Source organism: Anguilla anguilla, chromosome 18, assembly GCF_013347855.1.
Source record: "Anguilla anguilla isolate fAngAng1 chromosome 18, fAngAng1.pri, whole genome shotgun sequence".
Lineage (NCBI taxonomy): Eukaryota > Metazoa > Chordata > Actinopteri > Anguilliformes > Anguillidae > Anguilla > Anguilla anguilla.
Genome location: NC_049218.1, coordinates 30,393,901 through 30,524,813, shown reverse-complemented (window position 1 = coordinate 30,524,813; position 130,913 = coordinate 30,393,901). Strand labels below are relative to the sequence as shown.

The 130,913-nt window shown below is 45.3% G+C and overlaps 1 protein-coding gene across 10 annotated transcripts; it reads right to left on the bottom strand.

Annotated features, from left to right (window-relative positions):
* Positions 1–19,025: 19,025 nt before the first annotated feature.
* LOC118218471 (transcription factor COE3-like) lies at positions 19,026–116,800 on the bottom strand. 10 transcript variants are annotated; one of them, XM_035401139.1, is made up of 16 exons: positions 116,128–116,800; positions 115,704–115,860; positions 115,218–115,281; positions 114,719–114,774; positions 112,343–112,416; positions 110,674–110,742; positions 59,667–59,748; positions 56,344–56,488; positions 51,194–51,327; positions 50,274–50,400; positions 33,907–33,995; positions 27,324–27,389; positions 25,163–25,346; positions 22,571–22,759; positions 21,150–21,353; positions 19,026–19,427 (listed from the first exon to the last, which is right to left on the bottom strand). In XM_035401139.1, exons 1-16 carry the CDS (start codon positions 116,259–116,261, stop codon positions 19,396–19,398), a joined length of 1,806 nt encoding a protein of 601 aa, XP_035257030.1. In that variant the 5' UTR covers positions 116,262–116,800; the 3' UTR covers positions 19,026–19,395. The 10 variants fall into 10 exon arrangements, with proteins under 10 accessions (XP_035257030.1, XP_035257033.1, XP_035257035.1 ...); XM_035401142.1 differs by having other exon boundaries at positions 56,368–56,488; positions 116,128–116,799; XM_035401144.1 differs by having other exon boundaries at positions 51,194–51,324; positions 56,368–56,488; positions 116,128–116,799.
* Positions 116,801–130,913: the final 14,113 nt, after the last annotated feature.

Genomic DNA, 130,913 nt, shown 5'->3' with positions numbered 1-130,913 from the left:
GTTTCAGCATTCACCAAAACAAATTTTAAAGTATTTTCTGTTTTAAAAAATTGTGTTTGCATTTATTTCTTAAGACAAAATTTGTCTTTAACAACATTTAATGTTGATTGAATCCAAGATTACTTGCTTTTGTATCAGGAGAGGATCATACGTTTTGTAAAACTTTAGTAAACGTCTCTTCGTTGTATTTTCTACACGCTGTAAGCGGTTTGTTTTTTTGTTTTCCGTTGTTCGGCTCTAAAGCCTTTGATCTGTATGTTTATTTTCGTCGTTTGCTGAGCACCACGCCCAGGCTTTTCTTTAATTGTGTTGCGGAAGTTTTCGTTGGAACTGGTTAATTCGTCTCCTCCTCGTTCCTTCCAGATCCCAGAGGGGCATATTATCGTACCAAATCATAGCATATTACACACAACAGACAGCCTGGCTGTATGAGCTCTTAGATAGAAAGGCAAGAGCAGGAAATGACAAATGATCATTTACCGGTTTATGAAAGATGCGTGGTTACAGTTTGTAACATATGATGGCTCATATGTGATATACCTGTATGAAAAGATCGTGGCTTAGTGTGTGTGCATTATTATGGGATAGTTAACTGGTTTAATATAGAAATCCCATTGACATTTGAATGCTGGGTCCTCATGAAACATTCCTCCCATCTCTGTTATAAGGTTTATTTAACAATCTGCTATTGTTTTCCTTGTGCCCAGTAGTACTTATTTTCCTCTTAATTCATGGGCAAGCTGTTTTTGTCAGCTTATATTTAGAGAGAGAATGTGTCCTTTTCTGGCACTTGTTCCAATGTTTGTGTTCTTACATTGTTATTCGTAACCAAAAAGCACTTTTTTTTCTAGTCATTGTGAAAACTCAGACAAATCATTTGCAATAAAACAAATACATTTAAGTGGGTCTGTTCTGCTGCCTTGTCATTCATACTCATCTGAACCATTTTAAAGGAATCATGACTGAGACAGAGATGCACTTTACGTCCTGTTCCACTTTGGGTCATTGTTTTCCAACAGTGGAGAGTGCAGTTTACTGGACTCACACACACACTCACAAACAAAAACACACTTGTGCACGCACACACACACACACTCACACACATGCCCCTGTTCACACACAAACACACACACACACTTGTTGTAAATACTTAAGCAGTGACTGTGCAGCATCGTGATAACCACGTGGAATGAACCGGAAGCCCAGGACCCAGAATGCCTTGCATGTGGTTAATGCGGCCGCTCCTACCCCACCCTCGTCTTGCACACCAGCCCCTCTGCTGCAGCACCGCTGAACGCGTTTACACACACGGCGTGCTCAGCAGGTCACATGACTCAGACAGGGAGATGAGGAATGGCTCCGCACTTCAGCCCGCTAACGACGCCCGGACCGGAGGCTAGCGCCAGCGCTAACGAAGATCGCCGTGACACCGGAAACCTCGAGGGGTTCCATTTAAAAAAGGGGGACAAGTCAGAAGTGCGCTGCTAGGGCTAGCATTCTATTCCGTTTAGATGAAGGTGTATTTCTGCCTCTTGCCCAGTGCATGCTGGGATAGGCTCCAGCACCTCTTGCGATCCTAACCAGGAATAAGCGGGTATTGATAGCGGATGGATGGTTAGGCTGTTTGCCTTTTTTAACATTTCAGTTGTCTCAAGTATATAACTACTATAGTGACATTAATCCAGGGAGTTATGCAAATGATATAATGTCAGTATAGGCCATCTAAAACTGTAGAAAGCCAGAGGTGTATCAAGAATTATCACAGGTTAGAAACTGAATTAGCTATTTTGTTTGTCATCTAATGGAGTCAGAATTCCAAAAGAGTCCTTCAGAACGACCAAACAGACTTGGTGCTGTTGACAGAAGCGGTATTAGTGAAGCCGTTAAGCTCAAAGGCCAGGTGGCAGTAAGTGCGTGAGGAATTAAGAGGCTGGCCTTTGTGTTTTATTTCGGTTTGATGTTTAGAGAGCTGTGAAAAATGGGCCAGCTCTTTGCCGGAGCTGAGCAGTCTGCTTCCCTCCATTATGTGTCATTAAACTCTGCGATACGGAGACCGACTCCACAAATCTTTGGAGACGCGAAATAACCCCCTCCCTCCCCCCCCCCCCCCTTCCCCCACCGCCACCCACTTGCTCAGCGCTCGTGTCGGTTATACTGAACACGGCCCAGGGCTAAAGCGCTCAGTGCCTGTTTTCCCTCCAGTCCGTCCGTCTGTCCTCATCAGCCGCGTCTTCCGGAAACTTCCGCTATAATCCCTGTTGTTATTACGGAGCTGCGACTTCGTCTGGAGCGAACCGCCACCTGCGGCGATGCGGAGACGCCTTCGAGGAGCGTCGCTACGCCGGCCTATCCGGCTCCCGTCACCGCGGCAGCAGATACCGCCCCCGTTGCCCCAGCCCCCCCCCACCCCCCCTCCTATGGAGCGCAATTAGCGAAGATAACAGCCCCGTCCCGCGGTCTTTCCGAAAGCGGACCCCGCCGACACCTCCCCGTCCCCCCCCCCCACCTCCGGACCGCCAGCGCCGAGCAGCCGGGCAGCCAGGCGCGACACCCGCCGTCCGCTGCGTCCAATCCCGCCGCACGCTGGTTTAGCCGCCGTCCCAGAGAGAGAGGTAATGGAACTTACACACAAAAAGAGAAATATTTCCGTCTGCTGACCCGCCGGTGTAATGAAACGGACGCGCTTGACCGTGGAGAACGACCGGGATGCTCATTCGCTCGTTTATATGTTTATTTTGAAGGCGGAGGAGGGCTGGAAAGACTGAGTGTTCGTGGGGCCGTGCTTTTTGCCCCATGTAGTCTGGCCCCTCCTCCCTCTTCCGCTTCTCTGCTGAAGAAAGTATAGGCAGCCACATCCTGCAATTAGCAATTACTCTCAGATTATGGTTTAGATTTAGAGATTGCTTTATTAAATTACTGTAAAGAAAACACACCCATGAATTTTTTTTTGTACTATTTCTTAAATATACAGCTGTGTGTATTCCTTGACCTATGAACCTTTGATAGTAAGTCAAAGTGTAGTGTAGTAGTGTACATTTCATTTGGCTCTAAACATAAATTTGTGCATGTTTTTTGTACTGTTTTTGACGTGGATGATGTGTATGTGGATGTATCTCTGTGTGTGTGGTAAGGTATGTGGATGTATCTTCCAGTGTGTGTGGTAAGGTATGTGGATGTATGTTCCAGTGTGTGTGGTAAGGTATGTGGATGTAGCTCTGTGTTTGGTAAGGTATGTGGATGTGTCTTTCAGTGTGTGGTAAGGTATGTGGATGTGTCTTCCAGTGTGTGTGGTAAGGTATGTGGATGTATCTTCCAGTGTGTGTGGTAAGGTATGTGGATGTATCTTCCAGATTTGCTTCTTAGCTTTATTGCAGCATCCTTACATCGCAAAGCAGGTGTGTTGGAGTGAAGTGTTATTTTTGAATCATTAAGAAAACTTCAAAAATAAACAACTTTATTTCAGTGTGTTTCTATAAATGTTAAGGTTAAAAAATACAGGAAGTTAGCGAAGCAGCCACAGAACTGGGATGATTTGACCTCATGTTTTTGAAGTGGGGGGGGGGTGGGGGGAAGTGGGTGTACTTTACATTTGATGTGTTGATTAAGCACTTATAGGAACTGCATAATGGCATTTTTCACAAGATTAGTAAATTAGAAACGCGCGCTTTCCCTCGGGGATTGACATGTACAGAAGTGTGTTTTTATTCTTCATTTCTGTGATTATTTTTTCACAGTTGGGTTTCCTCAGGAGACAAAACATGTTGCCTTCTCAAAATCTCCAGGGCCAGCCAGCCAACAATCACTCATTAGGTATCACGAGAAAAAAAATTGCTTTTCCGTTAATAAGAGAGAAAATAATTCAACATATGTAATATACCGAAGGAGCAGAAACCACAAAGTCTTCAATTAGTCTATTGCCTGCAGATATCATTTAAATTTGAACCGTTTTATGATTTAAATTTGAACTGTTCTCGGAGTGTAATGTAGCACCAGTAACTCATGGAAAGTCAAACACCAAGCTTTTCATTATCATAATCATATCAGGCTTCTTCCTCACCCCATCTCAAAATGGGGACTACTGCTGTCTATTCAGTGGTTTTGGGTTCACCCTCTGAGAAACCCAAATACTTTAGGATATGGTTCATTCTTAAAAGTACACTGCAAGTGAGAGTTATTTTAAAAAGTGCAAAGTTTAATTGTAGGAGGTGAAAATATACTTGATTGTGTTTACTTGTAGACATTTAACAGAGGCACTTGTACTAAGGCTTTTTAACAGTGCATATATGAAGAGCAGTAATCAGAGCTGATTCCATCACTTCAGTGGCTCAACTGGTAGTAGTAGTTTGTACATAAACCCACAACACAATGCTAAGCTCCATTGTAAGTGCTAAATGGATATATAGAATGTATTGAAGTGGCATATTTGTGTCGTAGGTATAGATTAGATGTAACATGGGTATGACTGGTGAATGATTGAGTGTACCATGCATTTCCACGTCTGGATAGTAAGGCCCATTAATGAGGTTTATATTTGGCATATCCAGTGAAATGCATTCAGTCCAGTGAACTTAGGTTTTTTTTCAGAACCAGTTCTTCACAGAGGTGGTTACACTGGTGGAAATAATGTCCATGTGCGTACAATAATGTGAGCTTTAAGACAGCAGTATCCTGCTGGACATTGCAGTTCATTTATGTCCCCTCTTCAGAACTGAAAGCAATAGAGCACAGAACAGACACTGCTGCAGTAGTGCTTACAACACTTGATTCTGGTGACCTTTGACCTGCTAGCTGCCACTGGCCTATTGATTTCCTGTGCCTTAAAGCTCCCATGCCACCCAAACAGCGAAACGCAGCAGAAAGCTCTCTCGAACCCTGGAAACAATTAGAGCGTGTGAGTTATTGATATCAGTTTATTCAACATTACTGTTCATTCTTTTATCATAATATGCTCCCATCACCACAACCACCCCCCCCCACACACACACACACACTGCAAAATTTCCATTCACATTTTAATTTTGTTTGCGCGAATGTTAAGTGTGTTAATTATGTCAATAAGAAAAGCAACTGCTTAACAAAAGCAAAGCTTGTAAATAAACATTTTGGTAGCACTGTAATGAACTGGGATCATTTACTCTACAGTAGAATCAGTCTTAATGACAGCATTTATGGGACGGATGATTTATTTATTCTTAATTATTCCTTTTTCCCATTTTCAGATAAAAGCCATGTAAATGGGGTTTTAATACTGGCTGCGGGAGTTAGTGGTAACTGTGGGAGGGCGTGCACACGCACATACATACACACACACTCACGCAAACACACCCATACACAACACACGCACACACACACACTCGTTATACACACACACCCACACATACACACACACACATTCACGCACACACACACACACGCACATACATACACACATACACACACACACACATACAACACACACACACACGCATTATACACACACACCCACACATACACACACACACACACACACACGCACATACATACACACACACACACACACGCACACACACACAACACACACACACACACACACACGCATTATACACACACACCCACACATACACACACGCACAAACACACACGCTACATACACACACACACACACAAACAACGCCCACACACACAACACACACACATACACACACACACCACACACACACACTGTATTCACTAAACTCACAGGAACCTGAGAAGCGGCCACACTGATAAAGGTGCAGTGGTTTACGGGGTCATTAACCCCTCCCTTCCTCCATACCCCCTGGACGACGCCCGTCCGCTCTGGGGGTCCGCGGAGCAGATTTAGGGGGAGCGGGGGTACGCTGAGCAGCCAGCTCAGCAGCGCCGGGAGAGGAAGGGCCCCCACTTCCCGCGGATTTACAGCTGCCTCTTCTGCCGCCTCAATTAGCTCCGCGGCGCACAGATGCTGCCTACACGCGGCGGCTAATGACTCCGCGCTAAGCGCGAGATTCTCGCCATATTCCGAGGAGCGTAAATTTCTCGAGTGGCGCAATTAAAGCGGAAATATTAGGCGGGGGGATGGGGGGGGGGGGGGGGGGGATTTTTTGGCAGGCCCCGGAACTTGGAACGCTCTCCCGGCTTTTTAATAACGGGTCAGGAATCCATTCGGCTTTTTTAACTGCCGTTCTGGGGCCCCCGACGGGCCCGGCGCTGTAGGAAGCCTGTAGCAGCCAGCAGCCGCAGAGAGCACATATGGAATCAGCCAGATTGAAATGCCACAGTTCAGGAGCCCTGCGAGCGGGATGGGAGCCCCCCCCCCGACTTGGAGCTCTTCTGTTCTCGCGCGCGTCAGACGTCGGCGCGTTCTCAGAACGGCGGGAAAGCGCGCGCGCCGTCGAGCAGCGTCGTGAGAGCCGTCTTCAGCTTCGGGTGCAAGCCTGATCGGATGCGACATTTTCTTTTTTCTAATGTGGTTTTAAAAGACTGTTTTGGGAAAAAGATATTCATATTTTATACTCAGATTACGATGGAACATTAACGTATGCAACTATTAGAATAATATTTACATAAAATGCTGTGGAGAGACCGCAAGCGTTTGAACATTCACAGCCTGAGTTTGGGTTTATGTTTCGGGTTTCCAGAGGACATCGTTAATAAAGAAAGTTTAGATTAGCAGTTCGGTGTCAAAGGTCACACAGTTTGATTGATTCCATAACCTCTTTCTTATTGTATTGTATAACATAGGCACATGGGAGACAGCCAAAATGCTGGTATTAATTCAAACTGTACTCTCAGAATGTTTGGATTATTTATCGCATACAATTATGAAATTGGTAAATTATCATTACAGCTATATTATGGATTCAGTCGTTATTTTTACTGACGACAAAGGGCAGTTGCTACTGAGGTCTGAAAAAAGGGGGATCAATATCTCTATCATAATAAGGGTTTGTGAACTTTATCTGTGCATCTGTCTAGACGCTCCTCCAGATTATTAGGTATAATATGTAGTCCTGTATAAAGCGTAAATTGTTTTTTATTATTTGTCACAAAATAATTGTGTCTCATTAGCGCTTGATGTGTTACTGAAAAACAGAAGCTAACCGGGGATGTTGCTCGCTTCACCGTTAGCGCTGAAATGAGCGTACGTCCGTGCTCGTGTCGTTTTCATCAGGGCCTGCCATCCGCGTGAGAACCGAGTTTGATTTATCGCCGCGTGGTTATTGCATCTCGTCCCGCGGCGGGGCGGCGCTTCGTTTGTCTTTAATAAAGACCTCATTGATTCCGTGAAAGATAACCGTTCTGAAGGCCCTGGCCCCAAGCACCGAGAACCCTATTAGTTTAGTAATAGCTTCGGATTTAGCGAATTACCAGGCGACCCTGTTGCTGCCTCGGTAATCGTTGTGTGTTTGCGCGATCCCGGAAAACAGCTGTGTGCGTTTGCAAGTGTGTGTATGTGTGTGTGTGTGCGGGTATGTGTGCGTGTGCATGCCTGCGTGCATGCGTGTGTGTGTGTGTGCATGTGTGCATGCTTGTGCGTGTGAGATCGAGTGCAGACGGATGTGTGTTTCCTTCAGGGTGATTCACTGTGTGATTGTTCATCATCAGATTTATGGAGATGCAGACAATTACTTACAGCTGATGAGAGTACAAAGGAACTTGCCAGAGGAATATTTGTATATCCAAATGACTCAGGATCCCTATTTAATAGATGAACATAAGCATGCAGTTCGATCATGTGACGATGAACATACTACAGATAATAACACACTCCCAGTGTGCAGTGTACAGGGACGGGTGGACTAAAGCGTAATTGTGTGCATTTTCGTTTTTTAAATCTTGTGGCAACATTGAGGCCATGGAACTACTCTGCTGTCTGTTCACTTTCAGTTTGTTTACTCCAAGCACAACAGTGCAGTATTTCTCATAAAAGGAAATGCTTTTCAACGGGTGTCGGTATTTTGTTGAGAATCTTCAGTAACGTGTGCATTTTATGCACATTTTCAAATAGCGCCACCTGTCAAACACTACAAAGCTGCTCTCAGATTTCATTCCTGAGAGCATTTTCTGTGCTGAAAGTCCTGTTCTTAAACCATCACATTTGCCAAACAAGAGAATAAATTAATTGTAATGTGTAACGTTTATGTGTACCATTTCATAAGTTTCTGTTAATATTATTACTATTATTATTAGTAGTAGTAGTCGTAGCAGCAATACTAGTAGCAGTTGTAGCAGTAGGAGCAGCAGCAGTAGTAGTAGCAGCAGTAGTAGTAGCAGTAGTAGCAGTAGTAGCAGTAGTAGCAGTAGCAGTAGTAGTAGCAGCAGCAGTAGCAGTAGTAATAGTAGTAGTAGTAGTAGTAGTAGCAGCAGTAGCAGCAGTAGTAGCAGTAGCAGTAGCAGCAGCAGCAGCAGCAGCAGCAGCAGCAGCAGCAGTAGCAGTAGCATCAGTAGTAACAGTAATAGGAATATGATGATGTTTGTGTGATGTATGTGTCATAGTAAGTAACCAGCATGTTGGCCAGCAGTACAACTGGGGGTGTTGGATGTAGCAGCTTGCTAGCAGACTGTGAGCTGAGAAGCTCTCACATTAAGCCATTATTCTCCGTCTTATACGAGCCCTGAAGCTTAATCTGCGCATCATCATTCACTGCCACTTTGGCGTTTGTATCCGACTTAGCGTCTCAGGGTTTTCCTCCGGTCCTGGGGCCTCCCTGGTTATCTCCTTTATGACTGATCATCTCCCCACGAGTCACCACATCAGGTCTCTAATGCTCTCAGTAACTTTCAGTCATAATGCATCCGATACATGTTTAAGGACAAACTGCAGTTACTTAAACTGTGAGCACAAAGATAGTATTTAAGCCTGTTTTTCAGTGTTATGGAGAGCTCGGGTGAGCACATAACTCAAGCACCATGTTGAATCCAATATACGCACAGTATATTGTCTCAGAGTTTTGTTCCAGCTGGTGAAACGTGGTTCAAACTCATTATATCTCATATCTACATGCAGTACAACCTTTCAGGAATGTTCATTTCAGGAACTCTGAAATATCTGGAACTTTGAAAAGTAAGTCAAAATACACCCATTTTAATTTGAATCTTCTGAATCCATTATTCAAGCCTCAGGGTTCATCTTGCAACTATGAATAGTTTTAAAAGTTAATAACCCACAGGATAACTGATATATGACATTCTGACCACCCAGCTAAACTTAAAGTGCTGCAAGCAGTGTTATACATGAATCCATCAGTGTATTCTTGCATAATATTAAAACATAAATGTATCAAGAAGCACATTTAAAAAGGCATTTAATTGTACACAATACTGTACCATTGTTTTTGGTTTGAATTGCCTATCCCTTAGAAACTTGCTCCAAACTCTCTGAATTTGAATCCAACAGGCAGTTAGAGGGGAAGTGGTGTGCTTGAAGTGTAGTGTTTTTTATTTTTTTTTTTATTTTGTTTTTTATTTAACCAATGGAAGGTGTGAGTCCTTCATGTGCAATGTTCACTTTTTATATCTGTGATAATAACAAAGTAAATCTAAGTATTGTATTAACCTCCTGAGAGGAAAAGCGTATTCTAATATTTTTGACTTACAAGTGTCTTAAATGGCAAAAACATGTTGCAGTGAAAACATTATTTATTATTAAATTTATATATTATTCATTTCACTATTATTGAGTCCCTTTGTAGGTTTTAACATAGGCGAATACAAGTGAGTGTATTCTACTTGGGAATAAGCAGAGACCCATGTTCCCTTAGGAAGTTATGGAGGTTGAAAAGCCAACATTGCGTATGTTACATTCAGATTCAGTTTTCACATTTTGTCATTTAACTGATGGTGCACTGGCAGTTTTATCCATCAACATTTTTCATTCAAAACTCACATGCTCAAACGGAAAATAGTTTAAGGCAAATTTAGAAAAAAATAAAACCGAAATTGTTTTCTTACTTAATTATTCAGGCCCCTGTTCCCTGGCAACTCTAAATGAATGCAGGTGCAAATAATAACCTTAACAAGTCTTACAGCAAGCTGAATGACCTGTGTGTCTTTGTGCCATAAAACAGATCATGCTGGTTTCAGGATAAAAACACCTGTATTTGGGAGAGTCACTGATCAGTTATTACATTTGAAGGAAAGAGAAGATGAAGCAGGTTTCTGAGCAAGTGTGGGAAGAAGTTATCACAGATTATGAGAATTCAAGAGAATATCTAAATGTTTGAGTATCTCAGTGTGTACCTTTGGCTGCCAAATCAAGATGTTTCAGTTTTGTTTGTATGGCTTTGTCTAGAAAAGGCCTCCAAACTCAGTGGCCAAACCAGAAAGCAATGAGGGAAGTGACTGTGAAGCAAATGATCAAATTATTGGAGCTATAGTTCACTGCCTGAGAGTGTAACATCAGTCAAGAGCACTACACAACCCCGTATTATCTCAAAGCCCCCATCAACCAGTGGCCAGATTAGACTAAAATAAAGCTGTGTGGTCTGGAAGCAAGCAGTGTGTCTGGCACAATCCTCACACTGCACATGTCTCAAAAGCTATTCAAATACAACATGCAGTTAAGCTCAAGAATAAGCCAATTTTTATAAAAGATGAACGCGAACACTGATCCATTTTTTAAAACTTACACTTCTAATCTACATGGTAAATCACTTTATCATTATTTCCTTGAAACTTTGTGCTTTGGATTGAGAAAGAGAAATACAATATTAGGATAACAGGTCTGTAACTCCCTGAATGAAAGCTTTAGTTCTTCCTTCCTTTCCAAATTTCACACATTGCACTGTCATTGTGGTTTTATCAATGCAAGCTTTTTGTTGATGGTTTTGTTGTGCAAACTATCCTTTTGTGCGTGCGATCACTTTTAGACAAGCATGCATTTGAATGACACAGGCAGATCGGCGACACTGGCCTTCAGTATCGGATCTGTCTGGAAGAACTTCAGCTTCTTCCTACAATGCAGCTGTACAGTTAGTGTTGATGAAAGGCACAGAAAAATATTGAAGTATGGCTGCCGCACTCCTCCAAAATAGCACTATTTGAGCCCATGACTTGACTCATCTTTTGTGACATCAAAAGACCCCTTCCTCCAATGGGCAACCAGCCTCTATCACCCAGGAGACTGCAGAACATGGATTGGGCTATGAAGTTGAAACGGGGAGTTGGTCGATCTTGAGTTTGCCAAAATCTGTAGCGTTTTGAGCTGAGTGAGCATATTGGGGATGATCTTTGATCAATTCCCACCATAAACCTTACTACGTTACCTTTTACACAAATTACATTGACTCAAAGCTCAACAGTGTGAGTGATTGAACATTGAAACATATTTTGAAAAAAAAAAGTTTCATATGCTTGATCATGCTTATTTTTGAATACATTTCTCATGCCAAGTAACGTCTGTGCCTTTAAAGAAAGCCGTATGATCATCTTTATTCTGCAATTCCACACCAGCTGGCTCGTTTTCAGTACAGCCAATGAGCTATCGGTCTTACTAGAGAATATAAATATGGAAAAGAAAATTCCATATTTATCTGTATGTGAAAGCTGAAGAAAACATCTATATGTCCGATGTCCATTTTATAGTGCAGTTGCAGGTGGGTTATGTTTGCAAATTAAGAGTTGATTTAAAGAAATCAACTCTAATTTAATTTAGTCGTTGGTTTAATTAACTGTGTAGTTAAGACTGTTTAAAAAAAAGACTCATTCGTCTGGAATACTGTGACCTTGAAAAAGGATATCTCGTGATGGTTTTTTACAGATGTAGTGCCTACCATAATATTTGTTTACGTGAAAACTGCTGTGCGAACAGCATGGTAATTAATCCTCTTTCCTCTGGAGGAAACCGTACGTGTGTTGTCCACATCCACAGATGTGCAAAATGCACAGCTTCTCAGTGATGTTGAGAGAGCACATTTTGTAATGCATAAAAAATACACGCTTTCAAAATCTGACAGGTGGCAGACAGAACGATGGACTGGATCAAAATGTGCCCACACACTGTGTTTGCTCCCCAGTTCCCCAGATTTCCATTCATCCATTATCTAACCCACTTATCCTGGGCAGGGTCACGGGGGGTGCTGGAGCCTATCCCAGCATGCATTGGGCGAGAGGCAGGAATACATCCTTGGCAGTTTGTCAGTCCATCGCAGGGCACACACACCATTCACTCACACACTCATACCTATGGGCAATATAGGGTCTCCAGTTAACCTAACCTGCATGTGTCCTCCTGTGGGAGGAAACCGGAGTACCCGGAGGAAACCCATGCGGACACATGCTGTGAGGCAACAGTGCTACCCTCTGCACCACTGTGCCACCCAGTCCCCTGTGTACAGCCAACACAGATTGTTGAGTGGCTCCCACTCTGCAAGGATCCAGTGGATCCTCAAGATCACCTCTCTTTTTCTGTCCTGCTGGATCAAACTCTCTTCAGGGAACACCTAGATAACTCACCTACCCTCAATAAAATTAAAACTTCACTAACCCTTAAAAGAAAACCTCATGCGGTCAGTATATATTTGTACTGACTGTTTACACACCAAAGAAGCGTACATCTTGTATTGAAATTCAAATCACTTTTCAGGTTGCTCTGACTAACTGCATCTGCCAAATTATGCAAGTGCAAATCCTAAAATATCTAAAATGTATCTGCTCCTGATGAACGAACCGCATGTGGGAGCAGACACAAAATGGCGCACTCATTCTTCTCGCTCATACCGCCACCCTGGAACTCGACCTCTCCGGCTCGAGGAAAAGTTTAGGTCAATATCGCCGCTCTTTTGAGAAATGGCCGCCGCTTCAGGAGTGATTGCGCTAATAATGGCGGCAGCAGATGCGCCCGGCCCGGCACTGCTGCGCTTTGATTGCACGACTCCCTGACCTCCGGCTCTGTGCGAGAGAGCCGGCCTCGTGCGAGGGGTCTCCGGCAGCTCCCGGTTATGAGGCATTATTGACTTAGAATTTATAAATATTTAATGTTCGCATTAAAAAAAAATGGCAGAGCACAGCCATTAGGACCGGACAATAAAGAGGCCTTCCCTGTGATTGAGTGCCGAGCTCTCTGTGCCGGACAGCTTTGGAGGAGAGCCCTTTGAAATGATCTGAGCAATATGGAAGCGCATTTTTTATTTATTTATTCATTTTTCCATTTCATTGCTCACGTCCAAACAGGAGAAAACTTCTACGATGGCCCTGGAATCAAAACTGTGTTTTCTTTTTTCCAACAACAACAACAATAAGAGAAATGATAGGTAATACTTAGTAAGGTGAATTTAGCTGTGGAGATTTTTTTAGTCTGCTGAGGCTGGTCTGTTCTGTGGTCATAGCTAATGGCTTGGTTGACATGGACCGTTCAGTTGGACTTATTCACTTAATGTTTATGATGATATCACAACTGAGCCCTCTGCACAAAACATCAGCATAAGCAGCGTAATATATAGACGGACCAACACATGCTGACGGATTTTCAATATCCATCACGAGCATTAAATAAGCATGTTATGTTAAGCATAGCACTACATCCATCAGTCTACTCTACACGTCTATGACCAGTTTTCTTACCTATCAAAGTCCACTCTGACATTCATGAGTGAATATTAATTTTCAATGAATAAATAATGTTTCCTTTGTGGACTGATACAAAATAGATCTATGATGATGATGATAATGATGATGATGATGATTATTATTATTATAAGCTTGTGAATGGATTACTAAAGCTTTTTCTGGCTATCATTTATCTTTAAACTAATCAAGTTATAATAGAAATACCAAATATATTTTAATATATTTAATAAGGTCAAATTAAATTGTATTTGTACATGGTGATTTTAACATGCAACCATTCTACAACTATTAGCGACACTTGCTTGGGACATCTATCCAAGCCTTCAGTAGGCTTAATATTTCCTTCTGTGGAGTTTGGACATCTCAACAGACAGTTTTCTAATCTCACCCTTGACCTACTTTTAGCCCGGTCAGCACCAGACAGGTCCCGAAGTGAAAGTGACAAAAATGAAAGAAGGAAAAAAAAAAAAAACTACCTCGGTGGAAAAGCAGGTAGACGCAACACTGGGGACGCGGAGTCCGCTATAGCGTGCAGCACTAGTCACGTGGCCAAATGACTGCGAATCAGTTTTGTGATCTGTTTTCCGCCTTTCCTTACCTGTGACGAGAGTTTTGTTTTCCATTTAACGCAGACTCCCGACCCCTCCGGTGACAAAAGTGGGGTCGACCGATTCCCAGGGGAGGAATATAAAGACGCCTAAAATCTTTTGTGCCGGTTCATTCATTGTGCTGCCTGCAAGATAGGACGCGCCGCCTCAGAATCCAGACACGCAGTTATCTGGCTCCGCGATTGTCCGGTAAAAAAGGTAAATAAGCGCGAGGGCTTACATTCAAACGCTGTTCCTTTGGCATGTTGACAATGCGGATATCGGCTGGGCTCATTATCGGCGGACGCGCGAGACTCGAGCTCGCCGGTGACTTAACAAGCAGCAAATCACAGACGCCGCCCCTCCGCGTTCCGTTAATTGTGTGTGTCCTGTGGAAAGATGATCACACAGACCGTTGTCCTGATGAGAAATTGACATTTTCTGACCCGCTATCCACAGCCCACCCCGGAAGACAGATAAGACGTATGGTTGTTTTAGAGGACAGTAGCCTTTCTTTCAGAGGCTTTATATCGCTCCGGTTGACCCAGTTGATGAGTATGGATTTCACAAGGGCCTTTTTAGAATTTGAACCATAAAAGGCTCAAAAACGATACCACCCCTTTATAGACAAAAGATAACCTTGCCCTTTGAATATATTGATTCTTTATTAACTGGGCAGTTTAATGCAACAAAATGAGGCATTAGATTGAAGTCCATCTGAAGTGCTTGGAATAATCTTTTGAAAGCTTACAAGATTTTAAAAAAGGTTGCATTACGGTAATTGGCACGCACTTGAAAACTTGACTTTCATGGAAAAAAATACCGATCGGAATCGGTGAGATTAAATATTTTTTGAATGACAGTATGACTGTTATTATTGCTATGGAGGTATTCAGAACTGGGTGGTAGAAGTAAGGATGCTGAATATGCCTTTTTGGTTAGTGCATATTCTTAATGCTACAGTATAGGGATTTGACTATCTCAATGCTCAGAGATGACAGAAGACAGAATTGTATTGTGGTAGACAGCATTCTGGGCTCTAATTTGGATTCCTGTACATAACATACCAAAGACATTCCATTGGACTGCATTCCTGTAGTTTAGTAAGAAGACTCATGGATAGATTGTAACGTATGTTTTGAAGAGGGATATCCTCATTTATAATTTGTCAGATATTCAGCAGCAATTAGATAAATGCAAATATTCAGCTTTGAAATACTGCTGGCCATGGCCTGCCTGTGACAATTTGTTTAGAGTGTTATGATTACGGTTAAATTTCAGGAAGTTAAAGACCTATAATCCATGGGTGGTCACGGAAGTAATTTATTGTGAACTGCTCTCCTCTCGTTTAATTTTTAGAAATTTCCATGGCGTATTTTGCAGCCAGCTAATTTACGGGCCTTTCCAGTTGTTTGTGACTGAAATAAACAAAATGTAAAACTGAAAAAGGCTGCATAGCGTAGCCAATGCGAGCTAATTTAGCGTTTGAGATGCAGTTTCTGTGTTAAGGACCAGCATGAGCATAATAGGCTGTGGCAAAAACCATTGGAAATCCAAAGGGGTGAACTTACTGACTGTTGAAGCTGACTAAAATTACAGCTGGCCTCTAAACAGGAGTTTATAAATTAGGTTTAAGAACAGGGTTCAAGTTTACTGACAAGTAGTGCCGCCATGGTAGGCGAGAGACAGAAAGTGATCGTGCATGCGCAACGGCTTTACGATAAAGTGTGTCAGCTAATCAGGTGCTTACCTCTCATATTACATGAGAAGTGTCCATCAATCATGTTTCAGTGTGCACAGCTCACACCAGTTTGTGCACTATGACGTGCATTGCTAAGACCTGCTGTTTTTATTCTACACAATGCACTAAAATTGCCAAAGCTTTGCTATTTACTCGTTTTGTACTAAAAGCGTTGCTTTTCTTCCTGGTCGATACGTTCTTACTGCAGAGGTAAATAAAGGCTTTTCTACTGTTGAGTGCCATCTTGGGCTCAAACTCAGTAAGCATTAAGAAGAGTGTAGTTACACAATCCAGAATAGTCAGAGATGTGATTCGGGGTTCACTCGCTTGACAGAATGGCTGGTTCCCCACTAGATGTAAAGGGGGAGTAAAAATTGAAAAGGTGTTGTTTTTTTTTCACCCAAAAAGCATGTGGTGTCAAGGTTAATTCATGTGTTAAGTTGAAGAGGCACTTGGTTTCAGTGCTCTACTGAACGCAGTGTGGAGACACCAGTTCAAACACAAACATCCACTACAGACGGTGACATCACCCCTTGAGAAGCACTGAGAGAGTTATTAGTTCCCTTTGCGGGGGACCTTGGTCTGTAGCTGCACGGGCTGGTTAGCATCCGTCTTGGTCCATTAAATCCCTTCAGCAGTCATACCCAGCGAGAGGCTGGAATTAGTGATGGGCGAGGTTTGAGTATCACAAATTTCATATTGGTTAGAGCAACCATGACCTGTCAAACACTGATTTTTTTTTTTTACCAATCAACTGGTTTTCTCCCAAAAGCGAAACCCAGTTAGCCCAAACTGATGAGTGACCGATAGTCGTAGTCCTAAACAGTTGTGGAACCGCACTCTCCCATCACTAGCTGAAAGCATTCGGCATTTAGGTGCAGACACACCTCACTGTTTCGTGTTGAGACATAGAAGCAGTAGAGCTGATATGATGCCTTTTTCAAGGGTGTCCTGTCATGTGATGCCTCATACATGAAGCTGATTGGATGCCCTGAACCGCAGGCTTCTGTGATGTGTGCCCAAGACTTACCCACATAGGCTAGGCCACTGAAACCCCTCCACCTCAGGTAGACACTGTATAACAAGCAGAGATGCACTGAAGCCACACAATGAATGCCTTCTGGAATGGAGAGGGAGTGGACTACATTTCCCATAAGTACCATTTAGATGCGGGTCTGTCAACAGCTGCTCCTGAAGATTGGTCCATCTAATCAGATGGCTTCTGCAAGAGAACAATGAGCTCTACAGGACTGTATACTGTGTCTCTTAAATGCCAAAACTATAAAAAATGTATTGTGAAAATAATTCCATTAGGAAGTATTCTTTTAAATGGCCATGGCAAAAAAAAAAAAAACATCAATTTAAAAAGCCAGAACTTAATTAAAACTGTTTTCCGATGTATTTCAGTTATACTATAAAATATCATAAAAATGTGGTGTGCAGAATATTGCAAACAACAATTCAAATAAAACAGTGGAAGAAGGGCAGGAATCATGATGGGTTTTATTTAAAAAAAAAAAAATTGTGCTTTATACACCATAGCTCATTTTTCAGAATTAAAGGTTGGCAATTGGGGTCTACGGATCTGTTAAAACAGCAGGGGAAAAGCAAGACCAAAATGGAACGAAAAACTTAAACTAAAATAACAAAACAGAAAGTTACTCTCAAGAAGTCCACTGTTAAGGCATCGTAAAAGTTTTTTTTTCTTTCTGATAAATTAGACTACATCGTCGGTTCTTTTCGTTTACGTTCCAAATTTAGACGTCTTGATTTCTGTTCCCTGTAAACACGGTTAAGCTATGTGGCAAAGCAAAAGTGAGTTTTTACATTCTACGAAAAAATAAAATCAAAATCAAAATTAAAAAAAAATTACACCCACGAATCGAATCGTCCCTCTGGGGCATTCGAACATGCACATTTTTCTACGAGTATTATTACAGCCATGTGTCACAAACAATTTATCTGACTATACAACAAACAGTTTTTATTCAAAAAATTGTTTTCGATAACTTAAAAAGCAATATAAAAATAAACAATGAATTTGACTTTTCCTTTAAAAAAAAAAAATGGACGGAAAGTCTCGACAAAGTAACAAAATTTCTGAAATACAAATGAAACGTCCGCACATTGCATTATGTTAATACAAAACAGAGTATGAAAGCGACGACTCTTGGCTTAAATCTGCTGCATCATGATACCAGGCCATGACAAACAATACACACAAGATCAAATAAAACGATGAGAGAAATGTACAAAATTTCAAAGATAAATACAATATTTATAATTGATATGTTACAAAAATTCCCTTGGTGACTGCGTGTGTCTGAACAAAAATAATTGCAATGAGCAAGTCTTTCACTCCTTGCCGTTTTCACAAAGAATAAAAGCTCATTCTAAATATGCAAGTGGAACTGAACAAAAAAAATTCAAGACAAGTGTATAAATATTTAGCTACAACTTTGGCAAAATCACAAAAGTCTACCTTTTTTCTTTTTCTTTTTTTTTAATAACCACATACAAAACACATTTGGGGAATAAGGAGCTAGAATTAAAAGGACAACTCTCTGGTACAAGAAACAGACTTCACAGTAGCCTAAGAATGCAATAGTATACAGTGTTAGCAAAAAGCTGAAAAACGTTGCAGGTCACACTTGCTTAGACAGGAAGCTTGGACGATGGAAGGACATCTTTAAACCAACTAGCATCTGATCTCTGTGTGCTTGTCAAAGGCAAGAAGAATTTTTGCAATATCAAAGTTACAGTTTCTACCTACAATAAGTTACAAAGTTCATTTTAAAGATGACATAAGCATGATAAAATCTCCCCCCGCCCCACCCACCGTTCCCCAACCCTTAGTTATATTTGTAAATTTGTTTTTGTTACATTTTGTTTTCTAAATTATATATTCCATATTTGTTTCCAGTTCAACGGATCACACACGTCTTGCCCTCCCCCCCTTTTTTCTTCTTGCCACAAATCAAAATAGAAAGAGAAAAAAAGGAATTCACATTATAGAGACACACAAGCAGTTGTGAATCTCTTAAACTGAGAAAAGTTCTGAGGCGTTTTTCATCAGTGTTATTTTTGTCACAATCAAAAAGGTGCATCCACGGCTCCCCCCACCACCCCCCCCTCCCCCCCCCCCCCCCCAAAACGTAGTGAGAACTGTACACAGTCGAGGTGTAACCAGAAACTTTATACAAAATAGGCATTTATTCTTCTTCTTTTGTTGTCTTCCTGGCTAAGAAAATGTGAAAATATGCAGGAAAAAAACTCAGTAAAATGGAGTTCTCCATGAATTCTCTTGCATGTTGATTCATAATAATTCGAATAAAATCTTTGAAGCAAAGTCTCTTTTCTTCCTTCTGAATAACAGAATTTATTCTCGGTCTTTGTTCGCGATGACGTCGGTTCCACCGGCGTCCTCTGTTGTGGTTTTAAATGTGTCCCCTGAAGCCTGTTTTTGCGAAGAGCGACGCTGGAGAGAAGGAAAAGTGCAGATTACATGGGAGGCACCACCAGCCCGGACATCGCTGCAGAGAAGAAAAAAAACACAGAACACACAACTGGTTTCAGCTGAGGAGTCACCACAACACACACACCACAGAAACACACACAGGCTTAGGCCGACCGTCAGCTCAATCTGCCAAAAACATTGGAAAATGAACAGTAAAAATATTATGATTTAGGAGTTATAGCTAATAACAATAGTATATCTAATGGAAAATGTACTTTGTAGCCAAAGAAAAGGACAACATAGCAGCAACTTATTTTCCTTCTGTAATTCAGGTAAAGCTTGTGCCGGTTGCTGAACTAAAGTGTGCCTCCACGGTACTGAAAGAGCAAAGCCGCTTAAGAGAGGTGCTGTTTTTTTAACGTTCTGAAGAGAGCGCCTCCTGGTTTCTCTTGACGCTCCGCTAAGTTCGCGGGGGAAGCCCGCTATCCCGCCGGCCGCCGCGGAGGCTTCTTAGCGGTCGGGAACGGGACCCATTCCGCTAATTCCGTTTCGTCGCGGGACCCCGGGGCGAAACCGGAGCTCCGGGAGATCAGAGGCCGTCTCCGCGCCGTCTGCCGGGCGGTCGTTAGCGACGGCTAGGCGGTCGTTAGCGACCGAGTCGTCCGCGGTCTCCGTCCCCGTTTCGCTCATCTCGACGATTAGGCGACTAGCGAACCGCCGGACGAAAAGTGATTACTTCGCCGCTGGTTTATTTGCGCTGTCGTGCTCGGAGTGCTTTTGAGTTTGCGGGACCGCTCGACGGCGAGGCCCTCCTCGTTAATCTCTGCCCACCGCATATTAATAAGTACGCGCGTGTAGCAACACGAACTTTCATTTCCCAGTTCATTAATTCAAACGTTATTAATCTCAGATTCGCACGATGGCTAAAACTTTACATTACATTACATTACATTTACTTGGCAGACGCTTTTATCCAAAGCGACGTACAAAAAGTGCATTTCATGGTCATAGACAACTGCTAAACACAGGTTCAGTAAGGTACAATACTTAATTTGTACAATACTTAACTTGTTTTTTTTTTTTTTAAAGGAATCAAGTTGGCCTTGACATACAAAAAAGAAAGGACTGAAATTTAATCTTACATTCTCATTTTGCATCTCCAGCCAGAGGTCAGAGCCCCGTCCAGCTCAGAATTGTGTGTGCCCATGTTTAGACAAAAGTATATTTCCGGGGTGTTTAACCTGGTATCCCTTTAATGCATTATGCAGAGTTTATATGTTTCATATTATCTTAATGATGTAGGAGTCTTCAGGGTTTTAAAATGCGTTTCGTTCAGATACAATATTAATCTTAAATAATCTATTTTGTGTTTTTGGAGGGCATAAGGCACAAGCATCTTATTAAAACTCTAGGCTTAATTGACCATGCCTCACTCACTGACTGAAAGAAGCTCTCTTTGCAAATTGGGGGTTCAAAATAAAACATGTCGAAATAATTAAGGTACGAAGCCTTTCCTTTCCTCGATTTATATGCTGGCTCGAGCACCAGTTTTTCCAGCTTTGAGGAATTCTTGCAGCATTCCTGAGTGGCACACTCGGTCGCTAAACGGCCAATAGGAAATAGGAAACAAAAGCAATCAGCCAATAAGGTGACGGGCACTCACGTGCGCGCGACTACACAACGGATCAATCCACTCGTCCCCCGAGCCACCGACACACAAACCAGTCCGTGGCCCCGCCCGGCGGCGCCCGCAGCGCCCGGGGGCCCGGGCCCTCGGCCAGGGGGAGGGGCTCCTCACCTTGAAGGGCGTTGCCGTTGGCGCTGGTGCAGGAGGGGGGCGGGGAGGCCTGGGGCCTGACGACGGGGGCGAAGGCGCTCTTCTGTTTCACTGCGGAGACGACATTGGCAGGTGAGAAGGGGAACGCGCTGTGCGCACTGACACTGCTACAGTTTGGCGGGAGAGCGAGCGAGGAGGCCGCCAGAGTAGGGCTGGAGGGCACTACTGAAACAGAGCACACACAAGCGCCGCTTAGGAGGGAGGGGCTACTGAAACAGAGCACACACAACCGCTGCTTAGGAGGGAGGGGCTACAGCAGGGTACACACAACCGCCGCTTAGGAGGGAGGGGCTACAGCAGAGCACACCCAACCTGCGCTTAGGAGGGAGGGGCTACAGCAGAGCACACACAACCGCCGCTTAGGAGGGAGGAGGGCTACAGCAGGGGGGAGGGCCCACAGCAGAGCACACATAACCAGTGCTTAGGGGGAGGAGCCACAGCACACATAACCTGCGCTTAGGGGGGAGGAGCCACAGCACACATAACCAGCGCTTAGGGGCAGGGCTACAGCAGGGGGGAGGGGCCACAGCAGAGCACACATAACCAGTGCTTAGGGGGAGGAGCCACAGCACACATAACCAGCGCTTAGCAGGGAGGAGCCACAGCACACATAACCAGCGCTTAGGGGCGGGGCTACAGCAGGGTACACACAACCAGCGCTTAGGGGGAGGGGCCACAGCAGGGGGGAGAAGCCACAACAGAGCACACATAACCAGTGCTTAGGGGGGAGGGGCCACAGCAGAGCACACACAACCAGCGCTTAGGGGGAGGGGCCACAGCAGGGGGGAGGGGCCACAGCAGAGCACACATAACCAGTGCTTAGGGGGAGGGGCCATAGCAAACATAACCAGCGATTAGGGGGAGGAGCCACAGCAGAGCACACATAACCAGCGCTTAGAGGGGAGGAGCCACAGTGTTACAGCACAGTCAAACCAGATCTGCTCTCCTCTCATAATATAGAATTACCTTATAATAATAATAATAATAATAATAATAATGATTTGACATATGCAATCCACTCCTTTTGCCTCTTCCTGGACAACAGTTTTTGTGTTGGACTCAAAACTTTTCAGCCAAACTTTGTGGTGGTCTTTTGTGGTAATTTTGTATTTGCTTACTGATTAATTCTTGAAATCTACTTTTATCCCAGATTAAGCTCTTTTTTTGTTTTGGCGTGGGAGGGGGGGGGGCAGGGGGATTGTGGTGGGCCAGATTTCAGCCCCCATTTTAGTTGGCCTTCCTGTTATCCAGTAGTGCACCCTTCCAAAAAAAACCAATCAAAAGAAGCAAAGAGGAACTGCCCCACAGCAGAAAACCGAAGGGGTTTTAAGGTGGGGGGGGAGGAGGAGGGGGGAGGGGAGGGGATCCGCCCGGATACTTACTGCCGTAGGGGGAGTTGGCCGACGAGCCGTTGAGGAACCCCGGGGAGCTGGGCACGCCCAGGTTGGACATGGCGGCGTTGCCGTACCCGTTCATGCTGTTGCTCACCGTGTTGTAGTTGGACTGCTGGGGGGTGCTGCTGGGGATGTACCCCCGCGGGGACACGCTGCCTGTGTTCCGGCTGTACCCCACTGCCGGAGGGAAAGGGCGGGGCGCGTTAGGGCTAGAGCCGAGCAGGATCTCATCAGGCCTCGGGTTCAAACCCACAGACCACGGATCTGTACCTGACCTGGAACAGCTACGTGTGGTCTGTGAGGCGAGCAGCAGCTCTCCCAGTCGCGATGTACCTCTGTGGTCTAAGGGGTTAAACTTGAGGCTTAATCTACCGCTAAACTGGTTGCAGTGAAGTTTACTTCAGCATTCTCTCGAAACGGTTTATCAAAGAGATAGCAAGAGAGCAGCAATGCGTGGCATAGCTGATATAAGAACAGCAATTATACAACAATAGAAAACAACTACCAAGAGTGACTGTACTAACACCAATTGGCTATTCATGTGATTCAGGATAGTGAACAATGGGCCTGACACAGCATCTTAATGTCACAAAGTGCAGTTTCATTAGCCCACTGGAGTCCTTTAATGATTTAATTAGACACCGTGCCCTGCAGACTGATTCATTCATCTGACTACTTCCTGAAAGCATCAGCATGACACAGGGGTTTGTGAAGCTTCCTTAACACACATTAAACATTTATCATTGCAATAAAATAATTAAGATTAAGCTGGCATTTTTCCAGTGTGTGTGTGTGCGTGTTTTTTTGGTGTGTGTGTGTCTGTGTGTGTGCATGTGCGTGTGCATGTGTGTGTGCATGTGAGTGTGTGTGTGCGCATGTGCATGTGTGTGTGCATGTGAGTGTGTGTGTGTGTGCGCATGTGCATGTATAGCCGCTTTTCCACCGCATGGTACCGGCTCAACTCGACTCTACTCGCTTTTGGTACCAGGTAGGTTACTTCGTTTTCCACTGTAGATAGTATCCCCGTCAATGCAGCTGGTCGTCATTAGCGACGCCGCATGAAACGCGTTGCTCTGACCAATCAGTGGTCTGCAGTGTTTTCACGTCGCCTTTTGGTATCCCCTCAGCTCGCTTGGAACCTCGACAGAGGTGATACCAAAAAAGTACCAGGTACCAGGTACTATCCATAACTTTTGCCCGATGGAAAACCAAAAACGTTGAGTCGAGTCGAGTTGAGCCGGTACCATGCGGTGGGAAAGCAGCTTATGTGAGCGATCGAGCGTGTCGTGTGTGTGTGCAAGTGTGTGTGTGTGTGTGTGAGTGTGAAATAAGCGTGAGCGCGATGCGTTCTCGTGTGAACACGCCTGAGCTGGCTGGCGTGTGCGTGCTCCCCGGCTGTGAGGGAGGAGCATTTCCCACCCTGACCTGACATCGGCAGCAGTGACAGTGAGCAGATGTACCGCGCTTATCGGCTGCGGCGGTGAGAGATTACCAGGAGCTGCCGCTCGCAGCCGCGCAAACAGGAAACGCGACGGTGCCGGCCGTCCCCCTGGGAGATTAATAATGAGCCGGCCAGGAAGGATAGAGAAACAGGAAAGAGAGAGCAGCCAGGAAAGAGAGAGAAACAGGAAAGAGAGAGCAGACAGGAAAGACAGTGTACAGGAAAGAGAGAGCAGACAGGAAAGAGAGAGCACCCAGGAAAGAGAGAGCAGACAGGAAAGAGAGAGCACCCAGGAAAGAGAGAGCACCCAGGAAAGAGAGAGCAGACAGGAAAGAAAGAGCAGACAGGAAAGAGAGAGCACCCAGGAAAGAGAGAGCAGACAGGAAAGAAAGAGCAGACAGGAAAGAGAGAGCACCCAGGAAAGAGAGAGCAGACAGGAAAGAGAGAGCAGACAGGAAAGAGAGAGCACCCAGGAAAGAGGGAGCAGACAGGAAAGAGAGAGCACCCAGGAAAGAAAGAGCACCCAGGAAAGAGAGAGCAGACAGGAAAGAGAGAGCAGACAGGAAAGAGAGAGCACCCAGGAAAGAGAGAGCAGACAGGAAAGAGAGAGCACCCAGGAAAGAGGGAGCAGACAGGAAAGAGAGAGCACCCAGGAAAGAAAGAGCACCCAGGAAAGAGAGAGCAGACAGGAAAGAGAGAGCACCCAGGAAAGAGAGAGCAGACAGGAAAGAGAGAGCAGACAGGAAAGAAAGAGCAGACAGGAAAGAGAGAGCACCCAGGAAAGAGAGAGCACCCAGGAAAGAGAGAGCACCCAGGAAAGAGAGAGCAGACAGGAAAGAAAGAGCAGACAGGAAAGAGAGAGCAGACAGGAAAGAGAGAGCACCCGGGAAAGAGAGAGCAGACAGGAAAGAGAGAGCACCCAGGAAAGAGAGAGCAGACAGGAAAGAAAGAGCAGACAGGAAAGAGAGAGCACCCAGGAAAGATAGTGTGACGACACAGCGGACAGGGAGGTGAGTCCAGACCAGGTAACAGGAGAGTGAAGGAGTGGAGTTTGGATCTAGCGGTCTGCAGCAGAGCATATCTACACTCTCTGGTGTCGTACCCAGCAGCAGACTTATCTACACTCTATGGTGCCTTACCCTGATCGTTGCCCTGCGACGTCTCCGAGACGTTGACCGCTAGCTGGCTGCCGAAGGAATTGACTCCCACTCCCATCATGCCGCCGTGGGACGCGGTGTTGGCGAGCGACGGTATCTGGCTGTGATTGCGCGGCACGCTGTACAGGGCCTCCGCGATATCGGCCGCCCTCTTCAGGATGATCTCCTGCAGGAAGCAGAGGAGTCAGACAGCGCTATCAGCACACAGCTGCCCTGCTTCAGCTCTCAGAGAGGAGTCAGACAGCGTTATCAGCACACAGCTGCCCTGCTTCAGCTCTCAGAGAGGAGTCAGACAGCGCTATCAGCACACAGCTGCCCTGCTTCAGCTCTCAGAGAGGAGTCAGACAGCGTTATCAGCACACATCTGCCCTGCTTCAGCTCTCAGAGAGGAGTCAGACAGCGTTATCAGCACACAGCTGCCCTGCTTCAGCTCTCAGAGAGGAGTCAGACAGCGTTATCAGCACACAGCTGCCCTGCTTCAGCTCGGAGCCTGTCTCACTGCGTCTGCAGGCTGCATGTGTAAGTCCAGAAACAGAGCCACTGTCACTCAACACACACTGTCTGGTGAACACACACTGCCACTGAACACACACTCTGGTGAGCACACACTGTCACTGAACACACACTGCCACTGGACACACACTCTCTGGTGAGCACACACTGTCACTGAACACACACTGCCACTGGACACACACTCTCTGGTGAGCACACACTCACTGAACACCCACTGCCTGGTGAACACACACTGCCACTGAACAAACACTGCCACTGAACACACACTCACTGAATACACACTGCCTAATCAACACACACTCACTGAACACACACTGTCTGGTGAACACACTGACAGTTGAACAGCCACACCTTGGTGAACACATTAGCCTGGTTTCAATCAACTGTTTTTGACTTACAGCTAAAAGTGCTTTTTTTTTTTGTCCTCACAAAATCGTTTTGGTGAGTTCACTGTGATGAGGACTAAAACAGCCAAACCATGATGAGGAAGAATTTAAAAGATAATAAAACTGGGTCAAATATTGAATGAATCTAGGTCAGGGATTTATTCTAGGTATTTTCTCCATCTCCAATTCAATCTCGCACTATTTCACAACTTTAAGTATTTCCACAGGATCACATGGATACCATCGAGATCATTTTGAAAAATTACATATCTCCAGGCATTAACAAAGAACCAACTTTCATTCTGACATGCAAGCCACTGATAAATATAATTGTAATAAATGCAAATGATACACGTACGTCTACTCGAGGACAGATCAACAATACATTTTCTAACTTGGCTGTTTAAAAAGTTATTTGTGAGTCATTTGAGAAGCTACAAGATCAGTAAGTTTATTTGGGAAGTCGCATTAGTCACAGAATCGCTTGGACGCTGCTCAAGGTTGCCCTCCCGTTTGAATGGAGCCTGCGTGGGCGTTGAGAGTGATTCATTCTCAGATGTCTATAGCAGTCAGGGAGCCGGGCTTCAGAACGGCTAGTCTGCTAGAACCGTGGCGCTAGCCTGCTTCTGAAGAACCGTGGCGCTAGCCTGCTAGAACCGTGGCGCTAGTCCGCTAGAACCGTGGCGCTAGTCCGCTAGAACCGTGGCGCTAGCCTGCTTCTGAAGAACCGTGGCGCTAGCCTGCTTCTGAAGAACCGTGGCGCTAGCCTGCTAGAACCGTGGCGCTAGCCTGCTTCTGAAGAACCGTGGCGCTAGCCTGCTAGAACCGTGGCGCTAGCCTGCTAGAACCGTGGCGCTAGCCTGCTTCTGAAGAACCGTGGCGCTAGCCTGCTTCTGAAGAACCGTGGCGCTAGCCTGCTAGAACCGTGGCGCAAGTCCGCTAGAACCGTGGCGCTAGTCCGCTAGAACCGTGGCGCTAGCCTGCTTCTGAAGAACCGTGGCGCTAGCCTGCTAGAACCGTGGCGCTAGCCTGCTAGAACCGTGGCGCTAGCCTGCTTCTGAAGAACCGTGGCGCTAGCCTGCTAGAACTGTGGCGCTAGTCTGCTAGAACTGTGGCGCTAGCCTGCTTCTGAAGAACCGTGGCGCCGCGCGGTCGAACGAGAGCCGTCTGCGAAACGCGTACGATGGGACCGGAGCAGGAGCCCTGCTCCTCAACTCTGTTTTACCGCCGCGCGATGACTTTACCTGATTGTTATGGGGCATTCCGTACAGAGCTTCCACCAGGTCAGCGGCTCTCTTCAACAGCACCTCCTGCAGGCCAAAAAGAGACGAGCGCACATGGATCAGACAGCCAATCACAGATCCTTATTTTCAAGGTTTAATAAGACAATGTTCTGATACTGGCATTATAGGAGGATAATAAGACATAATAAGCATTCATAGCAGTCAGACCTGGGTCAAATACGAATTTGTTTTGGATTCAAATACTTTTCTGTGCTCTATTGATCTTGCCTGGTGTAACTGAGCCTGCCAATATGGCCAGAAGGCGGCGTTTGCGCTTTTTGAGAGTATTTAATTGGTTCCAATACACCAGACAAGACCAGTAAAGCATAGAAAAGTATTTGAATCCAAAACAAATATGTATTTCACCCAGGTCTGATAGCAGTATTACCACTATGACTGCTACTACAACAACAACAAGAACAACAACTACTACTAATAATAATAATAATAATAATAATAATAATAATAATAATGATGAAGATGATAACAAATGTCATGTAAGAGTCATTGAAGCACATATGAATTCAAGAGGTCTGATTTGAGAATAAGTCTCTTTGAGGGTATTAAACAAACAAACACACACTGGAGATGAACAGGGGCCTGACGCTGCTTTTCCCAGTTTATTCCGCGTAGCCTACTTTAGCGTGGAAACACAATGAGTCATTTTCCGTATCTTAATTAAACTGGCGGAGTGCTTACAGACAACATCTCGCCCCTAATTCACGGCCCAAATTTGCAAGCGAGCCCGGCGCTTATTCTTCTTTCTCACCAACAATAAAGCGAATTAGCTCGGGTTAATCTACTTCTTTCATAATGACATTAAGAATTTTTTCAATTAACCTCTTAGGCTGGCTGTTGTAGCGGACTTCATAAATGACTTCCCATCCAGCTCACGCTGAGTGTAGCCTGGGGACACGGATGCACTAAATTTTGTCTTATCCATGTCTGCATGCGTCCCCCCGACTACGGCGCACGGATTTAAATCAGTGCACGCGGCAGTTCTCCACAAAAAGAATTTCTGGCCCACGGCCCTACTCCTCGCTCACACGCACAGCACAGGGTGGGTTTGTGTTCGTGTGTTTGCGCGCGTATTCTCTTTAAATTAAACACGGTTCCGCCTGTTCCGGACAATTCTTCCAAGATTTATTAGGTACATACTTACACCCAAATAAGCTTAATCATTTTTTAGGAAGAACTAGAAGTGATGTGACGTCATTTTATTTATTTGTTTTGAAGTTTGTGGGACGTGTAAAAGTCTGTTTGTTTTTGCTCCTTCGGTTGGGATTTTCTGTTATGCATGCTGAGAGGCCTCAGATGTGCATCTTGTAATTCACGCAGAAAGTGCGCGCTCTCTCTCTCTCTTTCATAACAGGCGTTAATAATGTGAGCGTGCCGTCAGCTGGCAGTGCCAATCTCGAATTAAAACAGCAGCTGCTCCGAGACGACGGGTAAACCCGACACAAACGCGCCGTCACAGCCGCCGCTTCAAAGGACAGCCTCGCCGAATTTGGAGCGCGTTTCAGAGGAGGGGCAGACCGCATTACGGAGCTCCTAACAGAGGCTCAATAGGCCTTTCATCCTGAAGAGCCTTCGTTCCCCTTATCTTTTGTTTATCAAGATTAATCACTGTGGGGGCCACTTCTTGCGTGTGTCACGCGCGCAGAGAAAACACAGTTAATCCAGAAAGTTACCGGATGGGTGGCTCTTAAAACGGGCTTTTACCTCTGAAATTGGTGTTTGTGCTTGATGTTGCTTGCATCTAGTTTGCATACAAATAAAGAATTATTCTTGTCATGAAGCAGGTAGAATCAATACGAGGCACAGCTGTCTTAATCTGGAGTCCGCGAGCGAGTCGCCGCTCTCAGACAAAGATAAAGTGCTTATTTATGTATATTTTTCTTTTCGAGGTGTTAATAATTACTCATAATCTCTTCCATCAAGTCAGAAGACTTTTTACATGCCTTTCAATTTTAAGCAACAATTAAAGTAATTAAGACCGTCGCGTTTACAAGCAATTTTTCATTTCCGGAAAATACCCTCGCCCTCCTTGTCCATATGGCACTTGGCAGAGACGCCATAAGGATAGTTTAAGAAAATTACGTCGCCCCTCATCCTTAATCTATCATTTGCCGCACGGTGTCTTAACTAATGAACCCGACTCACCGGGCCGCGCTTAAGTGGCGGTCTCATCACGTCGGCAGGGCGAGAAAGTGCAACCCAATCAGTCAAGGACGCTTTGAACAAGTTTGTTTTGTTCCAACGCGCCGCCCTCGTGCACGGAGACTCGCGCTGTGAATACGATTAGCACGGGGACGTCGTCAGGGAAGCATTTCAATGTAAATTTGTAGGCTGCAGCCGTAAGTGTAATTGCCTCGCTGTTTTTTTTTCTTCGTTTTTTTTCATGGGGATATAACAGACTTCAGGTTAAATGGAAACCATTAAAGCTCAAAAACGATTTCTGCCGCTGTTACGTGACAAAGGCCCGGTTTCATTACCGTGAGTGTTCACCGTTACACCTGCGGACAACGGCAATTTAAACGCGATCCTTCACACGCTCGATCATTTAGAATGGTACATATCGCCGGAGCTGCAAAAGGTAACCAAGGTGATGTAGCTTCAGGTGCTAATGTCATTACAAAACTGTAAAGCAATTATTCTGTTAGCTCTTGCCCGAGGTTATGAATACATTCGGAGGTACAGAGCCATTAGATGTAGCTACTTCAAAAAGCAGAGAAAAGAAGATGAATTTTAATGCGTGGGTAATTGCTCGACAAGAGTGCTTTTCTGATCATTTTTCTTGTATATTAGACAAAAAAAAAAAAAAAAAAAAAAAACCAAGTGCAATAATTTGTGTTTTCTGAGTTAAGTAAAAATAAATAAATAAATAAAATAAAAAAGCAATGAATCAAATTCTGTTTGTTTCATGAGGAAATGAAATTCTGCGTTCGCAAATGTTTTGTAATGAATAACTATAATAATGTTTGGCATAATTAAAGTCTGCATTAATATGCACAGACACACAAAAATGAAATCTAATGTTAATTCTTCACATTTTCCCGTGATATTCCGTAGGGACATTATTGCCTTTCTTAAGACAAAAGCTTTAAAAAAAATGAGAACTGTGAAGTCTCTGTCCTTTTAGCCTGATCCTGCTTTCGAATCTCCTTTCTCATCACGCGAGAGCCCAGAGTTATTGCCCTTATATCCGGGCTAGATCTTTGTATTACATTTAGCCGCGTTTCCACCGCAGGAACTATACCCCGGAACTAGGAACCTTTTGAGGAACTCAGTGCGTTTCCACCGCAGGAACTAGGGTCTAAATTTAGTTCTGGGGGCTTTGTTTTACCCCCCAAAACGTTCCTGCTCGGGGGGTAGTACTTTCCGAAAGTACAGGAACCTTTTGGGTGGAGCTTGCAGCGCTGAACATTTCTGATTGGTCGAGTACTCGTAGCATTTGTGTTGTATTTATTTTCCGCCATTACCCGCCATGTTTGAAAATATGCAGCGGCAAACCAATTTATTTTCATAATAACAAATCAAACTTGTATGTTATGCGGCGCAGTAGTCTACTTTTGGTTATAGCCTGTCAACGTCTTGGAATTATAACGTGTGCTCTTCTGTTCTTTTCTTGCTTTAGTATTCGTTTTATAAAATGCTAAGCATTCGTGCTGGGACAGCATATTACGTAGGCTACCAAAACATTCAAACGGATTAATTCGGTTGCTGAATATTTTCTTCCGGATTTTCTTTGTTAGCCCGTTGTAATTGACTCAAAACGTTTGATACAGTTATGTGAGGTATGCGGTAGTTCTGCATAATTAACATTGGTGATACAGTACAAGCAAACTGGAAATCACCTTCCGCACTTTTTATCCGGGTAAAATAACAGGTTAATTCTAGTAATCTTCCCTTTAGCTTTTTCAGACTGCCGTAATTTTACTCAATTTTACTGCCATTTTTCAATTCCACGAAAAGACCAGGAAGACTATGGACTCATTTATGGTGCATGGTTCGCATCTGGAGGGCACACTTCGCTGCTCGGCTAGCAGTAACTTCGAAGGAAAGCAAACGGTGGCTGTACCACTACTAATTTACATTTTCACGCAAGTCCGAGTTTTCGTTCTATTCTTGTCATTTTGCGATTAGCCTATATGGAATTGACGACGAGAAAGTAATAAAACAGCAAATTGTTTACAACGTGTGCATGTTTTCTGCTGTTAATGAATGTGTTTGAGAGGATATATGAAAATCAATAAATACAAAAGTAACCATATATAGTCATTGTTGGTAACCCGTTGTATATAAGTGGAATAAACCCCTCCGGGCTGTCCCGGTTATTAGAAAATAATGTAGGCTACTTCGGTGGTAATATGGGGTTACAGAAGAAATCATATGACAGATGGACCGACGACAACGTCAGTGGGCTAATTTGCCTAATCTTCGCGGTACTTTAGACCCCGGTGGAAACGCAGACAACCATTGGCTGAAGGAACCTTTTAGTTCCTGGTAACGTAGTTCCTGGGACTGAAAGTTCCGGGTAATTTTGGTGGAAACGCGGCTAAAAGCCGCGTTTGTTTATCTTTGCTCCTCCCCCTGGATCCGCCTGTAAATTTTGATGTCGGAAAATTAGGAGGTAAACTTCAATTCAGGACAACTCCCTCCTCTGTGTAGCAACAATATTAGAGTGTGTCCAAGGCGATCCGCGCGCACCATATTGGCTTTCTGTCGTGCCACAATTACCCATCAAGCCACGTGCATTATGGGTCCTCAGAAAATTGCTCCAGAAATCAATATTGTGGTAATATTATCAACTGCTGGAAAAAGCCATGCAGGGGGAAACAGTCCCGCGCTCTGCCTGGATGCTAATACCCGTTTTACATTTTCCGATCCTATCCCCAGCTCTCATTACGCAGAGTTCCACCTGCAGTATAACGCTTATTTCCTTTATTCTATTTCTGCTTTCATTCTAAATATATGTAAGGACCAATCGCGTTTTCGGTTGGAAACATGCTTTGACCCCGGCGAACCGTCCTCAGACGGCTGGCTTAACAATGATGAATCGCTTGGCAGTTTCATTTACATGGCGCTGAACTCCACATTTGGGTCCATTAGAAAGCGAATCAAATATTTATGCTGTTTATTGGAAGTGCTCGGTTTCATCTCGTGCCGTGATTGTTTTGCGTGAAGGCTGAACAACGGCGGTTCACCTGAATTAAAAGAGCTAATATACACCGCCTGCCTCCCTGCGCCGCCCAGCCTTCTGAATTTGATTGTAAGTGAGGAGGGGGAGGGGGGAGGTTTGTTTTCCAAACTGTTTTGTAGCCGTGCATTTTTTTCCCCAACTGCTTACAAATAACGGCGTGCGGTTTAAGTGTTTCTTATTGCATTCAAAACCAGGAATAAACTCGAAACACACGCGGGAGAGAGCGGAAACCTCACTGGCAGGAGTTGGCGGACCTTTTTAAAGGCAGCGGAGATAGTTGAGGGCATTTATTGGAACAAGATTTCATGGCCAGATATTGCACTCCACTGAGAAAAGTGTAATTGAAACACTTCATGTACCGAGGACTGGCTGTGCTGGGGGGATGTATCCATTTTAGTTTCCCGCAATATCTGAATTCCGTAGCCTCCAATTTCATGAATTATACAACGGAAGTTAATAATATTGCTAGATTGCACGCTGGGCCTTAATAGAAAAGGTCTTAAAGGTTTCCTTGTATTATTAAAACTCAGAGGTGGTCAACGATTTCCTCACACCCAGGAGTTCTTCACAAACGAATCATTCATAATATTACGCGGCCCATCCCTGGATCTTGGTTTCAAATGGGAAATTAGCGGGTTTTCTATTAGCGTGGTGGGGTCAGACTGCATCAAAGGAAAATTAAAATACTGAATCAGAGAGTTACAAAAATACATAAGCGCGGATAATATTTTATATTGCACCTCTAACAGCAGGATTGGGATGTGTTACGGGCGTGAAAACAGGAGGGCCACTCTCCGTTTTTAAGGATTTTAAATGGAAAAAAAACCGATGATATTAATGTGTGGACTTCATGCGTTAGCCTGCTAAGACCGGGACTTGTAGCCAAAGCTCGGTAAACAAAAGATTAAACCGAGTCGAGCTTCGCAAAATGAAAGGAAAACAAGTCAAGTAATCACAGATCAGAGGGAGGCTGCTCAGATTGCCATCACTACAAACTGCTGGACTGGAAAACGTTTAATTGAACTCACTCGCCACACAGAAAGTTTACATTTGCCTCCCGGAATCCAAAAACAAAGCCGCACGTAGGACTGTGTTTGTGTGTGTGTGTGAAAGAGAGAGAGAGAGAGAGAGAGAGTGGGGAGATTGACAGAGAGAGAGAGGGGAGAGAGAATGTGTGTCTTCTCATCTGAATATTGTTTGTGTCCCATTTGGCAGAATTTCATACAATGGTATAATGACAGTGTGCCAAGGGAAATTACATGTTTTGAACTGAATTGCACGGAAATGCATTTCTCTGCATAAATCATGCTGTCCCCCCCCCCCAGCCCGCCCGAAACTGACCTTTGGTAACCTCTCCGGATCACCTGGATGCCTCGGGATGACCTTCTGTAATCTCTGGAACCCGTAGTCGATGGTCGGCTCATTCAGAGCTAAAGAGGAGAGAGAGAGGCAGTGAGGGACGCATGCTGATTGGTCAAGCGCTAACCCACTTAAGCACAGCAGAGAGGAGATGGACACGTCACCGCTGACATGCTTGATTTAGAATAAGACAGGAAGAGAAACGAAAACACATTCACAGGGGTTCAGCCAATGGGCGGCGGCGCAGTATAATGGGTAAGGAGCTGGTCTCGTAACCTACAGGTCGCAGGTTCGATTCCCAGGTAGGGCACTCCAGTTGTTCCCGTGATAAGATGAGAGCGTCTGCTAAACGCCTGTAATGTAACGTGATGCGGGTGATGAGCGAACCGGCTACGTAGCCGAGCTGTAGGCCTTCCGGTGTGCGGTAATCGCCGTGTCACAACACACCACAAACCACTTTCAGCGCCGCCGGCGGGATTTATGGGTAAACCGCCGATGATGACATTACGTCCGGCTCAGATTTATCTCCCGGACCCTGCTCCCCCTCCCCGGACCCTGCTCCCCCTCCCCGCACGCTGCTCCCCCTCCCCACACCCTGCTCCCCCTCCCCGCTCGCTGTTCCCCCTCCCCGGACCCTGCTCCCCCTCCCCGCACGCTGTTCCCCCTCCCCGCACCCTGCTCCCCCTCCCCGCACCCTGCTCCCCCTCCCCGCACGCTGCTCCCCCTCCCCGGACCCTGCTCCCCCTCCCCGCACCCTGCTCCCCCTCCCCGCACCCTGCTCCCCCTCCCCGCACGCTGTCAGGACACAAATTAGGGCGGGGGGACCCCCTTCCTCTGGCAGGGCTTTAATGGTCTGAGAACAGCTTCCCCACTGGCCGACGGGGTGTGATGTCTCTGCTGGTGCACGGCACTGGAACCCTGACATCGCACGCCACGAATGGCTATCAATCTCACCTCCCCGCTAACCGCCTCAAATTGCAGTTTTGAGTACGCGCTATAAAAGAAAATAGTACATTTTACTTTAAAATACTGGCATTGCCAGAACTCTACTGTATAAACAACGGTAACAATATGGCTTTACTTAAGCATATGGTTGCAGGCTGTATATCTAACAAATGTTAAATGCATCACGGTGTTTCACCATAAACAATACAGTTCTTTACATTTCGGCTGTTTACAGTTTCGTACCTTCGCTGTTATACAGACTTTTACCGTAAAAATTCACTGACATTTTTTACAGTGTGTACTGTGCTGGGCCATGAATCAGAATCCGCCCTGTACTGTACACAGTGAATGAATGCTAATCTAAACCTGGTTAGACTGCACATTCTGCGTTCAACACTAACAATTTATCCCTCTTCCTAATTAAAAATGACAAAAAAATAATAATCAAAACAGCAATGAAGGATGAAACTCAGCCCAGGGGTAAGAGGTCCCGTCTGGCCGAGCGTGTGTGTGAGAGCTCCTCAGTCCTCCTCGCGCGTAGGGAGGCGTACGGCGTAAATCGGCGGCTGGTTCCCAGGGCTAATACCCGCCTCGGTCTGCCAATTACTCAACCCGCAATTTAGCCCATCACTCATTACCCAGCGCGCAATTTCAGGATTAGCGCCCCGCGGCTATCCGGCTGCGCCAAACACCGCGAGCGCCGGCGACAGCGGCCGACGGCCTGGGGGAGCGGGGGGTGGTGGGCGTGTTTTGATGAGGGGGTACCCCCGCAGAGTAACAGGGCGGCTTTACGATCGAGCGGCGCGACTAGGCGCGCAAACGGGGACGACGCGCGCGGCGATCAATGCGCCACCAGGACTGTCTCACGATAGTGCGCGTCGCCACGGCGGCGGAATTTGATTTGACACCCCGTCATGCGTACCGGAGACAAAGGCTCTGGCGGGGACGGGAAGGGGAGACATCTTCTTAATAACGCATCGATTCCGCCCCCTGCCCCCCCCCCCCCACCCCCGACCCGTCACATATTGATTTTACATGACACTGCTTCTGGCACAGTTTCACCTCCTACACCCCCCTCACCCCCCCACTCCCCCCACCCCCCCCCAAATGACAAAAGCCTCCAGGACAGAGACAAGGGCCAAGTCCCACGGCCAAATTTTCTAAGTGCGTGTGATGTAAATTCCATACGCGCAAAAACCACTTCATAACCAGCCCATTAATCATCGCCCCCCCCCCCCCCCCCCCGTCACGTCCGTCGTTCGGGGCGATTTGTCACGTTGGGGCCGTGGCCCGCGGATAAAGGTGTCAGGCCTTGTCGCAGCTGTGGGTGTTGGGGTGGGGGAGGTGATGTGCAGTGTGGCCTTGCCCGGTGGACATTTGACAACGCAGTTCCATTCGCTGCAGAACACCAGAGTGCTGCCGCGAAACTCGGCTACCTGCTGGTGACCTCATATCCTCCCGAGTCCTTATATTAACCCTTTAATGACATGAGATCACAACTATGTGATTAGAATGTTCTCAGCTGAACATTCTAATGGTGATGTAACAATCATTGCTGGTAATGGAATGCAACAGAGTTCTAGAACACTGACTTAGGCATTTTTTTAAAAACCCTTCCAAAAACCTACTCTTCAAAGGGTTAAGCAGTAATACTTGTGTAAAGAGAGGGATGATGATGAGGGGAAGAGAGAACAGGAGATAAACAGAGGGATGAGGGTGAGAGGACAGGAGACAGGGAAAAGCTGATGAGAAGGGGGGAGAGTTTGGGACAATGCAACTGTACAAGCCCCGCCTACTACATAAGGCATGTGAGTAAGACATACAGACCAGCACAGGCCCAAAATACAGTACTGGAGACCCATAATCCATCTCCCACCCCTCTGAGCCCTGAGGTCTGTACACACTGGGCACCACCTGATCTCCCCCCCCCCCCCCCAAAAAAAATAAAATAAATAAGAGGTTGAGGAAGGCCTCCTCTGCTCACTGCCAGCACCCCTCCCCCCTCGCATAAATCTCCAAGCTGACGGCCCGGGCCAGGAGTCCGGCTCGGGCCGGCCGAGCCACCCAGCCCGCGGCCCAGTCATGTGGCTCCACCGACCCGGCCAATCAATAGCGCTTTCCTGTTTTTAGAAGCGGGTAATTATGAGGTGGAGAGATTGCCCGACCTCTCACCCGCGCGCCATTACTCTGCTGATATTAAGATAAATTGCCCGATTTTGGGTAAACATATGCTGCAATTCAAACTGTCAGCGCCGGTTTGCTCAGGGATAATTTGTATTGATCTCCGGGCTTCTTCCCAATTTTGCTTACTGACCCCGCGGATAATTAGAGAGGGAGCCGGGGTGGGCCAAAGTCAAGGCTACAGAGGGAGAGGGAGAGAGAGAGAGACAGAGAGAGAGAGAGGGAGGGAGGGAAAGGGATGAGAGGGCAAGAGAGAGAGAGAGAGAGAGACAGAGGGAAAGTAATGAGAGAGAGAGCACTTTGTTTTAGCATTGTCTGCTTCTAACCCACATCTGTCTGAATTCCTGCTACTCCCCATTCGTTTTTTCCGCCTCATTCTCTAAAACAAGACACTGAACACAAGGCTTTGTCTTCAAGCATGAGCTACTGTATTTAAAAAAATAATAATAACTGCAAATACCGGCTTGTGGTTGTATGCCTCCGCCAACCAGTAGCCAGTTTGGATATAAAATGTCATCACTTCATTTTATCCTATTAGACATGTGTGTGAAACTTTGTCATAATTCTTGAGTTATGGCCAAAAACATGTTTTGTGAGGTCACAGTGACCTTGACCTTTGACCACCAAAACCTAATCAGTTCATCCTTGAGTCCAAGTGGACGTTTGTGCCAAATTTGAAGAAATTCCCTCAAAGCGTTCCTGAGATATCGCGTTCACGCGAATCGGGACGGACGGACGGACGGAAGGACGGACAACCCGAAAACATAATGCCTTCGGCCACGGGTGTACAGTGGCGGAGGCATAAAAATAATAACATGACGGGAAAATGCCACTTGTCAACCTCAAACCTGTCATCAATGAATCTGCGTAATTTTCCTTCTCATCCATGTAAATCCCGAATGTTAATTTTGGGCTTTGGTGTTCATTTGGAAGAGCAGCACTGTGATTAAAGCCAAATTAAAAAGGGTGGAATGGCCACTGAGTGCACTCCCTGCCAAACCCAACAGGCGATCCGGAATCCCCGGGGAATGACTCGTACCCTGTGATCACACACCGGCCAATAGCGGCCAACGGAGCCTCTGACATCGTTTCAGAACCCAATTTAGTCAAGAAAGGCCCAGAGCTCCAACAAGGCTGCATATTTAGACGTGTTTGAGGGCACCAAGGCCCATTTACTTTACATGCGTTCAAGTGAGTTAGGGGTAGCACTAAATATTCTAGCTATTTTCGTGTACGGGGGAATTCATCTGGACGCTATTTTTTAAAAGAAAGTTTGCGGTCGGTTGTCGGTCCTCACTGGTGTCAGTAACAGAGACTAGTAACAGTAACTAGTCACAGAGTCAAGCGATGTCGTTGTCAAAACCAAAACTAGCAATGTTGGCAGGAAGGTACCACCGGGACCTTTTTAACCGAGCGTTTGCTAACGAATCCTCTAAGAGGACTGTATTAGTATTGGTCCTGAAATTAAAACTGGCCTGTAAGGCTCGCTGAAAGCCAATGTGCTGCCGGTGGAATTGTAAAAATGGTAAAAATGTAAAAACTTCAAAACTTGCATCAATCTTTTTTGGGTTCAGGTGTCATTTGGACGTATCCTTATTCGATACAAGGCCATCACATGATTGTATACTTTGGCACATTGTTTTGCGCACGGTTATGTACAAGTTACTGGTACATTCGTTAACTTAATAGCGTCGTACGTATCTTTCTTAGCCACGAAGCTAGCTAACAAGCCTGTTTAAATTTCAGGACCAATCCTAATGAAACCCACTAAGAACATTCCTTATCACCCGTTAAGTTTAAAAATATATATAGCCAGCGAACTCATGGAACCATGTACGCTAATCCCACATGGTGTACAGCAGAAGGAGACGCATCCCTAAGACCCGGCTACGTGCTGGAAGCGTCAGCGAGCCGGCACACAATCCGGCGTCTTCAGTTCGTACAGACACAGCCTCACACCGCCCGAGCTTACAAGATTAAAAAAACAACATTCAAAAGCCAAAAGCGACATCTAACGGTGAGCGTTGCGGAGAGCTCGGCCTGTTAGGGGCGAAGCAGGCCCGATTCAGACGAAGCTAGCACGCTGAGCCAGTGTTCCTGCCCCGCCATTATTGGTTATTATGATAACTTATCTTTCCCGGAGATAATAAGGAGCTTTATTGCCGCCGCTCGCTATTACTTTCTCTAATTATACTTAACTGCTCGGAGCTTATCTCTGCTCCACCTACACCATCGAGCTTCCCTCCTTTTTTTCTCCCTGCGCAAATTAAGAGTTGAAAGGGGGGGATGGGGGGACGGGGGACGGGGGGGGAGAAGGAAGGAATGGCAGTGGAGAACTCCTTAGGCCCCGTGGCAAAGCCTAATTGTAATTGAAGTTTGCTGTGATTGGTGGAGGAGAGAGACGGCTCCAGGCCAGTAGGGCCACTTAAAAAGCCAGTCAAAGAGGTACGAAGATAAATTGCACAAACTAGACGGCCCAATGTTTCTTTTCTTAAACTCCTCTTGAGTTTTCCGTAAGAGCCGTCCAAGAAACAGAACCTGTAAGAGACATGGCATGCGTTTTATTGTTTCAAGCCTTTTTTAACCAACTTTTTGGATTGGCAGGATTTTTTTAACCAACTTTTTGGATTGGCCGGTCTGGATCCAATCTCTATTTCCCATGACTTTAACTCACTAATACACGTCTTCACAAAATGTATGGAAATTACTCAACATAATCAACAGCGCAAAAAAAAACCAAAAAAAAACACTTTTGTTTAATTGGGAATCAAAGTTAAGGAGAACTGTAAGAATCTAAGCATGTGTGTGAGTGTGTGTGTGTTTGTGTTATACAGGGTTGGTTTTTCCTCCTTACGAAAAAAAAGAAAAATCGATCTCCAAAAATAATAGCAGAGAAAGATTTGTTCACCCCTCAGAGATGATGAATTTAGCCATAAATTTAGCCGGTTTCATTTCAGTAATGCTGATTTCCCTGCAGGTACCCAGGCATACATTCTGCTGTGTCTCTGCTCAAAACAGACCGGTGTCATAAGAGCACAAGCAGCACACAGAAACATGATCCATGCTTTCCAAAGGAGACATCTGTTATCATCAGACTGAACTGAGACTCAACATGCCGAGTCCAGAACAAAGAAAACTGAGCCATTCTAACACACACACACACCACACACACATACGCACACACACAGACACACACACACATACGCACACACACAGACACACACACATACACATGCACACACACTCACACACACACACACACATACACACACATATGCACACAGACACATACACATGCACACACACACACACATACACATACGCAGGCACGCACACAGACACACACACATACACATGCACACACACACACACACACACTCACACACACACACACACACACACACATATGCACACACACACACACACACACACCACACACACACACATACACACACACACACACACACACACACACACACACACACACACACCACACACACACACACACACACACACACCACACACACACACATACACACACACACACACACAACACACACCACACACACATACACACATACACACACACACACACACATACACATACGCACGCACACACACACACACACACACACACACACACCACACACACACACACACACACACACCACACACACACACACACACACACACACCACACACACACACACACACACACACACACACACACACGCACCCACACAGGCACACACACAGATACGCACACAGACACACACATACGCACACACACAGATACACACACACACACACACACACACATACACACACAGACACATACACATGCACACATGCACACACACACATAGGCACACACACACAAGTACGCACTTACATGTACACACACACACGCACATACGCACACACACACACACATACGCACATGCACACACGCATACATGCACACACACACACACACATACACCTAAGGGCAACATGCTTCTCACAAACACTCAGCCCAGAATGTGACTCACAACAAGAATCAGCTCTAATGCGTAAAAATTAAATAAAGCAAAATTAAATTGCTCAATACAGACACATTCCTCTAGAGGGTGTTAGCGATTGCAGTGACAAACTGCTATTTGCTGACAAGTAGTTTACACATTAACCAGCCGAATCCAAGGGGAGAAATGCCAATAGCAATTATGTCACCTCGAGGTTATTAAACGTCCCACTGATAAGTAACTAGGTGAACTTGACCAGGTAATGCAGACTGCTGGGGAGGAGTGATTACATTGTAAGGGCCGCCTGGAAGTCCTGCTGTTCCACCAAATAGGATTGCAGGGGGGTGGCGGGGAGTGGGGGGGATTAGAACTGTGCGCACACTGAAGAATCGCAGCTGAAACCGAAACACAAAGATCTGCCGACCCCCAGCGTCTGTCGACTCCACCACTGTACCCCTCGTACGGCGCCCCATCGCCCCCCACCCCCCAACCCCCACCCACCCACACAGCCAGCCCTGCCAACACCAAATTTAGATGCTGAGGAAATTAAAATTTCAAAGATCTGCAGCTCTCAAAAAAAAAAAAAAAAAATCAATAGGGAGAGATCAATGCTCATAGAAATTTCATGAACTTTGAACCGATGGATGGGGTTGATGAGGGGGAGGGGGAGGGGGAAGGGGGGGGTGGGGGGGGGAGGGGAGGGGAGGGGGGGGGGGAGCCGGAATCCCAGCTGGTGATTGTTCAGTCTGGAGATAAAACACAGCTGACAGTGCTGCAGGGCGGAGGAGCTGTGGAAAAAAAAACCTGCTCTCGCTTTCATATTTTGTCAAACAGAGAAAAACTTTAAAAAAGAGAGAAGAAATCACACCTTCTTCAATTTCAATTTTTTTATCTTATTATTAAAAATGGAGAACCCCCCCCCCCCCCCCCGCACAGGGCCTTTTAGCACACCCTCACCGCAGCCTGGCTGAGGGGTTTTACACATTTACCGCTCGACGGGAAACCCAATTGGTTCCCTTCACAGCCGATCGCAGCTGCAAATTAATATTGTAAAATGAAGATCAATACATGGACAGGGTCCCCGATTGATGGGCGGCTAAATTACTGCCCGCGTTCCCCCCCCCCCCCCCCCCCCCTCCTCATTCCAGATGAGTTGTGTTTTCCTCCCACCAGTCAATACTTTGCAGGTTTTCTCGTTAATTTCTCGATAAATTTGGCGGCGGATTTCGGGCCGCGGTGAGGCGACGGGGGCGCCGGCAGGGCCGGGGGAAGCGCGGCGGAAATGCGAGAGCGAGGGGAAGTACGAGAGCGGAGCGAGGGGGGGGGGGCCCGGTACCTCGTTCATCAGGACCTGGTCCGGCCTGCCGGAGCTAGGCTAACGTCCCGGACTGGGGAAGGACGACCTATTTAGCACAGCGCTAACAAAGAGACACGAAACAGCGGAGGGACCCACCGATTACATCCAGATCATTCCGCGGTGCCCTTCTACAGCAACGTGAGTCTGTCACAACCCCCGCCCCCTCCCCCCCAGTGTGGAGACTGCAGTATAATTCCAGCACCAACCACCCCTCTCCCCCTCACCACCAACACAAGAAAAGGGGGGGAGGGCAGATTGGAGAGTGCGTGCTCAACTGCAGCCACTTGTTTCAATTATGGACTTGGTTTTCACAGGTCAATTGATAATTACATGTCATCAAATAATGGAACACAGAGAGAGAGCAAGAGAGAGAGAGAGAGGGAGAGCAGGAGAGAGAGAGTGAAAGAGGGACAGAGAGAGAAAGAGACGGAGAGAGAGAGGGATAGCAGGAGAGAGAGAGTGAGAGAGGGACAGAGAGAGAAAGAGACAGAGAGAGAGAGGGAGAGCAGGAGAGAGAGAGTGAGAGAGGGACAGAGAGAGAAAGAGACGGAGAGAGAGAGGGATAGCGGGAGAGAGAGAGTGAGAGAGGGACAGAGAGAGAAAGAGAGAGAAGGAGAGAGAGAGACGGAGAGAGAAAGCGATGGAGAGAGATGTCTAATTAGAAGACAGGAACTACCTCTTCTGTGGCCCTGACGCTGTCCCCAGGCATTGTGTAAAAGGAGCCCCCCCCCCCCCCCAATCTGTACATGAGGCCAGCAGTAAATAAGAGCACCTCGGCCAGAGAACAGACACTGGACGTGGGGGGGGTGCGGGGTGGGGGGGGCTGGGGGTGGTGCAGCTCATTGTCACCGCTTATTCAAAGGAAAACGGCCCTCGCTGACAACTACTGGACGGCACTCAAACAGCTCTGTTTACACGGCTCTCCAGGAGCCTTTGGTTACCGCGACCGCAGCCCGGCACCAGCCACCCGGGCGGCAGCCAATCACAGCCCTGCGGCTTGGAGCAGGGGGGCGGGGCCAGGCCACGAGGAATCCCCCCCCCGCATCACATAATCGCGGATCAGAGACTACAAAGCACCGCTTGGGTGGGGCGGGGGGGGGGGGGGGGGGGGGGGGGGGGGGGGGGGCGGCTGATGTACAGATTTCAGACGAGTGAGGCCCTCACAGAAATGTTTTGATAATGAAAACATTTAGATCACTGACAGAGGGAGAGAGAGAGATGGGGGGACAGCAAGATAGAGGAGAGAGAAGAGAGTGAGAGAGAGAGATTCTCCGGTCTTTTTAATTACCAGCATCCTTTGCATTTCCGAATCCTCGCCTCATCCGGTAATTTGTGTTGCGCAACTAAAACTTTTATCATCTGCCTTTTTTTTTACTTCCCCCTGCTAACTGGGGGAAGAAGAGGGAGGATTCCTCTTACAGACATCCTCTGCTTCACGTTTACTTTCATTTACAGTAACACACTCTCAGAACCGAGGAACTGGTATCATTTTGTGAATTCAAGACTCGATCAAGCTAAAATATTTCATCAAATTACTTTTGAAAAAAAAAAAAACTTATAAATAAGTCACATGTAAAATTTTATATATGGAGCCCCATACTGCTCCAACATAAATCACCCAGCACTTAACAGCTGAATGAACTCGCTTGCTAGCTAATAGTAGTCCATTGAAAAACAGCAATGACACTACTTCCATACTGTAGGTATGATGAGACTCTATTTCTGTTGCTGCATGCGTCTCTACAGGGATGTTGTGGCCCTAAGCGACTCTGTATTTGTACAAATATGTACCACGTACAAGCTGAAATGCAATGGACTGGCCAGCTGATTCTTTCGCAACCTGTTCAAGTTCCCTGTTTAAATACAGGTTAATTAAACAAGTAGTACTTTAGCGAAATGTGCGATATCAATTAAATATTAATACAGGTCTGAAATTGTTACAGTCCAACATAAATGTTTTTGTTATGAGCTATTACTCATGTATATAAGCTTTTTTTGTGTTTCTGACACAGCGTACGTCACCCAGATGAAGAACTCTCTGATCAGGAGCTTTATTGAGTAAAAGAGAAATGACCTCTCTGTCCTTTTTTTGACAAATGACCGTCTCCTTCCCCCCGCAACGTTTAGTCAGTTTCGGTGCGGCAGAGTCAATATCTTCACCTTGACGAGAAAACTTAGATTTATCAGCCCTCACCACCGTCCAGCCCCACCGCCAACCGACAGAGCATCCTGGCCGAGCAGGAAGCCCATATTTGGTCAACGTCCGTCAGACAGTAAAGCACGGCAAACAAAAAACTAAAAAAAAAACTAAAAAAATAATAATAATAATTCCAAGCTGCTGCACAGACAAATGTGATTTGTTATTTGACACCCCCTTCCCCCCACAACATAAAAAAGTAAATAAATGAAATAAATAAAGAAATAAGAGAACGAAAGCCGGACTTGCACTAATAATAAAAAGGCCAGGCTGGTCGCTGAGGGTCTGAAGACAGAGCACCCTGTCACCGCGCGGGCTGGGAAATCAGCGAATGGCGTCCCCCGCTTCCTGATGAATGCGTGACAGCCGGCTCTCGTCCAATCATTTTTCTCTGAGCGTTTTGATGCATGCCCGCCGTCCCTCCGGAGGAAGGGGAAAGTTTTGCGGTGATGAATGGGGGGGGGGGGGGGTCCGGGGGGGGGGGGGGGCATAATGTGCCGTTTCTCTGTGAGGAGGTGTAGTTCATTTTAAGCAATTCCGGTAAATGGGTGTGACTGATTGGGACGAATGGTCTCGGGGTTCGATGGAGCCGTTGGTGTCCGTCTTATTTCTCAGCCGTCCAGCAGGGCGTAACAGGCCGGCCGTCAGTGACCCTGCCTAAACAGAAACCAATAGCTTTGATGCAATTAGGGCGGCGTGTTGCGTTTTATTTATGAAGCCTGTCATTGGCTGAAACCAGTGAAGGTCTTCCGAGTGGCAAATACGTTATACAGACCCTACAGCTAACAATACGTCATAATAGCTAGCAATAGCCATCCAATAGCTGATTCCCATTGGGTGTAATTCTTTTTTTCAGGCATTAATCTGATTGATATAATTTTTTTAATGAATTAATTAATGAATACATAAATAAATAAATAAATAAATAAATAAATAAATAAAGCACTTCCCCTGCTGTGGTCAACATTTATTTAGCAGGTAAATTTTTGTGTTTGCTTGTTGTCACTGAAGCGGGTCTTTCTCAGGGAAAACAGAAACAAACCCCTGTTTATCACATTCAGCTGAGGGGATTTAAGATGTCAGCGAGGGAAGCCTTTTAAAAGTGCCTGATCAGCTGCGGGGGGCTTATTAGAGAGAGCCGTATTGACACCAGGACAGGCACATCTGTCCCGCTTTGATTTTTAGGACCCCACTGACAGCTGCTTCCAGCTCCAAATCCAGATCAATGCACAAGTGATACGAGTATCTTAATGGCTATGGAAGTTGTGGTGAAATAAACAAGGTTACTCCAAACCTGCTATGTATAAGACCAAGCGTAAGATGTTATGTGAGTTCTTCAGTCAATTTAAATAAATATGGTTATTCATAAAAAAAGGAAAAAAACACCTAGGTAAAAAAGGTAAACTTCTTGCCATTGGTGTATGATAACACACTGACGTTATATCTCTGCATTGCAGGTATGTAGCGGTAGTTTCTTTCATAAAATAAGGTTGTGATGTATGAATAATTAATATTCTGCAGATGCCCAAACTCAGATCTGTATAAATTGTTTTTCACTCACTGCCGATCCAAAATCTGTTAGCACTTGCACTTTTGTACTTCTGAACGCAACTCTCGACACTGGAAAGAAAACGTGTCTCAACAGTATCCGTGGGTGGCAGCTCGGCCATTTTTCATTGTGAATAGCAGTAATTTGTTTAAAGGGCCCTGGCCTGTGAGACAGGAAGCTTGTGTTCGCTGTGATGGCAAAGAGCTATTGACTCTCGCTACTGTAGCGGAGCCATTGACAGAATCACACAGGAATGAACACAAAAGATCTTTAAAGCACTTCCGCAACGAAGACCTTTAACTCAAAGGCATACGTCTCTCTCTCTGTCTCCCTCACTCTCCCTCTCTCCTCTCTATCTCCCCCTCACACTCTCTCTCCTCCTCACTCTCTCTCTGGCTCCCTCACTCTCTCTCACACTCTCTCTCTGGCTCCATCATTCTCTCTCTCTCCTCTCTCTCTCCCCCTCACTCTCCCTCTGTCTCCCTCACTCTCACTCACTCTCCTCTCTCTCTCCCTCACTCTCGCTGTGAGGAATTCATTATTTCAGTGAGAAACGAGCCTTACTCAGAACCAAATATAATAAATATGACCTTGTTGTCAGGTCAGGAGATATGGCACTGATATAATGATATATTTTTTACAAGTCCTCTAACTTGTAAAAGCATACGAAGAATAATCATCTGGTGTGTACTGACATCTCGCAGATGTCTAGCAATCCCAGGAAAGGTTCCATGTATCCCACATTCAAGCCCCTCTTCAGTCTATTTAGGGTGTGTTCGCTATCGGCTGCAGATCTCTGTGTTTGCGTACAGCACTGAGCCCGCAGCCGGTGACTCCTGGGTAATTAGCGATAATTTCTTTAATTGAGCGAGAAAAAATATTTTAAACGAGGGCGGGCCAACAAAACGTTTGGGCGAGGGAAGGGTCGACACGGAAGTTCTAAATGAGCCGTGAAGAGAGTTTGCAGGAAACTGCGTTCCAAAGCAAAGCTAAAAGAAATTTCCCAAAATTGAACTCGCTGAACGGTCGGCCATTAGTATGCATTCCCTGACCAGAAATGATTCACCGCGCTGAAATTAGAGACCTTTTCTTCCAACCGAACTTCCAAATGTCTGTTTATAAAGTCGTTACGATTGTGAGAGGCAAAAATAATAACAATAAATCATCAACAGAATATGCAAGTGTAATTACATTAAGCATTGTTTGAAATGGCTTAGATTTATTCAACTATTATGAACAAATTTAGATCCGATAGGAAAACAGCTGTTCTGCAAACCGGTAAGAAAAACAATGTCCAAAAAAATGACATTGTTTTAACGGCACAATAACAATCAGTCTGCAACTTACGCATTCTTAAATAAAGAAAAATGTTGCGCTAATTTAGCATCAGCTGCTCACTACAGTTTGTTGTACTTTGGTCTCCAGAAGGCAATTTGCCATTAATTGGCAATTAGGTCCAGAATAACGGTTAATTCTGCTTGTAAGGGCTCTGGTACACAGCAGTAGTGCCTGTTCTTATCCTGACCTCCTCACAACCGGGGAGAGAACCTTTGGGAATAGACGGGGCTGGAGGGGGGAAGAGTACATGGTGTTTGTGACTCACTCTTTTAATTCGTCGCGCTAGTCAAGTGCGCCGCTGAGCTAACTGCCCATATTAGCCGAAGGCGGTGCGGCGCTGTTGAAGAGCTGCGGCTGTTTACATCGGCATTAACGTCGAGTGGTTTCTTTAAAACGAATAACTTCACATTTTAATTTCCAGAAGGCAGACTCCAAAAGCTACTATAGGTTTATATGATATACAAGTTGCGAAAATTGCAGTCATGGTAATGTAGCTTGTATGCTAATGTCAGTTGCATTAGATATAATTGTGACAATGAGCCTGCATAGCTAGAGTATGGCGTAAACTTGATCGTCCAACACAACAACAATTCTAAGCAAACTTACAGGATGAATTCTATAAAAATGCACTTTATCAAAGTTCACCAAGCCACATGTGTTTGACAGGATAATGCTGCTAACTGATGATCATTAGCATCACACTTATGGGTACATTTAAGGAAAAACAAGCCAAATTTTCTTCAGTAGGCCTATACTTTCTTTCTGTCTCAAGAAATCCTCTCATAACCAGGTTGCCCTAGCACTCTTTTGACCGGTTAGCATCTGATAATATTAACTATGCACAGCTCCAGGCTAATGCCATTCTACCACATTATATATTTTCAATATGGAACACAAAGATATTGGGTTTCATGGTACACTTTACTGTTATTGTACCCTAAGAAATGACAGCAGAACGTGTTCACTGTTCACTCTCAGAGAAACATTCAGTGAGAGTTTAGTGGCATAATTAATTCCCTGTTTTTTCTGCTGCCTCTGTTTGGTCAACACCGTCCCAAGCCATGCCAGTGAAGCGCTTTGGATAAACAGTGGGTAGGGCGGGGGACATTTTTACCCCCCTAAAACTTAAGACAATCATCATAATCTGCTTCATCAGTGTGACTAATGGGGTTGCTCTTAAGAGATGTGGCACGTTTACTGGGTGGTATGGGATACAGAAGGCATTAGTGTCTCAGCGTGTCAGGCTTCCCCGGGCGCTAGGCCGCTCACTGCGCTCTTGTTTCAGTATGGCGGAGCCTGCTTGCCCTCTGCTCTCTTCCTGCTGGGGGGGGTTAAATGTTAGAGTGCCGTGTCAGTCTGCGAGCTCGGTGGGGCCGTGATGTGAAACAGCTGCCCGGGGAGGGGGGGACGGGGGGGGGGGGGGGCGAGGGGTGGGCGGGGTCACGGGGCTCCTCCCCCTCCTAATGGGACCCCGGCGGGTCGGCGGGAGGGCCTCTGGCGGGACCCCAGGCTCGGGTTTCGGATAGGGAGAGCAGGCGCTGGTGATCATCTCACGGCCCTCATGGGTTTCAGAGCAGACAGAGCAGACACAGGCTTCCGGGTCAGACAGGTCAGCACCCCTGTGCCCCTCCCCCCTCCCCCACACACACACACTCACTCACTAACACTCACACACGCACCACACCCAGCACAGATAGACCCACACACTCACTCACGCACACATACACTGCATACACACACACACACACTCACTCACTCACTAACACTCACACACGCACCACACCCAGCACAGATAGACCCACACACTCACTCACGCACACATACACTGCATACACACACACACACACACTCACTCACTAGCACTCACACACGCACCACACCCAGCACAGATAGACCCACACACTCACTCACGCACACATACACTGCATACACACACACACACACACTCACTCACTAACACTCACACACGCACCACACCCAGTGCAGATAAACCCACACACACTCACTCACTCACTCACTCACACACACATACACTGCACACACACATACTCACTCACTCACTCACTAACACACACACACGCACAAACACACACTCACTCACTCACTCACACGCACACACACACACACTCACTCACACACACACGCACACTGCATACACACACACACCACACCCAGCACAGACAGACCCACACACACACACCACACCCAGCACAGACAGACCCACACACACGCACCACACCCAGCATAGACAGACCCACACACACACACTCACTCACTCACACACACACACCCCACACCCAGTGCAGATAAACCCACACACACACACACACCGCACACGCACCACCCCCAGCAAAGATCGACCCACACAAGCGCGCGCACACACATACACACACACACACACACATACGCACACAAATGAGCACACATGCACACAGCAGACATCGCTCCCAGAGGAAAGGTGTTTATCTGGACAGTACAGGGGACAGGCGGACGGGTCAGGGGAGTCACTGTAGTGGACTTCAGCTCAACAGGCCCTGGTAGCCTTCCTGAGCCTGGCTCTATAAGGACAGATAGTTACACAGAGCAGTCCCCCCCCACGCCCACTCTGCCACCCCGCTCTGCCACTTTTCTCTGCCACGCCCGCTTTGCCACCCCACTCTGCCACTCCCACACACCCCACAGACCCGAGAGAAGGCCGTCCCCAGGGCCACAGCCGGGCGGTAACGGGCGAGCGGCCGGACCGTACAGAGAGAGAGAGGGGGACGCGAGCACAAGCCTTACCGGTGTAGACGAATCTCCCCGGGGCCCCTTTGCAGAACTGCTTGGATTTGTAGGAGAGGGTGACCTCCACCACGCCCGGGATGTGCCTGGGCGGGGTCTGGACCCGGATGGCGTGGGGGGTTATCAGCTGGAAGAATCGCAAATCACGCTTCAGCAGGCCGCTCCAAGATGGCCGCCGATAACAACAGCACTCTCGTTCCATTTGAATATAATCGCTCAGATGAAATTAGCCAGTCAGCTAACACCCCCCCCCCCCCCCACACACACACACACCCCTCCTCCCCATGCATTCAAATTCAAGGTTCAACAGTTTTTTTTTTTTTTAAGAAAATGTCTGCAAATGGTCCTTGGCATAGAGTCTTGCAGGAAAGGCCAGAGGGCATTGTTCAGTCCTAAATGGCTTCCATATGTCTCCCCTTTCCCACTGATTTCTCAGCGCTAATTGTTCAATTGTACTGGGAGCCGGACCGGTTTTAACAGTCCAAACAGAGGACTTGGCAGTTGTTTAACTTAATTTAACATGCGCACACTCTCGTCCAAGTTTTTGTTTTCTTTACATGTGCTGTATATTCAATTGACCATCTAAACGTTGTTCTGAAAATCTTTGCCATGTGCATTAGGCAGGGTCAAAATCATACACACAGAATCAAGTTCAACTCTGATAAAGATCATGGTTTAATCTTTAAAAGTTGAACTGATGCTGAACTTTTTTTCCATGTAGCTTGTTAAAACTCAGTTTTATAACCTCAGTGCATTGTCTTTGTCTCTTTATTAATAATAAAATATGTTATGGGAAAAGTGGGAATATCAATAATTGCTTCATTTTCCAGTCGGTGTTACAAACCACCAAACCGTTTCACTTAATAGCAAACAAAATGGCTGGAAACAATTAAACTGAAATTACAAAAGAGAAAACGCACCTCACTCCACACCAGCATAGTGCCGAAGACAACTTGCAGGCCGTCGAAGAAGTTGTCGCCGATGATGATAACGGTTGCTCCGCCCGTGGTCCATCCTTCGCTGGGGCTAATGGCTTTTATGCACGGTGTAGCTGCTTGTACAAGGCAGAAAAAACGAGAATTTAGGACCTATCTTTGCGCAATAGCGAAGCAAAGCACCTTCCCAGTAGCACAGCATTCAAATCAATAGAAAAAGTGAATGATAGTGCCGTCACACGTAAAAAGCACAATCACATATCACCGACCTCATGTAGCCTACTTACAGAAAACCGTTAACTTAATGTTTACACTATAAACGCGAGGCAGTGCTGTTCCAGCGAGAGACAATGCATTGATGCCTTCGGGCGATGTTGGCTATTAAACATACTAAGCAGCGTGTTGCGCATGCTGTCGATTTCTCTGTTTTACTTCACTGGTCTAGAAGCGTAAATAGAGTGATTGAGGGAGACTGTGGCACGTGAACTTTGAATTTTAAAACGCTGTCCACAGCGAATTTGGGAGAGGGAGATAAACAGAGAGACAGATATATCTGGTCAGTGAACAGGCATTGCATTTAATTTAATAACTATGAGCCATCGATAGGAAGTTCCAACTTCAGTTTTGAAACCTGAATGCCTTATTAGACCGGTATGGATGGCATGTGGAGCGCAGCATGATCGCGGACGCACGAGCACAACTGTCTCACAGCAGCCGCTCCTTGACACACAGTCAGGCTGGGGCCAAGGGGGGCGCGCGCCCCGCGTGAACCGCTTTGGTCTCCGCTTTGATCAGATCTTCTTTTACATGGTGTTGACAGACGTTTTTCAGCGGCTTGGATGGCTTTTGTACTCCGACTTTAATGCTAAGTAGAGGAGCGGATACTAAAGATTTGCGCTTTTTGCGATTTCAAATCTCAATTATATGTCCTCAACTCAACCTGAATCACCCGCAGATTTTTTTTAACCTTACACCTTTATTGTTACATCGCTTTTACTGTCGGTGCAGCCGCCCATCTAGGTTTACAACGAACACCTAGCCTTCTAAATAATTCACATGGGATATTCTGCTATCTGCAAAGCCTTTTAGTACAACTGAAACTGTTACAGTAAATGTTTCTGAGATTGTTTTTTGCTTATCTTTTAGCAATGGCGCGCTATTCTCTATTTTCACCATTTAATGTGTTATTCGCACATACCGCTACAATGTTAAAATAGAAACAGCCTATTTCTGAATATTTCATTTTAATAAAGCCGTAAAATATGAACTGGCGAGCTATTTCGAAGCGCAGTCCCTTCCTATGGCCCACCGCAGGCAGCCAGGTCCAGTTGAATCACATTAACTATTGTTGTGTAGAACACTCCAGGCGAGGCAGCTCCCTTTGTTTGCTTTAATGTTGGACTAGTGGAGGTTATATTTGCTCATTCCGCGCGCATCTCCCCAGCGCAGCGGTGGCTCCGAGCACACACACCGGGAGCATGCCCTTAACTAGCACTGTTGACTTCATGCTAATAAGTTCATACAAATTTTCATTTCTGAGGCTCGCGAGTGACATTTGCTTTTCTTAATTGCAGGCACGGCGTTTGAAAAGGATCAACCCTCTGAAGACAGACATGCCTTCTCAAAGGGAGTGACCTTCATCAGCGCTGCCAATTATAGCAAATAATTCACCAAAAATTACAGTAAACAAATTTACTTTGTAGGTGAGAGGGAGAAGGGATGGGCGGGGAGTTGGGGAGTTGGGACAAAAAGCGGGGCTCGGCACAAGAGGGGCCGTCTGGCAGCTGCGGCCTTAGACCGCGGCGCTTTGCCTCGGAATTTGCTATGCCTCCCACGGAAATAGCACAGAGACCGTCACGAGGACGTCTGGGCCTTAAGCCGTCTCCCTTCTGCCCGCATTTGCATACATTTCAATGCACATATAGAGGGAGAACATGTGTTCGGTGGGAACCATGGCAAACTGAATTACACCGGCTGTGTTAGAGATCTAATGATATACGCGCGCTGGGCTCGCAAGAGGATAATGAAAATTAAAGCGCAAGGCGACTGCAGCAACAGGCCTGGAAATTGGCGACGTGCGTTCGTATCACCGTGTCCTTTCTGGACTTAGTTTAAAAGGACTAGAGAATTAGCAGGGGGAATTAATACGGCCGCTTCGAGGACTCCTACCAAAACTGGGACATACTCAAGGATATCTAATCGCATGGTTTGTAAAAGTAACAACAAATTTAAAGTAGCTATGTTATATTTATTGTCTTTTTCGTGAAAAAAATATACAAACGGACCATAAAATGTAGACACAGCATCTAAATAAACAGAATATGTTTTCTTCGTTTATTCTGTGAACACGCGCGAGGCATTTTTGTGACATCTTCAGATAATTATGCACGGACTGTGGCAGAACCGTAGTATCAGTACCGCTCATCACACCGACAAATCTTTTGTGTTTCAAGTGGACAGTCAAGCAGCCAAGAGAACCCGGCGGACTATCAAAGCCCCCCGCGTGTTATTTAGTAAACAGTCTCCGGCTCTAATCATCGCGCTTTCCCCGGAAACACGGCGGAGTGCGTCACCTTTCTCCCGGCTCGCAATATTGAGACACTCAAACAGGTCTAATCTCGCTTTATGAAGACTTCTTTGTTCTGCGTGCTAAAATGTCTCGTAATTGTGGCGCGGAGTGTCCAGATGGCGGGCTGATACTACAGCTGATGGGATTATACCTTTTACCTCTCCTCTGGCCATCTGTTCCCTTTAACGCGCTAAAACCCCGCAGCCTGGATTCGCTTGTCTTTATTGCATAAACCTAACAGCATTACAGGCACTTGGCATGCAAATCACTTCCCCGCTGAAGGCCTTGGGCTGTGAGCTCGCTCGCGGTGGTGCCCGAGCCGTTCACGAACTTGCAAACAATAGCGTGTGTGTGCGCGCGCGTATGTGTGTTTGCGCGAGTGTGCGTGTGTGTGTGCTTGTCAGTGTTATGGTGTGATGGGAAAAATCAGCTCTACAGCACATTACCAGAGGTTATATTCAGCCAGTGTAAATAATTTTCACAGCACTGTGATCTTTAAAGTGATTCAACAGAGCCACCCTATGCAGTAGCAGCAGCAGGAGCAGTGGCTGGAATTAATTGAGAGTTTGCGGACACTGCTTTTGAGTATCAGATTATGGGCTAACGAGGATCGAGTGAACAGAAGCTTCATACGGACACGGGTGTTCGGATCTCACAGGGATTCTCCGTCCCCATAAAGAATGTGTTGCTAATCTAAAGCATACCGCCTGACTACCTGCAGTCTGGCTTTTATGGCCGTCATGGAAGGGATTAGATTTTATTACTGTAGCTCCTGCTCTCTCAACGACTCTGCTCATGTTTGAATGTCCGACTCAGAGGGGTACAAGAGCATTTTTAACTGCCCTACAGCATTTCCAGGAATGCGGTAGGGCGAAAACTATGTGGATGGTATTTTAGCCATAGATTTGAAGTGAAAATGATGACAATGAATGTTGTATTTTCAAAGAAAGAGAACGTGCAAAGCTGCTAAATGTGGGATGGGGTAGGGGTTCTGTATGCATATGTCCGTGTGTGTGTATGTGTGTGTGGGTTCTGTATGCATATATCCGTGTGTGTGTATGTGTGTGTCTTACAAATTAAGCAACTAGTCTGAATTTTGCCTGCAAATGCACCTTCCATGCAAAATGCAACAACTACAGAACACACATTTGCAATGGTCATTTCCTCTGGCTGTGCTTACAGTTATTTGTTTACAACTTCTATATCATCAAAAGACAAGCAGCAAAATAGTTCAATTGACAGATCTTGAAATGAAATAAAGATTAAAGGGGGGATGGGATCAGGCTTTGCAGGAGTGGTGGCCAAGTAGAGGAGGGTGAGAGAGGAACCATGGTAGACGCCTGTCTGTTCCCAGGGGACCTTAAAGACTGGGAGACAGGGCTCAACCTCTTTAATTGCTCTTCTCATTAAAGCTGGTTGCTAGGCAAAACACACCTACCATGCAATGAATATGAGACTGAAAAACATTACATCACTAGGTATAATGGTATAATGACTTTAATGCTTAGGGCAACAATTCTATATATATTTATATTATATTATACAATTCTCCTGTAGCTTAGTCATTCAATTCATAAACAATATGAAGACATTATAATATTCTAATTGCTTTGGTAATATTATTATTATTATTATTATTATTATAATGTGTGTTTGTGAAAGAAAAGGTCAGCATACCAGGAAAAGTGTTTGTGCTGTTATTCTAAATGTTACTGCTCCCTGGAAAGCCTATCGTTGCCACACAGTGTAAAGATAAGCAAATGCTTTCTCGCCAGCTCAATTTTTCCACAACGTCTTTGCAGAATAACTGAATGCGATCCAAATGCGGGAGTCGGTCAGGGGTCAGAAGGTCACGCTTAGCGCGCTTCGCGTCTGAATTTCCCAGGCCGACCCGCTCCAGGATCTCTCCCTCAGACCTGGCAATCAGTCAATCATACGGAACGAGCTGGAAGGAAAACATTGGGCCCTGTTTTCTCAGCTTTCATTGGCCCCAGCAGAACCCGGCAACAGGAAACTGACCTCACGCCAAATTCTTTTCAGATTTGATCATGGATTTTTTCTTCTTTTTTTTTGTTGTTTTTTTTTTTCACAACAAATGTGCAATTGGACATCAAGCTCACACAATGCGGGAAACATTTTGACATTTGTTTGGAAATGGGGGTTAAAAATGTTTCATCTACAGTGAACCATTCTGTTCTATATATGCGCAATGACAGTAATGATAATAACATTGTTATTATTATTATTATTATTATTATAATAATGACGATAGTAATAACACTGATGACAGGAATAATAATAATAATAATGATAATAATGATAATGATAATAATAATACCTAAAGTGGAAAAGAAGCAGAAAGTAACAGGAAGCGATAGAGTGGGTGAAAAAGGAAAAGGTAAAGAAGAAAAGGAGGAGGGGGCTGCAGAGCGAGGGAGTGGCAGAGCGTGTAGCCCGGGACGGAGGAGAGGAGAGAGACGTGCGGAGTGACAGAGAGAGAGGGGGGAGGGGAGGGGAGGGGGGGGGGCAGAGCAGCAAATCAAAGGGGAATGCAAAATGTGCCTACCATTGTCCAGATAAGGAGGCGTACCTTCAGATGGGTCGAGCCGGCGTGCCCGCCGGCCGTGCTTGGAGTTGTTGTGCACGAACATGTTGTCCGACACCGCCAGGACGTGGCCGTCCACGTTGGCGGTCGTCGACACAACGACCTGCAACGGGAGTGAGGGCACACAGCTCGTCATTACGCAATCTGTAACCGGCGGGCGTGTCCAGCCGCCACATTCCGCGCGGACGCACGAGAAGACAGACGGCTGCTCTACGTCTTAAACGCTTTCTGTGCTCAGCTAGGCTAGTTGGAGACTCTTAATTGGTCATAGGTATGAGTGTGTGAGTGAATGGTGTGTGTGTGTGCCCTGCGATAGATTGGCGGCCTGTCCAGGGTGTATTCCTGCCTCTTGCCCAATGCATGCTGGGATAGCCTCCAGCACCCCCCCGTGACCCTGCCCAAGATAAGCGGATATAGATAATGGATGGATGGATGGATATTTGTGTGCTTGTTATAAATATTGTCACCACTTCGTTTATTTATTTTGCCAAGAGGGGGGTGACGGTTATTCAGTAGCGCGGTGAGAGATGCATTGCGGGTCAGGTATTAATGCAGACGTGCACTGAGCACCTTGGTCATGCTTTCCTTGGACTGGGGGCTCACGCCCGTCAATCATCTGAGCCCCTCTGTCCATTACACTGTTTTCCTCCACCTCCGGTCAAACCCGGCTCTGCTAATTACGGTTTAATTCACGCATTGAGACAGCGAATCGGCACGGCTCGCCGAAATGTTCTTCCAGCCTCTATCAGTCTCGGACACCGGCTCTGGGTTTGCGCTTTAATAGCTGCCCTTCCCTTCGATGTATCGTCATATTGATCGTCGGGCTTATCTAATCAGACCTCACCTCACTTTAGTACCCCATTCAGACAGACACGAGGATTTTCACCACAGCCTGATTAATAAATCAGTAGGCCTCCTTCTTTGTAGTAAGTGAACACCCCTCCTCCCCAACAATTCCCTTTTTTTCTTTACACGCGTGTGTAATGTTTGGTGACAAAGGGGGGTTTTCCGTGTACGCAAACAGACGTGGCCGTGAGCGGTGAGCGTGTTTCCATTCAGGAGAGCGCGTTTCTATCCGCTCCGCTCCCCTGTCGGACCGCCTCGGTGGGTCCGCGGAATTCTGTGTTTTCTCGCCAGCGAAAGACCTCCATTCTGGCTCTGTCCCGGGGCCCGGAGCTGAGCCAGGCCGTGGATGATGGATAGCAGCCCCACTCTCCCTCCCCACCCCCCCCCCCCCCCCCCCGGTCTCCAGCTGCTTCGCGGTAGTAACTGGAACGGAGTGCGTGCGACGCGGGAGACGGTGCCAGCAGAGCACCCAGGCGGGCACATCTGTGAGAGCGGGCCCCTGGAAATGGCACCGTGTCCATTTGGGCCCCCAGACTGGAGGCGGGGCCAAGAACCGCAGGCCCCGGCGATATTAATTAAAATGCCAGGCCTTCAGCTGTGCATATACACCGCATATATATTTATACTGTGGGAACTCATTTTAATAAAATTAATTTCCACATGTACAATAAGCAAACTATAGTGGAGGGGATGGTATATCCATGTATTATTATTATGATTATAAATGGAATGCATTTATATAGCGCTTTTATCCAAAGCGCTTTACAATTGATGCCTCTCACTCACCAGAGCAGTTAGGGGTTAGGTGTCTTGCTCTGGGACACTTCAACACGCCCAGGGCGGGGATCGAACCGGCAACCCTCCGACTGCCAGACAACCGCTCTTACCTCCTGAGCTATGTCGCCCCATTATTATTATTATTGTTATTATTATTATTATTATAATAATAATAATAATAATAATCACTAAATCACTAAAAAGAAAATCACTGTGACATCATTTCCAGACAAAAATATCATGTGATATGACTGTATTATTATTATTATTATTATTATTATAATAATAATAATAATAATAATAATAATAATAATAATAATAATAATACAGTCATATCACATGATATTTTTGTCTGGAAATGATGTCACAGTGATTTTCTTTTCCACATCGAAAAAAGTCCAGACAACAGAATAAATGATGAGAGGCTCTGTTTTTGCTGGGAGGCGGAGGGTAAAGCGAGTAGCAGGGCTCGTTTACAGGGTGGGAAACCGTGCCGACCGAGGGCGGAGGCAGAGAGCAGCTCTGGTCCAGGCGCTCAGGCCGCTTGCAGACGTGGGAAGTGCTCCCGGGGATGTGTGGAGTGAGTGACAGCTCGTCCCTTTCCCCACCCCCCCAGAGGGTGGCCGCGTGCGGGGAGAGAGCGCCGTTCCCCCTCCGTAAAAAACACTCCCCCTCCTCCCGTCTGTGCACTTTAGCCAAATGTAACCACGGCCGCAACCGGTAGCACCTCTTAAATCCCACATTAACAAACAGAAGAGATGAGAAACATACACTTTCTCTGTGGTTCGTGGTGCATTAAACGAATAAGAATCCTACCACTTGGCAAAAATATGTATGTGTGTGTGTGTTTGTGAGTGCATATTTCGCTGTGTATATGTATGTGCATATATGTGTGTGTCTATTTCTGTGTGTATATGTATGTGCATGTGTGTGTGTGTTTCTGTGTGTAATGTATGTGCATATGTGTGTGTGTGTGTTTCTGTATGTATATGTATGTGCATATGTGTGTGTGTATGCCTGTGTGTGTGCGTACATACTTCTGTGCGTGCATATATGTGTGTGTGTATAAAGGTGTAATGCAGGTCAATCATTATTCAGTGAGCCGTACCCAAGCCAGCTATCCGGGGTGAATCCACCAGAGCCTTGCCTCCCACTCAGACTGACTGAGCTCTGAATATGAAAAAGCTGGAGCGGCTCCAGCCCTGTGTCCCCTGAGGGCCCCCCCTGAGGGCCCCCCCTGAGGGCTCCCCCTGCGGGCCCCTCCTGAGAGCTCCCCCGGCTGCCCTGCCCTCGGCCAGTTTAAACATCCCTGCGAAGCGGTACGGGTCACCTGTTCTACTGGACCAGGAAGCTCCTGCTCTGACCCATCCCTAATGCAGGCTCAGCACTTCCTGCTTAGGAATAAACACAGGATTGAGCTCACTGGAGCGATTATGGGTGGACTGTGTGTGTGTGTGTGTGTGTGTGTGTGTGTGGGTGTAAGAGTGTGTGTGTATGTGTGTCAGTGTGTATGAGTGTGTGTAGGTGGGTGTGTGTGAGTGTGTGTGTATGTGTGTGTGTAAGAGTGTGTATGTGTGTGTGAGAGTGTGTGTATGTGTGAGTGTGTGTATGTGTGTGTGTGTGTGTGTGAGTGTGTGTGTCAGAGAGATTTAGCGAGTTACCTGGAAGCGGCGCATGTCTCTGGGGTTCCCTGCATTCTTCAGGCAGTTCTGATTGCACTTGAGGAAGAATTTCAGAAAGAACCTGCAGAAGGAGGACAGAAGCACAGGCCCTGGGGTTAGCACACCAGCCTCTCCAGGAGAAGCACAGAACCACAGGCCCTGGGGTTAGCAGACCGGCCTCTCCAGGAGAAGCACAGAGCCACAGGCCCTGGGGTTAGCACAGCAACCTCTCCAGGAGAAGCACAGAGCCACAGGCCCTGGGGTTAGCACAGCAGCCTCTCCAGGAGAAGCACAGAGCCACAGGCCCTGGGGTTAGCACAGCAGCCTCTCCAGGAGAAGCACAGAGCCACAGGCCCTGGGGTTAGCACAGCAGCCTCTCCAGGAGAAGCACAGAGCCACAGGCCCTGGGGTTAGCACAGCAGCCTCTCCAGGAGAAGCACAGAGCCACAGGCCCTGGGGTTAGCACAGCAGCCTCTCCAGGAGAAGCACAGAGCCACAGGCCCTGGGGTTAGCAGACCGGCCCCTCCCACGGCCCCGCAAATCAGCTCCGCGCCCCCTCCCACACCCCCGCAAATCAGCTCCGCGCCCCCCCCTCACCCCTCACCCGAAGCCCGCGCGCCGCTAACGACGCCATCGTAACCGCCCGTCTGCCGCGGACGTGCGGGGTGACACTCGCCGTCCCGCCCGCCGATTTCTCCCTAACGACCGCTCTGCCATTAAAGCCACCGCAGAGAGGACCGCGGGCGAGTCAGGCGCCCGTACCCCGGCCCCGGAGGGCGGAGCGTCGGGAAAGAAGGACCTGACAAGGTGAGAGCGCGCGCTCCAAAGTTATCGTCCCGTCAGCCAATCACGGCCTCGCTCCTGGGAACGGCGCAGCTAATCTTCAGAACAAACGTCGCGCGCGAGAGACCCGGAGCGAGGCGGGGGATTCTCCGCCCCCCGGCCCGTAAACCTTCACGCGGGAGAGCCGACATGAACCCGTGCCGCACGCTCGCCATTTTACTAAAACCCCCTTATTACAAGGGTCCTTTAAAATGAACCCTCCCCCCACCCCACCCACCCACCCTAACCCTAACCCTAAAACCCCTTTATTACAAGGGTCCTTTAAAATGAACCCTCCCCCCCCCCCCCCCCCCACCCGAAAAAACCATTTTTAGAATATTCAGAGGGTGGAGGGGCTTATCTGAGACAACTGCTGAAAGCAAGTCAGCTTGCTGCTGCTGACGATGCCCTGGTGTGAAAAAATCGTAAATTTCGCTTTTTAATTACCGCCTGTGGTGATTAACCAAAATACACTTCACATGCTATTTTTTTTTTTTAGCATCACTTTCTTATTCTGACTCACAGTTGTGAAATATGGATGTGACGTTACACGTGAACAAACATAATCTCACTGCACGTTTCCTTTCCTATGCATGAATGTAGTCTGTGCAAATATTAGCTCGGCACTGCGATGCTTTCTTCGTGGACTGTGCACGTTCCCGTTTGGTTTCAAATACAAAATCTTTTTTTTTTTTTGAAGTCACATATCCGATTGCATTTCGAGAAATGCATTTCGCTCGACAAACATGCGGTCTCTACACAGACATAAAGACATTCTCTTTTTCCTTTTTTTTTCTGAAGCCACCCACTTTAGCAGGACCTTGACCAACGCAATAAATCAAACAGGAAGTGACACGTTGAACCACCGGGGAACTTTCACCGCTCCACCGCTCCTGCATATGCATTCTCCTCTGGGTTCTCTCTCTCTATTTTCCTCTCCCCTTCTCCGAAGGCCACGAAGAGAAGGAGAGAGGGAAAAAAAAGAAGAGAGCGGAGAGACGGGGGGAAAAAAAGTGTTTGTTTTGCGTTTCGGGAAATGTTAGCTTGTCGCGTCAATAAAGTCGCGTCCGGCCGGCGTTGGCTGACATGGGTTCCCTCGGCAGGATTAAGGGGGGGGGGGGGCTGGGGCGGCTGGGGGGGCCATAAAATCTGGGGCTTGTCATTAGCGCCGCGGCACCTAATTGTGTACAGTATGTTTTCCGTTGCATGCGCCGGACCATTATCAAAATGACCATTACGCACGCTGATTCCCTGACCCCCCGCTTTATTTCCCCGAAGAGTCGTAACGCTTCGCGGGGAAGGTCTCTGAGTAAATCAAGCCTGAAATATGCCCTTCATCTCCCTATTACTCTCAGACACCGAGGAGTCCGTGCTCCTGGACAAACTGCTCCTCCAGCCACGGCCCCCACGCTGGAATCAAACTGGATGTGAGGGAGGGGAAATGTTTTTATTTATTTATTTATTTAGTTATTTATTACTTTGTCGTTTTTGTGATTTTTTTCTTTCAAGGATGAAGACTTTTGGCTTTGTTTCTTTTTCATAAATGAATCCAATGTTCTTTTTTACGAGCTTGCTAAATAGAGATGTACAGTAAGCTTGCACATTAAGACCCCCCCCCACCCCCACACTCCTTATCCCCCCGACCAGCAGCATCGACCAATCTACATTATATCTCCTGGAGATTTCATCACACACGTAGGCCTATTATGTCTTCACACACGTAGGCCTATTATGTCTTGTTTAGTTACAGATACAATATGAGGAATGATACTGCCAGATTTATACCCTAAAGCCAGCCTTTACCCCCCACTCCCACCCCCACCCCCCAAACCACAAGTCAATTTTTGACACAACTGCATGGCACCGTTTTGCTCTAGTAAAACCCCGACCGAACGAACAAAGACTCGCTCGCACCGCGTAAGAAGAGCGGACTCAGACTCAGACTCAGACTCAGACTCAGACTCAGACTCAGACTCAGACTCAGAGTCAGACTCAGACTCAGACTCAGACTCAGACTCAGACTCAGACTCAGACTCAGACTCAGAGTCAGACTCAGACTCAGACTCAGACTCAGACTCAGACTCAGAGTCAGAGTCAGAGTCAGACGGCCCACGCTAACGCCGTGCGGATGAGTTCATTTCTCACTTCCTTTATGAAGTTGACTAAACCCGCGCCTCCCGTTCATCAGATTAAAAATCATTTTAATTGCGGTCTGGGGCTGCGGCGCAATATCCGCGGCATTTAGGAGCGGTTTAAATTCCGCACGGGGCGCCGGCGGCGCGAATCGGCCCTTTTGCGATTGGCGGGGCAATCGCGGGCGAGCGGCTCTCTCTCTCTCCCCTCCTCAAACGGCGGCGGGGCTCGGCGGCGGAGCTCGCGACGGCCGGGAAACAAAGGAGGGCCGTCTGATTGTAATTTAGCGGGGCGCGGAGGAGTCCTCCGCGTTAGATGTCGTCGGAGTGCGAAGGGGGGGCGGGGGGGGGAGGACGAAATTAACGGCAATTAGGTTTGATTAAAGCCATCCTTCTCAATAACCGGCCGTCCTGACAGGCCGGCGGGTCCCGGTGACGTCCCGGGACGGCGCTGAGGGTGCAGAGAAATATTAGGGCCAATAAAGGGGGGGCATTAGCGCAGGTAATTAGAGCTCGGCCGGGCTCGGGGAAAAGGTGCCTCCTCCGTGTATTGTAATGCAGGGGAATAATTGGCTGGTGGGGAGGGGGGGGGGGGGGGTTGGGGGCGGTTATCGGTTTTAGGGAGAAGAGCGCGGGGTTTGTCGCGGGGAAGGGGGGGGAGAGAGAGAGAGCGGACGCGTTTCGTCGTTAGCCCGAACGCCCCTCTCTCTCTCTGATGTCTCGACCGCGCGACTGAGAGCTTTATCGGCTTTCATCTCGGAAACCGGCGACTCTGAAGTCGACAAATCACCGATAAAGCTATCCGGGGGGGGGGGGGGGGGGAGGGTTCGGGTAATTAACGGGACGCGTCCTCACCTCCGCGCTCGGCGAAGACGGCTCCGCTCTCCTCCTGAACCCCGAGCCACTAATCACGCAGTAATCAGCCCCTGTCCCGCCGGGTCAGGGGAGGGGATAGATCGGCTCTTTCCAAACGCGCCGGGCTTTGCCGCTTAAACCACACGGCTTCACAGAGCGCGTGATTGAGAAGAAAAAGGGGGGAACCTTTTTGGTCATTTGAGGTTCACGAAGGCCCCCTTATCTTCGCTCTGATCTTTTTTTTTTCTCCTCCGATCGTGAAAGAGCAGAGCAGAACCCCCTCCCCCCCACTCCACCCTTTTTCTGTACTCTCTCCATCAAATTAAAGAGGAATAAAAAACAAACGGACAAAGTGTTGAGAACAGACATGGTTTTCAGGGTGCTGTGTAATTGGGGCCTATTACACACTCCTAATTATAACTTTGTGTGTGTGTGTGTGTGTGTTTGTGCGTGTGTGGTAGGGAGGGGGTTGGGTCATACAGCCAACACAGCTATCTTAATGCATATTGGGTATACATTATCAGCCTTTAGACTGAATGCGTTAAACATATTTAAAGTAATTTAAATGTTTACACTGTGAAGGTAGGTCAATCAGTCTTCAATTATTCAATTATTATGGGCAGTTTTTTTAGCCAATATTATCAGCTGTTTTTAATATTTTTATTTTTTATGTTGTTTTTTTGCTTTTTTTCAGAGCAGAGATACACTCTGTAAATGTTCTGGTGTTTCTGCTGATTAATACAAGCTGGGACCGGGCTTGTGCTGTACCAGAGTACCAGATGGCCGAATTGGAAACTATGGAAACTACGATGCGCTGCGACTGGCGGACGGAAGCTCCGGCGCCGGCTGATTGGTGGTTGGAGACCGTGCTGCCGGGTGATTGGTGGACGGGTCAGCGGAGGGCTGGTCTGCGGTAATTAGCGGAGAAGCCGTCGAACGCAGAGGCCACAGCTGCACAGCACTCCCCCCCCCCCCCCCCACCCCGCCACCCCCACCCCCCGCTATCGAATACCCAGCAGCCCCGGCGGCCGGTCGGGCCTTCCCGCCTCGCGGACAGTGCGCGTAGCGAGCGCTTCCTACACGCCGCCGAGCTATGCTAACATAAGATGCCTGCGCAGAGACGGCACGCAGGTCGATGCACATCGCATTTCCCAAACGCTGGGGTCTCCACGTAAGGTTCTTCCCCCCCCCCCCCCCCCCTTCTCCGGCAGTCCCGCTGCTAGCCGTCCCTCCGCGGTCCGCGTTCCCCGGGACGCCGAGCGGCACCGCCTCCGAACACGGCGCCTCGAGCCGCGTCAGCGCCCCACGACTCCCCTCGGCCCGGCCCTCGCTCCGGCGAACCGCGGGAGGGAGGAATTTTTGGGAACGGGTAGTGGATTTTGATTTTACAGCAGGAACCAGATGGCCCTTTGTGCGCTCTCCCATCCCCCCTCCTCCTCCTCCTCCTCCACCCCCCCGACCCCCTCCCCCCCCCCCCCCCCCAATACTCGCCCAGCCTTTAAGAAAAAAAAAAAAAAAAAAAACACACAATCGGGAACGTACTGGCGTCCGTCTCCGCACCCGGCTCCTCCACCGCACCCCAGTGTTCTCACGCTGACCCCGCGCACCAGTCCGGGCGCCGCCCCCCCCCCCCCCGTCAGCCATTACGCTCCTTTGTCTGGAAGCAGCCGCTCCTCTGGCCCCCTCCAGCAGTCCCCCCCCCCCCCCCTTTGGAAACCGCGGCGCGCTAACGCCGTCCGTTCTACTAACCGCCCAGGGACCGGGCTCCTACCCTCCCGCTATCTCCCGTCCCGCGCCTCCCTATCACCCCTTATTAGCTTTGGAAAATTAACCCCCCCCCCCCCCGAATCTGAAGGGCCTCAGCCTCTCTCCACGTCTCCACAGAGTCTTATCTCTGAATTTTTCTGATACTTTTTCTCCGCTGGTTTCGCTGTTTTCGGAGTTCGCCGTCAAGGGATATTTAAACACGCCACGATCCCTGACACTTCCCATGATCCTTCGGGAAATTGGAAAGGCAGAGATCTCATATGATCTGCACCAGAAACTGAAATTGAAAACACTTTTTTTCAACTGAGACAAAAAGTAATATTTTTCAGTAAGATTTTCTTCATTACAATTTGATCTGAAAAAAAGGCTTGCATAAAAAATCAACTGCTTTTTCAATTCATATTTTTTTTGCCTTGGGTGCGGGTACAGGCACATTACCATAGCCCTTACTTAAGAAAAATGCCAGCATCAGTTGCTTCACATCAAGGGCACTGCTGTTTGGTTGGAGCAGGCACTGGGGGGAGGGGGGTTTACATGTTGTGAGAAGATCAAGTGCATGTGCTTATGCTCATTGTATGAGCCCCCCCTCCCCCATTCACCTAACCTCATTCTCAGCTGATCTTTGTAACCTAATTCCTCATTTGATAAGATTTGTTAGGTTAATTATAGGTCACAGACAGTTGTTCCTTTCTTGTATTTATTTATTGTTTTGTTTTTACACTTAAATAGTAGTTCCTTTTTTGCATTTTTTGACATTGCATTGACTCATTAAATTTTATTTCCTTGACTTTTTTTCCACCTTCAAGACTTCATTAATTAGGATTATCAGCTTCACAGAAGTTATTTCAAGAAACAGGAAAAAACATTTAAAATCAAGCCAAAGCTCTCACACATAAAACACTAATGCAGAGATCCCTCAGATCCTGATGAAAAACGTATTATAAATATTATAAATGATTCATGTGAGCAGAGCTCTGCCTGCCAGTGATTAGTTTTAATGCAGGTAATGCAGCTTCATAATGAGAGGGACACATCTACATGCAGCTCCACATTCATTAATCCTGCATGTCAACAAACACCAGAACACTGAGCACATAGACCAGGCATTACATCATCCAGAAACACCAGAGTGCCATTACCACAGACCGGCCATTACATCACCCAGAAACACCACAGCACTGTTACTACAGACCACCGTTACATCACCCAGAAACACCAGAGTGCCATTACCACAGACTGGTCATTACATCACCCAGAAACACCAGAGCACTGTTACTACAGACCACCCGTTACATCACCCAGAAACACCAGAGCACAGTTACTACAGACCACCTGTTACATCACCCAGAAACACCAGAGCTCTGTTACTACAGACCAGGCATTACATCACCCAGAAACACCAGAGTGCCATTACCACAGACTGGTCATTACATCACCCAGAAACACCAGAGTGCCATTACTACAGACCACCCGTTACATCACCCAGAAACACCAGAGCTCTGTTACTACAGACCACTGTTACATCACCCAGAAACACCAGAGCACTGAGCACACAGCTGTTACATCACCCAGAATCACCAGAGCAACGTTGTCTCAGATTCTTAGATCTACAACCTTTTTCCCTTTATATGCCTCATATATCATTTCTTTATGGAGACACATCCACAGTAAAATATTGATATTAATTTTATTATTATTATTTAATTACACTGAAGCAATATTATGCTTCTGTTGACCCCACAGAAGATCACAGCGCGAGTGAGATGTGGTCGCTACTTAACATTAAGCGGTAACCTTTCTGGAGTGGCTAAGGAGAGAGACGATAGCTGAGATAAGAACACATCAAATTAAAGCGGGCTTGGATTTGGACGAGCCAAGGAATGGCCAGGGTGCCATATTTTTTTGGGGAGGCCATAATGCTGTTGGCAGCAAAGATCCCTGTATCTGATTCATCTTGAGCCTCATGGCAAAGCTTTGTCAGTCCGTACGGGGCATAAATAATTCAGGGTGAGAGATGGCAATTAGAGGGCGCTGCACAACCAAAATGAATATTTTATGAGGACTAAAACTGCTCTGGAATGATTCATACACACACACAGACTCTCTCACGCACACACAGACGACGCGTGTGCACCTGACACGGACTCGCTCCGAGACTTCGTCTTCTTTCGTACCGTCGACTGCGTGTAGTAATCAAACAAACAAGCGGATGACACCGCTGTCGCTCTCTCGTACGCCACAAGCGATGTTGTTCACCCCGTTAGTCGCGAGGTTTAAATCATTCATGTTTCTGTGTTCACTCGTATTCTTCCTTCGGTGTTGTGTTTTAGCTATTTGTCACCGCTGCGTGTGAGTCCAAGGACTACTGCACGAACATAAGCATTACATTTGCTAATAGATTCCACTTGCAATCCCCTATCCTTTGATTATACTGAACAGCACTGATACAATTCTGAGATCCCATCCTGAGTAACACTTGACAGATCTGTTGATAGGAAAGTTATACATAAGCCCCGTTCACACCCACCTTACATAATCAGAAACATGTGTTATTATTTTCATGAAGTTATGATACAAATTTGTTTGATACGAAAAGTGAAATAATTTCACAGCCATGTAAATATATATTTTAAATCAGCACATTTTCAGATGATGCCCTGCTGTTTCTTAGTAACCCAGAAGTATCCATGCCAGCAGTGTTGAGCCTGAGAAAGTGTTCAGGCTACTGAGTTAATTCTGCCCAATCAGACGTCCTCTTCCCAGGCGGTCTTTGAGATCGGCATTCCTCCTGCCCTTTTAAGTAGGCACCCCAGGGCTGTACTTATTTTTGGGGATATCTATAACCCCATCACTTCTACAGTTATATAAGGCTAGCTCTGGACCCTTGTAAAAATGCATATATGAGGACTTATTTACCACCGTCTTCACCACTTTCCATGTTAGGATGCATATCACAACTCAAAATGAAGAGTGTTACTGGGTAAAAAACGAAAAGTGTCTTTGAGGATAACATCATCATAAGCATAACCACAAGCCTGGTAGACAATTAGAAAATTGTTAGGACAAGAAAAACTGGTATAACGATGGAAGAAATATAACATGCCCCAAAGTGATTTTTTAAAATATCTTCAGCTATGTAGCTTTAGGCATAGCCAAAAGGATGTTCGCTACAGCTACCCATCCTCCCCAATAGAAGAGATGCTTTTGGACCACAACGAGAGAGGTACAGCATGCTTACTCAGTATAATACTGGTACCTGTTGTCCACACTCCATGAATGCAGTAATGACTGGAACCTTAACATGGCTGAAATCACTTGGACAAAGATAAGGGGATTTGCAAATGACACTTCTGTTTGCAACATGACAAAGGGATTGCAATTCAGACTGCTGCACCACTTAAAGATCACTCAATTTAGGCACAGGGTGGGCCGTAGCAAATCTTAACTATGTACAAAGTGTAATACTGAAATAGAGAATCATATTCACTGTGTCTGGACTTGTACTTATATGGAGGAGTACTGGAAGAATATTATCAAGAAACTTAACCTAATCCGGGGTACCCCGCTTGAAAAAGATCCTTTATGCCTGCTTCTTGGCTTGCCCAGCATGCATGTTAAAAGCTACCACTTCAGAAGGCTTTTATGTGTCTGTACCTTTTGTTCAAGGAAGAATATCTTGCTGAAATGGATAGATCACAAATGCTCTACAATAGCAGGGTGGCATAGGGTCATACTTGAGCTCATACCAATAGAATATTTGAAATACAGATCTGGAAATGTAAGGTAAAGGTATTTCATAAGATATCGCTCCCTTTTATGACACATGGGTCCCTGGTCAGCAGCTCTTGTATACATTGGCAGACTGTAAGAGAGAAATTCAACAAAATAATCTGTGATCTGAATGTAAATGTTTTGCTTTGGGGTTTTACTTTTATGTACAGGAATATCTCATTTTTTGTTGCGGTAAACAAAACAAATTGGGACTGAAGGTAGATATATATGGGGGAATGTCTTCAACTTACCCCCTTTTTTTTGAAGTGGCCTCCTCTTTGTGAGTGTGTTCAAGTGTGTGCTGTTATGCTTCTTTTCCACTTGTTTGCGATTGCGTTTTTGAATAGCGAGAAAAAGCATCATAAAAAACGTTTTAAAAAACGACGTATTTTCATTACACTTTGAATCCAACTGCAGACATTACCGGCTAAGGAACATGTTCCTAAAGTTCAGTCATCAGAAATAGAAAGAAAGAGTCTAAAAGAAAGAGAGAGAGAAAGAGAAAGCTAATGGCGCCCGCAGCCTTCCCAGATAAATGTTTTGTCTGTTCGGTTTCCTGCAAATGTCCAGCTTTATAACTCCGAGACAAATAATGACATTGTTGGGAAGGCTGTAGAAGTAAAGAGATCTGGCTGAATAGGTATTGTGCCAGCCCAGCCAGTGATACCTTAGCCTTTGTAAGCGGAAAGCAGGTCAGGTCCATGACATCATCAGGACACAAGTGGCCCTCTGTACACAACTTAGAGAGGATTTCCACCATGGTGGGAAAATCAGTCAGGGGGGGTGAGGGGTGAGGGGTGGGGGGGGTGGGCTTGTGGAAGGGGGTAAGGGGAGGTTAGATCCTCATTCATCCCCCACCATTATTATTTATTAGAGAAAGGGAGGGCGGGGAGTGGAATTAGCAACATTAACAATTTCATTAAGGAGGAAATAAAGAACTCTATCAGGTGTTAAATATTCATGAAGACAGGGACACGGTGCGCATAGGACACGTTTTTTACTGTGAGATCAAGAAAGTCGTTGAAAATATTTGACTCCAGGATGTTATTATTACTGAAAACAAAATAAGACAGCTCCATCTGCCCCACCAAATACTACTACTACTATTACTTCTACTACTACTACTACTACTACTGCTACTACTACTACCACGAATAGTACTACTAAACGAGCAGTGTTGGGCTGAATGGCCTGTTCTCGTCTTACGTTAAGTTATATTATGTTATGTTACTACTACTACTACTACTACTACTACTACTACTACTACTACTACTACTACTACTACTAATAATAATAATAATAATAATAATAATAATAATATTATTATATGGGGCGACATAGCTCAGGAGGTAAGACCGATTGTCTGGCAGTCGGAGGGTTGCCGGTTCGATCTCCCGCCCGGGGCGTGTCGAAGTGTCCCTGAGCAAGACACCTAACCCCTAATTGCTCTGGCGAATATAATTGTAAAGCGCTTTGGATAAAAGCGCTATATAAATGCAGTCCATTTAATAATAATAATAATAATAATAATTATTATTATTATTATTATATCACAAGTAACAAAGGTGCAAAGGACCAAGAACTTAAAGAAAGAAAACAGTTGGGTGACTTGTCAGACGGAGGGGAAAGAAAGACTCGTCATTGCATTGCAGAAGCAGAGCGCAGCGTGAACACGGGGAGACTACGGGGAGCGCACGAGGAGCCCTCGCAAAGTGACAGCCGGAGAAACGAGACAGGAAGCGCGCTTCCAAAGGAAACGGCGCTCGCGGTCGCTGCCGCGAGGGTAACTGACACCCGTAGTTCGGCTCGTCGCGCGGGGATGCGAGTTTCAAAGAGAAGGGGGAGTCGCGTATAAACATGCGCTCGCGACGAGGAGAACGAGCACAGCCGCCGCCTCTGCGGAGCGAACCTCGAGTTGACAGCTCGCTGTTTTGTCAGGGGGGGGGGGGGGGGGCGAGGCGTAAGAAGACGGTATCCCCCCCCCACCCGTTCCTCCTGTCATGCGTACAGAAATGTGTCAGCTTCCACACAGACATTGCGCTGGGGCCAGTCTACTTTGAAAGAAACCCCACCGGTTTCAGCCTATGAACTGAAGTTTATTTAAACATCTCAGGACGTTTAAGACAGCAAGCCATGTGCTGCGGTTACTAGCTGAAGAGCAATTCTTATGTGCCACTTTTTCACAGCTCCACTTGGGGGCTTGTTTATCATTAAAAACAGGTAACAGCAAGCATCCCTAAGATTTGACTTCTATAATATAATTACAAAATAACATAACATAATGATGAGAACAGGCCAATCAGTCAAAAAATGCTTGCCATTTTCCTACTGATCAGTTCTGAGCAGAACTGACCAAAATCTGGTTAAGTGTCTATGATCCATTACTGAAAAAAGCTGTTAGCTGTTTGTGTAACAATGGAGGATCAATCGAGCACAGACTGGGTTTCTACAGTCTTTAGGTCTGGGGTCCCCAGCCCTGGTCCCGGAGAGCCGCAGGGTCTGCTGGGGTCCCCAAACCTGCTAAGTCCGCTAGTTCTTATTTTCACCTTAAATCAGCAGCCAATAATAATAAAAGAACCAAAGTAACCAGGTGGAGTGGGCTAACCGTGTGAGTAATTAATCAGGTACTGGGTACTGGAACTCGCTGGGGCCACAGCTGGGTTCCCTGGGTTAGGGCCTGACATGCAGCTGCACGCCAGGACTCCAAGCAATGCTGGAAGGCTGGTGGGAACTAAGACCACAACAGTCTCTCATCTATAAAATCCATAATCAGAATACTAGCGCCATCACCCTCTGCAGCAGAGAAGGTGCTGTGAGGCCCAGTGTGTATTAATACACAACAGTACCTTCTGCAGAACTAGCATGGCCTTACAGTATTCTGAGATAACACGCCAAGTTTTAATAAAAATATCAGCCTAAAATGAGGAACCAGATGTTGCTTACACATGTTGTTATTTGATCCCTCTCCTTGTGGTACAATTATGAAATAATTAAAACAATTTATATAGCAGGACATAGATATCTGGGCCTGCGATAGAAATATACCAATAGAGTATAAATCCTGTTTATTTACAACAGCATAAAACTATCAAAACATATGATAAGATATTTTATGATTCAGCTTTGGCAATGATAGCAGGAATTCACTGGACATTACAGAGGAGGAGCAGGTTGTGTGGCTGCAGCATTGTGTTCACTAAACTTCACTGGGGAAAAAAACTATCAAGGGAAGAAAAGTCCATTGGCACCTGGCATTTAGTCAGATTTACCATTTATCTCTGAAGCCTGGATTCAGCATTTGTCCTTAACTGCATCAAAAAATAAATGCCTGTTACATATTTTCTTCACAAATACAGTTTGGCAAGTTGATTGTGGTGATTGTAGAACTTGCTCAACTATGTAAAGGAAGAAAAAAAAACATTTGCTTTTAATTGCAAGACAAATGTTGATTGAATCCAGGCTTAAGCGTTATCTTTTTTTGGCAAATCTCAAATTCATAACGTCATGCTCGCTTCGCGTTTTTGACAAGCTCCAACGGCTGCTTCCCATTGGTCCCTTCAGACAAACTATCCGATACGGCAGCAGCCATGGGAGAACTCTCAACCTGCTGTGATTCAGGGTTCAGCATCGCCCTCCATAATATGCATGAAGACTAAACATTCAATTTGTTACCTGACAGGCCGTGAGTTTCGCCAGTCACAACACAAATGGAAAATATTAGCGTCACTCCCCAACAAAGGCATTTGAGTATTTTATTATTTGTAGTATTTACTTGAGGGAACTTATGATTCGTGTCATATTTATCTTTGTGGGGGAAAAAATTGTGAATCTAAATGGAAATCGCCTTTTGAACGGACAACTATACGGTACGATGCTAATATGCTTCATGAACTATAAAATTTAGTCACAGCGTATGGATGTGTCACGGACTGGCTTTAATAATCAAGCAAATTTTCTGTACGTTAAACGTCAGCCCTGATTCCGTTAGATAGTCATTACGCTCGCATGACGGTACAAATCGCTGCGCGCGGATTTATGAGCCCCCGTTAGCCTCGCGCGTTAATCTGCTTTCCAGTAAGATATTTGCACATCCACGCCCGCTTCGGGAAATTGAAATGAGGTGTAAATTTGTAGGTCTCGGATCTGAACAAGTACAGACAGATATTTCTCACCTCGTACCAGTCATTTGTCTTAAGCAGACGAAGCCCAGGACCCCTTTACATGCGTTTCGGCTTTTAAGTGATTTGATCTCAAATATATTTATACGTGGGAATAGGGGAATAAATTTCACTCCTCTATGCTTGTATTACACAAGATACGAATGACACCACGCAGTAACTCTACTTTCACTGGAAAGATACAACCATACATTTTGCAATGTAAATATGCCAAATCAAATCATTTATATGAGCATGGATAAACTGGTAGAATATAGTTTTAAAAAATATGATGTGTCATGACTGCATGTATTTTCTGTTAATCTTTTTTTTTCTCACCTAGAGTACAGCAGATAGTACTTCACTTCTTTTCCTGTGAATAAAGTTTGTTTTTGCTTAAGCAAATGTAAATCTAATAATGAACATATGTCAACAAGAATCTGCCTTAAATACATGTTATCATAGTCTTAAAGGCCATGAGCATGTGTAGATTCCTTAAAGTCAGATATACACCCAGAGCACTTGTTAGTGCTGGGGATTGATTGCCACAGATATGTCTCCAGGTTATGACACCAGAAGGCCGAGCAGCTTTTCTATAACAGTCACAGAAAGAGAGACAGGGCAAGTGACCTCAGGTGGGGTTATGGCAACAGAGGTCTATCCATTAGACAAACAGCTACTGTCCACCGCTCGTGCTAAGGACTCTAGAACACTACAGTAGACATGTGGTTAGGCCAGAGAAACTGTGTGTGTGTGTGTGTGTGTGTGTGTGTGTGTGCTTGCGTATGTGTGTGCACGTGAGCGTTCATGTGTGCATGTGCATTCTGTTACTGTTCCCATAATAATATTAATAATAATAATTGCGTTATTAATATTACTGCTGTTGTTCTCAGTCACACAGATCACATTCTCACACGTAATGTACTCATAAAGCACAGCATCTGCTCACGGCTCTGTGAATGCACCTCCCAGATTTGCTGTGAAGTCACAGGCTAATCTAACATACTGTGCCATTAGCCCACTTCCGCGCTGAACCAATCACGTCCCGGATCTCACCGCCGCCGCCGCCAGACGCTCCCCTCCACATTCTAGCGGCGCGGTGACTGTAATGGATTGTGATTCGCTCCAGACATGCACTGAACCCTGGGAAACCGCTCGGTTTTCCATCCATCACCCCCCCCCCCCCCCCCAACCCCCCACCCCCACCCCGGTCCGTAAGCGGAGATTTAAACAAGGCATGCAGATGTTTAGAGTTTGGGGTTATCAATAAGAAGTAAATTAAGATTGGCATTCTCTGCACTCCACTTGACAAGCCCCAGCCTAATGTTTGTCAAGCAAATTAAACACTCTCAGACTTTTCACCTGCTCCTACAACGCCGCCACATATGGCTGTGAAGTTAAAATAAGACACTGCGCATACATTATCATACATAATGCACAAGACCCTCCATTTAATATGCAAATTCTGTAAAATATTACTGAATACCTTCTGTTCTAAATGAATAAATTTGAATTGCAATTAGAATAATCTTGCATAATTAATGAAAACTGTCAATTTTTGTTCATGAGTAATTTGATTAACATGTTGATGGGACACTTATCAAGTTCAGTAAACTGTTAGATTAGGAAGATGAAAACAAAAATTTGAGGACAATTTTTACCAGCTTTGACAATTTCCCCTAGCATGGTAAACAAAGAGATTGGCAAACGTCCTGAAGAGTGGGAAAGGATGGGAGGAGGGAGAGAGAGAGAGGGAGGGAGGGAGGGAGGGAAACAGAGGGAGAGAGAGAGAAAAGGGAAGGATGAAGGGAAAGAGGATGAAGAAGGGACTCTTGAGCTACTAATCTGTGAATCCGAAGCCTCAGATGATACGGCTAAGCTGCTCTCCAACACACACCGCTCGGCTCTGTGCGGCTAAGCCTGAGTTTAGGGGTGCGGTTAATTTCACCGCTCGGCTCTGTGCGGCTAAGCCTGAGTTTAGGGGTGCGGTTAATTTCACCGATCGGTCCGACACGGCCGTCTGCCGAGGTCAACGAGGGGACGACCCCTCTTCTGCCGCGGGGAATCACGGGCCGTCCGTAGCGTACCGCTCGCCACCGCTCACGGCTGGCCGGGGCCCACATCAGTCGCTAAATAAAGACAGTCACCTGCAACGAGCCCTCATTAAAAACAAACCACAGCGCGGATGTCACGTGACCTCTCTGGCTCCGTCTCCATGTAGTCCCTGACAGTACAGCCCCTGAGCTCCTCCTCCCTTTCTCCTTCCTGCACCAAACCGCAATTCTTCCCGTTCGCCGTTTGTCATAACGTTTGTTTGCACGGGAGGGAACTCTCTCAATAAGTGAGCGTTAACACCCAACACATTTTATTTTGCTTTACTACATTTCTACTTTCAACCAGACCTGGGTCAAATACGTATTTGTTTTGGATTCAAATACTTTTCTATGCTTTACTGATCTTGTCTGGTGTATTGGAACCAATGAAATACTCTCAACAAGTACAAACCCCGCCTTCTGGTCATATTGGTTCAGCACACACCAGGAAAAATCAATAGAGCACAGAAAAGTATTTGAATCCAAAACAAATATATATTTGACCCAGGTCTGCTCTCAACACATTTTGTGTTAGGCTCCTTTCAACATAGTTTGCGTTAAAAAGACACCTTTTGTAACACATGCATTGTGTATTTGTAACACAAAAGTAGTGACTGTGACACAAAATGTGTTGAAAGTAACGCAAAAGTAGTCACACAAAGTGTGTGGGGGATTGACGCGAGGTTTTTAAGGGTGAAGGAACCTGTCCCCAAGGCCACCCACACTCCGGCGTATCCAGCGAAGGAGCCGCAGATATTTAATTCACGAACCCCGTCACCCGTGCAAGCCTCCCGGTTTCACATCGAATATGACTCCTCGTCGTTTCATTAATTTAATAATGCCTTTCAGGACCCATAACGGAAGGGGGCTCTGAAAAGGGAGAGGTAATTACCCCCCCTACCCCCCCCCCCCCCCCCCCCCCCAGCCCGGGCGCCCTGTCAGTCGGGAGCCGAAGAATGGGGGGGGGGGGGTGTGTGGTAATGCGCGGCTGACGGGGGTCAAAGGTCGCGGTGGTCGTTCCTGCGGCCCGTCCGTCTGTACCACACTCAGGCTCTGGGGGGCGCTGGTGAGTTCGGCTACAGGCGGAGCCGGATAGTCCCAGGGTCAGGAAGTGGAAGTCCCGCCATGTGTTTCTCTCACCCATGAACCCCGCCAGCTGATTCCACTAATTAGTCCTGCCTCCTGGCTGGAGAATTCCGCTAATTAGCAAATCCAGGTGTGTGGGACAAAATACCAGGGAAGGACTTTTACTTCTTAAACCTGGATTTTCCACCTCTGTCTACAGGCCTGATGATCTTCAATACATTTGTTTCCCGAAGCGTCCTCCTGGCCCCGGCTACTGGGCATCCTGACCAATCACTACTCACTTCTCTTTCTTATGTTAATTTGGCTGTACAATTCAAGATGCTACGCTATGTGGGCGCTAAATTAGGCTTGTCATTGTCAGAAACCCACCATCCCTCCCTCCCCCCCCCCCCCCCCCCCGCCCCCCCCCCCCAACCCTGCATAGAATGATGGCACAAATAGAACACGCAGTCACACTGCATGTCCGAGGCTTGCCTTCCACACTGTATGCCAGGTTAAGGCTTTATTGCGCTTCCTGCCGTAGCTGGTAGCAGAAACTGGATGCCGCATGTATTCTGTTCATCATCTACCTTGATGATCTGACGCATTTAGCTCAGTTTTAGCTAGCTGTTCGATAAAAGCTGTCACGTTTCTGTTTACTTGAATATAGTTACTAGTTAGTAAATAGCTCTGTTATTGTTGAACATTTTGGGGCTCCAGGCTGTAAGAGGAGTACAGCTTTGGGCGTGCTGGTCAATGGAGAAACCACAAATTTGGGGTTCAGGCTCCTCAACCCACAATGGCTCCCCCAGTTGGCACACCTGAGCTCATGCTGATAAAGCTCTTTGTGTGAGAGTACTGATCTAGGACCAGTTCAGGCTTTCAGCTCATCATGGATAACGGCAGGATACGGGCAAGGTGAAACTGATCTGAGATCAGCGCTCCTAAATCTGAGATATTTTATGAACACAGGTCCAGGGATGGTCTCCCAAGAGCAGGACATTAAGAGCTTACGTGTGAACAGAGTGAGAAGCATGGAGACCGCCATTCTTCTGCCAACAGGTATTCCCAAAAACATGCACACTCTCCCCCGCTCTCACACACATTAATAAAAGTTAAACTTTTGGCTTGCTCTTGCGTTTCTTTGCCAGACCACCCATCGGTGCTAACACATACCCTGCTTGACAGTGAAGAATGGGGTGACACAGATTATTTCTAGCCACATATCTGTAAAAAAAAATACAGCTGACTTCAGAGTTTGTCAATATCAGGAGAGGTAATTAAGTATTTTGAGAGGATCCGTAATGGGGGACTCTGTAATGGCATCATTTGGAGTCGAGTCACAGCTGTGGCACGCAGAGCCATACTGTAATTAGGCGGAAACGCTGTACAGGTTTTCTGCTAATTAGCAAATTATGCTGAAAATAGCATCAAGCTAATTAACGGTTATTATGGCATTTTTTTTTGAGAGTATGACTTTAATTTGCAAAGTCCTGACGCGTGCAATTCCAAACTTGTCCAAAGGAAGAAAAAAAAAAAAAAGAAGAAGTCGGGATTATTTCAATGTCAATTATTTCAGCTGGAAGAGAAAGGGAGAGAGAGAGAGGGGGAAGATAGAGGGAGAGAGAGAGGGGGAGAGAGTCAGTGAGAGAGAGAGAGAGGGAGAGTGAGACAAAGAGAGAGAGACAGGGAGAGAAGAGAGAGGGGGAGAGAAAGACTGAGAGAGAAAGGGAGAGAGAGGGGGAGAGGGAGACAGAGGGAGGAGAGACATAGAGAGAGTGAGAGAGAGAGAGAGAGAGAGAGAGTGGCTGTCTGAATGTGTAAATGAGTGAACATGTGTGCAGTCGGGCCTTGCCAGGAGCGGAGTGGGCAGGCTGGGGGAGGTCAGGTGACCCTGGCGCTGGGCGCGCGGGAGGCGGGGCCTGACTCGGCTGGCAGAGGGGGCCGTTCACCGATTCTGCTCCAGTGCCGCCATCCCACACGCCGTCTGCAACTAACCCCGTCCTGTTCCCCAGAGTCGCCCCCTCGCACGCTAAAATAAATGATAGCCGTCTCACGCGCTTAAAGGAGAACGAGCTGTCGCGTGCGGTTTTGTAGTTTTTGTAGTTTTTTTTTCGGGGCCAGGGGGTGAAGGGCGTGAGATGTGCTGGGGGCGGTTTGGCTGATTTGGGATGGGGGGGGGGGGTAATTACAGAGAGCAGGGGTGTGCCCGGCCTCAGGCTCTACCTCACTCAGCCTATTAGCCGTGGTGACCCTCTCCGTGCCCCCCCCCAACCCCCCACCCCCCACCCCCCACCCCCCACCTCCCACCACTTCCCTTCTTAAGCACTCCCTTTTGTTGTCTCAAAAATCGGGGAGGGGGGGGTAGGCTGCGCTGTGTCTTAAGCCCTAGGTAGCGGGCTGGAGACCACCTCTAATGCAGGGGGGGAGGAGTCATGGCTCAAACAGAGGGGGAAATCATGGTGGTATTTTTACCATGACAGAAAGCACTGACAGCACGGTACTGCACCAGGAGAGCTATACGAATGTAATCCCTCTGCCCTCCGCTCCCTCTGCCCTCAGTGCTCAGACTGAGCATGCCTATTCCCCATGCCAGGCCGAAAGCCATGTCCTGTCAGGTGAATGGGCGCCTATTCCGCCCCTCGCCCATCCCGCTGGAATCACAGAAAGAGAAGGACGGGCTGGGATCAATCCCGAATCCATCTCCACGTCTCTCCCTCCCCGTCTTTTAATGTTTTTATTTTATTTTATTTGTGCTCCCGCATTTTTGCGTTTTCTTCGGCGAATAAACGCCGGCTCGCCGCGCCGTGCGTCGGCCTTTGTCCGAGCCCGCTCTCGCCCGAAACCCTCCTCGTCCTCCTCGTCCTCCTCGCGTTCATTTAAAAGCAATGACTGACAGATGACATTCTCCCTCTTATTATCCCGGAGCGTGACTCCCGATGCTATCGGAGAAGGGAAGAAAAACAGCCCAAATGTCAATCCCTGAATATTTCCGCCCTCTTTGTAAAACGACATCTCACTTGGGCCGGCTCAGTGTACCAGACCCTGTTTTGCTCCTCACGCGGTCATCTGCATAGAGAAGGGCAGACATCGTACAAATTCCTTCCCTCTCCCTCCCCGGCACAAACCGACGCCAGAACGGCAGAGGTATTATCCCTTTCGGAGCCGAGGCATTTCACGCAAAACCCGAAATAAACCCGCGAAGACCGCGCCCGCTCGTCCGGGGGACGGGCCGACCCGCCGTCGCCGCGTACGACGTTCGTTTTAAAAGGCGGACTTTATCCGAAATGCTACATCTCAAGACTCCTCGATGCCCGGAGACGAGTGTGTTTTTTTTTCTTGCCTTTTCTTTTTTTTCCCGCACGCTGCGAGCAGAAGCGTCGGCGGGCCTAAGTAATTAAACGATCGCGTTTCAAAGTCTCGGCGGCGGCACGGAAGCAGGAGAGGGAGGGGGCGACCGCGTCAGGACGAGCGGCTGAGTCGCAATCGGGCGCCTGTCGCGGGAAACGGCGCCCAGGACGGGACAGCCGGCCGCGGCTGCACTTCTACCGCTAACGCTAGTGAAACCGAAACGGCGGCTTCGACGAGGTTAGCCGCCGGGCAGCGGCAGCGATGGCAACCAGCTACAGAGAGCCCGTCCCGAAAACATCCCCCTTTCTGCGGGGAGTCCGAGAAAGGAAGGGATGTCTAGGGGGCGGAGGGGGGGCGGGGTGCTGGAAAAAGGGATTTAAAAAGTCAATAACAATTGAAAATTGCCGGGCCATTGTTGCCGTGAAACCTGAATTCATCCCTAGCACACACCCCCCCACCCCCACCTCCACTCCAAACCCCTTCAGGCATAAACCTGTGCGTCTTCTTTATTTCAAAGTCACTTGACCGATCGTCGGAAACACCGCCACTTGTTTTGTTTTTTCCTCCTCTTCTGTTACAGTCGTTTGCCATTCTTCTCTGGCTGGCTTTTGGAAAGTGAATTGTGAAACACACAGAGCCCGTGTGCTTGTGTTGAGCGGGTCACTGACGCACAGCTTAAAGCTTATTTTACTGTGTTCATCTCTGTCTGGAACTGCCAGGGCATTTGCATGTTTAATTGATCAATATGCTCCCTGTTCTATCCGCACATCTGCCAGGCTGGTTCCATCCTCTTACCTTACTCATTTCTCAAAGTGACAGCTCTCTCTCTCTCTCTCTCTCTCCCTGATGCATGCATCTCCCTCCCTCCCTCCCTCTCTCCTCCCTCTCTCCTCCTTCCATGCACAGGGTCTCAGGGGCTCCTTGCTCTGCTTGTCTCTCCTCACAGCTCAGTTCATTCCAGGCTAAAACATCACAAACTGCTGCTAGATTCAGCCTTTCTGCATACAACCCCATATTTACCATGAGCAACATGATCGAAAATACCATGGATTACTACCTTCCTAATAATAAACAATGACCACTGACAACACACACGCATACATACACACACACACATACCCACACACATACACACATACACACACACACACACACACACACACACACTCCGCACTGTAGTTGTGGGGACATGTTTTCCGCGTGGCGAAACGTCTCGTCGCCGGGCGCAACACATGCGCCGGTGTCTCCGGCGCGGCGGCTGTCTCCGTGGCGACTCTTATCAGCGGTGTGTCAGAAACCCCGCCCCCTCCTCCCCACTGTAATCTCTTATTAAGAGCTACACTGCGAGCTGTGATAGCACCCGGCTCCGCCACTTCATCATTCAGAACTCGCAGCCGCCATCGGCTCCCCCGCCGCTCCGCGACATCAAAGGCCCGGCCGTCCGCCCGCCAATGAGAAGCTCCCGTGTTCGGAGGGCCGTTCGTCTGGGGGGCGAAGGGAGGGGAAGGCACACTCATGGTGGCACGAGCACCCATAAGCATAGCAGCACACAAGAGCATGCTAACAGGGTGACAGCGTAGCGTAACAGTTAAAGAACTGAGCTCGGGGGTTGGAGATCTGATCACTATACTGCCATTGTACCCCGGAGAAAGGTGCCTGCCCTGAACTGCCTCAGTAAACATGCAGCTGTGATGAGGGACTCCATGTTGAAGGACGCAGGTTGAATGTGAGTCACTCTGGAAGAGAGCTCGTGCTAAAAGGCTGGAACGTACGTAGAGGATCCACAGGCTGCTCAAGGATGTGCTTTCAACATCATCAGCACTTTCAAAACAGTCCATTCATGAAAACAGGACCAAAGCAAGGCTAAAATTCAGGCACTGCTGTTTATTCGCTGTCATTGAATGGGAACTATTTACATATGACAAATTAATTGTTTATGAAGGGAAAATAGAGATTATTGAGGAAAGCGGAAGATAACTATCACTGTTATTCTTTGGTATGTTTATCTCTCTACACCTGATGGCTGTCTTTGACTGTCTTGTCATCACTGTGACTTCTATCTCCGGATGAAGTGTTTTGTCCATAACTGAAATGATCTTCCGTTTAGCAAAACTCAAGAGTGTAGCGTTTGGAAATGCTGATATCACATTTTACTCTGCTAAATAAATGGTAGTATTCTCCTTGAAACACCATCATAAAAACAGTCCCCTGCGATTCTCCAATACCTTCCAAAACAGTGTCACTTGTACTGCCATAAAGAGCTTGTAAATAAGCAAAAACTTGGTCTTAAGAACTCTTTTATACTTTATAAGTCAGTTGTCTTTTTCTGGGGAGCGAGAAATGAACCAGTTCTGTGAAAAAAGAGAGCTGCGTAAAAAACAAAACAGGGAGTCAATCTGCTCTGAATTTAATTTCAGTTTTAATCCAAGTCAATCTCTGTCTCAGTATCAACAGAGTGTATTCTGTATACTACACAAAGAACAATGTGTGCTGTTTCCAGCTTGCAGCAAATAAACATTCCCTTAAATTTCACTCATATTTAAATTCACATGTTAACCTTTTTTTCTTCACAAACACATTTTGGCAGGGTAGTTCTGACAATAGCTGAAGTTACGACTGACTCTGAAAAAAGTAAAAACAAACAAGCAAAAACACATTTTGTTGTGATCCAAAGTTAAGTGTTGACTGACTCCAGGCTACGGATGCCTCCTCTTCATTTCAACAAGCGTACACACGGCTGTTGTGTAAACTAGCAGGAAGCAGAGTTTCTTAAGTCTATAAAAATCTGATCTACAAAATAAGACCTTGGGATTCCTAAAACATAAAAATAAAGAGGGATTATATGCATTTCAATCTATCGCACTAATTTCTTTACTGTATGTTCATTACAACAAAGGCTGGCTCCAAAACGACTCAAAACTTAATTTTGATTGTTCAGTAAAGACATTGCAAAGAGGCTCTTTTTGCGATGTTAGCATCATAGCGATTTAGGCTCATTATCGTGCAAATAGGTTTTCGGGAGTTTTCAGTAAATAAAGGGGAGACTGACAGGAAGGGAAGAGGGAGTGCGCTTTCCTACCAATTAGAGCAGCCTCGGGCTCTGCTTTCAGGAGGAGATAAATCCCGCAAATCGCTGAAATGATCCCGTCGCGCGCGCCCAATGTTAAAACGGCGGAGGCTCGCTCCGCGTTGGGGCTAGCCCTCTCTTAATGAGCCGGGGTGGGCGTCGCCACGAGAGCTCCCTCGCACGGCTGGGGATCGCTGATTGACAGCGTGGATCTGGCCCAACCGCCAGTCTCCAGCCAGTGGGGACAGATGGAAAATCACCATTCGTGTTTAAAATATTCGGTTTTCGGGGCTAACGTTAATTCCCAAACTGTCTTTCCACCTCCCACCTGTAAAAGTATTTTCCATAATAAATGCTAAATATGCTCCACATTAGCTAAGATTCCTTTTTTTTAATTCCTCAAAGCAATATATATATTAAATCTTCTCCTTGTTAACCTGAACATAAGCGTTAACTTTTGATTATGTTGAACCTGAGGGAGTAACATGTGTAGGACACGAGGAAGGGAGATTGAAAACCTGGCACTAATTGTGCTGTCAATTAAGGTACATAGCAGCTATGGTGGAGGTTTCTCTCCTCCAGTAATCCCATCTAATGGGAGAATGCGAAGTTCCGTCTGTTACCAAGGAAACCACTATGAAGGACAAGAAAGCACTGAACTTTGTACTGTAAAGCAAAACTTTACAGGTAGCGAGCGTTTTTCAGAGTTCCCTGTGTAAAAATGCAAAATGTCTCCTCTGAGCGATTTGATGAAAATGTGTTGAGACTGACAGAAACGGTAAAAACAGCGCTGTGTTCTGGAGTCCAGAGAGGAAATGACCTGGCACGGGATGCACAGCTGCTTCCTTTACCTGTCCTGCTCCGCTAGCCCAAAAGTGCAGACTCTGCCGTTTTCTCCTGCTAATTTTCCAGCGTGTTTTAACGATGATCTCATAAGACTAACCCCACCCCTGACAACCCCCTGGCGCGGGGGCTATTAAAGAGCTTGTGTGTGTGTGTGTGTGTGGGTAGTATTCCAGGTAATGTGAGAACTTGGGGGGGGGGGGGGGGGGGTGTTGGGGGATGTGCTGTGGGGGGCATTCACTAATGAACCAGGATTAAAGAGCACCCTGCATGTCTGCGGCATGATGGGAGGTGAGAGCTGAATGAGGCAGAGAGGATTCTGGGATACTGACTGACCTGCCAACAACCCGCAGCCATGAGAACACACACACACACACGACCAGAAACACAGTCAAAGGCCTAACAAACAACACACATCCTGCCAGATCACTAACACGTCATTTAAGTTTCCTAACATTTTCAGCTTCCTATATAGCACCCTTCCTTTCACTGGATACCAGTTCATAGAATAAGAGCAATGGGTAAATCATCTCAGCAAATGACAGAAGAGAAACAAAACAGCATAATTTTCTAATTAGAAATGAGCACTTTCATAATGGCATTGCCTATATCCAGAAAGGAATTGTGAAACTGTCAAATATTGTCAGATCTTTAAGGCACACTCTCCAAAACACCTAGTTCATAAATGCAACCATTTAATTCTGATTCATCAGGAACAAAAAAAAAAAAAACAACAACCAGAAAAGCTCAGTGAACCTGTACCATACTCAGAAAGGGACAAAGAGAAAGTCTAGTTGAATATCTCATTAGTCCAGCTTGCATGAAGTCTTTTGGGTGACCTGCTCCATTCTTTAAAAATGATTCACAGTTTTCAGTGTGGAGTGAATGTAAATCCCAGGCACAGACCTAACGGGGAGACAGTGGACCCGGGACAGTAAATTTGTCCTCATAGCGCTTAAGGAGCCCTCCCTGGGGGAGTCGCCCAGGGAACGCGGAGGGAGAGTGGCGCCCGAGAAGCTCTTTATCGTGACGGATCTCCTTTACACCCTCATTTTCTTCGTAAGGAAGAGAGAACGGAGTTAAATCCAGAGAAATCTGGATTTCCTTCCTCTCCCCCCTCCCCTCACCCCCGACCCAAGCCGATGCCGTTTGGGAGCTGAAGGAATCTCCGGAGAGTTCCGCCGTCTTCCCCCGGACCCTGGCCTGGGCAGGCCCTCGTCGCGGATCCGTAATTAACCAGGGCCAGCTTAAAGGGGAAGTCCTCACACCGTCACCATCATTACATCATTACCCTGCCTCACCATGGACACCTGATGAACCAGGGCCAGCTTAAAGGGGAAGTCCTTAAAGGGGAATTTGGCTCCCACTCAACATCACCAGCAGGTTGGAAGCACTGACTGTAAATCTGACTGTGACCCCGACTATAACTTTAACAATGACTGTAACTCTGACTGTAACTTAAAATGTAACCCTGACTGTAACATTAACTGTAACACTGACTGTAACCCTGACTGTAACACTGACAGTAACTCTGACTGTAACACTGACAGTAACACTGACTGTGACACTGACTGTAACACTGACTGTAACACTGACTGTAACTCTGACTGTAACACTGACTGTAACTTAAAATGTAACCCTGACTGTATCTCTGACTGTAACTTTAACTGTAACACTGACTGTAACTCTGTACTGTAACACTGACTGTAACCCTGACTGTAACACTGACAGTAACTCTGACTGTAACACTGACAATAACTCTGTACTGTGACACTGACTGTAACACTGACTGTAACTTTAACTGTAACTCTGACTGTAACTTTAACTGTAACTCTGACTGTGACAATGACTATAACTCTGACTTTGACTGTAATAATGACTATACCTCTAACTGTAACACTGATTCAGATTTTACTTTGTTCTATGGTCATTATTGTTTTATGTACACTGCCTGGCCAAAAAATAAGTTGCACACTCTAATATTTTGTTGGACTGCCTTTAGCTTTGATTACAGTGCGCATTCGTCATGGCATTGTTTCGACAACCTTATGCAACATCACAACATTTATTTCCGTCCAGAATTGCATGAGTTTTTGGCCAAGATCTTGTATTGACGACAGGAGAGTCGAACCACTCCGTAAAGTCTTCTCCAGCACATCCCAAAGACTTTCAACGGGGTTAAGGTCAGGACTCTGTGGTGGCCAATTCATGTGTGAAAATGATTCCTCATGCTCCCAGAACCACTCTTTCACAATTTGAGCCCGATGAATCTTGGCATTGTGGTCCTGGAATATGCATGTGCCGTCAGGGAAGAAAAAATCCATTGATGGGAAACCTGATCATTCAGTACATTCAGGTACTCAGCTGACTTCATTTTATTGCCGCATAACGTTGCTGAGCCTAGGCCTGACCAATTGAAGCAACCCCAGATCATAACACTACCTCCAGAGGCTTGTAAGTGGGCACTGTCCGAAAAAATCCAAACGGTAACTTATTTTTTGGTTCACTTTTACTGCAGTCTTTGACATTATTCTATGTGCAGTGCATGGGGAGCATTTGTTTGTAATTTCCCAAGTAGGAAGGCTAAGGGAACTGTATAAGTATATGAGACAGTATGTTTCAGTACACCAAATGTAAAAACAATAATAAAAAACATAACATCAGCAACAGAGCTGCATATAAACTCTTGTTTTGAACAGCTTGATCTTTAAACATAGTGTAACTGGTAAACTTCCGCTAGCTTGAATAAATGTCAAAATGTCAAACAGCACATTTAGAACATTCAAAATAAATTCCACAGGGAGAGCTAAACTTCCCAGCATTTTGTGGTTTTGTCAAAATGTCTTACACAATCTCAGTTTTGATGAGAGTGGATTCAGATCTGGAAGAGAGAGAAAGAAAGAGAGAGAGAGCAAGAGGGAGAGAGAAAAAAACTATGACATCTCAGCCCTTATTAGGAACACTTCAAAATGGCCTCCCGCCTGAAATCAGCCAGCAGCCAGGGAGGCACTGGGGAGAGCAGTAAACAGGGAAAGCAGTGGTGTGAACAGGAACCAGATGATGAAACTCAGAGTTCAGATTCGTCCAAACTCCTCGCTCATGACATGATTGATTTTCCTTCAGAGTGCTGGGGTAAGGGATTGTCCCCCCCCCCCCATGCTTTCCTCCTTCATGGCAGAGGCTAGTGCATAGAGCTACATGCCCCCCCCCAAACGTGCAGATGAACACTCGAAACGAACGCGGGGTGAAATTCGAAGGCGCAATTTCCCAACCATCAATCATCTCTTAAAAGTCAGCTTCACCACCAATCAACGAGGTCCGAGGCGAGGTCGTTCTCTTCCGGGGATATATATGCAATACCGTCACCTCATAACACTAGGAAATGTTTTTGAATGACATGTAATGAATTTATTCAGAATAGACCATTTGATCTTGTGAGTAGATGTTTACATTTGATACCTTTTTTGACACTCTTTTTTTTTTGCAAAGGCTACGATTTACTGTTACTAAATAAACATGAATAAATAAATAATTAACATAGCTCCTTTCTACCATCAACATTCAAAATATTCACTTTGGTCCTAGCACACTGGCCCTTTCAACACAGGCAAGTACTGTTTATTTAATTATTAAGGACGAATAAATAACAGAGAAACATGTTAAAAATCTTTGGGTTCCAGTCAATCACGATAAAACATTAATGAGCCCGGATAGAGGGCCATAAAAACTGATAGGCACCAATCGTGAATTATAAATTGGTATTGATTCCTTTTTTCCCCCCTCTCTCCGGTCCTCCCCCCCCCCCCCCCCGCAGAGAGACTGCCAGGTAATCGCATGTTGCGACATGTAGAGTGCACTCTCCTGCCGGAGATAAATATTAGCAATCAAATATATATGAGACGGGCCACTTTTATGACCGATCTCATTTTGCAGACAAAAAGAAATGAAGAGGTGTGCAGAGAAGGTCTGGTGTGGAGTGGGGGGGGGGGGCAAAGTGGGGGGGGGGGGGCAGCGGCGAGCGGACGCCCAGCGGTCCGCGATGAGCGACGGTGAGCGACCTCGCCCGAGCATGATATGCTACCTTGTTAGCGGCGCTAAGAGCTACATAAATATTTGCCGCTCGTCTGCAGCTCCCCCGCTAATAGACAGGCCAGGAGCTGCCTCACCTGACACCGGGCCGGGGGGATCATTCATAAAACAGCGCCGCTCGTATTTTAGGGACGCCCCGCACGTTAACGAACACCCCCCCCACCCCCACCCCCGCCCGCACCCGCACCGTGTGGGGTCAGGCGGTTGTGGAGTCCTGCTTATTGAAAGCACGTGGAAACAAAGAAGGCATTTCCCAAGGCAACCTCAGAGAGAGCGGACAATTACTATTGGCAATCTGCATGTAAATATTTAGCACTGCGCAGCTAGCGTACGGCTAAATGGCAGTTAGCCATCAGGGCAGGCCCGGACACCGCCCCCCAACAGTCATCCCTCTACTCGTTCACTGGATCAGGGAGTACGCAAATCTCCCGCTCGACGGGGGCGGACCCGGTTTAAAGTGGGCGGGGCCGTCGGCGCGACGCTCGGCGCCCGCGGTGTCCGACGCGGAGAGAGGAGAGGCGGCCCGGTCGCCGCGGCAGCGGGGAAGCGCGGGTGTTCCCTGACAAAGCGACTCGGTGTCAGGTTAATTGATAATCTCCTGCCCCAGTTCATTAGCCCGACAGATCTGCCCTAACAATGAAGACAAAGGAGAGGAGGTTTGTGGGAATATGCTAATGGGGAGCGGCCGGCCGGAGCTACCTTCCCCCGATTCATCTTCTTTACTCCCCCTTTTCCTCGCCGGGAGAGAGAGCAGCCAGCCGCTATTAGAGAGATGCTAGTTATACAGCGGCTTTAGCAGCGCTGCTAGCCCTCTTACTGAGTATGAATAAAGAGCGTGTGCATACACATATACACAAACACGCACATACACACACACGCATACTCATTCATACACATATACACAAACATGCACATACACACACACATGCACATGTGCACACACGCATACTCATTCATACACACATACACACACATAAATACTCAGTCATACACACACAAACCCACATGCACACGTACACAGCCACACACATATGCATGTATACACAAACACACACATGCACACACGTACAGACACACACACACACATATGTACATATATATATATAGATAGATCATTTTAAAATGAGCTTTACCCACAACGACAGCAGTAAATGAATGACTGAGAGATGTTGGACACACGTAAGTTACACTTACAGGAAAGCTTTTGATAAAACAGCTTATGAACCGCCAGCTTGCTTATTGCAGTCGGGTCTTTTCTGTTCAGACAGCCCTCTGTGCAGCGCACTGCTGCAGCGTGTGCGGGACCTCCAGCTCTGACCCGGGCGCATGCATATTTAATGAGCCGGCAGCGGCTGCAGCGCTGACCGCCATTCGGACCGCGGGTCTGAACGCCGCCGCTCACTCACTCCCGCCCACTCCCGCACGCTCGGCCTCTAGCTGCTAGCGCCAGACACACAAACCCAGCGTCACAGAGGCGGTAACCGGGCCTCAGTCCCAGCACCGAACGCTGCTGCGACCTAACGGCTGAGATAAAGGAGCGAGGGGTAATAACGGGACTGAACGCCCGGCTCCCGGTCCTCGTAAGGACGCCGGGGTGCTTCACGCCCGCGCCCAGCGGCACACCGAACGGGTGCGCTGCCTTCAGCAGACGCAATTAGCCAGCGGAAACGGCGCCGACCGCCTAACGTCTGTTTGTGCAGCGGCGTCCCGGCGAGTTACGCGCTCGTCTGTGTGACGAAACGTTAACGGCGAGGGCTCCCGCTTTTCTCAGGGGCGTCCATCTTCCGGGGGGATGGGGAGTGTTCACCTCACACCACCTGAAGAGAAGGGGAGCTTAAGACTGAAAAACGTGGGTCCACAGACACATCTGAGGCATGTTTCAGGAGCTTGCCGCCGCTGACACCGTTTCCTACTCATTCTGAGCGGTTCCCCCTCTCCCTACCCATCGCCTTTCCTCACTGAATCACAAAATGAGCAAGGACGCTACGCTAACCTGCTCAGAGTCTGGGACGGCCCCGCTCTATGTGTGATGTGATGTGATGTGTCCCGTCTGGCGCGTCCGCGTGCGGTCACACGGCGCGGACGCGAAACGGACAGGATGAGGGATGAAGACGCCGCGCTCCGCGACGTCTGTGAGCGCAGTCCGAACGAACGAGCGCGTTTCTCTGTGACTGTACCGCCATCGATTCTCAGGGGCGCAGGCTTTGCATCAATGCTCATTAGGAAAGAACAGAGGCACTGGGAGGAGGGGAGGAGGGGAGGAGGGGAGGAGGGGAGGGAGGAAGGAGGGAAGGAGGGAGGGAGGGAGGGAGGGAGGGGGACTGGTGATCCAGGAGGACTGTGACTCTCGTACGTAGCGGGTAGTGGAGAGTTGTGGGGGGTCTCGGCTCAGCAACCCCCTCGTTTTAAAATGCGCACCAGCACACACAAACACACACACACACACACACACACACACACACGCACCCAAACAGGGCCTCATCTCAACCTCCCCAGCTCTGACACCGACACCACCCCCCCCCCACCCCAGTCCCCACCCTCCCCTTCACCCTCCTCCTTGACCCCTGCGCTCTGGAAACAATTACTCCAGGAATGCCTGTCAATATCATTATTTTTACAAGAAATCAATACGGCTCACAAAGTTAATGGGGGATTCAGCTAGCAAACGTTTACCCTCTCGCTGTCAGCGGCGCGGGGAAGCTCCCGCGCCCCCCCAACCCACCCCCCCCCAGCGCTGACGGATTCGCCCCGACGCCGCGCGGACAGTAAGCGACGGGCCGCAGGCAGGCTAACGAGCCCGGGGTGTTAGCCGCGCCGCGCCGTGTCGACAGTCCTCTCCAAAGCGAATCAGCTGACGCCTCGAAGGCCGAATTGTTCATGCTCACCCCCGACGCCCCGCACTTCCCCCTTCTTTATTTGAGGTGGTTCATATGAATTGTTTTGAGCGTGTTGCTGGGCTACACGGCAAGCTGCCAGGCTAGCGCGCTGGCGGTTAGCGAGCCGAGCGTCGGTTCCTCCGCAAAACCGGCGGTATTCTCCCTCCGTCGCGCGAACAAGCCGAACGTGGCGGCGGCGCTGCCCGCCGAAACGCGACGGATCGGAAATGGCGAGCGAGCGAGCGCAGCGGCGGCTTAATTAGCTTTTTAAGAACAGAATGTTAATTGGTAGTTAGCCGTTTCGTGTCACATTTGCTCGCGGAGCAACATACGCTAGATAGTTATTTAACTGCACAGATGTATAGCGGCGGGCTACTCCCATTACTCTGCAGCGGAACCTTCCAGATGGACCTCAAGCTGTGCCAGAATTCCACTTGTCAACAGCCCTGCGAGCCGCCAGATCCTACGGCTGAAGGATCCGCTTACCATTCTTTGCTCTTATTTTCTTGCTAAACTAACAAACTGAGCTTATCTATTCCTCATTTGAACATGTACCTTTTAACTATGTTAAAAGAGACCAGCTTATATATGTTTGCCGGCATCAAAACACCAGCACATTTAGAACATCACTTCAGTGAGACCAATTCAGTCAGACTTTTTTCACAATGTATATATATTTTTTATTTTTCCTTCCTCTCTTATAATGACCAAAATACAGGAGCCATCCCAGAGAATGGGATGGGTGGGAGTGGGGTGTGGTTCTGGATCTCCCTCGTCCATCGCTCAGATGTTTGTAATTTGCTTGAGCACCTCGCATCGTTAGAGCGCTCGTTCACAGCTTTTCAGAGCGCTAACGCAAACCACATGCCGAAACCCCGCCCCTTATTACAGGCCCCGTTAAGCAGCCGCAGTCTGATTGGCTGCCGCAGAAAGGAAGTAACAAATATCAGAAGGGGGAAGCAGCGAAGGGGCCTCGCGCCTACTAAGCAGAACTCGCAGCGCCTGTGTGCATTCCAGACCTCAGCAGAAGCAATATGCCGCTCAAAACGAGGGACCGAACTCGAGACTCGTTCGACAAAATGGGAAAGCGAGCGCTGCTTCCTGTGACATCACCCCTGCCCTACACCGACAGGAGCGTATTCTCTGGGATTCCCCACTGGCTTCACAGCAGCGAACTCCATTCATGACTTCTCTGACATTTCTCGCCCATTTTTCTGACAACAGCACTCGGTGGAAATTTCAATGCCGCTCTCTGCTGACAAGTAGAAATATCAATATTCGAATAAACTGCGGATTCAAAACTTCTCACTTCGATGCACCGGAGCTGGGAACACTATTTTCTTTCCCCCGTTTTGCTGGGTATAATCCCTCAGAGCCTAGAGGAAGAAATCAGTATGCAGCACTTCATCACGAGACAGCCCTACTGACTGACATTTGAGGCACACATCGAAGTCAACCTGATGAAGTTCACTTCCTTCAAACAACAAATAGCGGCTTTGTATCACTCCCTCCCCATGGTAAAAAAACGAACGATAGCTAAGCAGAGGAGGAGGAGGGGGGGAAAACAGAAATGTTCATTCACGTATTGACAGGCCAATCTCAAAACAAACATGTTTCCAGGGAAACAAATGCAGCATTTTACAACTGGACCTTTCTTCTTTTTTTTTTTTTTTTTTTTACTTTTGCCTGACAGAAAAGCTGATTAGTACGAAATTGTGTGGATTGAGCCTATGACACCATTTTCACAAGCGCATACGGAAAAATATCACCACGCAAAACACTGTCATTCACATTTAAACTGAGCATGCTGCTTAAGATAAGGTGTTACAAAGAAGATTCTGCATCCGATCGTACAGTAAAGAGTAAAAAAAAAAATGAAATATGATACTTTTGATATGACACTTAACTAAATAAATGTTATGGAGTTTACATGTTCAAAAAGTGAATGACAGTCATAACAACAATAATAAAATTGGTACGATTTAAGAAGACAATGGCAGGAACCGTACAGAGGAAGGGGTTTTCACTTGGACATGTTGTGCATTGACCGAACTCCCTGAGGCTAAAGCAAAGACAGGGAGGAGCTGGACCTCAGGCTCATTCTGGCAGGCCCCGCTCTCTCCACACACGCTCCCGCTCTCAGCCTCACCCGTCAGAAACCATGACGACGCACTCCAGCTTGCCTCCCTCGTTTTCTCTCTCTTTTTTTCTTTCGCTTGTGAAAGGAAGAAATGTTTACAAGCACTTCTGGCTGAGTTTCATTTTGTTTCTCTGAGGTGGTAGTACCGGGTGAAAAGCTCTCCTCTCACAGTCTGGGCCTGGACTGTCTGCACTGAGACTTAGCAGCGGCTAACGCTTCACACACACAGAGGAAAGTGTGTAGCAGGGTCCAGTCCAATGCCTTTCCGTATCACACGTACTGCTATCTGTCTCCTTTCCTCGCCTTTGTCCGCCCTTCCCTGTGTACATAACTGAGCACACGATGTGACCCTCATTTTAATGGCCCCCTGGAAGTGGTCAGGTTATCCAAAAGTCCATCTAGAACCACGAAGCCGGGACGTTCAATCCCGCGTCCCGACCTCTTTTTCCATTTTCGGCGCGCTCCGGCAAAACCAACACTGCCTCGATACGTTTCACCCATGACTGCGTACGGAGAGATCGCCAGTGAGGATTACCCGATTCGGTCAACAGCAATTTCTATAAAAAAAGGGAGAGAATTATAAATACGGAGATAGGGACGGGGGTCGCGACGGGCGAATAAAATCACGTTTGCCGGGACTCTGTCCCGCTCACAGAGGTCAGACCGCGAGGCCCTCGATTTGGCGGTGAGACGGGTACTGCCTGTCTCCCGGTTACATTCCTGACTGCGCATGCGCGCCCAAATTGGCACAAAGTAGATTCACGATCAACACATCATTCTGCAGAATGCACGTCCTCTTCAAAAAGGGCCCACGTTTTACAATAATTTCAGACAGATAAGCAGGCACATGTACTTAATACTCATTTCCTATGTGACTGTCTGAGTAAAAAAAACAAAAAAAAACAAGAGAAGGGTCTCAATCTCTCTGCTAAAGGACCCTGTAGATGAACAGTAGATACCGCGCACCCCACGATCCACAAACCGCCATCCCCTTGCCTCCGAAAGCGAACTTATAAGAACATTATGTTTGATAAGGAGAACCAGCCATTCAGCTTATCTACTCTCATCAGCCAGACAGACCGTCCAGTCCCTGACTCATTCTTACTCCAGCCGACAGCGCGGACCAGCGCAAGCCACTAACGCACGCAGCCACTTCAAAGTGATAACAACATTCGGGCCAATAATCTAGAACACTGATAGCTGGAACAGGGTCCATCACTCTAAACTCGGAGCATTTTCCACAGACGCTGTACAAACGGGCTGCACAATTTATCACCATACATTTTTCTCATCTTTATTATATATACACTGCATGGCCAAAAGTATGTGGACACATGACAGCCAACATCTCATCCAAGATTATGGACACTAATATGGAGTTTGTCCACCATTTGTTTCTATAACAACAACCTCCAATCTTCTGGGAAAGCTTTATACTAGATGTTGGAGCATTGCTGCAGGGATTTGCTTCCATTTAGCCAGAAGACCATTAGTGAGTGCAGGCTCTGATTGGGCAATTAGGCCTGGCTCGCAGTTGGCTTTCCAATTGATCCCAAAGGTGTTGGATGGGGTTGAGGTCAGAGCTCTGTGCAGGCCAGTCAAGTTCCTCCACACCATTCTCCACAAAGCTATTTCAATATTTACCTTGCTGTGTGCCCTGGGACATTGTCATTCTGAAACAGGAAAGGGTGTTCTCCAAACTGTTGGGGGAAGGACAAAATCATCTAGAATGTGATTGTATGCTGTAGCATTAAGATTTGCCCTCACTGGACCTAAGAGGCCTAGCCTAAACCATGAAAAACAGCCTCAGACGAAGGGGTGTCCAGATACTTTTGGTCATGCAGTGCATATAGAAAGCTTAGAGGAATGAAAGAAAGCCTTATCAGCTAATGTGCTTTACGTGCTCTGTGGAAGGGAGGCAGCGTTTTGGTGCGTGTGAATTAGGCTCTCTCCGTTCTCCCAACCTCAGGGGTTGGCCAGCAGTCAGGTCAGGCTCAGCTTCCAGACAAGGTGGCCAGAGTCCGAGGGGAGGGGAATTCCCCCCCCCCCCCCAGGCCACCCTGCATCACAACCCCCCCCCTCATTCGGAGCCCACACACTGCTGGTTTCCCTCTACCAAACCAAACTGCGAATACTCACGGGATGGGGCGGAGGGGAGGGGGTTTAGAGCCGACGCCATGACCGAACATAAGAGCATTAAACGGGATTTGCCCTATCGCAAATAAAATGAGTCACACATCGCCCGCCCCTGCATCCGTGGAGCCAGCCACCGCAGGTTCAGCCAGATAGCTCGGCCGTGAAAAGCGTTTCCCAAATTCACCGCCCCGCGGGGGATTTGCGGTTGTCTCCGTGGTTACGCAACCGTAAAGCGCCGGGTGTTAAGAAATGATCGGGTAATGCCTTCCAGGTGCCGGCGGCCTCCGCGTAGCTCGAACGCGGCCGACAGGAAGGAAGCCCGCTGGCCGGCAGGCTGGAGCAGGAAGCGCGAGGAGAGAGAGGCGAGCCTGACTCAGAGGAGATGAGCTCCTACGATATGGCCCCTTTCCACACACCACACACCACACACAGTCACGCATGTGCGGGAATTATGACTGTGTGTGGCTGCACTTAATCGTAAGGAAGTGAGGAATTCATATTGCTGATGGGGCCACACACTTCAGCTATTTAATAATCAAGCTGATGTAAACATGGCTTTAAACTTCCTCGCTACATATTAATCCAATTATAGACTTTTTTTTTTTTTAAGACCAGCTGTTCGCCCAGAAATGTTCTCTCCCTAATCAGTGTATTTTCTACACACGTACTCACTGTGAATTTTCAATATTTGTTAAAACATTCAATTTGTTTTCCTTTTAATCATTTTTACTCAAAAGACACGATATAACTGCACATGCGTTATCATATATCTGTACCACACGAGGTAGCTATTAGCTTGTGCACTTCTCAAGAATGCTCTATTTTGTTTCTCATTTGCCACTGTTTGTCTTTCGTTTCCAGTCAATGCAGAGTAGAGCCACAATGCTTTTTCATTCAGAATATCGAGCGGGGCTTCTGGACAAGCAGAGGAGTGTTTTTATTGTTAATCAATGCCAATCAATTCCGAGCCTTGATGTTAAATATGGATCAATACCGCTGGGCTGAGGGTGAAATCTGATTTCAATTGACATGCAGTGCCAGCAGAAGGTTTCCATCATCCTTTAAATCAAGACACGGGAACATAAGTCAGATGGATTGATATAGACCATCCAGGACCCCTCATGCCACTGAACCAGAACGAGGAATTTTCTGTCATAATTCATTATCGCAGTTAAGGCACGCTGATCCCAGCTTTCAGCGGCAAAGTGAGAGCGGCGCTAAGACCTCAGAGTAGGGGGAGTTCGCGCTCGCAGCTAACGTTAAATCCTAGACGAATGCAGCTACGAATGAAGCCTTCAAATCTCTTTTAATAAGCGTCGTGCAATTCCATAGACCACCTTCAAAAAAAAAAAGAAGCATTATTTCCAAATGTGTTACCTTTGATCACAACGTTAATTCCAGTCGCCTGACAAAGGGAAAGGAGACAATGGCTTTCTTACAGGAAGGAAAAGTGTTATTTAATGCTTCAAAGTGATATTATATCAAACGTTTTAGGGTGAGAGATAAAATCCATGGACAGATACGCCAACTAGCCTATTTGCTTAAAACATCTGATGCAACGTGTTTTACTTCCAAGAATGACAGAGACCTTGGAAATTGGCCTCCTTGACGATCGTCACATGACCATGCGAGCCTCAACTCAACTCTCTGCGTGTTTTCACCTTTCAATGAATCAACCATCATCTTACGAGAACATTCGCAGAGCTCCGGAAACCATGGCCGTGACCTCATCCTCCAGATCATCCGGGGCGGGTTTAAAAGCATTTAATGAAAAAAGGCTCGCGCAAATGAGAGTGATTGATCAGAGACTTCCATAAATCGCGAGGGTTTTACCGCCTTCCTCCGGCTTCCGCGGCCGCCGAGCTTCCACCTATGATGATAAATTAATGCTGGACGGAACCTAATGAGTTTACAAAACATTTGGGATTTGCTCTAATAAACTGGCCGGCTGTGAACTCGCAGAGAGAAGGAACAATCCCCCTGCTCCCCCTTATCTCCGAAACATGACAGTTAAACCAGGTTCCCGATCCGTGATCAATTCATCACGCTAACACCATCGCACATTCTTCACCAAATGATAATTACTGCTTCCTGCCATGTGATCACTCGTATATCTTCGGAACTGCAGGTCCTGATAGCAGGTACTGTCACCACATTTTTAACCACTTCGCGGAACGTCTCCGTTCGCGATTATAATATTTTGCCTCGACAAGGATTCTAAAGGGCATTTAGTAGGCTAGTTTGCTCTGCTGCGGAGATTCTCAACAGAACAATTTTGCCGTGCAAACAGGCAGTTTTGATAAAAACAGCAAGAGTAGTCTAGCCTACAGTAATACTGAAATCTGTTGTTCGTAAGACTCACTGCTTATTTACTGAATCGTTTTCTTTTCTTTTTTCACCATACATTTATAGATATATGTTTTTCCTGATGTCTTTTTCTCTTTAATATATATTTATATATTGGGTAAAACAAGGGTACAACTGCCATGTCACACTCTGGATTAAAATCTGCAGCTGTTAGGTCCATGTTCTGTATTAAGCACACTTCAAACACACACTTAAACAGGAAGTGCAAAAACAGTGTCAGCTGTTGTCAGTCGGCAATGGAACAACAAGCTGCGACTATTTGCAATGTGGAATGGAAATCTGTGGACTCAGCTTTATCAGAACAGTGCATGCAGAATATATGATGCAATCAAACTCTTATACATTTTCTACCATCAAAATATAATTTAAAAAGCATTAAATCAGTAATGCTTCAGTATCAGTATATAATAATCCTGCATTCTATTCTATTAATATATTCATTTTAGCCTAAGTGTAAATGCAGTTGATGCGTCAGTACAGTGTATAAAGTTAGGGGAATGTCACTGAATAAATTAAAGATTTGTATACTTGCCCTTATACAGCAATGAGAGGGCATCCCAATTATGTGTTACCATCTCTTAATATTCCCTGCTCTCTTTCATGTGCCAAAAACACTAAAGTTGCACATTGCTACTTCTTCATCAGTCCTGACATTCATTGATATAGCTGTCAATATGGCCACGTTTTTGACTGCTGTACTGAAACAGCATTCAGAGCTGTCTCTGATCACACACAAGCACTGCGCCACAGGCTAGTTTGTACACAGCTTGAATCTGCATTTCTCGTGCTTATCAATGGTGTCTGTTGATCAAATATAATGTTGATCATTCCTGTCAAAACTGAAGTTTACCACAAAGCACACAGGACAAGAAAAGCTCATCCGTATTTCTGCAGAACACATGAAACAAATGCATACAAGCATAGTGTAACCTTACATACAGTATATATATATTGACAGTATATCTCAAGCACAGTATATTAAGACTGAATGTTCCCACATATAAAGTATTAACTTTGATAGTGTTACAGTTTTCTGTTTGTTAATGATTGATAACGATTGTTTTAATTACATCTGAGTTGGCAAAGCTCAGAGCAACATAAGTAGGTGTTACTGAAGAAATAAGAGCTTGATAAAAGCCAAGGAAGCATCACCGTCAGTAATGTAATAATTAATGTGCTATATTTACAACGCTTAATGCAATTTGCTTTGTGTGTGCTTGATACATCCAACTAAATCAAGCTCCCCGAGAGTAATTTTTCCAAACACAAATTGACTTGCTTTCCCTCATTAAACTTAAAATTAGTAACAAACCCTAATGGCATTTGAAAGCAACATAACTGTAAAGAAAATTTTAATATCTTAATATTATTACTGAAGAATGGCCATGGGTGTCTATTAAGTGCATTCAGCAGCTGAATGACTATGTAGCCAAAGTTCTGTTTACCCTTCAATGTTACCCTACGTGAGGAATAATCTGAAAAGCACCAGGAAAAAGAGAGTTCATAACAGACGTGGAAGCGGTGCTGAACATTTGGAGGGCTTTTATTTAGCATCTCTAATGATGTTGCCTGAGATGTGTTAACTTCGTGTGACCTGAAGCACACACAATAAATTAGCATCACGCCACATATACAAACCAATGTAAATGAGACACAGTTTAAGCCTAATAAATGAGTACAAATGCATTTTGGACTGCAGAAGGTTTCCGGACTCTGTAATTGCTGGGAATGATTATAATGAGGTCTCAAGCGGTGGTTCACTTGTAATGACAAATAGCCTTGAGCCAGCAACCGCGGTTTCAGAAAACACGATTTGCCGAACGTAAAATTACACCTCTTTCATTGCTGAGATTTAATTTGCATGAATGTGCTGTATTGTTATTTCTCTCTCTCTCTCTCTCCATTTGTTAGTTTTTAGAAAGTGAATTTAAATCGATTCACTCGAGTTCACCAACCTCGGCGGCGCGCGGACAGCCTCCCAGGCAAATGCTGTGCTGATTTCCGGAGGGGTGAAGGTGTGCGGCCTTCACACGCTGTTCTTTCGTTAAGCGATTTGCCGGGGGGAACGAGAGCCGCATTTTAAAAGACAAAAACCGGGGCTATATTTAGAAACGACTTGTCAGCTTTAATAAATGGGACTTGTTTGCGCCTCTCGCCAGGAGGCTGTCTCCGGGACCGTCCCAGGGACCCTGGGGGCCGGGGGGGGGGCCAGCCAAGGACCAGTGACTTTCGCAGGGGTAACTGATGGCTCCTGCCCAATGTCCAGATCACTGTCCTGTGACCTCAAATTGCTGGGACCAGCACCATGTCCAATGCAATCTGCAGACTATTTCCAAACCTAATCTTTCTGGTGTCACACTACAAATTGGTACATTCAGAAAACAGAGATACATGGAGAGGTGGGGGTTGGCTGGGGGGGAGGGGGGGGGGTTGTTGGGGGGACGGGGACGGGGAGGTGATGCAGTGGCTATGTTTCCAATAAGCAAATCGCGCAATAGGAATGACACGAGGGATTCCACAGAGAGACCACATCATTCAGCCACACAGAGCGGATTCACTAACCCCACTGTAATGCAGAACAAATGTTGTGGGTGTGAATTCATACTTAACTGTAAACCCCCCCACCCGCCTTCGCCCATCTCTGCTTTCAATACCTGCCACATGTGACCCTCCATGAGACCCTGGCTGCGGTTTCACGGCTGCAGATGGGGAAGGCCGACCCAGCATACTTTAGGCAGTATGTGGGAGACACTAAGAAAGGATATAACAGGAGGGTAACTGGCAACAGGAGAGCTGTTTTTTTTTTGTTTCTCTTTTTTGTGCATACTATGTTTTTGCATAAATTCTGCAACAAAAGTATGCATCCTTTCTACCTCTGAATACTTTTTATTTCTATTTTTTTTTTTTGCCTTGCATTAAATAATAGTCGAATAAATCATTCAACAGGGTCTGTAACATCTCCTTTGCCAAAGAGATCAGCTCATGCAAAATTAGAGTCGCACGCTTCATATTCAGACTAATACCACCAAGTGTTCTAAGAACACTCTGAACTCCCAATAAACATTTGTGTGGTGAAAAATCGGTGAAAGGTTGTTGAAACGCCGTCTAGGCATTCAGGTGAAAACCCAGCTACATTTGGTCGAAAAGGGAAAGTTTTCTTGCGGGCTAGAATGTAGCCAGGCTATATCAGGGTAAACCTGGGCTATATTGAGGTTAGCCTAGTCTGTTTACATCAAAACATCTCTGAACATAGATTCCCGCACCTCTAAAGGCCTGGAATCAAACTTCTGCTCTCTGGGCTGTTACTGAGCAGAAGAGTAAAAGAGCGCACAAGTGTCACGCAAAAGAAGTGCTCCTCGCTCGAGTGCTTTCCTCACAATCGAACAGGCAAATCCACGGGCAATTGAATTAGGCTGGCTGTTCTTCAATTGAGCTGGTACCTGCATTCAGTCCATTGTACAATAAAACCCCCTCTTCATCCTTAAAAGGGTTTCTTTTGTGCCTGTGAGTGCGGGTCCTCTGTTCAGGTCCTCCAAACTGTCGTGATGGGAAGAAGTAGTGCCTATCGGGAATCCTAAAAGCCCTTTAAAGGGGGGAGAGTAGGTCTACTCGGTTCCACACAAAAATTAAAAACGTCCTTTTATCGCACATCAGTCACACTTTGATGTACAGAGATTAAGCTTAGATTCGATCAATGTCCTTCGACTCAGTTTTAAATAGTTAGCTTTTTGCTTGTTGTGTGGTTGTTTGTGTCTTCATACCTGCGATTACAAAAATCAGCCTGCCAATCAAATAGTGTCTATGAAGTGAAATGATCCCAGTGGTAAAAGTAAGATTTTCGGATAAAAACACACAGTAAAATTCCAGAGTGGGACCAAATGTTACCTGTTAAGAGCTGAATTAACACTGTTTAGAGCAGAATTAACACTGTTTAGAGCTGAATTAACACTGTTTAGAGTTGAATTAACACTGTTAGAGCTGAATTAATACTGTTTAGAGCTGAATTAACACTGTTAGAGCTGAATTAACAGTTAAGAGCTGAATTAACACTGTTTAGAGCAGAATTAACACAGTTAAGAGCTGAATTAACACCGGTAATTGTGCTGTGTATCTGCAGAAAGAGCCTTTCCTGCCCCCAGGCGTGTGTCACCGCAGAAACGCTGATGCGCTAGGCCTGCGCTACACGCTACACGGCATTCCCTCCTCTCCCACATGTGTTTTCCTCATCTGGGAAGGAATTCCTGGGAACGCTGAGGGCTTTGCCAGCTCTAACTCCACGCTAATGTCACAGCGGAATTCCAGCCTGACTAGGATGAGGATGGGGATGGGGGTGAGGGGGGGGGGAGGGGGGGGTTCTGTCCGTTTGGGAATAGCGCAGTAGCTTTTTTAGGCAAGATAAACACGCCGGGGATCCAAACTTTACAACATCGTTTCACCACAGCACGAAGTCTCTGCGTTCTGACGTGCGTCCAGCGTGAAACGAAGCTGGCACGCACCCGCAGGAGCAGGGTGGGGGGAGAGAGATTCTGCCCCCAGCGCTAGTGGTGGGAGCTAGCGTGGGGGGTGGTTTCTCTGGGCATGAGGGTAGGTGATGCCTGCCAAGGCCCCCCCATCCTTGCGGTGGACGGGGCAGTTCATCATTAAAACAGGCTTCGTTCAGAGTTGCTGGGGGTACGAGGTGCTGTCATTTGCACACAGTCTGGGGGGGGGGCATCCCCGCTCCCCTTAATCTCATGGCTCATAAAGTCCCATCTGCCACTCAAATGACATCGAAAGCACAATCAACGCAATAAGTGGGAAGTGGCGTTATTCTTCAAGTATGAAGTATGAGGTCATTTACAAATGGCAGCGTATCAACTGGAAACATGCACAAAGCTTGTGTGGGTGTGTGTGTATGTATACGTGTGCGAGTGTGTGCATGTGTGTGTTTGTGTGTGTGCATTTGAATTGTGTGTTTGTGTGTGCATGTGTGTGTGCCTGTGTGTATATGTGTGTGTGTGTGTGTGAAGTAAACAAATTGTCGAATAATCACATTAGCCATACGTACAGCTTCAACACAGAAGGAACTTCAAAGCTCAATTAGTGAGTTTCTTGCCTGACACAATTAATTGAAAAGCACAAGTGAAATGGCTACTGTCCAGTGTGCTGCAACTCCTACACTCAATGAGGCAATACTGCAGGCAGGAATGCTTTTACAGTACCTCAGAGAGCATGTTTTTCTACATACCAGCTCGCTGCTGACCCCTGCCACACACACACACATAAACACATACACCCCTCCCCCCCACAGACACACACACACACACACACAAACACATGCGTGCGCACACACACACATAAACACATGCACCCCTCCCCCCCATGCACACACACACACAGGCACGCGCACACACACACACACACATGCATGCACACACAATTCTTCCAAAAACATGCAAGCTGTCAGTCCACCCAGTCACTTGGATGTGGGACTCTCAGCACACACTCACGTGCTTGAGGTAGACTGCGATGAGTGACACAGGGGAAACACAACCATGCTGAAGGAAGTCAGCGTGAATACGGCTTTAAAAGCTCTGCTCTAATTATCGGATTTCAAACCAGGGCAGTTATAAAACAATCTGCGTACCTTCCCCTATTTTACCAACAGTGGTCTCTCTTCGGTCTCTGAAATAAGTAAGCTGGCCAGCTGTTATCCATTTTCAGTCTAACGGTAACACACAGGTTTGTATTTTCTACAGTGGTCTGAAACGTATTTCGTAAAGTCGACGCTGCAAACCAGATGTACCGACACATGCCGAACCCCCGGCAGATGGCTTCAGCGCGACTATTTACACGTCAGAGCCACAGCTTGCCTGAGCGCAAACAGCTGAATGTCACCTCCGGCTCAGACCAAAAACCGAGAAGCCGCGCGCACCGGCGTTGCCGGGAGACGCGAGAAGCCGCGTTAGCGCCGAACGTGCGGCTTTAATTGCATTATGCAGATGCGGTGAAAACATGTCATTTAAGAAGTTAATCAACAGATCCCACTTTGCGCGTTATCCAAATGTTGCCTTGCTGAGCAGGGGAAAAATCTCTGTTTCTGAAAAGACGTGGAATTGAAAAATGAATTTTTAAAAAATCATCCCTGACAGTCCGGGACTTAGCCAAAATGTAAATGGAATTTTTTTAAATGTCTGTTTTGCGGATTCTAATTTACATACCATTTCTAACAAAACGCTGACCTTTGAAACACTGCCATTTTTCCAGCCTCCACGGAGTCAGATGTAGTTATGCTTGTGCAAAGTCATAGGAGCGGAGGCTTAACGTTTTCTACATGGCTGCAGTGTATCACATAACCTAAAGGTCTTACAATCCCACATCTTCATAGAATAACTCACTCATAATGAACATAGCAACCATTAAACCAATCATAAGAAGATTGCAGTTATATTACACAAATATTTTGAACGGGTGCAGAGAAGTCCTTTAAACATGCTAAATCAGTCGAGCCCCAATGCGTGTGCTCACTAAAAAAAAAAAAAAAAAAAAAAACTCCTACAGCCTCAGTTATTCAGTGGCTGGGTTGGCCCCAAGGTCAGGCTGCATTGACCTTTGTGACAGGAAGTGAAAGGAAGTGCTGCTGACTGGGAAAACTCCAATCTGTCACTGAACCCTTCATTATTCCAGAGATAAACGGCAGGTTAATAGAAATTTAGAGCCGCTTGTGTCAGAACAGGCTGTTCTTACTATGTGATTTAAAACTGTCATCAACACAATATAAGATGCTAAATTCTTATCATTTGTGCTGCTCAGTAAGAACACTATTCATGTGTATGTACACACATACACACACAAGCACACATGCACACACAGGCAGACATACACGCGCGTGTACACACACACATACACACTCTCTCTCTCTCCCTCTCACACACACACATACACATTTTTGTTATTTTATAGCTCTACAAAAAGCCATGGACTGTTTTTTTTAATGCATTTTCATTTAATATTTAATTATCTTGAAAAAAATAAAATAAAAATGTGACCTATAACTGAAAGGATAGTTATACTGGCCCCTTGGTTTTTTTTTTTTTTTTTTTTTGCATATCAGACTAAAATATTTTTGCTTAATTTGACTCTTCCCCTGACTAACTGAATAAACGGCTTGTTTTCTTTTTCCAAAAATAAATATGAATAATTTATAGACGTCTGAGGTCAGTTCTGAAATATTTAAAGATCCACCGGGGTTGAAACTCTGCAACAGCTGTTAAATCAGCAATGCCTCTTTAAATAAATAAATAAATTAAAAATAAAAAACTCGAGCTGTACCAAACTCCCAGAGAAGAGGGGATAAACAGATGTCTGGCCAGACTACAGGAAAATAGGACACATTTGGAATGATAAGTCCCCTAAACTCCATCTGAAATGCCAACTCCGCGCGGATGCCAGTTACTGCCTCCGCAATGCCAGCGAGCGGGGCGAGTGCCCCCCGTGCCATCTGGGAGGGTGCTGCTGAGAACGCCGTCGCTAATGGATCGCGAGTCTGTTCCGTCGGCTCCGGCGGCACTGAGCGCGCTCAGTAGGGCGCCGCGGAAACACGTCCTGATTGTAATGTAATCAGCCTCTCCCCTCGACCGCCTCAACGATCAGACTTAACACCGTCCTGTGGTCTGATTCCCAGGCCCAGAATCACCATAACAACAATTCAACTAGGAGTTATGGCTGTAAGCATGTGCTATTATTTGTAATAATACCTATACTATTGCAAGCACATGCACACACACACACACACACAGTGTTCTCTAAAAGTGTGGTAACGGGAGAGTGCAATTTGTTATTTTTGTATGTATATTTTTTTGGAAGTCAATAAACATAACAAAACAAACATATCAAATCAGTTTTTATTTCATGGTATTTATATGTGTATGCAGTATGTTTTGCCATTTTGCAGAAACAGCTGTTTTTGTGTTGAGACCCCTCCATTTTATTATTGGGTGCACCTATCTAGTATTGAGTAGGACTCCCCTTTTGCATCCATAACAGCTTGAATTCTTCACGGCCGGGATTCAACAATGTGCTGGAAACACTCCACAGGGATTCTGGTCCACGCTGACTCAACAGCACCACACAGCTCCTGTAGATTTTTCAGCCGCACAATCATACTGCAAACCTCCCGTTCTACCTCATCCTTAAGGTGCTCTGTTGGGCTGAGATCTGGGGGACCGTGCAGGCCTTCGGAGTGAACAGAAGTCACTGTCATGTTTGTGGAACCAGCTTGAGATGATGTGTGCTTTGTGACATGGTGTATCATCCTGCTGGAAGTATCCATTAGAAAAAGGGTAGACTGTGGCCATAAAGGGATGCACATGGTCAGCAACAATACTTAGGTATGCTGTGGCATTCAAATGATGCTCAGTTGATATTAAGTGGGCCAATGTGTCCCAAAAAATATACCCCACACTATTACACCATGACCAGCACCAGCCTACACAACTGACACAAGGCAGGATGGATCCATTTATTCACTCTGTTTACGCCAAATTCTGACCCTATCATCTGCGTGCAGCAGCAGATATCGAGATTCATCAGACCAGCTGATGTTTTTCCAATCTGAAATTGTCCAGTTTTGGTGATCACGTGCCCAATGTAGCCTCATCTTCCTGTTCTTAGCTGACAGGAGTGGAACCCGGTATGATCTTGCACTGTAGCCCATCCGCTCGAAGGTTCGACGGGAAGTGTGTTCAGAGACGCCCTTTAACAGGTAACTGCTGTAAACAGTGTTTACAACACTGTTCGTGTTCTTTCTGTTATCCTGAACAAGCCTGCCCATTCTCCTCTGACCTCTGACCTCTCTCATTAACAAGGTGTTTTCACTCACAGAACCGCTGCACACTGGATGTTTTTTGTTGTTGTTGTTGTTTACCACTCGATTCTCTGTAAACTCTAGAGACTGTACTGTGTGAAAATCTCAGGAGGGCAGTTTTTTGTGAGATGCTGGAACCACCACGTCTGGCACCAATAATCGTGCCAAGGTGTCTTGCTCATTCTAGCGCTTGGGTCGAACAACAACTAAACCTCTTTACCATGCCTGCATGCTTTATATATTGAGTTACAGCCACATGATTCGCTGTTGGGAGGAGCATGCTATTAGCAATAATGAGCAGGCGTGCCTAATACGTGGCCACAACAGTAAGTGTCGTCTGTAAGTATTTGTACAGTGACACAATTTGTGTTGTTTTGGCTCTATACTCCAGCACATTGGATTTGAAATGAAACAATGATTATGAGGTTAAAGTGCAGCCTGTTAGCTTTAATTTGAGGGTGATATCAGGTGATCTGTGTAGGAATTACAGCCATTTTCATACACATAGTTCCATTCAAGGGGACCAAAAGTATTTGGACAAATTAAGATAAGCTTAAATAAGGTCATCATATGTATTACTTGGTTGCAAATCCTTTGCATTCAATGACTGCCTGAAGTCTGCAACCCATAGTATTCACCAGACGGTGGGAATCTTCCCTGGTGAGTCTCTGCCAGGTCAGTACTGCAGCCATCTTTATTTCTATGTTTTTTTGGGGTTTTTTGCCTGAAGTCTTGTCTTCAGAAAGTGAAAATCATGTTCTGTTGGATTCAGGTCATGTGATAGCCAAGATCGTCCCACTTGTTAGTCCTGAAAAACTCATTGGTTGCTTTAAGCAGTATGTTTGGGGTTCATAGTCCTGCTGCAAGATGAAGTGTTTGTGTTTTGAGGCATTTGATCCAAGCAGATAAGATGCTTCTGTACACTTCAGAATTCATCCTGCTGTTGCTGTCAAATCTTCAATGAAGGCAAGTGAGCCAGTTCCAGTGCCGGCCATACATGCCCAAGCCATAACAGCCCCACCACCATTTTTCACAGATATGAGGGGGGGTGCTTTGAATCATGAGCAAATGTAAATGCCACACCTAGAATCAACCCCAGACCTTTTTATAACTTTATTGAGCATAAACTAATGATGCCACGATACCAAGCTGGCCAAGAATTGTCCAATTACTTTTGAACCCCTAAAACGGGGGGGGGGGACTATGTATAAAAATAGCACGGATCACCCAATATGAATTTAAGTACCCTAAAATTAGAGCTGACAGTCTGCACTTTAATCTCATATTCATTGTTTTATTTCAAATCCAATGTGCTGGAGTACAGAGCCAAAACAACACAAATTATGTCACTGTGCAAATACTTGACACTGTGCAAATATATGACAAGGCTGATGTCCTCATAATTTTAAGTTATTTTTTTAAATTAATGAATAAAGGAATAAATACCGTTTCTTACATTAAAAGACAGAGCATGTTGTGGCTGGATTTAAAACTTGGCCTTTATCCATTTACAATCAATCTAAAGAAAGGAGCATGTACAATTTCTTACTATGAGTTTTCCAATGCATACAAATAATACCATGTTACACACACACACACGCACATGCACATGTACACGCACACACGTGCACACAGATATGCACATGCACACACACACACACATACACACAACGAGCGAGAAAGGAGAGAGAAGAGAGATGGAAATCATTTGATGGCCATATTATGCAGCACTATCTCCATTTATAGCCAGTGAAATTCTCTGGGTCCAACAGGCTATAAAATGATCTGCTTTTAAACTGTGATAGACAGACAATGTGAGGGTCTAATGAGGAACATGCTTTTGTGATTCTGTTGAACAAATCTCTCCACTATGAAAGTGATACTCAAATCCCTCTCAGCCTCAGCACAATGAAAAAGTGAGCTTTCACTGTGTAGTAGAGCTCACAATATCCCTTTGGTCCTGTCGTCTTGGTCCCTTTTAAATCTCAGTCTTCGCTTCCATTTCCGTACTGTACTTCAGTTACACACAGTGTACTGTACCACAGACTCAAGCACGATGCACTGAGAAATTCAACATGTCCTAGTTACTAGTCTCTAGAAAAAAGAACTTGGATCCAGTCTAATGTTTTGAAATATGTCCCTTACATTATTTTGAAGTACATCAGTTTTTACAAAATATTCAGTAGAGCAAGCTTCTTATATGCACACAAATGCCAAAATAAACCCCCGGCTACACAATTCAAAATTCAAGTGTTTTATTCTTTTCCCACTTTGGGGCCACAAAAACAGCCTTCTTTGGGTCCCCAAACCCCTTAGGGCCAGTTCTGCTTTGAATGAATTAATGCTAGTTTTACATTCCTCCATGCAAGGCTGGATTACCGTTTCATATCCTCAGATCAAATGCTTCTTTCTGCCAGTAGCTGTTGGATGATTCTTTAACATTCCCGTCAGTGCCAGCAAATATGTCCACTGTGCTTATAGCAATATGGTTTCGCAAAATAATAAATAAATATGTAAATAACAAAGTAAATTTCATACCCCATATTCACTGCAAATGTGTATGCTAAAACGCCCACAACAACAACTGACGAAATACATGCGTGCATTACATATGCGTACAATGCGTATGATTTAACAGACCCCACCGCCGTATTTTGCGCTAGAGTTTCTAGCAATCCGTTGGCGTCAGCCCACAGCGCACTGACTGTACAGTAAGTGTTTGAGGTAAATTCACTTTGAACAGCAGCTTTTCCTTTCGGCTAATGTTTGGTTTCAGTTCCACGCTTTTCAACGAAGCCTTTGTCTCTTTGTGGATTTTGAAGCTCACAGACGATGCTTTCCAAAGCATGTGCACGGCTAAATATAGAGGCACACAGCAGCTTTTCAATCAATAATTAAGATTATTTTAAGCATTTATGTTTGGCACAAATGGATTCGCCATTTAACTTGCTCAAATAATGATAGAACCCCCAAATGCATGGTATGAGTTATTTCCCATATTCTTATGTTACGACATATTTTACAGAAATATTTGAGTTTTACACTAGAAACATCCTTAAACATAAAATAAAACTGTTCACAGTTATTATCATTATGCCTATTTTTTAAGGAAATGCTGTTATGATAAAATTCATAAAATTTGTTTCCGCGTTCAGTAGTAGTAACATGAAGCTGAAATGGTAATTGGTTGCCAAATTTGCTAAATAAATTGTGCCCAGAAATAGGTTCGTGAAAAGCAGAAACGGTTTAATCTCTTGGAGCCCTTGTTTATTTTCGTACATTTAGCCCTGCACTGACTGCGAATCCTCCTTTCTGATTGGTAAGCCACTAGCAGAGTGACAGCAACAACTGGGCAGCCTTATTTGATTACTAATGAGAAAGACGTTCCCGCTGTCAGATACCAAACATTCTCCACTAAGCAAACAGTGATTCCGGCAACTCAAACATTAGCATTGCGATCCATTGGCGGTTTATTTTTTTCCCCGGCTTAACCAGGAGTCCTCCCATGTGTTTCATTTTCCCGTCCACGGAAGGCGTAGTTCACAATCAAACGCTAACTCCGTGAGGCAGGAGCAGCGGCAGTCGTCCGTGCTGACCGTGAGCGTAGCCTACACCGCCTCTCACTTCGCCTGGACGTGCCACAGTGCTACGGCGTTTCTGGAGGACACTGTCCTGCTCCCTTTGGAGCACACTAACCACTAAAAGGCTTTCATCCAAAGAAGGCTTCATCATTACATCACTGGTTCCACTTGGTGACTCCTAATGGTCTTGGGGATCAGGCTTGGGTGCAGGGAGAGCATTCAAAGTTCCAAAACGCTTTGCCCTAAACTTAATCCTCAATTTAGTTGCAGTTTTAAACATACACATTCATTACATATTTGCTTTGTAAACTGCACTGATTGCCAAATTGATGTTCATGTGCATATTACAAGCATAATAACAGTGACAGAACACCATAGAGATTACACTGAATATTCCCTTATAACCGATCCCGTTCATCAAACTGAGCACTGAAACAGACAATCAACAGCCCACTCCAAACAATCAAATAGCAATGAGTTTAAAAGAAGAAAAGACACCAGCTATCAGAATAACCGTAAGAAGCAGTTTTATCCCCAACTGTTTACCAATTGTTTTGTCTTTAAATTAGGTTAACTTCGTAAACTAAGGGAAGCTCGCCAAAAAAACATAAATGAACAAGAACTTCTGGAATAGGTAACCATCAGAGCAGTGACACAAAATTAAATAAAGCTAAAATAGCAAAGATGCAGAAACCTAAGCCAGTTAGGAGAAACGCAAATATCACGGGCACAACTGAATACAAGACTTGTTAGCAAATTAGGAAGAAGCCCTCTGTGATATCTCCACGCATTTCCAGCCAAGACCTCTCTGGGCATAAAATACTCCTCACAGCAAGCAGAAAGACAGATGAAACCGCTTCCCTTGACAACTCGAAAGCAATTACCGATTCCCCACTGAGGCGGCCACTGGGAATCTCCGCCAGTCCACCTGTGCTCGATAACACAGGAGAACAACACGGCACAACGTGAACCTAAACACAGGCCGAGCCAACCGCAGCGTCCCGCGCGAAAAAACGGCGGCGAAATGAAGGAGCAAAGCGAGCTGCCAACCTGTCGATGATGACCGGGTCTGATGGAGTCTCGTTCCTGTTGCCACAGCTTTTCTTGTCGCAACATCGGCTGTGGAGAAAGGGGAAAATGTTATTCTTTTACAACTGGAGTAGGCTAAAGGGTCATTCAGTGTTGATATCATACTGTGCCCGCGGTTCTCGGTTTAGCATAGATCTGTTTAGGTAAATTTTGTTTTCAACGTATTAATACATTGTACAAACTGATGTTTCTTCTGAAGACTGGGAAGAAACTTTTAAAAGCTTTATCTCATGTTTACATCTTCTGAACTTGTTTCTGAAAATGATGCAAGCTTCCATCTTTGACCGAAATTTATCGGACATCTATTAATTATGATCTTAAAAGCCTTCTTTCACCTCAGCTAATCTCGTTCGGTGAGCATACCTTCAGTTCGAGCATAAATGAAATAAACGCGGTTACGCTCTTTGCGTTAAAAACACACTTGTATAATGCCACGTGCCTAAATGAGCTAAATTAACACCATATGGTAGGGAGGGTATATAAAGCCTTTTTAGGACTGACAGCGAAAGTGATTACCGAAAGAATACAGCCCTCCACTTACAGCTTAAAATCACATCTGTGCACTTCCCATGTTAATTGAAGTTCATGCAGAAGAGAATGATAAAGAAATTCCTCTGCATTGACTATAATTCATATTTATTACCCAACAGAAGAAAAATGCCGCTTTTTTTACAATAGCACAATGTGAAGATGTCTGCGAATAAATGTCATTCAGCAAACGCTCATATCGGGAAGGGGAAAAAATAACACTTTAAAAGCACGTTGTCTTCTACTGTAGTTTCAGATTCTACACCACGAGTCTTGATCTCTAATCCCTCCATCCCGAACTAACAATCATTCATATTTCACGAACTAGAAATAAAGGTCAGCCATGTATTTCTATACAGCCTGTGCAACATAAAATAAAATCAGCGCGCGTTTTGTCTCTTCTAGCAGTAAAGAGTTGCTCTAGGCCTTAGGTGAGGTGCTGTTAAAGTACGTAGAATAGAATCTGCGTCTAAATGTCGCCTCAGTCCTGTATGTCGTCCGAGTCCTGTTTTAATCATTTTTTTCCCCCACTGACAACATATCCATGTCTTCCGCTAAACATCATGTCGCGGTCATACGCTTCATATGGCCTGTTTGTAACACCAGGACAGTTTCCTCTTCGGACCGTTGCGCGCTTGCACCAATTGCCTTTCATTTTAGAACATAACATATGGCTGCGCGGTTAGAATTCGGGTAGCAATGGTACTGTAAATCGTATTTGCCTATACCATTCTAAATGAATAGAACTGTGCAAAAAAGGGTTTAAAGATTTCGTGCAGACGCTTAAGTTGAACTTCTACCAGACCTTGGCCGACAAGTCAGACAAAAACAGAAGACGTATAATCCATTGATTGCTCACGTTAGGTTGACTTCACGATGTTAAACAAACACGCAGTGAACTTTGCGCTGCATCAAAATTAGTACAGTTGCCATGGAAGTATAGCTTGCTCGTTTATGCTGCATCTGTAGGCCACTGTCAAAGCAAACGAAAGCTGATGCACGTGACCCCAAAAGCGAAATAGATGCCGATATTCTGAAAATTTAACGCTCCAGTTCTACGGGACGCACATTTATGTTTTATACAAACAACGTGTTCGCTTACCTGCACATGATTTCGTGTGTGAGTAGAACTCTGCACATTTCTGGGTTCTTGTCTTGACCTTCGTATATAATTGCCTTAAAATTGCAGATAAATATGAACATGGGTCAGACGATTGAATTACACGTTATAGTCTACAGGTTCAGCAACATAATGTGGTTGTGATGTACAAGCCCAGTGTTGCTAAGAATGAGAAGTAGCTGGCCAAACAGGTCTGGTGTCGACAAGCTGGTCACCATTAAAACATAAATTACAATCACATCAAATCATATTCAGCATTCTTTTTGGCTGCTTGCAAATAGACTGGCAATAAATAATAAAAAAACTATACCAAATATATGAATTATTATGTAAATAAAGACAACATGGTATTATTATAATAATTCACACACATATGAAATGACACTTCGTCTACCAAAAGCTAATGAAGGCGTTCATTAGATACAGAAGGACGGATCAAATAATACTCATAACCGTATACATCAATATGGTCATAATCTGCTGATACTAGAGGAAAGTGCTAATGGGCAATCTGTTGTTTATTTTCAGCTGCTAACAATGATTTTTCTTTGGATAAAAAGCGGTGTCTGGGGGTACGGTTGAGTAATTTTTGAGCATTGGCTGAAACAGATGGTGGGGAGCTGTAGGTGCGCTCGCTTCTCTCTCTCTCTCTCTCTCTCTCTCTCTCTCTCTCTCTCATACACACACACATACTCTCTCTCTCTCTCTCTCTGTCTCTCATACACACACACAGACTCTCTCTCTCTCTCTCGCTCTGTCTCTCTCCCCCACATGCCTTGTCTGCTGTATACGGTGCCTCCCGAGTGCGCTTCGTTATTCAGTTTAGCCACACGCCAGTCCCGTTACTTCTGTGTGGAAACTTAGTCACACGTTGATCTAGCTTCGGTGTGAACAACTTTAAATAAAAATAGACAGTGCATCGACAATACGGTGGGATAGGATATCCACGTGCAAGTAATAAAAAAATGTTGTTCTTCATCAAACAGCAGACTACTGCGTCCATTTGGGGGAAAACTCCCCGTGTTAGTTTAGGATAAACTGTTGACAGTAAAATGTTTGTTTTGTCGGCTTTTAAAAAGTATGTTTGTACGTTTGTAGTCATTCCCAATATTATGCTTTCTTTTCCCGTTTCGGACTACTAAAGGCCGGCCGCTACTGCTTGGTTACATCCAGGCTATTTTACCTTCAGTGGGAAATTAAGCAAATAAGCATTCAAATTTTCAGTTCGACTCGGACCAACGGACAGCCTATTAGTTTCAATAAAAACCTCGCATCGTCTCACCATCAGTAAACAAGCTTTATTTTGTGTTAGAAACGTAATTATATGTACATGAATTAAGAGCCAGTTATTTCCGAAAACATTTAGCTTCTGAAAACAAAGGAGAAGAAGAAGAGAAAAAAACACAAGCACTGTCAACTCAAGAGCGGCTCTCAGGATAATGGGCGCCTTTTTTCTTTCGCAATTGAAATCATGAAAGAAGACTAAATGCTTTAGTCCGTTTTAGCATGACTGTCACAGCTACACAACACTCAAGCAAAACAAGACTACATTTAGGCCTACACGACAAGCGCCCAGGTAGCCTAAACAACCAGAATCTGCTATTTAGTTTATTAATTGATTTACATGTTGTCCGAATTTCGGCCGCTGGTAAACCTTGCTGACAGGGCGTATTAACGATACATCGGCTAATTTATTCTGGAAAGGTCTTGTGCATAAATAATAATAAAAATGTAAATGCGTTACTACTGAATGCCGTATTATGCATGTGATATATGTATATCACCTACATAATTAGGGCTAAAAATACAAATACAAGAATGCATTATTTATGTATGTATTTTAGTCCAGAAGTCCCTTTTTATTCTTCGTTTCAAGAGCGGGGCAGAGTTTTATCATTTTCTACTGATAGGGTTCTGTGCACAGTTAAATGTTCAGTGTCAAATCAACTCCTACGGAGTACATAATCTCTATTGGACTCACATATGCTCTGTTAGAGTTGAATTAACACTGGACATTTTACATTGTATCAGGATATCTCCTATTGACTCAATCTATTTCCCTAACGGTAATGTTAAAATGACACATTTATTTTAGAATGTTTAAATCCTGTTGTGGAACGTAGATTATAGACAAAAATGTGTAATAATAATACATTAATAGGAAGCCTTATACTTCCGTTTATTAGTGCAACCATGTATATCAGCAAACACAATTGAACATGTGTTTAATTGTTGAGTCATGTTTATGAAATATATGCAGTATCAATAACACAAACTGCATATTGCTTCATTTGAAAGCAAAACAATGATTCATGATTCAAACATGGATATTTGGATATTAATTTAAGCAGCTCTTACCTGTTTTGTCATGGAGTCTATTAGCCGTACGTAAAGATCCTGTTCTGTTCTGACGCCTGAGAAAGGAAAACATCCATTTAGAATATAACTACGAAGGGAAATAAAGTACCTAAAATGATGTGCGTTCAAATTGTGTGGCGGCAGCCTACTTTGTTTCACCCGTGTCAGTCTATATATGTGCATAGTAAACTCAATGGAAGGGTAACCGTCAATAAATAATTTAATGCCAATAAAATGTAGAGTTAATTTTTACACAAATAATGCGCGTACAGTCATTATCAGGATTATGAACTTTAATGTGGATTGTAATCATATGCCAATGCGGTGCCTTAATAACACGTGTTACAGGTTATTATTATTTTTATTATTCCTGTTGTTGTTGCTGCTGCTGCTATTGTTGTAAATTTTTGTTTCTCTACAAATGCATACCCAAAAGTAGCCTACAAATGAAATAGTTGTATATGTTCATGCCTGCTATGAGTAATTTAATTTAACTTACCATTGCTGTATAATAATTGTAGTTTGTAATGAATCCCATTGTTAGTTTTTTCAGTGTTTGGTTCCTGTAAATAACCAGCATTGATACGTTGAGATATTGCGCTGATGACAATCTGAATTACTGCAAAACCTGTACACTCAATAAACTGTGCATCTATCTATCTATCTATCTTTCTATCTATCTATCTATCTATCTATCTCTCTATCTATCTATCTGTCTGTCTATCTATCTATGTATCTGTCTGTCTATCTGTCTAATCTGCCTGTACCTCAGACAAAAAGGTAAATCTGCCGCGATACATGAAACGGAACTAACATTTTTAATATAGTTGCAATCCTTCAAAAAGTTAGTTATCTACAAATTTCATTTCCTCGGCGAAGAAAAACTCAAAGCGCACGTCGTTCCACCTCAAATCTACCGTCATCCTGCCCATCGTTTCATTTCAAAGTGAATTTGTTTTGGACGATATTCCAAAGTAGGGCTTACTTTCTCCTTCTCCACAAAGTCCACAAAAGTTGTCCTTTCGATCTCGACGGGCTGTCCTTGTCTGTCATACAGAGCAAGAACAAAGTGGAAAAAATTTGATTTTCTGAGATTGGAAGGTGGTTGTTTTTCATAATGTGCTCGAGCCAGACCAACGCCGCTGCGGGGAAAAAACAGAGGGATATCTCGGTTAAATATAGAAGACGCTGGAGATAAACAGAGATGATAAAAAAAAACACTGGAGACGAGGAAGCACGTTTGGGAGACGAGAGATTTCTTGATTTGTCACTATAGCGGTAATATGATGTAATGAACGGGGGGAAAGCTGAAGAGGGACATGGGGAGATAGTAATTGATACAGAGTATTGAGGGAATTTGGGGTCGATATGAGAAATACATTAAAAATCAGATGATTTGGCATACGTACCTCTGGGCGGCCGTGTTAGCGTCCACCACCCCAGCTGTGTGCATCCACGATCGGACTGGGTTCATTCCACCACCCAGTGGTTCCTCTTTCATTGTCGTCCCTCCTCTTGGTATGTTCTCCTGTATCCCAAACATTAAAACAGTTTGTACGCAAACCCAGATCCTTCCAAAAGAGTAACGATAAATTAAATGTCAAAATAGTTCTGTTTGTTTTTTCCCCCTTTTCCTTGGTGACTGGAAGAGAATGACTTTACTCTTGAGTGATCAGAACATGTAAAACACCGTCCGCAAGTCTTGCTTCCTTCTTCAATATCTCCTGTGTTGGCACAACATAAACAAAGTGCAGCGCTTCGGCAGTTTGTTGGAAAGCGATCCGTTCGCTGTAGTAGAAGTAGTTCAGGGTATCGTTGTTATTGTTTCTTTTTTATATTAAAGTATAAAACAAGAATGTTTGATGCTTGCGTTTTGATGATGCTCTCAATGTGGTGTCATCCTTCTACAACCGCATCAAAAGCCTTCAGGACACCGCTGAATCGACCACTCCTGGCAAGGCGCTTCGGCTCCAAAAGACAAATAAACGAAAAAAATTATTACCATGGAGGTGTTCCCGGACACCGGAGAGGTTGATGAGGGGCCTTTAGCGTCTTGCAGAATGCACGGAAGCATTGAAAACTCAGCCCTCTATCCCACAGGAATGAAATGTTTCCCGGGAGCCAAAACTCTGAACCCACGGGAACAGCGCAGTCAGAATATGACGCTCATGGGGCGTGGCTTTGACCATATATGGAAGACAGACAATTCCTGTCTTCCAGTGGTGTTCGGCTGTACGGATAGATACTAATAGCTGCAACCCGAGAACGCGAGCTCTACATTTCTCTTTCAATGTGGTGAGTGGATTTTTTTTTTCCTCAAATGAACATCCAGTGATGTTATTCACGAACACGGCATTCATATGAAAAAAAAGATCCGGCTATTACGAATATCCGCCAAAGACGCAGACAATAAAAGAAAGGGAAATACATGTTTTTTGTAAAGTTTTTGTCTTTTTATTTATTTATAATGCTGGTTTTTCCATTAAACCTGTCAGAAATCACTGGATTAAATCATTACATTAGCATAGCTATGTGGCCTTGCGGGCCGCGGATCTAACAGGAACATAGCCCATGGCCGTACACTGATTGAAAATGTTTTTGAAAGTAGTGCTATAAATTAGCTTTTTTATTATTTATTTATTTATTTATTTATTTTTTGCTTACTCCAAACAAAAAAATGAATAATGCGTATTTTTAAATCGCCATTGTAACATAATTCTAATTATATAAAAACGACAATATCTCCACGCGTTTTACTGATTATATCTTTAAAATTTTCAGAAATTGAAAACGTCGGATTCTTATATAGATTATAAAATGGTCAATTAAGAACACAAATCATTTAAAATAAACCACATTTTAATTCGTAAACTGGCCTGTATGAATGCAATGTATCTACAGTGCATCGCCTCAATTATATTACTGGTTACGTAGGCTACAACCATTTATTTATATAGACTATGCCTTTTGATGTTGTCATCAACCGGTAATATAACAAACTGTCATATTAATTGCCTTGTGAATGTTTAATAAACGTTGAATTTATTTCAATTTAGGTTTTCTACATGTTATCCAGGAAGAGGACTCTGGGGATGTACAAAGTCGGTCCGACCTTGTTTCCGGGAGATGAGGCAGGCGGGATGTCTTTCATAATAAAAAGATTTGAGGACAGCCATTGCCATAAGTGACTTCTTGTCTTTGTAAGTTACTGCAGCGCGTCTTTTTGGCAATTAGTCAGATGTGTATTTTTTAACATGGAATTTATTAGGTAGCCTATAATAAATCAGAATTGAGACCCCCTATTCCACTTCAAGAGGTTTGGGTTTGGGGGTTGGGGGTTGGGGGTGGGGGGTACTGCGAAGGGGGAAAGGAAGAGAGGAGAGATGTGTTAGGGAGTAATCTGTTTTGCTGATGTTGGGGGTTAATGACTATTGCCAAAGATAAGTGAATTATCAAAGCTGTTGCTCTTGCCTCCAAAATCCATTACACTGCCTGGTCATCTAATTAAATACGTAAGTATAATGAAAGAACAATTTTGACGATTTCTTTGAGTAATACGATTAATCTTCAGAAGAATTATATGTGTTTCAAAAATAGTCTGACAGAATAGTATGTTAAGATAAGGGATGATTATCTTTTAGCCACGTTCGGATAAACTAGTCGGTAATTTGATCTGATATTTGAACGACGTTTTTAAACAAGTTGGATTGAATTAAAACCGATTGAATTGTTTTGAAATATATTTTAACGGAAACGAACAATGAGTTTAAATATACAAAATATGCGACCGTGCACGTCCCTGAACTGTGCACGGATGCATATTGCGCAATAATATTTATTTAGGGACACAATTTAACATTTTGTCCTTTTCTGGCTTAATCAGGCACGATCCTGTATATTGTATACTAGAGGTAATTTACTATATATTTAATTGAAATTACACACAGTGAGGGCATTTCAATCAAATTACCAAAGGGGGTTTAAGACAAATCCTTTTAAAGCTGATACTGTTGACTGCAGAGGGGACAAGTTCTACAAACCCATCACGAAGGTAACGATCCCGTCCTGAAAGGGACTTTTAAACCTTATTTGACAACAAATGCAGCTGCCCCGCTATTTTGGAAGATATTAGGCGAAAATGAATGCAAATCTGTGTTCAGAAGCCATCTGGCCAGAGAGAGAGGAATCAGCTGCTCCTCACAACGGGCGCCGCTGCCTGAATCTATTTCTGCTCATTTGCGGGCATCATCTGGCCGCGCACCCAAAGCGTGGAAAACACGCTTTTTATTGCGGCCAAGTTTTACCTTGGCTCTATCAAACCGTCTGCGTCCGAGGTTAAATTTATAGGGACGACACACAATGCCAAAAAACTAACACGCGATTATTCTAACAGGCTTGCTATAAATTATATTTATATGCGATTTAACTTTTACTACGGTCGCGCGTGATACAAAATCTTTTTCCTATAGGCTACTTATTTAATTTTTATTTTAATTCGCGCACAAGTCAGTCTATTTGGGTATTGTACGTGCTATTAAGTACAGCGAGTTAAAAAAGATTTAACTCGGATTGTTTTGTACGTTTCGCTTCATGCAGACTGTAGTAGGCTTCTGGTTGTTATCAAGTGCTGTTGTCATTATTATTATTATTATTATTATTATTATTATTATTATTATTATTATTATTATTATTATTATTATTATTATTATTAGCAAAAACCACATCGATTAAATATGACGAGAATTGAAAAACACTGGTCATTTTTTGGAAAAAAATTTTTATTCCGGTATCCTTAACCAATACAAACAGCACAACTCAAGTTCATCTGCATTTTTGACGATGGTCTCTTTTGGAGACGTGTGATAAAAGAGGACGACGGACAAATAATAATTTAGTCATGCAGAAGGTGTGCAGGTTTAACTAAGGTTTGCTTGGTGTTGCCAAGACCTCCCGAAGAAACGAGCCTCCTCCTTATTGTGTGTGAAGTGTTCCTTTTGTGTGGATTTACGGGGTGAGGCTTCAATGATCCCCCGCAAATTTGCATTTAAATAGCGACATCAACCGATTCGCGTGCCACACACCAGTGGGTTCTCCAGATGTCAAGGCAAAGTCAGTCTGATAGCCGTTGCCCAGCTGTCTTTGGATCGTACCAGAGCGCGAGGAAAGCTTAAAAGCAGACTTTTTTGGTCTCAATCGGTTAAATCAGCATTTCCATGTCATGATTGTATATCAGACCTGGCTCACACAAACACACAGACGCGTGCGCGCACACACACGACGAAAAAAAGTGAAACATAAATCATGGGATACACAACAACCTAACAATCATTATGTCACTCAATATTACCATTATGTCATTCAATATTGCTGCATGATATGGGAGACTCAACAGTAAATATAGGGGAAAGTTGGTAAGGATAGCGAAAAAAGTTTGTAAAGCTCAGTTCTGGTTGGCGTACAGGGTGCCCCTTGCAACGAAAACATACAAAAGAAATTTGTTTTCCATTAGCAGTCAATCACCTAAATTCACGATAAATCGGACAATGATGAAATGCCACATACTTCCCTAATCTAGGGTTTCTAACCATGTCAGACTGTCTTTGCACTGCCACTGTTACTGATTTCTTATAACTTTATTTACATTTTTCTTAGTGAATGTTTTCATACTGGATAGTAATCTTTGTCAATGTCTTATATCAATGTCAATAAACTACCAGATGGGCAGTAGTATTCTACTCTATGCTATTATATTCGACACATCGCGTGGGACAAGAAGTATGGATGTGAGATTTCTTTTTTTTTTTTTCTTTCTTTTTTTTCTGACCTGCGCGCCTCAGAATGAATATGATGTTGGCATCGACACAGAGGCTCCTGTAAGCTATTGGTGGGCAAGGATAAGATCTGACCACTGAATACCATGGAATGAAGCCGCAGGGCGCCAAATCATTAATACATTAAAATATATTTTAGGATTTACGTCAAGCATGATAAGACTGGTATGCCCCTTAATCAAATCCATTACGCAAATAAACTTGAATTTATCTACTACTACTACTAATAATAATAATAATAATAGGAAGCAGAAGTATACAAATTGTTATGATTATTATTATCATTATATTATTGTTATTGTTATTATTATTATCAGTAGTAGTAGTAGTAGATTTAATAATAAGGATTAATTAATTAACAATGCATGATAAAAAAGTAAAATACACGATAAAACTGCAAATGGTTCATTAGAAAAATATGCAATGCTGATTTTAAACACTAATAAACTGATATAAAATAAAGTCTAAAGAGTGCCTCTTACTTTACATTACCAATGCGCGAGAATAAAACATAGTGGATTGGTGAAAAAGAAACCTTTGAAAATAAAAGAGTGTGGTAGTGTAGTCTGCCTTCAACCCTTTAAAACGTAAAAGCACCGACAACCTCGTCATGCTTAACCCAAAGGTTACCAGCATTGTAGAAAAAGCGAGTGGTGACAGCCTAGACTTATTTGTTTGTTAGTCTTGCTGTTTGCATGTGAGTTTGTTTCAAACACGGTTTATAGAAATAACCAGCTCCTCGTGTGCATTTCTGTCTTTGTATGCATTCATTAATCGATGATTTATTTATTTAATCATTGCGTAACACGAAAATATAAGTGATGGTTCGTTCCTATTGCAGGTCCGCCATCTCACACGAATCGACAGCGATTTAAAATTAACATCTTTTTATTGTGCTATGGCTTGAGACATTGTCTAGATGCTGTCATTTCCCTCTGCGCTACTAGTCTAACGATTTATATGACATTTGTCTTAGGTTTATTTGACATTTGTACGAATTAGAGTGATCAGTTGAAAGTATGATAGCCTACTCTTCAGTCTAGCATTCAAGAAATTTAAGCCGTATCATTACAATGACATCAACAATTACAATCATATTACATTACAAATCAACACCATAAAGATATGTTGCTGCATGGGTGATATTGCACGCGCAGATCTGCATTGATTTAAATAGGCCCCAGGCAGTAATGGGTACGTCTATTTCAAGAGGACATGTCTGTGCCCATCCCTTACTTACATTACAAATATGAATACTGTTGAACAGACACGAGATTTAGAATACACGCAGATGCCGATCCTTTATTTATTTATTCATTTATTTATTTATCGCAAAGACTGTCTCTCGAAATAGTTCCCATGATAGCCTACTTTGAAAGGTTTTGATTTGATAAACAGCGCCACCCTTAGGAGGGAATCAGAATGCCAATGCATTGAACTTCAACGGATAAGTGCCATGTGTTCATTTTTTTCAGAAAACATGCCTACCAACCACGAATACATTTCTTGCACCTTCTTCATTCCCACTGAAATGTACATTAAAATTATGTCACTGAAACTACATGTGCAACTAATGCAATGCATCTTAAAGACAGATGCATTGCACGATATAGGGCATTCAAGAAACTTAAAATACATAGGCTATTAAATGTCTTCGTTTATTCCAAAATACTTCTGCTTCAATAATGAATTATACCCAGTGAAAAGTAAACCCAATGTCGCAAGTATGAAAGTGCAGCGACTTAAGATCCCCCTCAAATGTATTATTATTATTATTATTATTATTATTATTATTAATAATAATAATAATAATTTTTATTTAAAAAAATGTATTTATTTAATTTTTCATTATGAGTATTAATAGTAGTATTAGTAGCAATTGTAGTAGAAGAAAAAGAAGAAAAAGAAGAGGAAGAATAAATTATTTTAAGTGAGCACCTCTTGCTCTATGAGCTATAAGCGTTGTGTTCGAATTAATTTCACATTATATAAGTACGTATTCAGGTAAATAAAAAGTGGACGGGGAGGTGGGATTAGTGGGGAGAAAAGATCGATCAGATAGTTTTAGGGACAGTAATTGGCTTTAATTAAACATGCTTCATGCGAATTAACTCTGAAATCTTTGCAACCACTGGGACGGCAGTGTCAGCTTTGATACTGTCAGCCCAGATGTCGTAGTATAATTTGGTCTTCTATTAAAAGTGCACGTTTCTTGGAAATACGACGGAACTTAGCCAACATAAGACTAAAATCGCCAAGCGTTTGTCCATTATCATGAGATCATCCAAGGTTTTGTCTAATTTCGGTAAAAAAACACTGGATAGCACAATTGTATGTTGTTTTTACCCGTTTGTGAATTTTCTGTTTTAACTCGTAAAAATGGCGCTTAAATTTCAATGACCAAAATGACCTCCGTCAGGGATTATGTCAAACGCAGTTTCTGAGAACATGTTTGAAACAAATTGTTATTATTATAACTTAATTACACCAAATAATATGTTGTTGGCTTTTAAATCATTATTGCTGCTTTCGTGGCATTATATTTTATCTTACATTTGAATTTAATAACTCCCCGGTAAGTCTTAAAATTCTGATGGGCGAAATCTGATGAACCGCGCGCGTTGGAGAGCCAAGAGCCTCGGTCGCTGTCTGATTTGCATTTCCGTTCCACCATTAAAACGAAGAGAGATTTGCTGGGCGGTGCGTGCGCCCACAGCATTGCCCGCGGCGAAGCCGATAAAAAAAGAAGGAGAGAGAAATTAAATAAGTAACTGAGACCTCTTCTTGACTATTAACATGTACAGTATCCAGTGGAAATCGAGACCGAAAAGATCATGTCTATTATATTCCAATTTGTTTTTAATATAATAACGGAATCAATATAATGATTGAATATTTGACTTGAATAGTTGTGCACCTGGCAGTTTATATGGGTACCTCAAACATCGAGACAACCCTGAGATAAATGTAGCCTATTATAATTTATTTTCAAATTTAGGAATCGATTAATCAGATTGTTCGATCTCAGTATTTACTTGTATAACATTGTTTCTGGTATCTGTTTCTGGTAATTGTGTCTGCCATTAAAATGTACGACCAACCTCACCTTTGCAGCACAGTGGCAGTACTGCCAAGAGGTTAATCTCAGCAATTGTTGAATAAGATCTAATGGGCGATCCTGATAGACACTGGTGGTAGTCAGGTTAATAGGAGATTTGGTTTCCGTGTATTGAAGCTATTGTGCGGTTATATTGCCCCACCTAGAGGAGAGCGCGAAACCTCCCCAAACGAGGAAACGACCAGTCCGGGCGGCAAGGGCGTAACCTCCACAACGACCCATTCAAGTAACCTACACAGATCATGCGTTTGCTTATATTTTAGAAAACAGCATTAAAATTAAACTCACAGGATGAATGTATTAATTCATTGATTAATTGTATTGGTAGGCTATATGCATAATATTTAATAATATGTATTTATTACGTCTCACGTAAATTGTTATTTATTATGAACAATTTTGATTAGATGCATGCTGGTAGTTTTCCAAATTGTACAATGCATAATAACTTAACAAAAAATAAATTCATTTTTTAAATAAAATGATTCAGAAAACAACAGGTTAATAAACGAACAACAAAAAAATAATGAATAATAATAAAATAAAACGAAACGAAACAAATAATGAAAATTCAGTTTTCCCATTTGCCATGGTGTCCTGTTAGGCAAGTGTATATAATTTATATTTTTGACGAGGACTAAACATACTCCTTATATTCTTCCAACTTCAGCAATGTTGACTTAAGCATTGTTTCTTGAAATTGTCGTTTAAATCATCATTGGAATTGTCGTTTAACGCTCTTGTATGACGTCTGTTTTGGCCAACGAAATGGAATACCTTGTTTGTTCTTTAGTGTTTCTGTTGCTTATCTTGTTGTTGTTGTTGTGGTTGATGATGTTGATGATGTTCTACCTCATGATTTCCTTGACTGTTGAATTTGTAGTTGACCACTAAACACATTATTTCCCTCCGAATCATTGAGTAATGACTGGAATATAGTCTATCACAAGAAAGGTCTTTTGGTTCTATTTAATCGTGTTCGAGACATTCTAATTGACTCTATTTAAGCTCATTTTATGTGGCTCAACTTAACCGTTTCACAACATAAGTTCGTTCGGACATGCTGCATAATAAATCATAAATCAAAGGATATCCCTAACAGTTCAATCGCAGAAAGCAAGTTTCGAGATTTTTGGGAGCCTACGTAAACAAAGTGTAATTAAATTACGCGCAACTACAGAGGAAATCGGTGGACTGAAATTACTCCCGTATGGAACTATCGCGTAGGCGCATTTAAAGGGTTACAAGAACACAGAGTTTAAAGGACATTGAGGTAGGCGCCTTTTCCATTGACTAGAGAACATTGGCAGCTGTTGAAAAGACACAATGACAAGTATGGCAGAGTCGCCATAAATGAAACAGTTTCCTTTTTTTTGTTTTCGGATTTTGTTCATTTACTCAGAAAATATTTAGCCATAGCACTATGTATTTTTCTTTTAACTGCTTTGAGATGTAAGTAGTCATTTCAATTCCATTCATAACTTAATCGAGTCGGATACAATTAAAACCAATATACACGCATTCCGATGTTACATGCATGCCAGGTGCGGAATAATTGTATCAGTTACTAAATGAAAATTACCTGTAATGTGCGTACGCAGGTATTTTTATACACACAGCCTACTAGTGTTAATCAAGGAAACACATTTTCAATGGTTAGGTGAGACCAGTCACATCCTCAGACTATGCATCATGGGGCTTTATTCATGGGAAAAAAGACTGTGCGTAAACATCGACGTACAAGCAACTTCGTAACTTACCGTGAGTTGTGGTAACAACTCAATGAAGAAATCGATGAAGAAAGCTGCTCCTGTTTGTTTCTTAACACCCAGGTAAGCTTTTACAAAGCAAATAGCTGACCATACAGACCAATCTGGAGTGTACTTATTATGAATGGCTGTCATCAGGTGGTTGTTTCTGTTCCATTTATGATCACTTGGAACATCAGCAGATGATTATATGACAACGCAGCAAGAAAGTTAGTTGAACACATTCAACATATTAAACACTACACAGTAAATGTAGATGGTTTTCAACACAATCTGAAGCCCCCTCCGTGACCTCCCTGGGTACTAACCCTCTCGTTTTCTCTTTAGATGCCATTCTGCAAACATGTAACAGCAGAAAAGCACGTTTTTGGTTACAGCAACTCGGCATAACTGTAACACCTGTCACATTTATACAGACGGGGACGTATTTTATTCGGTCACCTAGCATCCAAGCCGAAAAAACGCGGTTCCTTGACAAAAGATGTTCGATTTTAAAGATGTAGCCAGTTATTTAACTTACAGTAATTACTTGCGCAAACACCATTTATTTATTTATTTATTTATTTATTTATTTATTTATTTATTTATTTATTTATTTATTTATTTATCCTTGTCCGGTGGATGGAGACCGCTTTGACTCTGGAATCGTTTGACCAATGAGTAAAAAATAACATTTTAATAATAAAAATCAATACTTTAAAATATGTCTTACAGCTCTAATTTCAAGTCACCACACCCCTCTCCCCCGACAGACGCACACGCACCATTAAAAAAAAAATCAAAGCACCCATAGTTATGGTCTCATCCCGAACCTTTACCTCAGGCTACCGTTCATACGTCTGGCATATCCTGAGCATGGATGGCATTGTGATGGAGAGGATCAAATTGTGAACTCGCCTTTTGAATTCCCGATGGTTAAGTATGCCAATCATGAGTCCCAGAGCACGCAACAGTGGAACTATGTTGACTAAAACTGTGGCCTGGAGCGGTACACTAAACGTAGTGTGCGCATGCCACCATCTCAGAACTTCAAATTAAATTAAAAGAGATGCCACGTTTCGAACTACAGGCAAAGGTCCATGGAATCTAATTTAAATCTCTAGCTTTTAACACCTTTTTCTTTGCAGGTAAAAACAGCCGTTGGTAATCTGTCCAATGTATAATTTTTAAAATGTTTTCCTGTCATGTTGATCAAGACTTAACACCATTTAAAAAAGTTACAGGAAAATGTATTCTATGGGCGGCATGGTGGTGCAGTGGGTAGCACTGTCGCCTCACAGTAAGAAGGTTGTGGGTTCAAATCTCGGCTTGGGGCCTTGCTGTGTGGAGTTTGCATGTTCTCCCCGTGTCCGCGTGGGTTTCCTCCGGGTACTCCAGTTTCCTCCCACATTCCAAAGACATGCAGGTAGTATAATTGGAGACTCTCAATTTCCCCTAGGTATGAATGTGTGAGTGAATGTTGTGTGTGCCCTGCGATAGATTGGCAGCCTGTCCAGGGTGTATTCGTGCCTCTTGTCCAATGCATGCTGGGATAGGCTCCAGCACCCCCTCTGACCTTGCTCAGGTAAAGTGGGTATAGATAATGGATGGATGGATGTATTCTATTTAAATACAGTTTCAGTAATTTTTTTGCAAAATTAAAATACACAATGCAGGCTTAGGCCTCAAATTAATAGCCATGACCATTGTTTTTTTATTTTTTATTTTTTGTAATACAATTAAGCTAATTTCTTTCTCTCTTTGTTTCCCTTTTGCTATCTTACTCATTATCTATACATTGCACAGTGAAGGAAAGTGTAATGTGATTTGATTAACAGGACTTCGACACAAAGGCTGTGTTTAAAAAGTCACTTTCCATAACGCTCCCCTGTTACCATAGTTTCTACAGCAGGACTGTCAGGCTTTGTTGGCATTCTGTCATATTGCATAGCAGTAATCTACAATGACAGAAACCCATTCAAGACCCTTGGACCAGCCCGAAAACCCTGTGTGGTCACTCAGAATTTCATAGGGAGCTCAAACTCCACTCCTGGAGAATTGTGGTATCTGCAGTTTTTGTGTGGTTTCCGTTCAATCAGCAACCAGTATAGGTTTTCAGAGCAAGGTGAGTGGGCCAATCAGTGGCTTAAATTAAGCGCTTAAGTGCTGAGATACATCAAAAACCGGCAGACACCGAGAGCCTCTGGGATTCGAGTTTGAGATGCGTGCTCTGTGGAACTCCCCAGTGGCATGATAGAAACATTGCAGGCATCACAAATGAAGTTTCACCTGCAAACTCTGATGTGGGAGCTCTGGGAATCTGAGCCTTGCTCTGGGAGTCTGTGGTCCTCTACGCTGCCACATACGTGCAACGGCAACAACGGCAGCTGTCGAACAGAAGACCCCGCCCACTGCATAAGAAATGCACGGCGGTGGAAGGGGTGGTGAAAAAGATCTGATTTGTCAAAAAAGCGTTTTGAGCGATGACAAGTCCCTCTGTGCCAGAAGAGAAACAGCATTGCTACGAGCCCAGCCTCTGTAGCTCCCCTCTGTACCACGAGGGGATTGAGTTGGGTTATTCACACACAGGAGCCCAGACCGTCCGCTTAAAAACTCAAACAGAAAAGAGGCTTCACGGAGTCAAAGAGCCATCATCGCATTGCTGAAAGCCAGGTCATGCGGGCTGCGCTCGGCGAGGTTACTGGCTTCTGAGTGACCAGGTGCTTTCCGTTCCACGTGCGCATTGTGTTTGCAGTTGTAGTCGCGCACAGAATTGATTCGTTTAAGGAAATGCCACAGTGCTACAAATCGACTCGGAACTGACTGACTTCGAGCAAATACTCACGCAGACTGAGAAGTTCCTTAAGCGGTTCTGAGCTTGTGATTTATTCAGTGCGCGTCTTCAGATTCAGGACCCCGCAACAAATCAATGCATTTGAGGAAGCATCGCTTATTCTGTCACAAAATCAAGAACTGGACTTGCCACTAAAATCTCAGAGGATAAAAACAATGAAGATGGATTCAATGAAGATGTGGCCTTAAAAACAATGGCTCACAATTAAATGTTTTTGGGGTTTTTTTTACTCTTGGTTTGTCAAGGTCAGGGACCACAAAAAAAAAAACAAACAAAAGAAAAAAACTTTTGGGGTGAAAATAACTCTGTACATCCTTGCTTGAAAATAAAATGTCTCCTAATTTTTTCAGTTTTTTTCTCCAATTTGCATCCTCTGTTTTCAGTTCAGGAGAGCATGGGTAAGCATGGAGGATTGTGGTATCTGTAGTTTTTGTGTGGTTTCCTTTCAATCAGCAACCAGGATTGGTATTGGGAGCAAGGTGAGAGGGTAAATAAGTGGCTTAAATTAAGCATTTAAGTGCTGAGATACATCAGATAAGCATGTCCTTTCCTCTTAAGCAGATGAGGTCAACCATCGCTTCTTACCTCACAGACGTGAGGCAGAGGAACACACTCCACGTGCTGCTCAACAAACAAATGAGCAGTTGCCCGTTTGACCAGTGGGGGTCACTGGTGCCTGGTGAGAGGCTGTTGCCCGGGGCAACAGGACCCCTCCCGTCTCTTAGTGACTCGCTGTGAATGGCCCCTGTGGGGCTGCTGGCCTCAGTCTCACCCACACTGTCTGGGCTTCATACCATGGAGTTCATCCATACACTAGGGCAATGCCAAAGGAGCAGCCTCTTTTATTTATGTATTTATTTATTTGACTCTGAAATCGTTTGACCAATGAGTAAAAAATGATACTTTATGATAAAAAAACAATACTTTACATCTCTAATTTCAACTTACCCACCACTAAAGTTATACGCCCTCCCAACAAACACACACATACACTTTTAATACATTTTTGCTGGGCTCCTAATCAAGACTGAGCGAGCTGATAAAGTTGTTCCATCCGGAGTCAGTCATCAGGATTTACCCCTGTACACGATCTGTCTGTTCAACCCATTCTGTCGCCTAGGAACAGGAACTGTGCCCCTCCGACTGTACACACCTGGACTGGCGACCCAGTTCAGCCGCCTGATGTGCCGGCTGTGTCTGTCGAGTTCGGCTCCCCTGTGTGTTTCTCCTGCGCTCTGACCTGTGCTGGGAGCATTGCGGTCCTGGGGGGCGAGGGATTCTCCTGCGCTCTAACCTGTGCTGAGAGCAGAGTGGTCCTGGGGGGCGAGGGATTCTCCTGCGCTCTAACCTGTGCTGAGAGCAGAGTGGTCCTGGGGGGGGGGGGGGTGTGGGGTTCTTCTGGGCTCTGACCTGTGCTGGGAGCATTGCGGTCCTGGGGGGCGAGGGATTCTCCTGCGCTCTAACCTGTGCTGAGAGCAGAGTGGTCCTGGGGGGCGAGGGATTCTCCTGCGCTCTAACCTGTGCTGGGAGCATTGCGGTCCTGGGGGGCGAGGGATTCTCCTGCGCTCTAACCAGTGCTGAGAGCAGAGTGGTCCTGGGGGGGGGGGGGTGTGGGGTTCTTCTGGGCTCTGACCTGTGCTGGGAGCAGAGTGGTCCTGGGGGGGGGGGGGTGTGGGGTTCTTCTGGGCTCTGACCTGTGCTGGGAGCAGAGTGGTCCTGGGGGGCGAGGGATTCTCCTGCGCTCTAACCTGTGCTGGGAGCAGAGTGGTCCTGGGGGGCGAGGGATTCTCCTGTGCTCTAACCTGTGCTGGGAGCATTGCGGTCCTGGGGGGGAGGGATTCTCCTGCGCTCTGACCTGTGCTGAGAGCATTGCGGTCCTGGGGGGGGGGGGGTTCTCCTGCGCTCTAACCTGTGCCAGGTGCCCCTGCAAGCACAACAATTCCTCAGAGGCTAACCCAGATAAGTAAACAGCCTAAAAAAAACACCATCACCTTTTTAGGCCTCGGATTACCAGGAAAATGGCTTCGCCGTGGAGTCTGTTCCCCTGTGTGAGAAAGAGCTGCGGAGGTCACAATCCATAAAGAAAGTTCATACACAAATGAAGATGGGGAAAAAATCTATTCAAACAAACTTAAATAAGCAATCTGTAAGCTCTGATGTTCCCAGCTGAATCTATACCTTTGAAGCACTGATAATCCTGTGTTGTTCAATATGTATTTTGTGTACGTTTTATATTGTGACCTGCACAAAATACACATCGAACGAAACAGGATTTAGTTCTAAAACCCGTTGTAGTCATGACGATCAAAGCCAGGTTGATAGTGAAATACGTTTCAGCCCTGTGAAGCAATTATAGCGCTGTGCTAACATCATGGGAAATGTATTTTGATCTCTGTTCCTCCAAGAGGGGATCTCCTCCTCATTTTATACAAATATGTAGAGTTTTTAATCAAATGTTACATCCAACAGGGAGAGAGGCAAACATCCTAAAGGAATTAATCTTATCATGACCCAGCCTCTGAATTCACGCTTAGCACAAGCTTTGTAGGACAGAGGTGTGTGTGTGTGTGTGTGTGCGTGTGCGTGTGTGTGTGTGTGTGTGTGTATGAAGCCAAAGAAAACAAAATTTTACAGGCGCTTGCAG

Excerpts from the sequence above, each read along its gene's own strand:
- LOC118218471 (XM_035401139.1), bottom strand. The coding sequence starts at position 116,261 with ATGTTTGGGATACAGGAGAACATACCAAGAGGAGGGACGACAATGAAA. Across the intron at positions 56,489-59,666 it reads GAGACATGCGCCGCTTCCAG|CAGGTCGTTGTGTCGACGAC; the intron begins GTAACTCGCTAA and ends TCACTCCCGTTG. Across the intron at positions 27,390-33,906 it reads ATCCGGAGAGGTTACCAAAG|GAGGTGCTGTTGAAGAGAGC; the intron begins GTCAGTTTCGGG and ends TTTGGCCTGCAG.